The 144,179-nt window shown below is 37.7% G+C and overlaps 2 protein-coding genes and 1 long non-coding RNA gene across 5 annotated transcripts; 1 reads left to right on the top strand and 2 right to left on the bottom strand.

Annotated features, from left to right (window-relative positions):
* Positions 1-41,707: 41,707 nt before the first annotated feature.
* LOC113901391 lies at positions 41,708-43,390 on the bottom strand. Its single transcript, XR_003513408.1, has 2 exons — positions 42,971-43,390; positions 41,708-42,153 (listed from the first exon to the last, which is right to left on the bottom strand). It is a non-coding gene; the product is annotated as an uncharacterized LOC113901391 (long non-coding RNA).
* Positions 43,391-43,397: 7 nt separating this feature from the next.
* On the bottom strand, positions 43,398-136,638 carry APLF (aprataxin and PNKP like factor). Of its 2 annotated transcripts, XM_027555668.1 has the most exons (10): positions 136,339-136,638; positions 121,305-121,376; positions 110,373-110,545; positions 103,660-103,804; positions 103,205-103,331; positions 94,742-94,926; positions 78,478-78,833; positions 72,080-72,205; positions 56,076-56,122; positions 44,442-44,788 (listed from the first exon to the last, which is right to left on the bottom strand). In XM_027555668.1, exons 1-10 carry the CDS (start codon positions 136,432-136,434, stop codon positions 44,586-44,588), a joined length of 1,530 nt encoding a protein of 509 aa, XP_027411469.1. In that variant the 5' UTR covers positions 136,435-136,638; the 3' UTR covers positions 44,442-44,585. The 2 variants fall into 2 exon arrangements, with proteins under 2 accessions (XP_027411470.1, XP_027411469.1); XM_027555669.1 differs by lacking the exon at positions 121,305-121,376 and having other exon boundaries at positions 43,398-44,788; positions 136,339-136,590.
* Positions 136,639-136,879: 241 nt separating this feature from the next.
* On the top strand, positions 136,880-141,772 carry FBXO48 (F-box protein 48). Of its 2 annotated transcripts, none has more exons than XM_027555666.1 (4): positions 136,880-136,976; positions 137,657-137,799; positions 138,875-139,216; positions 139,789-141,772. In XM_027555666.1, the coding sequence occupies exons 3-4, from the start codon at positions 138,911-138,913 to the stop codon at positions 139,948-139,950; spliced, it is 468 nt and encodes a 155-aa protein (XP_027411467.1). In that variant the 5' UTR covers positions 136,880-136,976; positions 137,657-137,799; positions 138,875-138,910; the 3' UTR covers positions 139,951-141,772. The 2 variants fall into 2 exon arrangements, with proteins under 2 accessions (XP_027411467.1, XP_027411468.1); XM_027555667.1 differs by lacking the exon at positions 136,880-136,976 and adding an exon at positions 136,983-137,124.
* Positions 141,773-144,179: the final 2,407 nt, after the last annotated feature.

Below are 144,179 nucleotides of genomic sequence, written 5' to 3'. Positions count from 1 at the left end.
ATGCTCAAGAGGGAAGGCCTCTAGACCAAGGGAACAGGCTGACTTCAGATCTCAGATTGGAATCCAGTCTTCTGAACTTCAGCTCAACCCTTGCCTCCCTGGCCAGCCATACCCACAATACACATCACTACCTATTCTCAATTTGCCCCTCTTTCCATGATCCTTGGCTCCAGGGTTCAGCCACAATTCCTCCTGTCTGGCAAATTTACTAAAACAGCTTATTTTCTGCTTTCATCAGATTTGTTCCCTGAGCATACACTCTCATTCTGTGCCGTGAAAAAAATGAAGGATTCCTGGAAGACACCCAGAGCTGGCTCAGAACTCAACCTGCCTCCTTTTCCAATGACCTCCCCTATACTCAAGCCAGCAACGCTTGATCGGCTTCCCAAAGCCCACTCAGCAGGTCATTTGGACTGCTCTCTGCCTTCCTCTTCAGCTCCCCAAATCCCTCAGGAGGAGATGTGAAGAGAGATTCAGCTAGGCACAGAGACATGCTCTCATTCCCAAACACACCAAAGATGTCAAATCTCTTGTTAATTTAATTCGTTTGATGTCATCCCTGACAACTTTTAGTGGTTGACAAAACTATCATATGTTTATCTGGAAAAGTAAACAGATTATGGCATACAAACATGTTTTGCAAAAGAAGAGAAATAAGAGGAAATTTTACCTGTTACTATCAAAAATATGAAAGTTCAAGAAGGCAGCAGGTAATGAGTTTGAGCAGAAAGTGTGCCCACTGTGAAGATCTAGATACATCCCAGAGTTGCTGATGGACAGGGAAGCCTGGCATGCTGCAGTCCATGGTGTCGCAAAGAGTTGGTCATGACTGAGCAACTGAACTGAACTGAGCCTTGTCTTCGGGCTTCCCAGGTGGCCCAGTGGTAAAGAATCCATCTGCCAATGCAGGAGACACAAGAGACAGGTTTGATGTCTGGGTCAAGAAGATCCCCTAGAGGAGGAAATGGCAACCAACTCCAGTATTCTTGCTTGAGAAATCCCATAGATAAAGGAGCCTGGTGGGCTACAGTCCACGGGGTGAGCATACACACACACAGCCTTTGTCTTACTAAGTACACTGTATTCATATTGTCTACTAGTATTCTTTGTTTTAGATAGTTCATTCTTATAGTTTCTTCTAAGGAAAACAATAAATATTCATAACACTATAGAATAACAAAATGTTAGAAAAATGCCAAAGCCATCAAAACTGGGCCATCAGTCTCCTGGGGCTGTCGTAGCAGAGTACCACAAACTAAGTGGCTTAAAGCGACAGATATTTATTCTCTCGTAGTCTGGGGGCTAATGTCCGAAATCAAGGTGTTGGCAGGACCATTGTCCCTCTGAGTCTCTAGCTGGAATCCTTCCTTGCCTCTTCCTAGCTTCCAGTGGTGACTGTCAACCCATGGTGTTCCTTGGCTTGCAGCTGCATCACTCTCATCTCTGCCTCCAGGGTCACATAGCCTTCTCCTCCACATGTCTCTGTCTTCATATGGCATTTTCCTCTTGTAGGGACATGAGTCATATTGGATGAAGACTCACCCTAATGACTTCATCTTAGCTTGATGACATCTGCAGAGACCCTATTTCAAATAAGGTTACATTCCCAGGCACTAGGGGCTAGGTTTTCAAAATATCTTTTGGAAGGACACAATTTAACCCAAAGCAAGTATATTTTGATGCATTTATGTATGATGGAATACATTTAGCTGTCAGAAATAGGACTGTGAAGTGAATCTATGGTGTTATGAGTCAGGACAGAAGGACAGTGATTACCTTTGGAGAAAGAAGATCACAGGCAAGAGGCATCTTGAAGGTTTGGGGTGCTAGTAATATTCTTTTTCTTGATCTAGTAGCTGGCTACACAAATGTGTCCAGTTGTAAAAATTCAATTCATCCATAAGAACTTATGTACTTATGTCATGTATGTTTTTCTGAATGTAAAGTATATTTCAATGAAAAGTTACTTAGGACATAGTACTGTAAAAGGATATTGATTGACATGAAAAGATAGTCATGATGCATTACTGAATGGAAAAACATCAGGAGAAATATATGCACCCTCTAGAGAAGAAAATGTCTTTAAAATTGCTAACACTCAACTCAGAATAGAAAGAAAATACAAGTGTTCTATCCGTCATTTAATATATTTTTATTTTTCTTATTTTTAAATGAATCTATATTATTTGTATAATGCTTTAAATTTTATAAATGAAAAAAGGGTGAATTAATCAATACAATGAATAGGAGAATCAACTATTAAGGGAAATCATTAATTTAGATCTTTATTTCACACTGTATTCTAAAATGCAATAAGGAAAGATGAAAGAGTTAAATTCAAAGAATTAAAAACTGAAAGAAAACACTGATTAAAAACATTTATGAAATTCATGAGATTTCAGGGTAGTGATGGTGAAGGCTTTATGAAGTAAAAAACAAAAAGGTAATAGATGATCTCCAAAGCAATGGATAGATTAAAAACATTTGAAAATCAGAAAAACTATAAATAAAAGTCAAAACTAAATGTCAAACTAGGAAAAATATTTATGGCAAATATTGCAAACAAAAGGTCAAGATTCTTGATATATTAAGTACTGTTACATTATAATAAGGAAAAAGCTGGTATCTAGAAAGAATAATGAGCAAAATATACAAATAGACAATTCATGAAAAAAAATGCCAATAACAATAAAAATGTATTTTAAAGTGCTTACTCTCACCAGTAATCAAAGAAATTTCATCTAAAAACAATGAGATGCAATTTTGGCTATCCACAATTAGCCACAATCACAGACTGTAAAAATGGAAACTGGATCAGTAGCTTAATTTAAGAATTCAAATAAACCCTCTCACTTTGAGAATATCTTAAGCTTTCTCTGATTCTTCAGCCTTTCTTGCATTCTGCCAAGAGTTGCTTTATAATAAATGTGAGTTGATCCAGTTGATTTCACACAACCATTTTTCCCTCTTCTGATTTTCGATCTGCCTAACATTTGCTTGAACTGTAGCCACAGGCACAGAGCCAAGAAGATGATGTCATTCTAAGTCAAGTCAAGTGTCAGAGTTCTGTGCTTCTTGTACTTGTAGAGAAATGCACAGGAGAAGGTGTAATTGATCTTTTACATGTTTTACTGAATAATGTACAAAACTGCCTTATATTCAGACCGTTTTCAAGTTATGCACAGGAGAAGGTGTAATTGATCTTTTACATGTTTTACTGAATAATGTACAAAACTGCCTTATATTCAGACCGTTTTCAAGTTATGTGTGTGTGTATGTGCATGTCTGTGTGTGTGTGTCTGTGTATGGTTTTGCAAGGGTGTGTAGAGGAGGTGGGAGACAAGTGACATACGTGGCAACACCTGGAAGTACTTTTAACACTGGCCAGAAGCCAGACCGCAGTGCTAGAGCTCATCTAATGAAACTGCTCTCGATGTTAATTAACCGAAAGGGTGAAAGGAGTGAAGACTGAAACACAGTACACGACTTTTTGTAATTTAGGTAAAGTAGAGCAGACGTCATGACCTAGATGGAAGGGTCTGAGAAGAGTTGAAGCTGTTCAGACCAAAATGCTCTTTTGTATGGCAGAACTTCATCTCCTGTGGATGACATCGCCTCATCCGAGCTCAGGTGTGTCTCTAGACTCCATGCTCACTTGCATCTGCTCGTGCACTCTCTCCCCCCAACATCACATACTGTTCTCAAGAACAAAGAAATGTGTGTTCTCAAGAACACACATATGTGCTGTTTAATTGGGCATAGTACATAAAGTACATATTTTCAGGGTCTTTAAGTTTTGTCTGTGATCACAAAAGTAACATTTGTTGTTGTAAAACAAAATCTCAAACCATATTAAGTATAGAAAATGCAACTTCTCACACTTACCTTTATCCTTAATCCCATTTTTAGCAGTTTGGTGTAGGTATTTTCCTAAGAACAGAGTGTCTTAAAATCATTTTATACAGAATTTATTAATGCGATGCTAGCATATGTCAATATAGTTTAAAATACATGTAGACAGTAGACTATAAAGTCAAAAATGTTCAAAACACACACCTCATGGGAATTCCCTGGTGGTTCAGTGGTTAGGACTCTATTTCTACTGCTGGGGCCACAGGTTCAATCCCTTTTAAGGGAACTAAATCCTGCTTGCCACAGGGTGCTACTAAAAAAAATACCCACCTAAGGGTCAGAGCATTAGTCTAACATTCTATTGGTGAGCATGGTTTGTTAGAAGACTCTCTATGTATATTTTTTAAATAAAGAAACCAGGTAGAAGACTGAGCAATCTGTACTTTGGTAGAATTCCAAGCTCAGACTATTTTCCCTGGAGAGACTGTCTCCTGGAAGCCGTGAAGAAAAGGCAGGAATGCAGCTACTCTGCATATCAGTTTTACTCAGGCATGAAATTGGTGAGCCTCGGACCTGCAGGAGGATAGAACTTGAAGCGTGTGGCCGGAGGCATGGAGGGGCCATAGGTAAGATCCAGTGGTAGAAGTGAACTGCCTTGGTCTTAGACAAGATGGTTCTGTGGCCAGACCCTTCCTCCACTTTCCTCTGATGATGATGGGACTGACTGAGCAAAGGCTTGGTGGTGTGTTGGAGTCCCAGGTTCTAGGCAGCACGCCTCAGTGCCACCTCTATCCAAGACAGCAACTAGAACTGACCCTAGGCACCCAATATAAGGGAGAGATGCATTCTGGTACTGGAGGCAACAGTGAGGAAGAGAGGCTCCTGGTGAGAGTCTCTGAGTTTCATGGATTAAGCAGTGACAGTCACAGAACTCCTCCACACCCTGGAGGAACCACGTCGGGTAACTGTGTGGAGTCCTCCAGCCTCTAGGGGGCACATCTGAGTTCTGACTCCAGTAGCTGGACAGAAGCACACAGAAAAGGGCTTTGGATACAAAAGTATCCTGGGGAACCCTGGACTTGTTCCTGGAGGGAATGACAAGAAGGAAATTCTCATAAAGGACTGACATATAGGCTCACTGACATTTACTCTGAATTCTAAAAGGAATAGACCTCACTTTGGAGTCCAGTCTAATGATGTGAACATGTCAGGGAATTTACACATATATACTTCTATAAGATAATAATATATCTTGTATTCTGCTCTGCAATTTGCTTTATTCACTTATCAATGTGATCCTTTCCATGCCATTGTATATATAATAGATTTACTCCATCCTTTTTAGCTGCTGTATTGTGTTCCAATGAACGGATATACCACAATTTCTTTATATAATCCTTCACTGATAGATATTTCTGTTGTGTCCAGTCTTTCACTATTACAAACTGTGCTTGAACACATCACTTTCTCCAACACAGCTGTTTTATAAAGGATGTTTTCAATGTGTTATGGAGATAAAGCCACAAGCTTCATGACTGACCCTCTGTAATAGAATTTTAGTAACTTGCTAGTTATTGGGAAAGGTGTGTGGGGTGTAGACTCACCCTTCCTCAGACCCCAGAAACTGGGAAATAAGTCAGCCCCCTGACTTCCTGCACTATCCTTCCAGATCAAGGGCTTCCCTGCAACTTTTCTCCAACCCGCCAAGCTGCTGAGTGAGACTGTTCAGGGTGTATCCTACACAAAGTAGCTGGACAAGAGAGCACACAGAGACTGAAGCCCTGCCCACACACCTCATGCCAAGCTGATGGCCTTCCTGTGGCCCGAGTCCACCCAGAGGAAGGGGTGACTTTATGCAAATGAAATGCTAGCTGTGGCCCAGAGTCCATCTACTGGATCAATCCTTGGTCCTTAAAAGTCGGCTTTATCAACTCAGCATGCCAGCTGGTCATCTGCATCCAAGTTTGTATTCCTCCATTCTACATTCTACATTGGAGAAGGAAACGGCAATCCACTCCAGTACTATTGCCTGGAAAATCCCATGGACAGAGGAGACTGGTAGGCTACAGTCTATGGGGTCGCAAAGAGTCAGATACGACTGAGCGACTTCACTTTCACTTTCTATTCTACATTCAGTTGGGTAAAGGGGCTCCAGGACTAGTGCATGTGTGTTAAGTTCTTCAATCATGTCTGACTCTTTGTGATCCCATGGACTGTAGCCCATTAGGCTCCTCTGTCCATGGGGTTCTCCAAGCAAAGATACTGGAGTGGGTTGCCATTTCCTCCTCCAGGGAATCTTCCCCACACCAGGGACGCAACCAGAGTCTCTTATTTCTCCTGCATTGGCAGGCAGGTTCTGTACCACTAACACCACCTGTCCAGAAGACTAACATGCTGTAGTTAGTTCAGTAGTTTGTACAGTAGTTCAAATTTCTACTTTGTTCTTGTCTGGGTGGTGGTGTATAGCTTGCCTACCTTCTCTGGGATTCTGCTTTGTCATAATCTCTAAGAATCTCCCAGGTCCCTTCAAGCTCTAAAATTACATGATTTCTTGTGGCATAGAGTTTGAGAAATTTGTTCTGCCAAATTTGTTCCAACTAATCAGATGATCTTCCTGGGCTTTGAGATCATGGCCCCCATCTCTGAGTGGCTGCTGGGAGAAGCCGGAGAGCACACATTTGTCAAGTCGACCACACTCTCACTGAAGCCATCCACCTTCACTTCCACATCCTTCAGACCCTGGTGCATATCCCTAAGATGTCCTGTGGTTTCCATGGGATCCTACCCTTCTCAACCTCCCAAAACTTCCAGGGGTACAAAACTTTTGTAGCTGGAAGATGCTTTGAGTAGATTTCTGGTTCTTCAAAGACCTGCTTGATGTGGGTGGTCTGCTGCTCATCTGCACTGCTGGAAAGCTTCAACTACTCAACAGTGTTGTCCTCTAGTATGTCTGTACAACCTCAATCTGTTATGTAAACTCCAGAATCTTCTGTCATGGGTGAGTGACAGCAGCTTTTGTGCACTGAGTATCTGGTAGTCTATCCATGGAGTCCCCTGGATGTTGCCATTAGGGCTAGTGGAAGTCTGGGCAAGGCTACTTACTTCCAACTACTCTTGGTTGAAAGACAGCAGCAACACAAGCTGTTTCTGCCATTGCTGAGCTGGTAGAAGCATCAGTCATAGACAGAGACCTGCGCTGGTCTGACTATAACAACTGCCATCTTCTGGCCAGATACCTATTGATTTGGTGACTTCCCCTTGGGGTCTCTGGCTTGCTCTATCTACTATGAAAATTCACCTCTTTCTTTGTTTGGGTCTGGATCTGCTGTGGGACTTATTCAATGCTGCGAGGATGGTGGAGACACCATCAGTCTCAGCACAGGCATTCTTGCTTTCCAGATCCATTTCAGGCTCTGGGTCTGCCTGAATTGGCTGCATATCATGTGGAGACACTGAAGACCTCCTGCCCTGGTGCTGAAAGAGGTCCTTCAAGCCTTGGCCAATCACATTTTTGCTCTCCAGAAAGCATAACAGGTCATTTTAATGATGTATGTTCTGAGTCTGTCTGCCTTCTGGCCCCTTATCTGCAAAGCAGTAAATGTGGCATTTTCTACTTTGACAATTTTTGATGCTATTTTTCCTTTCTCTCTCTTCCCCTCATTAAAGAAGATTTGCAGCTAAGTCACCCTTCTCTGACTGGACACTGTACCAGTGGTCCAGGCCCTCCACCACCCTACCTTCCAAAACATACCCTTTGGTTTTTTACAACACGTTGTGTCTTTGATACTGACTGCCAGCATGAAAGCTTTCACCTGATTCAATGAACAAGTACTCTTCTGCTCTTTTCAATAGACAGCTCACTCATTCAACAAGTACTCTTCTGCTAATGACTTAGTTGTGTGAGTGTGCAATTAGACTATACTTGGAGGCGGTAACAGGAAACAATAAGCCACGTTAATTGCAAAATTCTTTGGCTCTGTTTTTGATTCCATGGTAGTAATGTGGAGAAGAGCGGAAACTGAACTAAATATAGGTCTGGCTCTAACTCTGCCACTAACTAGCGGTACGACCTTGACAGTGCTACTTTACCTTACAGGTCTCAATTTTCTCACTATTCAAAAATATCTCTTGAGTACCTTTCATGTGCCAGGTGAGGCTTCCCTGGTGGCTCAGACAGTGAAGAATCTACCTACAATGCAGGAGACCCAGTTTCAATCTCTGGGTCAGGAAGATTCCCCTGGAGGAGGGCATGGCCACTCCAGTATTCTTGCCTGGAGAATTCCATGGATAGGGAAGCCTGGTGGGCTACAGTCCATGGGATCACAAAGAGTTGGACACGACTCAGCAACTAACACACACACACACACATGTAGTAAGTTTATCACAGGTAAAGAAAATAGTCCAGATTTCTTTGCTGATGGGTAACACAAAGAAAGAAAGAAAATGATTTGAGAGAATGGCATTGAAATATGTATAATATCATATATGAAATGAGTCGCCAGTCCAGATTCGATGCATGATACTGGGTGATTGGGTCTGGTGCACTGGGACGACCCAGAGGGATGGTATGGGGAGGGAGGAGGGAGGAGGGTTCAGGATGGGGAACACATGTATGCCTGTGGCGGATTCATTTTGATATATGGCAGAACCAATACAATATTATAAAGTTTAAAAATAAAATAACATTAAAAAAAAAAGAAAATAAAGGAAAAGATGGAAGAGAGTATAGTGTGTGGGATGGAGAGATAAATTAGGAGTTTGGAATTAACATATACACTCTCAGTTCAGTTCAGTTCAGTTGCTCACTCCTGTCCGACTCTTTGTGACCCCATGAATCACAGCACTCCAGGCCTCCCTGTCCATCACCAACTTTTGGAGTTCACTCAAACTCATGTCCATCGACTCAGTGATGCCATCCAGCCATCTCATCCTCTGTCGTCCCCTCTTCCTCCTGCTCCCAATCCCTCCCAGCATCAGAGTCTTTTCCAATGAGTCAACTCTTCGCATGAGGTGGCCAAAGTACTAGAGTTTCAGCTTTAGCGTCATTCCTTCCAAAGAACACCCAGGGCTGATCTCCTTTAGAATGGACCGGTTGGATCTCCTTGCAGTCCAAGGGAATCTCAAGAGTCTTGTCCAACACCACAGTTCAAAAGCATCAATTCCTCAGCACTCAGCTTTCTTCACAGTCCAACTCTCGCATCCATACATGACCACTGGAAAAACATAGCCTTGATTAGACGGACCTTTGTTGGCAAAGTAATGTCTCTGCTTTTTAATATGCTATCTAGGTTGGTCATAGCTTTCCTTCCAAGGAGTAAGCGTCTTTTAATTTCATGGCTGCAGTCACCGTCTGCAGTGATTTGGGAGCCCAAAAAAATAAAGTCTGACACTGTTTCCACTGTTTCTCCATCTATTTCCCATGAAGTGATGGGATCAGATGCCATGATCTTCGTTTTCTGAATGTTGAGCTTTAAGCCAACTTTTTCACTCTCCTCTTTCACTTTCATCAAGAGGCTTTTTAGTTCCTCTTCACTTTCTGCCATAAGGGTGGTGTCATCTGCATATTTGAGGTTATTGATATTTCTCCTGGCAATCTTGATTCCAGCTTGTGCTTCTTCCAGCCCAGCGTTTCTCATGATGTACTCTGCATAGAAGTTAAATAAGCAGGGTGACAATGTACAGCCTTGACATACTCTTTTTCCTATTTGGAACCAGTCTGTTGTTCCATGTCCAGTTCTAATGGTTGCTTCCTGACCTGCATATAGGTTTCTCAGGTGGCAGGTCAGGTGGTCTGGTATTCCCATCTCTTTCAGAATTTTCCACAGTTTATTGTGATCCACACAGTCAAAGGCTTTGGCATAGTCAATAAAGCAGAAATAGATGTGTTTTTCTGGAACTCTCTTGCTTTTTCGAAGATCCAGTGGATGTTGGCAATTTGATCTCTGGTTCCTCTGCCTTTTCTAAAACCAGCTTGAACATCTGGAAGTTCACAGTTCACGTATTGCTGAAGCCTGTCTTGGAGAATTTTGAGCATTACTTTACTAGCATGTGAGATGAGTGCATTTGTGTGGTAGTTTGAGCTTTCTTTGGCATTGCCTTTCTTTGGGATTGGAATGAAAACTGACCTTTTCCAGTCCTGTGGCCACTGAGGAGTTTTCCAAACTTGCTGGCATATAGAGTGCTGCACTTTCACAGCATCATCTTCCAGGATTTGAAATAGCTCAACTGGAATTCCATCACATCCACTAGTGAATTTGGTGGTAGGGAGTGGAATAATAGGCTTCCTGGGGTTTTATTCTGTTACCTCTCAAAACATGATGTTTATTATCTGTTGTTCATCAGAATTACCAGAGGAGCATTTTCTTTATACACATGCCTGGAATTTACCCACTGGAAGATCTGGTTAGTAAGAGGAAAAAGTTTATTTATATTTCCTTATAATTTTTAGAAAAGACATCAAATAAAAAGAGTGAGAGAATGAATAAAGCTCCAAGGAAAAGTATTGAATAAAAAATATATTTTAATTAATTGGGGCTACCTTATTAGCTCTTAAAGACATCAGAACGTCTCAGTAGGGTGGTACTCTGCTTTCTTGTTTGTAATCCTTGACTCAGACAATGTTGTCTGGGTCTCCATCAACAGTTGTATTTAAAGAGTTCTTTTTCCTGTCCTCAATTCAATTCAGTCATTTTTTATGAATGTCTGCTTTTTTAAAGACTACTTTTTTACAAGTCACATCAAGAAGAAAAGGTTAAATTCAACAATAAATTTAACAAGTATTTATTGATTGCTTGATGTATGCAAAGCCCCATGCCAAATAATGCAGATTTTGAAAGGAGAAATGAGGAAATGGAGGTGGGGAGGGGATTTCAGGACAATCAAACAAAGTGATGGCTCAGAGAACGTCTACAGATTAATACAAATATGACTGTATATATAGATGTAGATATATAGACATCTTGTGAAACAAACCAGCAAGCTTATTTTAAGCCTGACTGTGCACTAGACAGCATTATTTGTTACTAATTGTTTGTTCATACCTGTCTAGGTTGAGTATACTTTGCTAACTCCATTAGGTACAAGCCCTGCCCCTCCCGGGTTGACTTTGGGCATGGTCTTAGGACTTGCTTTGACCAATAGAATGTGCATGAACATATTATGACCACTTGCATGGTTTGACTTGGCCTTCTGAACTCCTATCTTCCACCTGCAAATAACATGTCTAAAAAGTGGCTGCTCCTTCAGTCTTGGTCCCAAAACAAGAGGACAGAGAAATCTAGATCTTTCCCACATACTGTCAAGTCCAGCACAGCCCAGCAGCATCAAGCAATGCCACAGCCACAGACCCACAAGTGAAAAATAACTGTTTGGGATTTGAGCTACTGAGCTTTGAGGTACTTAGTAATGCTCCTTTATTGCTGCAAACGCTGACTAATACAGTCTGTAATGGTTCACAAAGACGAACAGCATGAAATGCTGGGGTATCTAGAAATAATCTCTGAGAGCCCACCTAGGGCCAGTTTTCTACTGCTGCAGTAACAAAACATCACGAACTGAGTGGCTTAAAAAATAGAAATTGATTGTCTTGCAGTTTCGGAAGCTCGAAGTCTGAGATCAAAGTGCAAAGTTGGTCCCTGCCAAGAGCTATGAGGAAGATTCTGTTGTGTGTTTCCCTCTATTTGTGGTGGTTTGCTGGCAATCTGTGATATTGTAGAACCATTGTCCTATTTCTCTCTTCATCTTCTCATGGCATTCTCCTGTGCCCAAATGTTTTCATAAGCATGAATTTTTTTTTTAAGGACACCAGTCATATTGGACTAAGGGTCCACTCTGCTGCTGCTGCTGCTGCTAAGTCGCTTCAGTCGTGTCCGACTCTGTGCGACCCCATAGACAGCAGCCCACCAGGCTCCCCCGTCCCTGGGATTCTCCAGGCAAGAACACTGGAGTGGGTTGCCATTTCCTTCTCCAATGCACAAAGTGAAAAGTGAAAGTAAGAGTGAAGTCGTGCCTGACTCTCAGCAAGCCCATGGACTGCAGCCCACCAGGCTCCTCCGTCCATGGGGTTTTCCAGGCAAGAGTACTGGAGTGGGGTGCCATTGCCTTCTCCAAACTCCAGTATAACTTCATCTTAACTAAATACATGTGCAGTATCCCTATTTCCAAGTCTGTGATATTCTGTGCTAGTGGTAATTACAGCTTCAATATCAGTCGAGGCGGGGACACAGTTCAATCCATAACAGTGTTTTTTTATAGTTACATTCCTTGAATGAGGGGAAAACTAGAGACTAAACACTATGGCTTACCCTCCCCCACCCAGGGCCACTGGGCCTTATTATAATAATTCTCACTTTGAGAGGAGTGGGTTGTTCATGACATGGTGTGTGTTTGAGCTTTAGGCTTACAAACTTTGTAAATTTAGGAACCAGGCTTAGAATCCAGGTGTCTGGCTGGATTTTAGAATATTTTTCCTATTCAATTATGCCTATTCAGTGGTCAGTGATCTGAGGAGGCAGCTAGAGCAAACAGAATAAAGGAATTAACTGTTAATGCTGGGAAAGCAAGCAACAATCATACACATTCAAATCACCTACAAACCTCATTTACCATTACCAAGGCAAAGTTTCAAAGGCACAAAATTTCTGAAGAAAACAAACAGATCAGTGACAGAGGATAGCTTTAGCAATCAAAAAAGGAAGTAAATATGGTTGTACAGGATTTTTTAAAATATGACAGTAAAGTTTTATGAGTTTGATGAATCATTTTTTAGAAATTACAAAAATTGACTCAAAAGAGGTAAAAATCACAATAATTATAGATTAGATGAAAAAGTAAAGTCTCTTCCTATGAAAGTTAACAAAGCCAGATTTATGTAAAAAGTCTACTGAAGGGTGAGTAACAAATGATGGAAAGTGAAGTGAAAGTGAAGTCGCTCAGTCATGTCTGACTCTTTGCGGCTCCACAGACTGTAGTCTACCACACTCCTCCATCCATGGGATTTTCCAGGCAAGATGATGGAAATCCCCCCTAAATATTTATCCACCCTTCTTATGAACAAAGATCAAAACTTATGATAAAAATTAGTAAAACTGGGTACAGTAGAAGAGTCACAACTAGGATATATTCCATGGTTACAAGCGTGGTTCAGCATTAGATATCCACTATGTAATTCATTTCATGAAGCAGCGAATGGTGAAGAAACATACTTACTAGATGCTAAAGAATTTCATTAATTAAAAAAGTTTTTCTTTAAAAAACGCTTCATAAGCTGTGAATAAAAGTAAACTTAACTAGAAACCTATCGTACAGAAAAAAACAGACCCACTATCAATAAAACTTCATGTCACATATTGCAGATCTTAACCTCTCAGCAAAGAATTATTTGGGCTTTCCTGCAGGTGCAGTGGTAAAGAATCTGCCTGGAATACTGGAAGGGCAGGTTCAATCCCTGGGTTAGGAAGATCCCCTGGAGAAGGAAATGACAACCCACTCCAGTATTCTTGCCTGGGAAATCCCACGGAAGAGGAGCCTGGCAGGCAACAATCCATGAGGTCACAAGAGTTGAATTATTTAGTATTTTATTTCTCTAGACCAACTTCATGATCTTTTTATAGATTTTCAGTGCTTTACAAACAAAACTTCATAAAATTCTAAGGCTTCTCCTTGAAAAGATGCGAGGGTGCCTTCACAAATATTTTTCTGGACAAATAATGCGTGTGTTATCAAAGATTTTTTTAAGTGGACCTTGGAAATAGATGGGGAAACAGTGGAAACAGTGTCAGACTTTATTTTGGGGGCTCCAAAATCACTGCAGATGGTGATCACAGCCATGAAATTAAAAGATGCTTACTCCTTGGAAGGAAAGTTATGACCAACCTAGATAGCATATTCAAGAGCAGAGACATTACTTTGCCAACAAAGGTCCGTCTAGTCAAAGCTAACCCTAACCCACTCCAGTGTTCTTGCCTGGAGAATCCCAGGGAAGGGGGACCCGGGTGGGTTGCCGTCTATGGAGTTGCACAGAGTCAGACACGACTGAAGTGACTTAGCGGCAGCAGCAGCAGTCAAGACTACGGTTTTTCCAGTAGTCATGTATGGATGTGAGAGTTGGACTGTGAAGAAAGCTGAGTGCTGAGGAATTGATGCTTTTGAACTGTGGTGTTGGAGAAGACTCTTGAGAGTCCCTTGGACTGCAAGGAGATCCAACCAGTCTATTCTAAAGGAGATCAGTCCTGGATGTTCTTTGGAAGGAATGATGCTAAAGCTGAAACTCTAGTACTTTGGCCACCTCATGCAAAGAGTTGGCTCATTGGAAAAGACTCTGATGCTGGGAGCAATTGGGGGCAGGAGGAGAAGGGACGACAGAGGATGAGATGGCTGGATGGCATCACCGACTCAATGGACATGAATTTGAGTGAACTCTGGGAGTCAGTGATGGACAGCGAGGCCTGGAGTGCTGCAATTCATGGGGTCATGAAGAGTCGGACACGACTGAGCGACTGAACGGAACTGAACTGAACTAGAGTTTCTAAATTATGACATAAGTACCACTTTAATCTTCCTTTTTGAGTGTCTTGGGTCTTATCTCCCCCAATTTGATGTCATGAGACCCCTTTCCTCCTTGCTTAAAATAATGCAATTTTTTTTTGGCTGCCCTGGGTCTTCATTGCTGCATGCAGGCTCTCTCTAGCTGCAGGAAGTGGGGGCTTCTCTCTAGTTGCGGAGTGAAGGCTTCTCCATGCGTGGCTTCTCTTGTTGTGAAGCACAGGCTCTAGGGTGCACAAGCTTGAGCAGCTTAGGTCATGCTAATATTGTAAAAAAGACCCATTGATTTTTATGTGAAAAAGACTAAAATACGGTGTTTCCCTCATTTCTTTCTCTATACAATTATTTATACAAAGAACAAAAGCTTTGTAAAGTTCTAAGTCTATGATCTTTTTCATCTATAATGGGAGTGAGTCCCATACCTCATGGCAAAACCTTAGAAGCAATCCCGTTAAAATCAGGAACAAGGTAAGGAATCTGGCTACAAGTTCCCATCATTCAATACTTAATGCAACAAGAAAAATAAGTGAAGTGCCAACATTGGAAAGGAATAAACAAAGCTGCCATAGTTTGCAGATGGTATCATGGTCAAATTAGAAAATCTCTCAGAATGTGCTAAAAAAATTCTAAAACTAATAAGGCTCTCCATTAAATTGGTCTGATAAAAGGCCAGCACAGAAAATGTGGGTTGTTTTCTTATTCACAGCAATAGCCATAACCAATTAGAAAATGCAAGGGAAATATATGTTCCCTTCACAAAGGCAATAATAATTATGAAGTATTTAGAAATAAAGGTGATAACAAATATATATGCAAGACATTATTTTAAAAGCTATAATACTAAAGCATAAAGAAGAACCAAACAGATGGAGGGACTGGTGTGTTTATGGGTGAGACTGAATTTTGTAAATATGTTGCTGCTGCTGTTCAGTCACTCAGTTATATCTGACTCTTAGGGACCTCATGGACTGTAGCCTGCCAGGTTCCATGGGGTTCTTCACGCAAGAATATTGGAGTGAATTGCCATTTCCTTCTTGAGGGGTCTGTAAATATGCATCACCCCATTAAATTATAAATTTTGTGCATTTCCATTAAAAATCAGAATAGAATTCCTTACTAAATTTGACAAACTGATTCTAAAGTTCATCTGCAAGAATAGCCATGGCAACTTTCAAAAAGAACAAGGAGGGCTGTGGAAGGAAGTTTCTAAAGTGACCTCCAGTGACCCCTGCTTCCTAGTATTCATGCCACATGTAACCCCTTCTGCTTAAGCAGGCCAGTCCTAATGCCTCACTTCTAATAAATATAACATAGCGAAAGTGATGACATTACTTCTGAGATCAGGTTTTAAAAGACTGTGACTCTGTATTGGGCACACTCTCTTGCTCCCTCAGTTGATCTAGAGCCAGGAAGCTGTGATGATATGAGCTGCCCTTTGGGGCAACTGTTCATGGAGCAAGAAACTGATGTCTCTGGCCAATGGCCAGTGAAGACATAAGGCCTGACGCTGCATGTGAGTGAGCTTGGAAGCGGACTCTCCCAGCTGAGCCTTGAGATAAACACAACCACATCGGCCACTTTGGTGGCAGTCTTGTGAGAGCTCCTAACCCAGAGGCTCCCAGCTCAGACATGCCTAGATTTCTGACCCATACAAACAGAGAAATAATAAGTGTTCGTTGTTTTGGATAATTTTTATACAATAATCAATAATTAACACGCCCATAAATATTCAATTTCCTTAACCACAACTGCCTCAATCTTATTAAACATCCATTAAAACTTAAGACAGAGAACAGATGAGTCACGGGGCTCTGCCATCTCAAGGCTCCTCGGAACTCCTACTCTTATTCCCATGTTGAGGAGTTTTGTGTGGAGCAGCAGGTGCATTCATGGAAAAAATGGCCTGAAGGCTGGCTTACCCTCCCAGGGCAATCTTTAACTCCCTATGTTCACAACCACTCAGCTACAGTCCTCAGCAACCTGATTTTGTGGCCAAATAATAGCTGATCCATCTCTTAAGAGGGCTCATATTAGTCAACCATGAAAGACTGAAGAATAAAATTATTTCCATTTACAAATTTAAAAGGAAAACGAGTGCACATGGAATCATGAGTATACCAGTCTCCATGAATCACCCCTTCTCTCTGGGTAAGTTTCTTGGGCAGCAGTGGAAGATGAATAAAGTCGGGAAGTTGGTTAAAGGAATCAAATTAAACATTAATCATTTTAATTATCGATTGCTACATACAAATCACCCAAACCAAGCAACTTAAAACAACCACTTTGAAACTCTGAAGTGCTTCAGAACCTAAAGTGCTTACGATGGAACCTGGCAGCTCTCAACAAACAGGGGCTATAACAGTCATCCATTATCTCTGTTCGCACCAGGGTTTAGGTACGAGCCAGGCAGCACCGAGTCTTGGATGGAACATGGGCCTTGAAATCAGATAAATCAAGGTCCACATTCCTGCACTGTCATTTATCATCTGTACTTTCTACTTGGACTGCAGGAAAGGGAGCAGCACTTTGCATCTGTCAGAAGTACTTGAGAAAGTTAGTAGATGGATAGAAGAAGTATTTGAGACCATCTCTTGAATTTGTGCATGCTCACTCGTGTCTGACTCTGCAACCTGCTAGGCTCCTTTGTCTATGGAATTCCCTAGGCAAGAAAACTGGAGTGGGTTGCCATTTCCTTCTCCAGGGGATCTTCCCGACCCGGAGATTGAACCCGCATCTCTGGCATCTCCTGCATTGGCAGGTGAATTCTTTACCACTAGCACTGCCTGGGAAGCCCTAGATACCATCCAGATACAACAAATAGTAAATGAACCTTAGAGATGCAATGCACAGTCTTGTGTGACATATTGCACCATGATTACCAAACTTGCTAAGAGACCATAACTCAACTATTCCAACTCCTAAAAAGAAAGGAAAACTATGCAACATGATAAAGTTGCTGCTGCTGCTGCTGCTAAGTTGCTTCAGTCGTGTCCGACTCTGTGCGACCCCATGGACTGCAGTTTACCAGGCTTCTCCGTCCATGGGATTCTCCAGGCAAGAACACTGGAGTGGATTGCCATTTCCTTTTCCAATGCATGAAAGTGGAAAGTGAAAGTGAGGTTGCTCAGTCGTGTCTGACTCTTAGCAACCCCATGGACTGCAGCCTACCAGGCTCCTCCATCCATGGGATTTTCCGGGCAACAGTACTGGAGTGGGGTGCCATTGCCTTCTCCCGATAAAGTTGCTAATTTTCACTAAAATGGCAATCAAATCACAATATATAACTGTATCCAATTAACATGTGATCCAAGTCAAATATGTTTCAATAATAAAAAATAAATTAAAAATAAAACTAGATAATATGCTGCTACAAGAAAAAGAAAGCAAGGAAAGAAATCATCTAAAGAAATCCAAGGATGATAAACACAAATACACCCTTCACAAGACTGAATGGTGAAAGAATTTTAGAACCAGGAGTGCCAAACTCAAACATCTGCCCGGAAGGAAGTCTAAATAGATGATGCGTCCAGGGGCAGATAAAACCAGGTTTGAGAGTCATATAAGTCCTTCAGGTCTTCACCATTTCTGTTCCTGCCAGCTCCTTGGTAAACCAGCCAGCTGTGCCATGGTCCATGTGCTATGGCCTGTGAGATGCCCCAAGCTTCCTGCCACCAGCTGTCAGGGTCCCTGGCAACCAGAAAAAGTGATAGACAGGACTGTGGGAACAGAGGCTGACTTGTCCTGCCTTGGAGTTTATAGAGAGTGGTCTGAATGCTTGTGTTATACTAGTTTCATTATTTTGGGGACAGTGTAAATCCAGATCTGTGTATTTATTTTCGGGTTTGTGTGTTGTAATAATTCTATTACTTAAAATGGATCTTTTGGCTAATCAGTGAACAGACACAGAATAACACCATAGATAGCCATGAATGTGCAAGAGATTTACGATGTTCACAGGTCCTAGAAGAGGTAAAGGCAGCACTATTGCAGGGGGCCACACAGGAGGAGTGCCAGGGGAGTGGGCCCACCCAAGCAGGTGGGGAGCCGAGAGAGTGAGGCCCTGCGGACAAGTGCCTGTACTGGGGGTTAAGGTGAAGTACATGAGTAAAAGCTGTGAGTGAATTGCACTGGGGTTATCGGAAGCCACTAGGTCACAGTCAGGGAGGGCAAGAAGGGGAAGATGTGGCAGGGACCAGTCTTATCTCCCGGTCACCTGGGCAGGGTGCTCACAGTCTATTTATGGGAATCTTCAGGCATCAGAAAAACATGAAGTTTTAAAATTTTACAATATGGTTTGGTGCCTTTAAAAAATTATTTTGCAATAAAACCTTTTGGTAGCAATGAAATTACATAAAGGAAAATACTAATTATTTTTTAAGGGAAATTGATAATAAATGTTTACTATGGGGGCCATAGTGATATCACTGACCACATGAAAACAGGAAGATACATATCTCTTGGAAAAGCATCTGTATCTGCTACAAGAGCTAGAGATTAAGATTGTGTCTAATTTGCCATCACCAACTGCAGAAGCTGCATTTACCCATCATTCTGTGAAGTATAACTTTTCATTTAGATCAAATGATCAGTCTTCTAAGTTCTTACTTTCTAAACTAACTCTGCTTTAACTCAAGTTTTTTTGATGTGTAGAAACAAAGTTATGGCTGTTAGTACATAGGCAGGTCCCATTTATCAAAGAAAAAAATTTATGTATTTTACATTGATATCATCAAATGATTCTAACTGAAAATCAGCTGGATTGATTCCAATAATGGTTTGACTACTTTTTTAAAATACTCACAGAATCATAATAAAGCTTTTGGAACTTCATTCTGGCAAAGACAAACATTTGCCATTATACTTAATGCTACTATAGAATCACGTAATAAGTTCAACATTTATGATAAACTTGTTTGAGGGGGATGTGTGTGTTTGTGTGTGTGTGTTAGTAATCTGAATTTCAGTGGAGCACAGTGTTGTAATAAGAGCTATGTTCTTATTAAATGAAAAAACTTATGGGGATAATTCTATCTCTAGAATTAGTTTTTTGCACACATAATTCATAATTATACTCAAGCTTTCAATATTCTACAAAACCATGTAGGAGCTGCAGTTGACAACATTTATAAATATATGTGGATATGTACCATACACAATGGAGTATTACTCAGCCATTAAAAAGAATACATTTGAATCAGTTCTAATGAGGTGGATGAAACTGGAGCCTATTATACAGAGTGAAGTAAGCCAGAAGGAAAAACATAAATACAGTATACTAACGCATATATATGGAATTTAGAAAGAGGGTAACAATAACCCGGTGTACGAGACAGCAAAAGAGACACTGATGTATAGAACAGTCTTATGGACTCTGTGGGAGAGGGAGAGGGTGGGAAGATTTGGGAGAATGGCAATGAAACATGTAAAATATCATGTAGGAAACGAGTTGCCAGTCCAGGTTCGATGCACGATGCTGGATGCTTGGGGCTGGTGCACTAGGACGGCCCAGAGGGATGGTATGGGGAGGGAGGAGGGAGGAGGGTTCGGGATGGGGAACACATGTATACCTGTGGCGGATTCATTTTGATATTTGGCAAAACTAATACAATTATGTAAAGTTTAAAAATAAAATAAAAAAAATAAACAAAAAATAAATAAATAAATATATGTGGAATAGTACAGAAAATTAAGTTACTGTTAAATACTGGGGAAAAAAAAAAAAAAAAAGCCCTTTTGGGATTTCCCTGGTGGGCCAGTGGCTAAAACTCCATGCTCCCAATACAAGGGGCCCAGGGTCGATCCCCGGTCAGGGAACTAGATCTTATATAACACAACTAAAGATTCTACGTGCCATGAAAATCAAAGGCCCTGTGTGCCACAACTAAGACACAATACAGCCAAATTAACTAATTAATTTAAAGAAAAACCTTTAGCTTGGCAGAATCTATTGTCTCTATTTTCTATTGTTAAACAGATCTTATAAAACTGGGGCCCTTAAGGAATAATTTTGTAAATTAAAGTGTCTTACAATTGTATTAAATTTAAAAAAATTTTAAATTTGGATGCATTTTAAGCATAAAATAATTTAAAATCTGCAAGTCAAGTGTCACTAACTATAATACCAACATAAGTCAAGTTTTAAAGCTTTTAGCAAATTACAATCATTGAAAACAAAGCTTATAAACAGAAACATTGACATTTATTCCTATGTATGCTACAGGACCTTTAAAAATTAAATGAAAATTTTAACTGATATTTTCTAATTGTGCTTTGAAATGTTTCTGCTTATAAGAATTTTCTTTTTAAAAACATTTTTAATGGGGCCTAGTCCCACAGCCAAAATCACTGCAGATGGTGACTGCAGCCATGAAATTAAAAGACGCTTACTCCTTGGAAGAAAAGCTATGACCAACCTATAAAGCATATTAAAAAGCAGAGACATTACTTTGCCAACAAAAGTCTGTCTAGTCAAAGCTATGGTTTTTCTAGTAGTCATGTATAGATGGGAGATTTGAACTATAAAGAAAGTTGAGCACCAAAGAATTGATGCTTTTGAACTGTGGTGTTGGAGAAGACTCTTGAGAGTCCCTTGGACTGCAAGGAGATCCAACCAGTCCATCCTAAAGGAAATCAGTCCTAAATATTCATTGGAAGGACTGATGTTGAAGCTGAAACTCCAATACTTTGGCTACCTGATGTGAAGAATTGACTCATTGGAAAAGACCCTAATGCTGGGAAAGATTGAAGGCGGGAGGAGAAGGGGACAACAGAGGATGAGATGGCTGGATGGCATCACTGACTCAATGGACATGAGTTTGAGTAAGCTCCAGGAGTTGGTGATGGACAGGGAAGCCTGGCGTGCTGCAGTCCATGGGGTCACAAAGAGTCAGACACGACTGAGCAACTGAACTGAACTGGGTCCCAGAGGCTAGAGCAGGTAGTGGCGACTGCGAGTTGGGCTGGGAAGGCTGGTGGATGCTACCATTTGGGAATTTGGGGTTGGTGGGATTGGGGAGGTGGTTGAGAGGGTAGATGAGGTTGTAGTAGTGAGGCAACTGCAGGTAGGTTGATGTAGGGGGCTCCCCAGGCTCCTCTTCTCACCCCTGCCCTCTTTCTTTTCAATTGTGTTAAAAAATACATGTAATGTAATATTTACCATCTTAGTCATTTTAAAGTGAATAGCTCACAGTAATATTAAGTATATTCACATTGTTTTACAAGAAAATCTCAGATCTTTTTTATCTAGCAAAACTGAAATTCTATACCCATGAACAACAATTGCCCACTTTCTGAATCCTACCCCAAACCCCTGGCAAACTGTCTCTATGAATTTGACTCCTCTAATACCTCAAATAAGTGGAATCATAACCCTATTTGTCTTTTTATGACTGGCTTACTTCGCTGAGCACAGTATCTTCAAGGTTCCATCTATGTTGCAGCATGTGTCAGAATTTCCTTCTGTTTTAAAGTTGAAAAATACTCATTGTGTGTGTACAGCACATTTTGTTTATTCATTAATCTGTCAGTGCACATTTGAGTTTCTTCTGCCTTTTGGCTATTGTAAATGACACTGCTATGATCGTGGGTATACAAATATATCTGAGTCACTGCTTTCAACTCCTTTGCATGTATACCCAGAAATAAAATTGCTGGATCTCGTGGCAGTCTTATTTTTAATTTTTTAAGGAACCTCTGTACTGTTTTCAACAATGGCTTCATCATCTTTTATCCAACCAACAGTGCACACGTTTGTGTGCAAATTTCTCCATATCACCATCAACATTTGTAATTTTCTGGGTTTTGTTGTGGTAATAGTTTGTTTTTGGAAAGTAACCATCCCAGTGGGTGTGAGGTGATATTTCACTGCAGGTTTTATTTGCATTTCCCTAATGAAAAGTGATGTTGACCATCTTTTTATAAGTCTGTTTGGATTTATCCAAAATAATTATTCTCCTAATGTTATTTTTTAATATTAAAGAAAACCTATAAGGGAATTTTAAATTTTGATCCACTCCATGCTCTTATGTATTCAAGTTTTTAAAAAGATTTTTAGTTTTGAAAAATAGTTTTGGATAAAACTCTTTTGCAGGTCTGCCAATACAATGAAACCAATTTTTTGGTTAAGTAAGTATTTTAAAAATAATTTAATTCTGATAATTTTAGCATCTCCATTCACTTTCAGAAGTGTCCCAGTGGGGTAGTATATTATACGGTCACTTTGGCTTTACATAACATGTCTGGACATCCTGTACCCCCACCACAGGCCTCTAAGGTTTATGGGCTTGTCCTTACTCCTCCTTAGACTCAATTCAGATGAGTTCTCAGAAATGGAATCACCCTTTCATTTACAAAGGAGGTTTCTTCCTTGGAGTCAGCTGAGTTCTTGGAGGTGGAATATTCCAGTGTTCGGAGAGGACTGGAGAAATTTCAGGTTAAGGACTAACCAAAGAAAGAGTCCCAGGATGTTCTGAAATAGCTAAACCAATGCTGATAAAGGAGAGAGGGGAGTTTTCACTCAAGACATTGATTCTCTTTGAAGGATTTGAGAAATATGCACAGTTTTGTTTTGTTTTTTTTTAAAGGAAGAGAGACCACATACAGCAAGAGCAATCAAGGTCATAAAGAAGACTTTGGATATGTAAGAAAATAGCAGCAGTTACACAGATAGAGCACCTACCACAACATGTGCCAAGCACTTGCTGGACACATTACATACATGGTTTGACCTCATCCTTTCAATACATCTATGAGATGGCTATTATTCTCCATTTCACCCTTGAAATCCTGAAATTTACTCTTTAAACCAGAGGGCTCTTTACTGCTGCACCATCAGGTCTTCCCCAGTAGAGGGGTATGGAGAGCAACAGGGAAACAAAGGAAAACAAGGTGAAGACAGGCAAGAAAACCAAGACTACAGCTTGACAAAATTATTTGATCATATGAACCAGCATGAACAAAGACCTTAGTAAAACATGAAAAATCTAGTGTTCAAAATAAATAGGTTTTGAAGGCTCTTGAGAGCAGTGGTCAGCTAGAGCCTTTATGCATCCAATCAAAAACAAGCATGCCCTCTCTTAGGTAATGAATGTGCAGATAGCCAAAGCTCAGAATTAATTACAGAGAGGCTACAATACCAGTCATCCTCTGGAAGTCTGCTGTGAAGTGGAATGTAGAAATAGCACAGGTAATCAGATCCACGGTTTGCTGGGGATGATGCAAACACATTATTTCCCCCAAATTAAAGCACTCTGTTCATGTCCAGAGCTTGAAGACTCATTTCTCAGTAAAGGTCAAGAAAAGCAAACACTCCTTGAATTTAATTATTAAGCCAGCTGTCAGTCACTGGCAGCGAGAGAGACAGGAAGACATTTCGAGGCAGGAAATTGGCTGAAATTAGCAAGACAGGGTCCCTGCATCTTTAATCAGAAACTCCTCTTTCAGAAATATTTTATTTATCACTGAAAGAATGATGCCAAGTTGGCACCTATTTTATTCCCTTATAGCGCTCATTCTTTTAAGTAGCAAATCTAGCAAATAAGACCTTAGTTCACTAAGAGGATGGATTTCAGTAGGGCTGATAATAGTATTAATCTGCCAATGACTGTCCACATCCTAAAGTAGTGCCCTGAAGCAAGATCAAAGCTTGAGATAAAAACCTGACACTATGGCTTTGTTTTGTTTATAAGATTAGGTGTGAGAGAGTTGGTTCAGGCATCAGGTGAACAAATTCTATCCCTAAACCAATCCACTACTACCTAGAGGGTGCTTCAGAAGGTAGAAAGGACCCTAGGCTGGAAGGGAGAACTTGAACTATGTAGAGCGAATGACAAAAAGGCCTAAATCATCTGCCATCCCCTCCTAGAACTACCCTTGCTACTAATTTTTCATTTGTAACTTCGGAGGATTCACTTAACATCTCTAATCTTTAATTACCAATTGTAAAATGGGAATAGGATACTCCGAAAGAGAGATAGTAGAGATGGTCCGAGGTGGTGGTGGTGATTATGAGGGCCTTTTATGTTATTCTTTCTGCTTCTCTGTTTTCTGATTTTTTGGAAATAAAATCTTAAGCATATTATAAATTTAAATATTATTTGATCTTTACACATTGATATTACTAATATTTCCTTAGGGGTAAGTGACTGCCTCCCTACTGATGAATGTTCTATATTTTCTGATGGCTCTTCACACACAGGGTGATAACAGAGGAAACAAGCTCATCACTGTCTCAAATTATAGTCAACATTCTTCCACAGTCTACATTGCTTCTCAATAAATTCTCAAGCTTTTTCCAGCAATAAAATTAAATGATAATGATACCTTAACTACTTTCAACCAGTACATATTCTCGAGTCATTACGGTGAAACAGAAATGCTTTTTGGGGTTAATGTCTGGCCGGGAGTTAATGAGCCCTACAGAAAAGTTCAGGAATATTAGCTAACCTCTCATCAATTCAAGAAACTGCTTTACAGAAAGGGAATGATTAGTCACATTTTCAATAGCTTTTAATTTTTTTCCAGCATAATGATGGCCAGAGAAGAAATTATGTTTTTAAGTTAGATCGAATTACAGACAAGACTTAGCAACTGAATAATTAGATAAAAATAATATGAAGGTTTTTCTCTTTTCCTTATGGAGGAAAACAAAAATTCAAATACACACTGAACATCAAAGCAGGTTTTAAGCTTAGTATCTCTTCTGCACATATCAACACATGTATAATAATACATGATTTATTAACATGAATAAATATCTCTTATACACATAATACATGTAAAATAATACATGTTTTATTAATATGCATAAAAGCCTATTGTTTTCATTTGAAGTGTTTAAATTTTTAATATTATGAGTGTTATTAATGGTTATAATAGAAATATTCATAAGGTTTCTTGTGTTGTGAATCTATCTTTCTCTCAGATATGGATTTGGATTCCGTTGTTGTTCAGTCACTAAGTCATATTCAACTCTTTGCGACCCTATGGACGGCAGCACTCCAGGCTTCAGCTTCTCTTTTCTTCACCATCTTCCGGAGTTTGCTCAGACTCATGTCCATTGAGTCTGTGATGCCACTCAACCATCTCATCCTCTGTTGTTCCTTTTTCCTCTTGCCCATAAACATTCCCAGCAATGTTTCCCTGATCAGCTCTTCAAATCAGGTGGCCAAAGTATTGGAGCTTCAGCCTGAGTCCTTCCAATGAATTCTGTTGGCTATAGTGCAAGTCACTTTCTGTTCTCGATTATTCATCTCAAAGTCACAAGATCTAAATTCAATTCACTGGGAAAAACACTTAGTGAAAATCAGCTATGTATACAGCAAGGGGCTAAGAAATGCATAAGAAAAAGAGAACATAGTTCTCACCCTCAAGGAAACTGGACCCGCATGACCATCCTTCCCTGCTGGGACTGGGCCTTCAGTTAGAAATAATGGAACTCTGATGAGTTCTGAATGGCCCTGGTAATATGCTTCCTCTTCCTCTCCTTCAGGACACCACAAAAGACTCAGCTGCCCATAGACAAAGCCTAATTGGAGGCTGCAATTAGAGCTAATTATTTTCCATCAGATCCATCTCATCATGCCCCACAGCCCTGTTTGCTACAGTCAGGTCTAAGATCACTTCTCAACTACTATCTTATATCAACCTCACCTCAGTTCAGTTCAGTTCAGTCGCTCAGTCGTGTCCAACTCTGCAACCCCATGAATTGCAGCATGCCAGGCCTCCCTGTCCATCACCAACTCCCGGAGTTCACCCAAACTCATGTCCATCGAGTCAGTGATGCCATCCAGCCATCTCATCCTCTGTCATCCCCTTCTCCTCCTGCCCCCAATCCCTCCCAGCATCAGAGTCTTTTCCAATGAGTCAACTCTTTGCATGAGGTGGCCAAAGTACTGGAGTTTCAGCTTTAGCATCATTCCTTCCAAAGAAATCCCAGGGCTGATCTCCTTCAGAATGGACTGGTTGGATCTCCTTGCAGTCCAAGGGACTCTCAAGAGTCTTCTCCAACATCACAGTTCAAAAGCATCAATTCTTCGGTTCTCAGCTTTCTTCACAGTCCAACTCTCACATCCATACATGACCACTGGAAAAACCATAGCCTTGACTAGATGGACCTTTGTTGGCAAAGTAATGTCTCTGCTTTTGAATATGCTATCTAGGTTGGTCATAACTTTCCCGCCAAGGTGTAAGCATCTTTTAATTTCATGGCTGCAATCGCCATTTGCAGTGATTTTGGAGCCCAAAAAGATAAAAAGTCTGACACTGTTTCCACTGTTTCCCTATCTATTAAACCTATGTGTTCAACATATATGCAAATCTCAGTTTCTCACTCCTTCCCAACTCCAAAACGTACTCTCTGTAATTCACAGTCTGTCACCTCCCAGATGCCCTAACTGTTCACACCTTCTCTGAACATCCCCATGATCTGGCCCTCCATGATCTGGCTCTGCCCTCTGCTAAAGGGAGAAGTCTCTTACCCTTCCTGGCCTCCCACTCCCCTCAGCCTTGCTCATTCTACCTTAAGCACTCTGGTTTTCTTGATGGTTCTGGAACAACCAAAGCTCCTTCTTGCCTGTGGCCTTTGTACTTGTTACCTCTGTTGGGAACACTCTTCCCCTAGTGACCACGACCTTGCTTCACTCATTTCTTGACTCAAGTATCATTCCTCAAGGACACCTTCTTCTACCAATAATCTAAACGGTTTCACTTATATGTATATACTCAGAGACGATGCAAATATGGCAAAAATGTTAATTAATGTTGAATTTACATGGTGAGTACCCAGATGGTCATTATACTATTATTTTAACTTTTCTGTGTGTTTTTTTTTTTTTTAACTTTCTTTAAAATCTTAGAATAAAGGCAAAAAAACATGGGGGTAGTTTCTTAAATTACAAAAGAAAGTGATACATAGCTATCCTAGTTAATCTGAAGACAAAAGAATCCTGTTAAAAATATTATTTCAAGCTGACCTCATTCTTTAAATTTTCTGATTTTCTGTTTTACAGTGCATATAATATATTATCATTTTATTATCTTTCCATGAGCCTTAGTTCCAGGAAACACTGCAGCCAGAGCCATAGGGAGCTCAGCTATAGGAAATTTCTTGATCATATTACATAGACTTCAAATTTCCAAGGGGTCAAATAAGTCGTTGAAGACAGAGAAACACAGTCTAGAGAGCTCTCTGCAATTTTGCTTGGTACAGCCATAATTTTAACTTCTGAGGCTTAAGTGAGACACCCCTCACCAAACACTCCCAATCTTGATTGAAGCCCCCTAGCAAATTCTTGCTGATTGATTGCTTACTTTCTGCTCTACAAACCCACAAGCAGGTTATTCTACCTGCCTCGGTAGCAGTTCAAAATTTGACCTGAAAATATGAGTAATTTTAAGCATAGAAGTGGTCTCCAAATGTTTTTGATTGCACATTGCATCAACAAGAAGTTTTGAGCATGTATATTTTTTAAATCAAGTATCCACATAAATACTTGACATAAAGTATTTATATGTACCACTATATTAATATATTAATTTTATATGCACTACAAAATACAAAAAAATGAAACATTTTAAAGGATGAGATCAACTTGAAATACTCCATATTTTTAACAGAATTCTTCTGTCTTCAGATTGACTAGGATAGAGCTATGCATCAATTTCTTTTGTAATTTAAAAAATCACCTCCATGTTTTATTTTCATTTATTCTGTTCTAAGATTTTTTAATTTACTTTAATTGGAGGCTAATTGCTTTATCATATTGTAGTGTATGGCAAAAACCACTACAATATTCTGTTCTAAGATTTTTAAAGAAAGTTTTTCAAAACACAGAAAAGTTAAAATGATAGTACAATGAACATCAGGATATATATCACCTAAACTCAATATTAATTGACACTTTTGCCATGTTTGCATTATCCAAATGTTGTTCAGTCGCTAAGTCGTCTCCGACTCTGCAAGCCCATGAACTGCAGCACACCTGGCTTCCCTGTCCTTCACTATCTACTGGATCTTGCTCAAACTCATGTCCACTGAGTCAGTGATGCCACCCATCATCTCATCCTCTGTTGCCCCTTCTCCACTTGCCCTCAATCTTTCCCAGCATCGGGGTCTTTTCAAATGAGCCAACTCTTGGCATCAGGTAGCCAAAGTATGGGAAGTTCAGTTTCAGCATCAGTCCTTTCAATGAATATTCAGGGTTGATTTCCTTTAGGATTGACTGGTTCAATCTCCTTGCTGTTCAAGGGACTCTCAAGAATCTTCTCCAGCACCACAGTTCAAAAGGATAAATTCTTCAGCATTCTGCCTTCTTTATGGTCCAACTCTCACATCCATACATGACTACCATGGCTTAAACTATACGGACTTTTGTCGGAAAATGATGTCTCTGCTTTTTAATATGCTGTCTAGGTTTGTCATAGCTTTTCTTCCAAAGAGCAAGTGTCTTTTAATTTCATGGCTACAGTCACCATCCGCAATTAATTTGGAGGCCAAGAAAATGAAATCTGTCATTGTTTCCACATTTTATCCTTCTATTTGCCATGAAGTGATGGGGCCAGATGCCACAATCCTAGTTTTTTGAATGTTGAGTTTTAAGCCAGCTTTTTCACTCTCCTCTTTCACCTTCATTAAGAGGTTCTTTAGTTCCTCTTCACTTTCTGCCACTAAATGGTATCTTCCGCATATCTGAGGTTGATGATATGTCTTCTGGCAATCTTGAGTCTAGCCTGTGTTTCATTGAGTCCCGCATTTAGCATGATGTCCTCTGTATATAAGTTAAGTAAGCAAGGTGACAATATAGAGCCTTGACATACTCCTTTCCCAATTTTGAACCAGTCCATTGTTCCATGTCCGGTTCTAACTGCTGTTTCTTGACTTGCATACAAATTTCTCAGGAGGCAGGTAAGGTGGTCTGGTATTTCCATCTCTTTAAGAATTTTCCACAGTTTGTTGTTATCCACACAGTCAAAGGCTTTAGTGTAGTCAATGAAGCAGAAGTAGTTTTGGGGGGATTCTCTTGCTTTTTCTATGATCCAGATGTTGGCAATTTGATCTCTGGTTCCTCTTTTTTATATCCAGCTTGTACATCTGGAAAATCTTGGTTCACATGTTGTTGAAGCCTAGCTTGAACGATTATGAGCATAACCTTGCTAGCATGTGAAATGAGCACAACTGTGTGGTAGTTTGAGCATTCTTTGGCATTGCCCTTCTTTGGGATTGGAATGAAAACTGACCTTGTCCAGTCCTGTAGTCACTACTGAGTTTTCCAAATTTGCTGGCATATTGAGTACAGCACTTTCACAGCATCATCTTTTAGGATTTGAAATAGCTCAACTGGAATTCCATCACTTCCACTAGCTTTTTCATAGTAATGCTTCCTGAAGTCCACTTGACTTCACATTCCAGGATGTCTGGCTCTAGGTGCGTGACCACACCATCATGGCTATCCGGTTCATTAAGACCATTTTTGTACAGTTCTTCTGTGTATTTTCACCACTTATTCTCTTCTGCTTCTGTTAGGTCCTTGCCGTTTCTGTCCTTTATTGTGCCCATCTTTGCATGAAATGTGCTTTTGGGATCACTAATTTTCTTGAAGAGATCTTTAGTCTTTCCCATTCTATTATCTTCCTCTGTTTCTTTGCCTTGTTTACTTCACTTCACTGTATAAATGGCAAAAAGTATAAATGGAACTGTTTGAAAATAAGCTAAATATTGATATATTATGCCACTTCAGCTATAAATACCTCAGCTTATATCTCCTACAATTAAGAACATTCTTCTTCAGCATCAAAATGTTATTATCACAGCCAAAGGAATTAAGAATTTTCTAATATTCAGGTCATATACCTGGGTCTCCTACATTTCAGGTGGATTCTTTTACAGCCATGCCACCAAGGAAGCCCTCAAATTTCTCCAATAGTCCTTAAAATATCTTTTATAGCTGTTTTTTTCCCCCAGAGAAAGATACAATCCAGATTTGTGCACTGCTTGTGGTGCTCATGACTCTTTATTCTCTTTAAGTCTAGAGTGGTCCCCCGCCAATTGTTTTACAACATTGTCTTTTTTTAAGAGATCAGGTATAATGTCCTACATTTTGTGTTTATCTGACTACTTTATTGTGGTGTCATTTACCATGGTTCTCTATCCACTACATCTTCTGTATCCTGGGAGTTAGTTTCAAAGGCTTTATTAGATTCAGTAAAATATTGTGGTAAAGCACATCACTTCAGGAAGCACATAAGGTCATGCTGCTGGTGACACCTTACCTCCCATTGTAAAGCTATATTCATTCTCTCATTAGTAAGTTCTCTACAGGGTGATACTTTGCAGGATGTGTTGATTGTCCTTGACTGAATCTGTGATTACTTGGCAAGTCAGAAAATGGTGATTTCCTAGTTCTCTCATTTCTTCTCCACGTATCAGCTGGCATTCTACAGTGAAACAAGATTTCCCTCCTCTACTGAGGATGAAATGCAGTTCCTCCTCAAAGGCAGGATAAATGTTGTTTCAAATTTCCAGAGCACAAAGTTAATGAAAATGACTTTCCCTTGTTTTAATTTGCAAAAATATTTATTATTAATATTAGTAACAGTAGTATTTCTATGTAATCATAAATTCATATTTATGTAATGTTTTATTATGAAATAGAGCCACTGTTTTTTTTTTCTTTCACTTCCAACTTTGGTAGTTTAAAGCTATTCTTAAATCTCTAATCAGGTGAATAAATGCTGGTGTACTGGGGCCTTCCTTTAAGAAGATCCTGTACATATTTGAGCTAAGGAAGCATTGAAATAGCACCTGTATAACAGAATACATTTTGAGACTCATTACTTGACAAAATGCCAAGAAGTTCACCTGAAAGCATTATGTCAGATGTTTTAAAAGACAGACAATATTTTTTTTTCAACATTTCTATCACAGCCTACCTCTTTAATCACTGACTTTTGAAGAAAACAGAAGAAAGATTGTAACAATGATTGAAATTCCCTTAATTAAATGAAAACTGTAGTTGACTACATAGCTTAATCATAATGTATAGGGTAATAATTAAAAGGGTTTTTTTTTTTCTTCTTGCTGGATGCAGCACACATCAATTCCAGCTAGCTAAAAAAGACCCTGTGGCAGTTCAGTCAAAGGTCTGGAGACCCGCTCTTAAGACAGCCACAGTACCAATGCCCCAGCTCTGACTCTCCTCTCTGTCTTCATCCAGGACAAATTTCCTAGAAGGAGCACCTGATGGGCCTGGTGGGGTCTGAGTTCCCCCTACATCAGTGGCTGAGGTTAGAGAGGTAAGATCATAGAGTTGGGGTGTGGTCCCCTGAATCACTCCTGGGCACATTCTCAGAGCCTACAGACCATCACCAGTGGGCAGCCTCCACTAAGAAAACTTCCGATGTTCTTTAAAATGAACCAAGAATGTGTTGAGTAAAAATGTGGGAATTTCATTAACTTTGTCATCCTGATAGAGCTGATAGTTTTGTTTTGTTAAAACATCTTAGGTAACTTGGATTTTTTTAGTATTTAGGGGAATACAGATAGGGTGCCAGTTTGGAAAAAAAGTTTGGGGGGAACAAACATGTGTCATTGATTAGGGAAAATTTATCCAGTCTGCTCATTTCAAACACTATTTCACAGACCAATCAACCTGCTAAGTCATAAAAGAGCCATCTCTTTACCAGGTGGCATGGTTAATATTTAGGCATAGATGATTTGCTCCAGGGGCTTCCCAGGTGGCTCAGTGGTAAAAGAGTCTGCCTGCCAATGCAGGAGACACTGGAGATGCCGGTTCGATCCCTAGATGGGGCGGGGGGGCGGGGAGGGGGGGGTTGGAATCCCCTGGAGGAGGAAATGGCAACCCACTTGGGTATTTTTGCCTGGAGAATCCCATGAACAGAAAAGCCTGGTGGGCTACAGTCCATGGGGTCACAAAGAGTTGGGTTAGACTGAGTGAATGAGCACGCACACAAGCTAGCATTAATACAATTAGGGAATATTCTGGACTTCTCACTTAAGCACTGGAAAGGGATGGAAATTATTTGGGGTCTTAATTAGCTCACATTCTTCAATGTGCATTTCTTCGTCCAATGTTCAGGACCAAGAGGTTAACCCTCCTGGCTTTTCACCTTGCTCTGTGATAATACATAGGATATCAACGATTATGGGTGCATGCTTGCTGACCTAATGATGCTGACACAGTGGAAGAGCTCAAGCACCAAGACATCTAAGAGAATCCAGTCATTCAGTATTTATGATGGATGCTAAACACCATGGAATGCCAAGAGATTGCCAGGAGGAGGGGAAAAGATTCCTTCTAGGATGAGGATATAGCACTGAGCTGATTCATCCTGTCACACCTTACGATGCTCCTTCTTCGGTAGCTTCTTCCAAACTCCTCATCCAGGAGTTATATTGGTTAAGTGCTTGGAATTTGGAGGGAACTGGGAAAATTTAGCTTCATTTTTTTGGTAAAATCTCTCATATTTCTTCATTGTTTGACACCCACGGCATAGAGTATACCTTGAATCTGTAAAAGCTCTTACATTTCTACTAGTTAAATTGCTTTTATTTGAATTTATATTTTGGTAAAACCTCAGGGGCCATGGGCATAGGAGGGATTTGTCCTGGTCACTAAAATAGCTTTCATTGACAGAAATGTTCTTGACAGCAGCAGAAATAAAGCATATGTCTGAGGGCTTTATCTTGGGACTGCACCGCTGTCTCTTTCACTTTCACCCATGGGGATCCTCAGTAATGATCTTTTTTTTTTTTTTTTGACACAAGTGGTACTTGAATATATTCTTGTTATAATATAATAGTATATTCAGGCAATACATCATTAAGTAGACCGAATTTGACAATCTACCCTTAATCGCCTTCCGTTCCCACATCCATTCCCAATCTCACAGGTAAGTACTATTAACAGTTACCTGTATCCTGTTTTTTTTTTTCTATTCAAATGTACATAAATATACACAGTACTTCTTTGCATAAATGTGGTCATACTGGCCTCATTATTCAATTATTTATTTTTTTTGAAATAGCATTTCTTGGCAAGCTCTTCATATTTGTACAAAAGTCAAACACATTCTTCTTCATGGCTGTATAACACTCCATAATATGGTGGCTTCATAATTTATTCAACTATTTCCCTATTGATAGTTGGAAATCAAGGGTTTTTTCCTTTTCTTTTTTTTCTTTCTTATTAGTGACAAAACTGCAATGGACTTTGTGGAACATTCATCTTTACACCTGTTTACATCTTCAAATTTGTTACACAAATGTTTTTGCAGGACCATTTCCTAAAATAGGAATATATTCAAAGGGCATGCATTTTAAATATTTATACTTATAACTACAGCTAAATTGTCTTCCAGAAAGACTTGACCAATGAACCATCCTCCTTATCACTGAAAGCTGTCAACATTTTTAGATTTTAAAACTTGGCAGTCAAGAACTCGTTCTTGATCATATAAAATGATCTTAAAGGATACATCCATCCCAATGCTCATTACAACACTGTTTACAATAGCCAAGCCATGGAAGCAACCTAAATGTCCATTGACAGAGGAATGAATAAAGAAGATGTGGTACATATATACAATGAATGTTACTCAGCCATTACAAAGAATGAAATAATGCCATTTGCAGCAATTTGGATGGACCTAGAAACTGTCATACTGAGTGAAGTAAGTCAGACATAGGAAGAAAAATGTTATATGACGCCACTTACATGTGGAATCTAAAAAGAAATGATACAAATGAACTTACTTACAAAAGAGAAATAGTCTCACAGAGAATGAACTTTAAGTTGCTGGGGGGAAGGATGAGGGGACAGGATAGGGAGTTTGGGATGGATATGTACACACTGCTATATTTAAAATGGATAACCAACAAGGACCTACTGTATAGTACAGCGAACTCTGCTCAACGTTATGTGGCAGCCTGTATGGGAGGGGAGTTTGGGGGAAACGTGTGTATATGTATGGCTGAGTATGTGTGTGTATATATACATATAAGTATATATATAAACACATGTGTTTATATACATACAAACATGTGTTTATATACATACAAACGTGTGTGTTTATATACATATAAACATGTATATGTAGAACCCTTCACTATTCACCTGAAACATGTGTGTATATGTATGGCTGAGTATGTGTATGTATATATACATATAAATATATATATAAACATATTTACATGTTTATATACACACACACATGTATATGTTTATATACACGTGTGTGCACACACACATGCATATGTGCATATACATAACACAGGCATATGTGTGTATACATATACACATGCATTGTGTGTGTACATATACATATGCATATGTATGTCTACCTATACCCATGTATATGTTTGTATACATATACACATGCATGTGTATATACATATAAACATGTATATGTAGAGCCCTTCACTATTCACCTGCAACTATTACATAATCAGCTATACTCCAATACAAAATAAAAAGTTAAAAGAAAACCTCATTAATTTGCACCCATGTACACTGAGGCTGAATACATTTTCACATACACATTCTAACTTGTTCCTGCATATGGAAAGGGAAGCTGTTAATTTTTGCTGGCCTTGTATCTAGTCAATTTAAAAAATATCCTTGTTAATTTTAATAATTTTTCAATTCATGTGTTTCCTAAGTAGCCAAATATGTTGCAAATAGTAACAAGCTTTTTTTTTCTAGCCAATACTGAAAACTATTCTTTCTCTTCATTTCTATTACCAGGGGTGGAATACTCAGAACATGAAATTGTAGAGGTGATCATGGAGACCCTTGTCTCATTTCAAACTTCTTCTCTGGGAACACTTCTAATGCTTCCCTATGAACTGGGATATTTGCTGTAAATTTTTAATATTGGGTTAGCAAAAAAGTTTGTCTGGGTTTTTCTGTAACATCTTACAGAAAAAAGTCAGAATGAAATTTTTGGCCAACCCAATAAATACTTTCATCAGTTAAAACAGTTTAATTCTACTCCTAGCTTTCCAACTGTTTTCTTTTTGTTTTCTGAAGAACAGTGTTGAATTACCAAGTACTTTTTTTGGATTTTTATGAGATCATAAGTTGTTCCTTTCTTAATGTGATCAGTGATGTTAATGTGATGAATTACATTCATAGATTAACTGACACTGAACTACCCTTATATTCTCAGCATAAATCCTGCTACGTCATGATATCTTAATGCACTGTTGAAGACAAGTTGAGTAATAATTTAGGATATTTATGTCTGTGTTCAAATTGAAATAAATCTGTAAGTTTTTCAGTGATGTCTTTGGCTGATTTGAAGAACTGGAGAGTTATCCATGTCTTTCCACACTTTGTAATAGTTCTTATAACAGGAGAACTATTTGCTAAACAAAGATTTAATAGCCCTATTTGTAATCCCCAGCATTTAGTACCATACTAGGAGCAGAATTTTGAATACTTTCTATTTCCTCTAGAGCTATTGATCTACTCAGATTTTAAATCTATTTTAAAGTAAATTTTGATTATATTTTTCCAGAAAGTTATACATTTATCTAGATTTACAAATTTATTAACAAGAAGTTGTACATATTATACTATAAAAACTTTACATCATTCCTATGTATAGTTCTAACCCTTTTGGTTTCTAATATTTGTCTTTTTTCACAACAGGTCTATTTTATCAATCATTTCAAAGAATTATTTTTGTGTATTATTGATCAAGTCTACTGCTTTTTTGAATCTTTTATTCCAAGTTTTACTTTATTAATTCTGTCCTACTTTCTTTGGGTTTCTTTTGATGCTTTTGTCTTATTTCTTAAGAAAACTCAGTTCATTTTTAGTCTTTTATTAGTAGTCTTTTTCCTAATATGTATGTGCGTGCGTGCTAAGTCACTTCAGTTGTGTCTGACTCTTTGCAACCCTATGGACCATAGCCTGCCAAGCTCCTCAGTCCATGGGATTTTCCAGCAAAGAGTAGTGGAGTGGGTTGCCATGCCCTCCTCCAGGTATCTTCCCAACCCAGGGATTGAACTCTCATTTCTTATGTCTCCAGCATTGTCAGGCAGGTTCTTTACCACTAGCACCAATTAAGGCTATATATAACTATATATTAAGGCTATATATAACAGAAGAATTATACAAAAAATGTCATCATGACCTAGATAACCACAATGGTATGATCACTCACCTAGAGTCAGACGTCCTGGAATGTGAAGTCAAGCGGTCCTTAGGAAGCATCACTATGAACAAAGCTAGTGGAGGTGATGGAATTCCAGTGGAGCTATTTCAAATCCTAAAAGATGATGCTGAGAAAGTGCTGCACTCAATATGCCAGCAAATTTGGAAAACTCAGTAGTGGCCACAGGACTGGAAAAGGTCAGTTTTCATTCCAATCCCAAAGAAAGGCAATGCCAAAGAATGCTCAAACTACCACACAATTGCATTCATCGCACATGCTAGTAAAGTAATGCTCAAAATTCTCCAAGCCAGGCTTCTTCCCTTTTTCACAGTTTATGTGAACTGTGAACTTGCAGACGTTCAAGCTGGATTTAGAAAAGGCAGAGGAACCAGAGATCAAATTGCCAACATCTGTTGATCATCAAAAAAGCAAGAGAGTTCCAGAAAAACATCTACTTCTGCTTTATTGACTACGCCAAAGCCTTTGACTTTGTGGATCACAACAAACTGTGGAAAATTCTTCAAGAGATGGGACCACCTGACCTGCCTCCTGAGAAATCTGTATGCAGGTCATGAAACAACAGTTAAAATGGACATGGAACAACAGACTAGTTCCAAATCAGAAAGGAGTACGTCAAGGCTGTATATTGTCACTCTGCTTATTTAACTTATATGCTTATTTAACTTATAAACATCATGTGAAATGCTGGGCTGGATGAAGCACAAGCTAGAATCAAGATTGCCAGGAGAAATATCAATAACCTCAGATATGCAGATGACACCACCCTTATGGCAAAAAGTGAAGAAGAAGTAAAGAGCTTCTTGATGAAAGTGAAAGAGCAGAGTGAAAAAGTTGGCTTAAAGGTCAACATTCAGAAAACTAAGATCATGGCATCCTGTCCCATCACTTCATGGCAAATAGATGGGGAAACAATGGAAACAGTGACAGACTTTATTTTGGGGGGCTCCAAAATCACTGCAGATGGTAACTGCAGCCATGAAATTAAAAGACACTTGTTCCTTGGAAGAAAAGTTATGACCAACCTAGACAGCATATTAAAAAACAGAGACATTACTTTGCCAACAAAGGTCTGTCTAGTCAAAGCTTTGGTTTTTCCAGTAGTCATGTATGGATGTGAGAGTTGGACTATAAAGAAAGCTGAGTGCCAAAGAATTGATGCTTTTGAACTGTGGTGTTGGAGAAGACTCTTGAGAGTCCCTTGGACTGCAAGGAGATCCAACCAGTCCATCCTAAAGGAAATCAGTCCTGAATATTCATTGGAAGGACTGATGCAAAAGCTGAAACTCCAATACTGTGGTCACCTGATGTGAAGAACTGATTCATTTGAAAAGATCCTGATGCTGAGAAAGATTGAGGGCAGGAGGAGAAGGGGATGACAGAGGATGAGATGATTAGATGGCATCACCAACTCAATGGACAGGAGTTTGAGTAAGCTCCGGGAGTTGGTGATGGACAGGGAAGCCTGGCGTGCTGCAGTCCATGGGGTCACAAAGAGTTGGACACGACTGAGCGACTGAACTGAAGTGCATAACTGTAGGATCCAAAGATTGAAGCAGGGAGTCCAAGTTGCCAGCAGTGGAAGTTCAGATATAGAGTCAAATTCTGGATATATTCTGAAAGTAGATCCATCAAGATTTTGCTGAGTGTAGGATAAAGTGGGAGGTCAAGAATAATGTCAAGTTGTTTAGCCTGATCAGGAGAGGAAGATTTGCGGGGGAACAAAAAAGGCAAATAGAATTCAGTCCCAAACATGTAAAGTTCGAGATGTCTATCATTCAAGTGGAGATGTTGAATAGACAATTGCATATGTAAATCTGGAATTTAGAGAAGAGGTCAAGGCTTGAGTTAAAATTTTAGAATTATTGTTAAAACAACAACAAAAAACAGATTACATGAAGCAAATGAATGTAAATAGTAAAATAAAGACCAAGGACTCTGCTTTAGGGTACTCTGAGCATTAAGAGCTCATGAAAAAACTAAACACCCAGCAATGGACACTGGGAGTAAGGTAGAAAAAGCCACAAGATATTCTAATTTCCTAGAAGAAAAATGAAGTGTCTGAAGGAGGTAGGAGTGACTTGTTTCAAACAAGCAGAAAGTTCAAGAAGAATGAGGGTTGAGAATTGGTGACAGGATTTAGAGGAGTGATCACAGATGCTCTTGACCACAGCAGTTGCAATGGAGAGGTGATAAGGAGAGCCTGACTTGAAAGAGTTTCAAAGGAGGAAAAGCATTGGTGACAGCAGGTATAGACAACACACGGGGAATTTTGCTGTGACAGGGAGAAGAGAAACGGAGTAGTGAAGCTGCAGGGAAAAGTGAAATTGGTGGGAAGATTTGTTTTTAGGATGGAAGAAATATTTATATGGTGATGGGAATGGTTCAATATATAGGAAAAAAAGGATGAAATGGGAGCAAAAGGGAAGAATAACCAGTGTGAAATCCACGAGAATGTAAGAGGTGCCTGAAAATGGGGGATTGGCTTTAAATAGGAACACAGACAATTCATCTGTAATATCTGGAAAGACAACAGAGAATATGGGAATAGCTGGGGGATAGGTAGACACAGGTGAGAGTCTGGGCAAGTTCTCATCTAATAGCCTCAATTATCTCCAAGAAGTAGGAAGTCGAATCTAACCTCAGGACTTGCATTTGTATCCATTCTGCAGCAACTACAATGTTTGCTGCTTTCTCTTTCAACAGTCCTCTACTTTTAGCTTCTGCAGCACAGCAAGTTCCTGACATCCCTCTTTTTCCTCTAATTCCTCTGAAGTCTTCATCTTTCTACTACTTGAATGTTGACACTCAAGATCATGTCTTCAACTCTTTTCCCTATTTATCACTCACCCCTTTAGTGACTATAGACATTACTAGTGTTCACTCTATCTGGTTCTTGTCTTTTTTGGGCACCAAAACTGTATTTTTGAGGCCCCTTTCAGTGGGCAAGGCCATCTGACTTCCTCTGGACAATGGGCTGTGAGCATGAGGGACACTTCTAGCCAGAAGCATTTAATTAACAGGGTCCAACCCTTCACTTTCTCTCTTCCCCCTATGGTCATGATTGGTAGGTTTCATGTTCCAGTGGTGCAACTACAAGATGACAGAGCTTCTGAAATCCTGGAATGATGAGCTGCCACATGAAAGACAGTGGCCTGAAGATTCACCCAACACAAAATCTTGGCTTAAGAAAACTTTCCTTGTGTTAAGGCGCTGTGATTTGGGGGTTAGCCCATCACAACTAGCCTAACTGAATGGTGGTTGTCGTTCAGTTGCTAAGTCATGTCCAACTCATTGCAACCTCATGAACTCTAGCATACCAGGCTCCTCTGTCCTCCACTATCTCCTGGAGTTTGCTCAAATTCCTGTCCACTGAGCCAGTGATGCTATCTAACCATCTCATCCTCTGCCACCCCTTCCACTTTTGCCTTCAATCTTTCCAACATTAGGGTCTTATCCAATGAGTCAGCTCTTCACATCAGGTGGCCTAAGTACTAGAGCTTCAGCTTTAACATCAACATCAGTCCTTTCAATGAATATTCAGGGTTGATTTCCCTTAGGATTGACTGGTTTGATCTCCTCGCTGTCTAAGGGACTCTCAAGAGTCTTCCCCAGCACCACAATTCAAAAGCATCAGTTCTTTGGCACTAAGCCTTCTTTATGGTCCAACTCTAATATCCGTACATGACTACTGGAAAAAACATACCTTTGACTAGACAGACCTTTTTTGCTAAAGTAATGTCTCTCTGCTTTTTAATATACTGTCTAGGTTTGTCACAGCTTTCCTTCCAAGGAGCAAGCGTCTTTTAATTTCATAGCTATAGTCACCGTCTGCAGTGACTTTGAAGCCCAAGAAAATAAAATCTGACACTGACTGGTATAGTGACTTAATTAAATGGTTCTCAAAATGTTGAGACTTAAGATTTAACTCATAAAAATTATTGAGGATCCCAAAGAGCTTTTATTTATGAGGGTCATATCTATAGATACTCACCTTTTTTGAAATTGAGAAATTTACTAATGATTTTTAAAATAATACATTATATATAAACACAATTAATATATTTTATGATAATCTTTTAGTAAAATGAGTGGCACTGCTTCACATTTTTGTAAATTCTTTAATGCGTGGCTTAATAGAAGGCAGCTAGATTCTCATGTCCGCTCTTGTATGTTGTTTTGCTTGAAGTATATAGAGAAAATTAGGGCTTAAAAAGATATGTAATTAGAAAAGAAAGTAGTTTCATATGCTTTTCAGATAATTGTGAATATTATTTTCAATGTGCCACCAAAAATAAATAAGAGCTTCTGAAATGTGTTAGGCACAATGTATTATCTGAAGTCACACACTAAGTTTCGTTGGCCTATCTTATGCTTTGAGTGGATCTTTTACCCATGCCTGATTTTATAATATGCATTGGTCATTCAGAAAACATTGGCTTGCTCAGTTTTCAAGATCTTCCAAATGTTGACACATTTCATTGTATTTTATCACCAACAATATCTCATAACAGTTTTTAAAATTTTGGAGAGCTAACAAGCTCAGTGACATATAGAAGTTTTCTAAAACTCTAATTTTTGTTTGAAAGCTCATTTTTACAATTATAATATATACTGTTTGTTGTTTTCCTTGGGAAAAAAAATAGGCTAAGTTCATTTTTGAGGAAATGCCAGCCACACACTCCATTCTGAATAACTGTAGTATGTCTGCCAGTCATTTTTGAAGATAAAGGTTGTGTTCCATGAAAAAATCTACAAGTTCAGCTTGCAACTCAATCAGACAAAGGCTCTTCCTCAAGAATGAGGCTGTATTTCAATACGCAGCAAGACAGGCCATTTAAATTATACTCCAGCATTCCTTTCTCGGACTATTGCATTTCTACCCATTTTGTTATTTGCATATTTGCCTCACTGCCTTTGCAAGCTCTCTGATTGTAGAAGCTATGTCCTTTTCTTCCTTGTATTCTCCATAGTATTCTGTAGTCACTGTTGAATGAATAAATATTCCTATCTTCCCCAGTAGACTGTAAGGACACTGAAAACAGAAACTCCATGTTATTCTTCTTTGAATCACCAGCACCTAAGACGGGGTCTTGGGCACAACAGAGTACAACTGGGGTTGCTTATGATAATCAAATTTATTGTGTACATTATATCAGGATGGCCAGTAACGATCTTGGCAATAATTATTATCATTTTTCTTTCAATACCTACTGTGGAGGAGCAGCTTTGTAGGTTTGCAGACCGGCAGGAAGAACGCACACACACAGAGAGCCTCTCTTACAGATTCCTCCTCAAGAAAGAGAAAGTAATGGGCACAAAAAGGTGAACTCAAAGAGCAGGGCTAGATGTAGGCGCTGGTGTGTGGTTTCTGCCTCCATGGGATGTGTTGGTGACACTGAACTTTGCACAGATAAATCAGAGGAAAGTCACTATCCATTTAACTTTACATCACCATTCTGGAAAAAGTATGCTCATAATCTATTTCTTTTCACTATAATGAATGTTTCCAATCATTAAGATCTTCTAATTCTGGAAATAGTATCAACAATGCCATCCTCAAACCTGGGTGAAAAGCAGAATCAATACCCATGTGTCACTGAAAATCTTCATGACTCCAGCTTCCCAAGGTCCCAGAAAACCCACCTCACTTCAAGAAGTCGACAAAAAACATTTGCTTTTCGAATTAAGCACATTAGTGAGAAAAATGTATGTGACCATTCTTAGCTTGAAGGAGGAGGTTAGGATATAGTTTAAATTCTATGAATACCATGATAGGGATAGTCGTTTCTCAATCCACTGTTTAGGACAGCAACTAAATCAAGTTTTGTTAGCAATGCTTTTGAGCCCACCAATTTCATCACTTTTGCCTCTATTTTGAAAATCATACACTTAAATATAGTCCAAGTAGGAAATTTTCATTACAATGAAGTTAAATATTTATACATTCGTTATACTCAAAAGTGTCTTCAGGATGTTTATGCAAAGCACATCAAACTATTCTTAAAAATTAACATGAGCTATCACATAACTTCTAAGAAGAATATATTCTGATACTGAACGCCTTTCTTTCTTTCTAAAAGGCCAATGTCACCTTTTATATTCTTTATCATAGCCTTCTTGACACATATATAATTCATATGCCATAAAATTCCCCCATAGAAAGTATACAATTCAATGGATTTTAGTATATTTACAGAGTTTTACATCATCACCACTAATTTTAGAACATTTTTATCAATTCAGAAAGATACTCTTCTTCTCTCTAGACCCCGGCAACTACCAATGCACTTTCTGTCTCTACGGCTTTGCCTGTTCTGGATATTTTATATAATTGAGCTTATACCATTTGTGGCCTTTGCGTCTGACTTCTTTCACTTACCATAATGTTTCCAAGGTTTATCCATGCTGTACCACGTTTCAATCCTTCACTTCTTTTTTTGGCCAAAAAATACTTGGTTGTAAAGATAGACCACATTTTGCTTATCGACATTATCAGCTGATAAGACATTTAGATGTTTCCACTTTTTGACTGTTACAAATGATGTTTCTACCGACACTGTGTACAAGTTTTCATGTGGACACATGTTTTTAATTCCTTTGGGATATATCTATGAATGGATTAAGAAACACTTTAAGGATTAAGTTTGTGCAAAGTGAAAGTAAAAGTAAGTTCAAAGAATTTTTTTCACAGGTTTGTCAAGCCCGGAAGACTAAAGGGACATTAGAAGAGAAAATTAGCTTCTAAATAACAACAGAGAGAAAAATTAGAATAAAAGATAATAGAAAAATATTTATCTTTTCCTTGCTGTAATATAAGTAAATTTTAATATTATGCAATTATTTGAAAACAAACTTAAAAACACTAAGAAAACAATTACAAATCTGTCCTGCTCTTTTAAGATATACATTTTTAGGTCCTCGTAGAATATAAAATATTAGTGCTTAATGAGGAACTTTTAGTTTATGATTTACAATTTCAAAGCTATATTTACTGCTGTTTGTACAAACCCATATTAAAGATTGTAAACTATATTTCAAAGATTCTAAGTCATGTAAAATGAAGAGTATTACATAGCCTAAAGGAATTTAAGAACAGAGATGCAGAAATATTATACTACATAAAACTGGAGAAGGGGTTTCTTCTTGAAATAAAAGGCCAGAATCTTGAATGCTGGCAGACAACTTGCTACTGTCATCTGAGGATAAAAGAACTAATATAATTTGAGAAAATTATGGTTAAAAATAATCCCTATATTCTTAAGAATAGCATAATGAGAGTTAAAAGCATCAGGCAGGACTTGTTTGAAAAAGAAATGGTCAAATTCTTTCAGGTTTTCTACTTTTAAACTCAAACATATAGTAAATTAGACTTGGGACATAAAATAGCATTCCCTGCATGGTGGACATTTCTGTAGTCTAGTTGAATCTATTTTCAGTATCCATTTTGTACTAATTTCCCCAAGTTTCAAAGAACGAAAGTAGTCAATGAAATTGCAAAGCTCACATCTAGGACATTAGAAAAAATAATAGCCATTATATGATAGCTGGTATTTTTTAAAGTCTGGTTCTGCTTTAAGAATTACTTCAATAGGAATGAAAAGAAGCATGCTTTCCCACCAGTTACGTAATCTGCCTGGTTATATTTGCATAGTATTTTATCTAAAGACAGAATCTTTGGAAAAAAGAAAAAAAGACCTTTTTTTTTTGCAACCTATGATGTTTACTTTTTATTATAAAGTACATGAAAAATATCAATTATTTCTTTTTAACTCTGTCTGCTTATTATTTCCAGATGTTTGAAATAACATAGAAAAAGCAAAGCAACAAATTTCATCCACTACACTGAAGGGTGACATTTCAATGTTTCATTTGTGAAGAGTCAATAGTAAAGTCATAACCATAAAAAGCAGAAAAACAATTATCCCTTAAGTGCTTCCTGAATTATTTTTCCATAAAGAAACAGTAAATATGAGCCATATATTACTGCAGAGGAGTCACTTTTTTCTTTTCATAAATTTTTTTGCTTCTTTCAAAAGCCCTTCCATATCTTCCTTCTCTAGGTCTTCCTTTTCTGGTTCCCAGTCGGAATCTTCGTCTGTTGGCTCGTATTCTTCTTCCTCATCATCTATAAAGCTGTCATTCAGGTTGTATTCATTGGGTTGCCCAACATTGTCATCTTCATCTGAAATGCTTCTCACTGAAAAACAGTTTAGTATGTAGCATGTCAACTGTCACTCAACCTGGGTTTAGAAACCTCTAACTGTAAAATATCCCTGTCAAGAAGATTTTACTTAATACATAGCTAACAATTACAAAATTCTAGAAAGGGGGCTAAAGTTTTTTTGTTTTTTTTTTTTAACATTTGCTTAAATCAAACTGCCCCTACTATGAGGCTTCCAAGATTAAAATGTCCTTAGATTCATCATAATGGTTCCTTAATAATATCATAATCAAGCTACACCACCTTCCATAATGGTAGAATATATTTCTGTCCCAGTTATTCACTGTCCATCCTTGCAATGTGATTCTATTTACCCATTCCCACTGACGTCAGACTTGGCCAAAGAAAAGTGAGTGGAAGTAGTGGCTTCCATGGAGAAGCCTTAAGGGCCTCTGTGATTCTGCTACTGCCATTTCCCCTCTGCTAGGAGAACAGTGTGCCCCAGATAGAGGTTGATCCTTCAGCCTGGATTCAGGATGAGACACATGTGAGACAGGGCAACAGCCAGCATGTAGCTACATGCATATTAACATGAAGGAGAAATGTACCTATTTATTGTTATAAGGCACTGAAATTTGAGGACTGTTTGTTATCACCACAAAGCTAGCACAATCTGACTGACACACCAGTGTGTGTGTGCTCAGTCGCTCCAGTCATGTCCGACTCTTGTGACCCCATGGGCTATAGCCCACCAGGCTCCTCTGTCCATGGGATTCTCCAGGCAAGAAAACTGGAGTGGGTTGCCATTTCCTTCTCCAGGTGACACACCAGAGTTGAGACCAAATGAGGAGATATAAGCTCACAGACTTTGAAAAATTTAGCTTTACAGATCTTATAGCTCACACTTTGGTAAGACTAGAATTACTATGGTAACAACCATCAGAATTTACAGGTTTCTAAATAATATCATAATAGTAGAATTACAATTCTAAAATTCTTCTGTCTCAAAACTAATTTCTTCCCTCATCCCAGTTTTCTTTTCATAGAGAGCAACAGAGTTGGTTTAAAATAAGGCAGTGAGAGACTCTAGGATGATGTGGAATATTTAAAGGTTAAAAATGTTTGTACTTTTGAATATGCTTCAGCGGGGGTTTCCTCAATGGCTCATCACGTAAAGAATCTGCCTGCAATGCAAAAGACAAAGGAGATGCAGGTTTGATCCCTGGGTCGGGAAGATCCCCTGGAGGAGGAAATGGCAACCCACTACAGTATTCTTGTCTGAAAAATCCAATAGACAAAGGGGCCTTTTGGGCAACAGTCCAAACGGCTGCAAAAAGTTGGGCGCGATTGAGCACACACATATGCTTCAGCTAGCTTCTTCCTAAAACATTCATATGGAACAGATATAAAAAAGAAAGTTAAGAAATTTGGTAGGAAAATTTTTCATGGCAGAATGATGACAAAGAAAGTAACTGATTTGTCTTTTTAACTTTCATAGCCCAGACAGTTATTTCTTTCTTAATATCACTACTCATTCCAAGGGGATTTGAGACAGCTTATAATCATGTGCTTACTGTGATTAGTCGCTCAGTCGTGTTTGACTCTCTGCGCCCCCATGGACTGTAACCCCCCAGGCTCCTCTGTCCATGGGATTCTCCAGGCAAGAATACTGGAGTAGGTTGCCAATTCCTGCTCCAGGGGGTCTTCCTAACCCAGGAATCAAACCTATATCCCTTGGTCTCCTGCACAGATTCTTTATCACTAGTGCCACCTGGGAAGCCTGTACTAATATGAGATAACACAAATAAAAGTAGAAATTAAGAACAAAGAAAGCAGAATGTAAGTATATCAACCTCAATTTTTAACGTAATCAATATAGGCAGAGCATCAAATTTCTCCCTAAGTTTCTTGGTAACAAAAAGCCAAAAAGGCTACATAAAAACTTATACAATTCTCATTAGCATAAGCAGCACACCAGTTCCTTGAGGGAAGTCTGAGATTATATTTATTTGTGTACACGTTTTATCTGCCTCTTGAGGGCATGTTTTATGTCTAACTAACCTCAATTCCTCATGTAACTTTTATGATAGAAAACAATTAAAAACCATTTAGAGGATAGTTTGCAGACGGGAAAGGGAGTGAGGAAGAAAGAACAGCAATGTTTCTGATCTTGACCATTTTGCTCTTGGAAGTATCTCATATATATAAATAATGCCATCTCAATTAAGAGTCTCGTTTTAGATTCGGAAATTAGCTTAGCAGACTTACAAGGAAAATATATACAAAGCTGAAACTACTTCAGGTTCTCCTACTTTATTGGCGGCTCCTTCTCCATCTTCTTTGCTGGATCTTCCTCATCTTCTCAACCTCTAAATTTTGGAGTGCCCAAATTTCAGGCTGGGACCTCTTCTCTAAGATACTCTTTATGCTGTGTTCAGTCACCCAGTGGTGTCTGACTGCCCACCAGGCTCCTCTGTCCATTGGATTCTCCAGGCAAGAAAAATGGAGCAAGTTTGCCATTTCCTTCTCCAAATATAGTCCTCAGATGATTCCATCTAGTTGTATATCCTAAATCCCCAAATTTATATTTTAAGCTCTGACCACAGCATAAATTCCAGACTCATTTATCTCATTGCCTGTGTACCATCTCTACTTAGTGACTAACAGAAATGTGAAATGCAACACTTCCAGAACATAGCTCTTGAGGTGCTTCACCCAAATGTGGTCATTCTCTTTTCAATCTCGAACATACGTATGACTTCCAACCTTCCGATTGTTTGTTTTTTTTTAATAATTTTATTTACTTTATTTTGGCTATGCTGGGTCTTTGTTCTACGCAGACTTTCTCGAGATGCAGTGAATGGGGGATACTCTCTAGTTGCGGTACAAGAGCTTCTTGTTGCAGTGGCTTTTTCTCATTGCAGAGCACAAGCTCTAGGGTATGTGGGTTTCAGTAGCTGTAGCACATGGGCTAAGAGGCAGCAGATCCCAGGCTCTGGAGCACAGGCTCAGTAGTTGTGGTGCATAGGTTTAGTCGTTCCAAGGCATGTGGGATCTTCCTGGATCAGGGATTGAACCCGTATCTCCTGCATTGGCAGGCAGATTCTTTACCACTGAGCTACCAGGGAAGCCCCTTCCAATTGTTTCGGCAAGAAACCTTGGAGTTATCCTTGAATATCCTCCATAATATTTAATGTCAAAAGATCCTGTTGGCTCTACCATCAAAATATATCCACCACTTCTCACATCCACTCTAACACCCTGGATCCAATACCACCATCTTCTTCCTGGTCTATTCCAATATCCTCCTACCTGGATTCCCTACTTCTACTCTTATCTGTTCACAAAGAAGCCAAAAAATCTCCCAATAGCTTTTTATCTCACTCAGAATAAGATCTGAAGTCCTCAATTGTATCTCTTGGCCTCCAGGACCCTACAAAACTGATTCACTAGCTTTTCTAGTCTCACCTGCCATTCTTCACTTACACTTTGTTCCAATCCTACCCTCTCTTCACTGCTCCTTGAATAAACCAACGGGATCATCTCCAGGGCTTCTGAAGCATCCTTCCCACTGCCTAACATAGCCATCCGTCAGAGAATCACCTGGCTAGCCTTCTGCTCTAATATCAAATTATCAGAGTCCTTCTTTTACTGTCCTATTTGAAATGGGACCTGCCTCCCACCCCCATACACATCCTTGCCCTTCTGTCCTCTTAAGTCGTTCAGTCATGTCTGATTCTTTGTGACGCCATAGACAGTAGACTACCAGGCTCCTCTGTTCATAGGATTTTCCAGACAAGAGTACTGGAGTGGGTTGCCATTCCTTCTCCAGGGGATCTTCCAGACCCAGGGATCGAACCTGGGTCTCCAGGATTGCAGGCAGATGCTTTACCATCTGAGCCACCAGGGAAGCCACAGCTTCCTTCCTTCTGTCCTCTTACACAGCTTTATTTTTCTTCTTAGCAGTTATCACTACATGACATCACATAATTGTTAACATGTGCACTGTCCACCTTTGTGAAATTCTACAAGAGCAAGGTTCTGTCTCTACTGTATTCTCAACTTCTTCAACAATGCCTAACACATAAAAGACACTTATAGACTCATATTTGCTAAATACATGAATGAATAAATGAACCATCTGCAAATCAACTGCTGAACACCTTCAGCAATTGATTTGAATAAATCAATAAAGAAATGCTTTATTATAACCTACACTTTTAATCACTAGCCTGCCTGTCAACACAATGAATTATACTACAGACTTTTATTTAAATCCTGATAACTGAATCAGCTTTAAGCTTCAATGAGCCCTGGGAATCTTTAGCAACTTACTGGATAGGTTCATTTGCTGAAGCAATAATGACATATTAATCAGAAGAATCCCACTCATTTCATCAAAAATTTGTTTTTATCTGTAAAATCATAACATCACACTCACATTCTTTTAGCAGGAGGTGTAGAATCTGAAATAACAATATGTAACAGAACTCAGTGTAGCTGGTAGTCAAGTTCTCTCCCCTCTGCTTCATATGAACTGGCACTCTGTGTTTTAAGTGAAAGCACCTGAAGAACTCCTTGACATGAGCAAGCAAGGCAAAGTCATGACAAGGGCAAGTCGGTGCCAGAACTCAGCTCTATGCCCCTTCCTAGTGGTCCCAGGCCCACATTTCACGACAGGATTTTGAATGCTGACATTTTTTGTGGAACCAATTAAATGGACCCTCTTGTAGCAAATTCTGTAGTAGCGACTTCAAATATTCTACAATAGAAATGCCATCTAGATGGGAGGGCTTTTTTTTTTTTTTTTTAAGTGCTTAAGGTATAAGTGGGCCATAGAGATGATGAAACTTTACTAGAAAATGCTGAATCGGCACACTTGATCTGAATTATTTCATGATTTCCTGAATCAGGGAATATATGACTAGCACATAATTTAGGAATAAAATGTCTGTCTTTACCATAACAATTAAGTTTTATGCAAAGGGGCATTCACAGAAAAGAGGAATAGACACCCATGCATATATTCCCTGAGCAAGCCGAAGCATGGTATCTGAGTATCTGGATTTAAAGTGATAAAGCCAGTAAAGTTCATATAAACCTTGCTATAACACTGTTTGCTACACAAAAAGTTCAAAGAAACCCTCTCAGACAAGGAAGCATGTTGTTTAGAGAACTCAGTCATGAGGAGTCACATTATAGATGATCCCAAACCAAGACCCCAACACTGTACACAGAACACCACGGTTAGTACAAAGCTTACTGAAGTACAACAGTGAGAGCCTGAGATGGAATAATAGCTGTTTAATATTTTTAAGCAACAGCAAAAACCAATTTTTGTGGCTTTATTTTTTGTAGTTGTGACTTCCAATAGGTTTCCACAGAATTAAACAGTATAATGCCATCTTTGGAAAAATAAGAGCCTACATTTAGCATTTTCTTATATTACAAATACTTTATTTGAAAGCTAATTGTTGAGCATGTCTAAGAAATTAGAAATAAGCATGTTTCTTCCAAGTCAAGGTGAGCTCGTAAACAGTAATTTTTTTCTCTATCTTCACTTAGGTCACTTTTAAGTTTCTAGCTGGCTAGTGACTGTTTATCTGTGATGTTCCATTCCCCTCATCAAATAAGAAGTCTTAAAAAATAACATGGTTTAAGAAAAAGATATATACTAGGAGGCTAGAAGTTTAAAGATCTGTGTCATATATCCCTTGTCAATGAACAAGGCATTTGGTGGAGTTTATCTTTTTATCTGTGAATCAAATGACGTTGATTAAATGACTTCAAAGATCCTTTCCAACCCCAAAGTTCTAATTTTAAGAACAAAGCAGGAATCTTCATTTTCTCTACAGGAATATGAAACGTACAGACAGGCTGACAGCTTGACTATTTGAAAGCAGCACAAGAGAAATAAGCTGTCACTTATTTTTAAAAAGTGATGGATAATACTGTTCTACCATAATACTGAAAAATAACAAACTAGAAAAAGTAACAAACTCTTTAACATATTTGAAAGAACATGCTATTAACTGTTTGGTATTATTAGGATGTGGTAACTTCTGACTTTTCTTTTTTTGCAGAAGTATTTATAATATTTGTATTATATGAAATTTGTATCTTAACATTTCTTGTACAACTTAAAATTTCACCATCAAGTTCCTAGCCAAAGAACCAAGTCTGCAGAGCTACTAAAGAGTACACTGTGTTATATGCGTGCTGGAAGATGTTTATGTGGAGAAAAAAACCTTTCCAATCTGCTGATTTTCTCCAAATAGTTTTCTGGTAACAGGAAATAAGAAGACAGATGTTTCATAGCAGACTTACAGTTTAACATCAATAATTCTCCGGGCTTTATTTTCCTTTCTTGCCCAGTAAATCTTAGAGTTAGGATATTAATTTTCATTTAAGTGAAAAAATATTTTAGCCCAATATCTCTAAAGATGAAAGTTTACTACATACTACAAGAATAAAGATGTTTAAATGCCTCATTTTACTACAGAAGACTGATCTTTGTAATGAACCAAACTATTAGCTGGGTATTCATATTTTAACTTTGGAAAAGCAGTTTGTGCAGGTCTATCCACTTTATTATATTAATACATTAAGTTTATTTCTTTTTAAAAACACCACTGCATTTGCCTTTTTCATGTTCTAAAATCTCTCAGCTTTTCCCACAGTAAGCAGCAGTTTACAAAATCCCATTTAGCATCACTAACCTTACTTAATAGCTTACTTTCTAGATCTTTTAGTTTCTACTTCTGAAAAGAAAAAAGCCTATATAAGCATATGTATACAGATGATTGGAGAACTAGAGAAATACTGAAATAGTTATCAGATTGGTAGAACATTCTAAATTTCAGCCATGAACAGTACTGATCTCCTCGAATCATGACTGTCACATAATAATAAAAGCCAGAGAGAATGACTCCAATAATCAAGTGATATAACAATGATGATAATTTCTTTCAAATGTCAGCAAATAAGGTAGCTAAGAAAGTTTAAAATAAAAATTTCCTAGCATTGATTACTCTTTTATTCAATATGCTGTGCTAAAACTGTATGTAGCACTCTGAAAAAGTGTGGAAAATTAGTAAAACTTTAAACTAATTAGAGAGCTTAATAGTCAAACCTACAAAAATCGAAATATATGGCATAAATTGTTACATGTGTGGGAAAATTTTAGACCGAAGTGTTTTAGAAGTGCTACAAATCAGAAACTAAATGATAAAACTTTCATATAGTTATTTTATATTATAAAATTCTAGAGTAGTTGGTATATAGTATATGGGTCTCTATTATAACTTTTCGGAGAAGGCGATGGCACCCCACTCCAGTACTCTTGCCCGGAAAATCCCATGGATGGAGGAGCCTGGTAGGCTGCAGTCCATGGGGTCGCTGAGTCGGACACGACTGAGCGACTTCACTTTCACTTTTCACTTTCATGCATTGGAGAAGGAAATGGCAACCCACTCCAGTGTTCTTGCCTGGAGAATCCCGGGGATGGGGGAGCTTGGTGGGCTGCCGTCTATGGGGTCACGCAGAGTTGGACACAAATGAAGCAACTCAGCAGCAGCAGCATTATAGCTTTTATTGTTTTATTATGGATTAATGACACCCCACCTCAAATTTAACATGTATAACTTAAAAAAAAAAACCAAACCCACAAACTACCTAGTTTTTCCTTCTGATCTCTAAGCTCCTGATAATTTGTACTTTAATTTTCATTCATTCTTATTTCCTTTGATTCATCCCATCCCCCACACCATGGCCAATCACTTGGAAATTCCTCACCACTCTTCTTTCAGAATCTCATTTGTATCAAATCCTGTTTTTCCATTCTCATGGCAACCTAGTTCTGGTCCTTCATTCACCATAAGGTTTCCTCTACTCTAATTTGGACAGCTCATCATTAGTTATTTGTCACCGCAACCACATCTTTGGTTTAGCTTTCAAGAGCTTCTACAATCTGACCTCAAAGCATTCCTCTAGTATCATCCACAGTCAACAGATGGATCATAGATAAAGCAAGACACTTCCAGAAAAACATCTACTTCTGTTTCATTGACTATGCAAAAGCCTTTGACTGTGTGGATCACAATAAACTGTGGAAACGTCTTAAAGAGATGGGAATACCAGACCACCTTACCTGTCTCCTGAGAAACCTGTTTGCAGGTCACGAAGCAACAATTAGAACTGGACATGGAACAACAGGCTGGTTCAAAATTGGGAAAGGAGTATAACAAGGCTGTATACTGTCATCCTGCTTACTTAACTTATACGCAGAGTACATCATAAGAAATGCAGGGCTGGATGAAGAACAAGCAGGAATCAAGATGGTCAGGAGAAATATCAACACTCTCAGATATGAGACGATGTCACCCTAATGGCAGAAAGTGAAGAGGAACTAAAAAGCCTTTTGATGAAGGTAAAAGAGTGAAAAAGCTGACTTAAAACTCAGCATTCAGAATACTAAGATCATGGCATCCAGTACCATCACTTCATGGTAAACAGATGGGACAAAAGCTGAAACAGTGACAGATTTTCTTTTCTTGGGCTCCCAAATCACTGCAGACGGTGACTGTCTGCAGCCACGGAATTAAGAGACACTTGCTCCTTGGAAGAAAAGCTATGACAAACCTAGATGGCATATTCAAAAACAGAGACATCACTTTGCTGACAAAAGTCCTCCTACTCAAAGCTATGGTTTTTCTAGTTAGTCATATACAGATGTGAGAGTTGGACCATAAAGACGGCTGAGCATTGAAGAATGGGTGCTTTAGAACTGTGGTGCTGGGGAAGACTCTTGAGAGTCCCTTGGACTGCAAGGAGATCCAACCAGTCAATCCTAAAGGAAATCAACCCTGAATATTCACTGGAAGGACTGATGCTGAAGCTGAAGCTCCAATACTTCGGCCACATCATGTGAAGAGCCAGTTCATTAGAAAAGACCCTGATGCTGGGAAAGACTGAAGGCAAAAGGAGAAAAGGGCGGCAGAGGATGAGATATTTAAGAGAGCATCACCAACTCAATGGACATGAATTTGAGCAAACTCTGGGAGACAGTAAAGGACAGGGAAGCCTGATGTGCTGCAGTCCATGGGGTCACAAAGAGTCGGACATGACTTAGTGACTGAACAACAAGAGTATCATTCATTCACAGTAACTGCAGAGACTCTCCCTGTCAGTTAAACTGACCCACCTTCGAACTCCAAACACAACTTATTATTTTCTGCCTCAATGTCCTTGACCAACCTATTACTCAATTTGTCTGGGATGTCCTATACCCACCTACCCAAAGCTAAGAAACAAAGATAATTGAAATCCTACCACCTTAAAGACCAACTTTACTTAAAATTCCCTTACTAAGTTACCCTGATAAATCCAAACAAAAAGTACTCCATCTCTTTTCTCCAAGATTGTAGAGCATCTCACCACAAGCACTAGTGGTGAGATGCTAGTTTTCATGTATCTCTGTAGTTCTGTTCACTTGGAAGTCATATAATAAATGAATAAATGCGTGCATAAGTAAATGAATCATTACATAAATGAGCTTAAGATCTGGGTAATGTTAAACTTTAAGGATTTGGGAAATAATAAAAACACATATGTTAGAATTTTATGTCAGATATCACTAAGAAATATAGTGAGACTTATAAAATTTTAAATACCTCAGAGAGTTTAATTTATAGGTTCTATAATAAGAAGAGATATCCTGACTATACTGCCACATGACAACTCTTGAAAGTACATTAAATATATAAGGCTAAACTGTTATATTAAAATATCCTATTTTTTTAAAAAGTATTTTCAATGAAATAAAAATTTTTCTTAAAAACAGTTAAATGTTCTAAAAATATGTTCTTCATTCAGAAGCTGCTTCAATGATAATTCAAAGAGATTTTTCGAAGAAAATTCAGATACTTTTCAACATGCCATATGATGTATATTGACAGTTTTCAGGTAAAAGGTTCCTAGTTCTACAAAGATAAATCTGTCAAATGCTCTTTCATGGGAAAATGCTAAAATTTGTCAATAAAATAGAGTTTTAATCAAATGTTATTATATTATTGTTCAAAATAATATTTTTGAACTTTTGAAAGTTAACTTAACAACCATAAATGCCATAGCTTCAGATACAGCCTCAGTAAGGAAAGTATAACATATAACCTCCATACCATATTAACTGAGATAAAGTAATCATATTTGTGTCTGGAGTATTAAAACACTAAAGTGTGTTTTAATAAGAAAACAGTAAATAGAATTCCCTTGTGGTGAAATTAATTATTTTAATCACTTGGTTTTATCACTTGGTTACAAGTTGGCTGTGTTTATACATATACAAACGCATGTGGGCATAACCTGGATATACAGTTAATTCCCTCACTCTGTGGGCAGAAATACTGATGCATCCAGAAATTTAGGATGCTGAATTGGCCACTGAGTTATATAAATGATATAAAGAAGCCAGAGTTTATTAAAGGGAAAAAATATTAGAGTTCAGAAGCAAAGGAAACAGAAGGCAGAACAGGTTGATGTAAGCAGGACTGATGGTCATTCGATAGTTGTTTCTTTGGTGTTTGTCCCCTACTTCTCTTCCCCTAAAACAATAGTTTCTATTGAGGATCTCTGTGGTTTTGAAGAAAGAGACTCTACTTTGGTTCCAAGGGTAGAACAAACTAATTAGTGGTCACAGTGATTCATTCAAGAATAACAATGTGATTTAAACCAGTTTTTTTTTAAAAAGTTAGTTTCATGACTTTTCCTAATAGCAAGAATCAAAGCCGTTCTCTCTCTCCTTAGGTGTAAACATGGATGCTTATCATCCCAGCTGAATAAGGATGCATATAGTTCCTTGCTGGGGAGAGCAGCCAGTCTTAGGATAAAAATCACTCCTCTAAGGACAGTATGATGGAAGGAAAGTGGGTTATTGGTGACATTATTGACATTATTAATGAGCTGAAGCAACAAATCTTGTCTAATCTAGCCCTATTTCTGGACTTTTCAGTAAAAGAAGTCAATATGCTCTCTTTATCATTCAGGCCAGTTTGAGATTTTGTTTTAAGATACCTGCAAACAAAAGAATTGTTTAACAGATACAAAGAAAAATATATATACACTGTTAGACAATGATTGCAGAAAAAATCTATATAAAAATTTATCATTTTTAAATTTAAGAAAATCATTAAAATCAATAATTCAACAAATTCACAGAAGCAGAGATTTTAAAATACTATTAAAATAAGTGGCAACTGTCTCTAGGTTTAACAAGAGAATCCATCTTAAGGTTTCATTTTGAGTTTCCTGAAGTAAAATCACTTACCTGGAAATGTACTATGTCTATATTCTATCTTGTGCTGGGGATTCTTCCTAAAAAGAAAGAAAGAAACGAAAGAAAGCAAATATAAGGTCAGGTTTGACAATCACTAAAAATGAATAAGACTATTTAAATTAAACTAGAGCACTCACTAAACTACAAATTAGCAATAAGCCTCTTATTGAAAAACATTTGCTTTGTTACTGCCGTTAACTACAGTCACCATGCTGTACAAAGCATCTGCTTTTTAATCACATTTACTGAGTGCCTATTCCATGCCAGGTATAGTGCTGGATGCGAAGTGTGGTGAACCAAAGTTCTTCCCTCTTGACTTCCATTCTACAGAAAGGCAATATGAAACAAATATAATACAATATACTGTATTCTTAAAATGTCACTATCATATATCACATAAAGATATGATGTAAATTAGTATATAAATATATAACTCAAAGTATCAAATTGTGTGTGTGTGTGTGTAATATCTGAAAGGATACTTTTAAGGCTCCTCTAGAATTCAAAACCAAAAGCATACAAGTCATGTCTCTCCAAAGGATACCAATCAACTGTTATGAGAAAATAAGAAAGTCAATATGCATTGAGAAACATATAACAACATATCCCAAAGTCAAACAGAAGCCACTGTTGGAATATCTACTTTTGATTATATATATTGACAATCTCTTCTATCATTTTATTAAACAAATGTTTGGGTACACTGTATACATATAAGACATTCTCCAGATAATGCAAAATTGCCCAGGCAGCAAAACTTCAAAGCATTAACTGGTTCATCATGCTCCACTGGTGGTTACCTTTCTCTCAGGGGACTAACAAAGGAGAGTTGGAAGGGCTGACAACAGACATATGCTGAGATGGACATATGAAGCTGTAGTGAGGATATCGTAAGTTTAAGGGCTTAGGAGGTGGTAAGTAATTAATGCTGGCCATTTGTTCTTTCATCAGTGGTTCAAGAAATAGTCGCAGGGCACTTACTACACGTGAGGCTCTGTGTCAGGTGTCAGTGACATTTCTTATTGCTAATATCTCTTATTTTGGGGTAACTTTTCCTACAATTTGAGCATAAACACAGTACAACAGTGCAACCACACAATTAATTAGGGTCATAACTTAACAGTTTTGAAAAGTGGAGAAAGATTCACCAAAAGATTGTGTGTTTGGGGCAATTAACCCAAATCTGACCGTTTAATGAAAAAGAAACCTCAAGGTTGAAAGAAATAAACTGGACAACTTAAATGTGATGAAGGGAGCGGCAAAAGAACAAAGCTGCCATGATGCTTTGTGGGAAGATCTTTCCTTACTGAACACTCTGGCACAGGTCATTAACTTGTTTAATTCAATCTTTATTAAAGTACAATTAATGTTGGATATCAGGAGAGGTAGAAAAGAAAAATGAAAGAGATTAATACCAGAGGTAGTTTTCATCAATAATCTGGAAAAAATTGCTGATCCTCTGAGATTATTTTTGGTAATATTCTTAAAATCTTTTTGTTATTATTACTGTGGTAAAATAATGGTAACTTTTTTTTTTTAATGTCAAACTAACTACTGAAAAGTAGTTGATTGGTACACAGAAATTCCATATATCCTCACTGAAATTCTTCAAGTGTTAACATTCTACACAGATGCCTCATTATTATCTATCTATAGTCATTTGCGATTTAAAGGCTTTTTCTCCTTCCTTTAATACGTTTGCTTTCAGAAAGCAAGCTGAAAGCAGTCCTATCTTTCCCTGCTTTACCCTGAACAGAACAGGATTACTGAGAAGTTCAATGTGATCTTAATTGTTTGCTACTGGAGTCTCCTTCAAAAGCTGCTTTAGAAACTCTCAAGCATCTAAAAACAAGCACAGAAATGAAATCAAGTGAGTTAATAGAGATAAGTACAGTTTGTGTACCAAATACCAGTTAAAAGACTGCTGACATCAGTTCTCAGGCTAGAAAGACTAAAAAGGAAAAGTATCCTTTTTAAAAGGCCAAATGAAGCCTGGTGGGGACAGGGGTAATGGTTCAACCTTGAAGTTACAGAAGGTAACTTGGGACACATCCACAGCTGCACTCACATACCGATCTACATAATCTAACCTCACATTCGACTTAGGAAAAGGCAAGCCCTTTCAGAATAAATGAACAGGGGGAAAGATTTACACTGGTATATTCCAAAAAAGAAGAACAGAAATAAGTGTTATGAAATTTTGTGCTCAGAAAAGGAAATGATTTTCAGCTCCACGTGCAGATTTTCATCTGCCTTAGAGGGGAAAAGGGTGTTTCTCTGAGGTTTCCTTAACAATTTCTATCCTTTTGTAGGAGAACTTGATACTATTTTCATTAAAAGGCAGGTGTAAGACTGCAGTGTAGACCAGAAGAAACTAGATGTGCTGGTGCTTTTCCACATTTAACTTAGAAGTTAAACTTCCAATTTAAAATAAAAGAATTAATATCAATATTCTGCTAGTTATTTCATTGAAAATGGAGAAAAAATATCCTCTGGGACAGGTTCAAAAGTTTCCTGTTCTAGGGTATTTTCAAATATACTTTACTCTTTCTTGATGATATAACTCACAGGATAGATTTTAATAAAAAAATAAGCCAAAGCAGAAACAAAAATGTATCATCACAGGCAAAAGCATATTCAAAATAAAAACAAATTTTAGATGTTTACATAGCAATTTAAATGTAAAAAAAAATTAAGTATTCTGAATGTTAAATTCCTTAAATTATCCTCTTCATGAAGGTCCCTCATAATCTCGGTCTGTACCTTTATTTGCAGCCCAATCCTTCATTTCTTCTTTGGGACAACAGCTTCTAATTTTTTGCCATTGATAGGCACTTGCTCACAGCTGTTTTGCCAAGAATATTCTTCTAAATCTATACTACTTACCTAAGCACCTTCATCAGGAAAACAACTCTGATAATTCCTGGGTATTATCTCCAGAATACATTGTTCATATCTACTATTTAGTACTCACCACATAATTTCTTATACAGTCATTTAAATTTTCAACACAAATGTGAGTGTGTGTGTGTGTGTGTGTGTGTGCATGTGTATGTATTATCTCATCATCTGTCAAATGAGCTGCTGGAGGTCATGGCTTTTTCTTACATTATAAATATCTTTTACAGCTCCTACAAGAGTACCTTATACGAGGTGGCAGTCAACTATACTTTTCATAAATTACCTATTACAATATAATCAACTCTTTCCATTCAAAGAGTTTTTTTAACTGAGCTTTTACATGAGTATCCAAAATGATGAAATATTTTCTATTTAAGAGGGAAAAAAAGACACCTATTTTTGCTACCTTTACTATTATTTCAAAATGATTATTGAATTTGCAAGAATCATTTGCAATACAAACCAAAGTTTAAAATTCTCATTGGCTGGTACAAAAAACAGTTCCAATCATTTCTAGACTGATGAGTTTTCTTATGTTTTTTTTCTTTTTCTAGTAAATTGTAATCTATGGATCCTGATGTTTTTAGAAGAATATCCTTTGAAAGGCAGTTTTTCTGTTGGATACAAGCCTATTCTCATTTTGTTGAAGAGAATGTTCATGTGCTAAAATTGCTCTGTGCTCACACCTACGAAGTTAATAATCAAAGTACTCACGGAACCTTTTTACACAAACCTAGGACTAAAATGTGTTAGAATTTCCTGCCATTAACAATTCATATTACCTCCCCAGGAAACAATGAAAATCTGACAATCACATTAAGCCGACTCCACTGCAAACAGGTTCCTGAGATATTGATTGCTCAGCATCACAGGACACTTAGCTCTAGTCAATCACTCCAGTCAACAGGAACACAGAGTCCTTCACATACGGTTTAGAAACAAATGCCACAGTGACTTGGACCTGTTCTCATCTGGCCTGTTAAAGTTTAAATCATCAGCATTATGCTGTAGAAGGGGCTCAAGGTTTCGAGATCAGAAGAACCGAGTCTGAATTCAAACTACATTGTTTACTGGTTTTGTGATTTGGGGCAAGTCCTGTGAACAAGTCTCCATTTCCTGATCTGTAAAGCATGGAAAATACTGCCTACCTCACAGAGAGTTGTTTGAAGTATTAAATGAAGTGATGTGCATAAACATTTGTGGACCATTAAGCATTTTACAGGGGTCAGCTATTTTTACAGAAACAAATCAATTTTACTTTAAGATAGGCAACAATGTCTGAAAACTCTATGTAAAAGTTGGCCAGTAAAGTAACTACCAGCTAATATTAAAGAGCTGAATTTTTTCTTCAATAATACACACAATTACTACCCTTGAATATTTCCCCCACCGCACTTCACATATTTATAGAATATTTTATAACATTTGCCCATGCATATCCTATTTTAAAATTTCAGTTATTAATAATACAGCAGAAAGTCTTTTTCATATTACCCTGGGTTAAAGTTAAGTGGCAATACTGTACAGCTCTTTGGGAACATATGAATATCTGAAATAACTTTCAAGGACAATGTAGCAAAATTCCACTCAGGACTATTTCCTAATAGTGATTGGAAATACTTAGAGTTCATTCATAAAAAATTTACATCAACCTTTTTCACAAATAGCATTTTTGTAACTCAGCAGGCCTCAAAATCCTGTTGACATTTTTTTTTAATCTTTGGGTTTTTAAACACAGACATATACACTCATAACTACATCAGGTTTTTATGAGCTGCTATATTTTAAAATACACATTTTACAAAGCATTTGTGGTCTTATGAATGATGTGAATAACAAATATAGATCTGAAGGAAAAACATTCAGAAAGAGAAAATAGAAAACGTCTTCAAATTTGCTAAGGTCCTTACATGGGAACAAGCTAGAGTATGTGGACAAATACAAAAAGCTTGTATAGCTCAACAGGAATGAGGGAGAAGGAAAAGAGTAGGAAATGAAGTCAGAGAAGAACTTGAGCCATGGTAAAGAGTTTTGTGTGAGGCTACTGGACAATTTTGAATAAGAAATCAACATGATATGACATTTTTAGAGAACTGCTCTGATTGCTGTGTGGAAAATGAACTACTTAAAGGCAAGAAAAGAAACAAGGATGTCAGTTAAGAAGCTACTATTGTATGTACACCAGATCAGAGATGACTGCGGCTATGACTAAGATGACTGAGGCAGAGGAATTAAGAAGTGGTCAGGTTCTTAACATATTTTAAAGGCTGAAATGGTAAGAACTATTGATGAGTGATGTGAAGAGAAGAGAAGAATCAAGGTTGCGGTTTGGTTTGGGGCCTTGGTATGAGAATGGTGAAATCATTTACAAAGGTGGAAAACACTTGGGAAAGAGTTGTTTCATGACAAAAATCAACAGTTCTGTGTTGGATATGATAAGTCTGAGCTATTTTACAACCAAGTGGAGGCACTTAAACAAGTGAGTCTGGAGCCACTACACTAAATTAGCTAACCTACGGAGTAAGAGCAGAATAGCAAAGGGAAAGGTTCAGAGAACGGCACCCTGGGGTCCGGCAATAACTACAGGTAGGAAAAAGGAGACAGAAAGAAGACTGAGGAAGAGCAGCCAGGAATGTTAACTGACCTGACTTTATGAACTGGACTATATTTCTCTCTGTTCTAGATTTCCCTACTATTGAATGGAGGCCCCCAGAGCACAAATGTTTCAACCTTCTTGTTTTCATGAGGAACTAAGGCCCAGGAAAATCAAATGGCATGCAAAGTTTTGCTTCACAATTGGCATAACCATAACTAGAACCTAAGTCTGCTAATGTAAAAACCCATTATCTCTCCATCACAGAGATACCTAAAGATTAATTAGGCAGCGATAAGAACAGAATAATCATTTTTATTTTTACTTCCAAAAATTTGATAACTTAATACTAAACTTACCACTTAAAATTTTCAAATGAACCTAAAGTACTGTTTCACATCAACTTTTATAAAATGGACTTTTATAGAAGTCTTTTATGAAAGACTTTTTTATAAAGCATGTCTGATGCTCAATATTCACTCAATGAGTAAACGATGATACTATGCTTTTGTTTTCATTGCAAAATAATTTATCTTACACTAGTGAAATTCAACATTTATTTTAAAACCTAAAGCAAAAACATGAATCCTATGTTTTCAAATATTTAAGTCTCAAATTTAGGAGAAAAAGGAAAATTAAAAATATGATCTTACTGAAAGAGTAAGCCAACATAAAATAAGAGAAACTAGTCAATCTGCTATTTTAAAATCACTACAATTTTACTATCTCTGAAAATGTGTGTATATATATATATGTGCGTGTGTGTGTGTGTGTGTGTGTGCAATTAACTAAATATAACAAAGAAAAACATTTATTAACATATAATCAAATAAAGAAGAAAGAAAAACAAAACCACAGAAGACACTCCAGCACATTTTGTCAAGGCTACATGACACATTACATATCAAGTAGCAATGTTGTTACTACTATTTCTGTTTTGATGCTTTTACTGCTACTTCATTTATACTAAATGAAGTTTAAAAAAAAAAATTGCAGCCATGTCTCCAGGTAAAACTGTGTAACCAGTGATTAACATTTACTCTAAGATACTTTCTTCTAAGACTGTATTCTTAGAGGAAGAGAACATGTGAACATGGCAGGTTACTTCCTCTATATGCAGGTCCTATAAAAATGGGTGATGTTATCAGCTTTGATTATACTTAACTCGACAGCCTGACATGACTGATTCTGGGAATCTCAACTATATGGCAATTAGAGTTTCCCTACGAAAACCCATTTATTTTGCCTCAAATAATATAGTATGAATTTATACTAAATACACATGTTCCTATTTTTATTAAGCAGCTTCTAAAAATCAGTATTTTGTAGTTTAAGGTGTACATTTGCATACATGATTAGGATAACACTGCAAAACCAAACAAAAGAAAATACTGCAATAACTTGGAAAACTTTGAAAATAAAAGAGAAAATAGCAAAAGATTTTGTATGATAGTTGGGTTTCCCTGGTGGCTCAGCTGGGAAAGAATCTGCCTACAGTGCAGGAGACCTGGGTTTGATCCCTGGGTTGGGAATATCCCCTGGAGAAGGGAACAGCTACCCACTCCAGGATTCTGGCCTGGAGAGTTCTATGGACTGTATAGTCCATGGGTCGCAAAGAGTCAGACATGACTGAGCGACCTTCACTTTCACTTATATGATAGTTAAAAATCTGGATCAGCAAATAACAAAAGATAGTAATTTTAACATCAAATATATCCTTTTTAAAATGAATTATGCTTGTGGCAAAAACATTGTGTTCTTTCACAGCATACAGATCATGTCACAGATTCATTATAATGAGAACACTTCTATGGTGACTGATACACTTCCTTACGTCATCCCTCTTAGAAGGTATTACAATTTTTTTAAAAAAGTGGAGCTTTGGCTTGTGGAAAATATGAAGGTACCAACACTTTCATTCGTATAATACATGCCTTCCTAAGGTTTTGTAAATCTAAGGCAATATATGTAAGTTTGACTTTACATGTTGATACTAAGCTGGTTGAAGATGGATTCTGCTCATTTTAGTGTATATGCATTTTAAGTTTAGTGCTTAATTTAACAAATAAAAACAGGAGTAATACATTGCATAAAATCCTATTATGCACCAGAGGAAGTGAGTCAGTGGCAAGCACAGCAATCACTGGGTTATCCTGGACAATAAGTGTCTAATTTAGACAAGTACCTTAAGCTAATCAAATGCATTAAACTGAACGAGTCTTCTGACAAATTGCAGCAGATAGCACAAAAGGGAAAAAATCAGTTAAATGGGCAAGATATTGAAAATGATACCATGAACTAGTTCCTTCAAATTATCAATTTTCAAGCTGATTTAATTCTGTTATATTTTTAAAAGTACAATGTCAAAGAAAATGTTAATAACGCCTATAGTTTTAGGAAAAAATAAAATTTAACAATTAAGGATGGTTTTTTTCAACATCAACTTCCTATATTATATGGGAATTTTTATTTTTTACTACATAATATATTTATTAACATGTGATCCATATCTGTCTTACTCATTGAATGAAATATCTGAAAATTAAGTACATCCATCTACATACAGTTTTATGTTTTTATATTTGCTCTATAGTGATAAAAACTTTGACCACAGATGACAATACTTGCAAATACAAAACAATACCACATAAATGTAAGTAGCTGATGCAGTATAACATTAAGATTATTTAGTGTAGAATACAACATTTGAGATCACCTAGATTTACCAACAAGAAACTGACTTGGACTCATTCAAGGGATTAGAAGGTAAGACTGAGAAGCAAACAAATTAAAAACCAACCTAATATTTCACTTGAGGGAATACTTGTTTTTTACCTGAGAATAATTCTTATCCTGTTTTGTGAAGGCAAATTTTTAAAGATAAAAAGCAAAGATATTTTAGCTCATGAATTTCACCTCTTTCAAATGTATCAACCATCACAGAGTACAGGCATATTACAACTTTACTTTTAGAACACATATATTGATATATATTTACTTTTCTAAATATAATAATTTCTGGCTGATTTTGTGCTTTATGATCAGTGAGGCTTCAATATTTTTCTTCTGTGGCGACAGGAAAAATCTGACATGCATTTACATAAAAACTCTTTTAAGCAAGCTAAATTAGAACATCTTTCTCATTCTGAGTCAACAGGCTTATAGTCTCACACTGCTGAAATAAACATCTAGACCCAAGATGGAGCTGCTTCTGCCTAGGGTGCCATGCCAGCAAACTGCAAGTTAAGGTAACTTTCAGGTCCCTGTGAATGCTCTGCCTGATCAGAGACACAGTGGGTCCAATCAGCCAATCCCCACAGGCCAAACCAACTCTGGGCTCTATATCTATTTCCTTGTTCCTTTTCACCCCAAACAAGGTTGACTGTGTAGCCCCAGACAGTCAGATATTTTCTCTTTTTCTCTACCTTGTTCTTTATTCTTCATCCTTTAACAGCTTCCTGTCTTCTGCCCTATTCGCACTTCTCCAAATGGAGACTGCTTCATGAAGTGTTAAATAAAGTTAATTTGTATCATCCAAATTGTCTTCTTTAAATCATTTTTTAACAGCATGAAATGTGTGTGAGGCCAAAAAAACCCAATAGTTTATTCTTGCAAATCAAGATTGTTAAAGAACAAACGGTTCATAATACTGTATCAATTTAGTTATCAATTTAGCAATGATACAAAATGAATCTACTAGATCCTGTTTTCTGCCTAACTAAAATTATAATGTAACAAGAAAGGGTATACAAATATATATCATGCTTCTACAATCTGGTTTCTAGGATCTTGTTGATTTGAAAAATTCACAATTTCTTCAATCAAAGTACTTTATCTGGTTTTTTCTTTTTTTCAGCTCCAAAATATTATTTTGCCATTGGGCTAAAAAGACAAAGACTAGCAATACTTTAGAAGCCATGACTAGCCACGGTGGAATCAGGCCACAGCACAGAGAAAGGCTGAACTGGAAGAGAGAAGAAACTTGGTTTTGAGCTCACTAGCTTTGGCATCTTATGCAACTAACTTAACCTTTCTTAGTCTCCATTCCCTTATCTGTAAAACAATAGTCAGAGTAAGTGATAACATCTAACATTCTCCAAGAGTCTCTCTAAACTGTAATTAAAATTAATGAGGGAAAAAAACTTAAGATTTTATCTTCAAGTAGAAACAAGGACACCAAGCAGCTCAACAGCTAAAGAAGAAAAGCACAATGTTCATACATATAAATATATTTAGATACAGACATGAAAGTTTTTGCTATTACATGTGAGTCACTGGCCTCTGAGTAATTTCTCTTGACTACTCCCTACTCTGTCCCCATTTAAAGTGATTGATGAAATAAAGGGTGATGAAAGAAAGGCTGCAATTTTTTTACATCATTATTCTTAGCAAGGCTTTGCATTTTGTTTTTATTCTCCTAAAGAATAGGCATACTGCATTCTACTTCTGAAAAGGGTGTAGGACATCATGGCAGACAAATACTCTTGTTTTAACAACTGGGGCGGAGGGGAAACAACCCTGATATATTGTTAAAAAATTATTTATGAGAGAATTGTGGGAACAATGAGAATTTTATATTATCTAAAATTCCAAAGAGAAAAAGTCCTTCTTAGGGGAACTGACAATAACTCGTGCTTCTCTTCCGAAGAGAGCTTTGACAATTCTTAGCACAGGCTAAGGATAAGATTTGGACCAAATGGAGGCACACTATTTGAGGACAGAGAAACTAGTAGAGCTTATCATGGTCTCACGGGGTTGTCACCACAACAGTCTAGAAACTCAGGGAATTCCAAACACAAGGCAGATTTTTCCCATGAAATATTTGCTGAGTTCCTAGGAGCTCTGAGAGGCTTAAGGTCCGAATTTGAATTTTGAAAAATGCAGAGTAAAATTTCTAACCCAGGTAGTATCTCAGAGACAAAGTACCACTAGAAGGAAGAGATCTGTAACAAACACATAACTAGTCTCTAACCAACAATTATTAGGAAATGCAAGGGAATATAATGAATGACAATCTGGTAATGCAGTCAGCTAAATCCTGACTAAGGGATGGATACTCCTCAAAACAAAAGTCAGCTTTCTTCAACAAACGCATTGCAAGGAAAAGAGAAATCTATTAATTAAATAACTTAAGAAAAATGGCCACTTTTTGTCATAGATGGACCTTAACTGGATCCTGATATGGAGAAACAAAAGGAGGGAAAAAATGAGACTATAAGGAAACTGGGATACCTGACAGAATATCTAAGACAACTATGGATAAAATGGGATGAAAAAGATACAATGACTTCAACATAATCTAGGAGTAGGGATAAGATGGAGGGAAAGGTGGTATGTATGAAAAAATACTGGCCATGACTTGATAATTATTGAAAATGAGTTACAGCTTCATTGGAACTTATTCTACACTCCCCCCCCACTTGTGTATACATATAAAATCCTGCATTACAAAAGTTTTTTAAAAATGAAAAGGTCTATTATCATAGTGCCACAAATTATGACATGAGTTGTGAAAGCTGTTTTGTTCCAAAATATAGACAGACATAAATGCATTTGTTCTACAAGCAATCTCACTCAACATTGCTTCATCAGTCCTTGATATTTAATGATTCTTTGGGAAATGTTTGTTGAATAAGTGGGAGCAACGAATTAGTTACTTCAAGGTTGTGTGTGTGTGTCTGTGTGTATGCATGTGTATGCAAGTGTGTGAAACTTCCCTGATTAGTAATGATACTGAGTGTTTTTTCATAAGTTTATTCATTCTAGATGTTCTTTTGGGCAAAAAACCTGTATATGTCACTAAGAGAAAAACAATAGCAATTTATAAGTCTACTTTCAGGATACAGAACAGTAGGATATAAGTCTGTTGTCAATTATGTCACTGTAAATATCTTTTTCTCACTCTGTGGCTTATTTGTATTTATTAAAAATAAATAAATTATTTTAATTTTAATGCAGTAAATAATTGTTTTCCATTTTAATTACTGACTTTTTATTGAAATTAAGTGATTCAATTTTATATATTTTTTTTCAGATTCTTTTCCATTATAGGTTATTATAAGATATTGAATATAGTTATCTGTGCTACACAGTAAATCTTTGTTGTTAGTTACTACTTCATATATCTTGTCTTAGGAAACAACTCCTACTTTGGGATTGTGAAATTATTCTCTTTTATAAATCTTTAAAACTTTATTGTTTTCTTTCACATTTAGTTTTATGATCCATCTGGAATTCAGGTTTTGACTATGGTGTGAATTTTCTTTTTTTCGTTAAACACTTGTATCCCAATAAAATTAACTGAAAAAATTCACTCTTTTCTCACTGCCTGAGATGACTCTTTTCATGAACATGTCACCTGTGTATGCAGAGGTTTGTTTTTGGGTTCTATTCTGCTCTGGCCTTCTTACTTTATCTTTGAGCATATACTGACCTATCTTAATTACAGTAACTGTATAACAAGTTCTGCCAACTTTTTTTTTTTTTTTTAATTGGAGGCTAATTACTTTACAATATTCTAGTGATTTCTGCCATACATGGACATGAATCAGCCATGGGTGTACATGTGTTCCCCATCCTGAACCCCCTTCCCCATCCCATCCCTCAGGGTCATCCCAGTACACCAGCCCTGAGCACCCTGTCTCATGTATTGAACCTGGGCTGTCTGCCAACTTTCTTATTTAATATTGTCTTGGCAATTTTGGGCCCACTGCCTATTCATATAAATTTTAGAATCACATCATAAATTTGTATACAAAAACTTTTGTGATTTTGAATGGCCTTGCATACAAATCACTTTTGGGGGAAATTGCAATTTAAACAATATTGAGTCTTCTAATTGTGATAATTTCAGTCTTTATATATATTAGGCTTTTATAACAAATTTTTTCTTTCACATCTTTTATTAGATTTATTCCTAGGAACTTGATACTTTTTGATGCTATTATAAATAAAATATTTCAAGTTTATTTTCATAATTGTTGACTGAAATATAAAAATATAATTGGCCTTGTATATTGATATTTATATCAAACAATCTTGCTAAGAACTTATTAATACTTACAATTCATTAGAGACTATTTTGCATTTTCTATCTCTATAATCAAAACTATTTGTCGACAATAAAAGTTTTACTTCTCCTTTCCAATCCTTATCCATTTCCTTTTTTTGGTTCATTATACTATCTTGATCACTAGGAAAACATTGAATAACATTAGTAAGAAAAGGCATTCTTGTCTTATTTCTGTTATCAGAAAGAAATGTTGAATATCTCACTTCTAAGTAGAAATTTGTTGTAAACTTTTTTATAGATAACCTTTTATTATATGAAAGACATTTCCTTCTGTTCCTACTTTAAAATGAATTATCATAAATGAATGGTCAGTTTTTTAAAACACCTACTGAAACAATTATATGATTTTATACTTAGTGTGATATGATTTTCTATTTAGTCTGATGTATAGTAAATTAATTACTTTTTAATATTAAAGCAAGCATTCCTTGAATAAAACCAATTATTTAATTCACTTAATGAATCTGTTTTTTTTTAATTTACATCTAAGATACAACCAGTCCATTCTAATGGAGATCAGTCCTGGGTGTCCTTTGGAAGGAATGATGCTAAAGCTGAAATTCCAGTACTTTGGCCACCTCATGTGAAGAGCTGACTCATTGGAAAAGACTCTGATGCTGGGAGGGATTTGGGAGCAGGAGGAAAAGGGACGACAGAGGATGAGATGGCTGGGTGGCATCACGGACTCAATGGACGTGAGTTTGAGGGAACTCCGGGAGCTGGTGATGGACAGGGAGACCTGGTGTGCTGCGATTCATGGGGCCACAAAGAGTCGGACACGACTGAGCGACTGAACTGAACTGAACTGAAGATCAAAAGTAAGTTTTCATTCTTATATTATTCTTGCTGGGTTTCTGTATCATAATATAAGTCGGGGAATATATTCTCTTTTACCTTTTTTAGAATATTAACACTCTATATAAAAATTGAGTATTTCTTCGTTAAGTGCTGGTGAAAGTGAAAGTGTTACTCGCTCATTCATGTCCAACTCTTTGGAGCCCCATGGACTGCAGCCTGCCAGGCTTCTCTATCCATGGAATCCTCTAGGAAAGAACACAGGAGTGGGTTGCCATTCCCTTCTCAGGGGTTCTTCCCAATCCAGGGATTAAACCCAAGTCTCCTGCATCGTAGGCTGATTCTTTACCATCTGAGCACCCAGGGAATTAGCCATTAGCTATTAAAGTCATATGGACTTAGAATTTCTTTAATGGAAGCCTGTTATTTTTATATACAATTTTTCTAATGGTACAGGATTATCCCATTTTCTTTCTTTTCTTGTATCTTTTCTACAAGTTGTATTTTCTACAAATTTGGTCATTTCTCCTAAATTTTCATATTTATTGACATAGTTGATGACAACATAGTCATTATTATCTGTAGGATGCTCTGCTGGAATGGAACACTTAATTTTCAAATGGTAAGGTACAAGCTTTTTGATTTTTCTTCCAGCCTCAGAAACTTACTCTGCTTTCTTATTGAAAACCAAGTCACAGAAATAGTAACAATTTCAAAAAGGCCAGCGGGTTCAGTTACCCATATTCGAAAATCACCTAAGAAAAATAGCTATCTAGAATTACAGCTCTCCAAGAATGGAATCCTACTTCTTTCCTTGGTGGTTTCATTTATTTCAAGTTCATTCATTCATTAAACAAAGTTTCAGATAGAAAAGTACTTACTGTCAAGGAACTTACATGGCCAGGAGGAGAAGCCAATCCAGGAAAGAACCAACATAGCCTCATGAGATAAATTCCACTGTGCATGACACAAACGAGCACCAGACGCTATGGAAGGAGGGAGGGGGGGTACTGTTTTCTTTGAGGGTTGAATTTCACATGTTCACAAGAACGGCGGAGTGGTTGGAGTTGAGGGAGCAGAGATAACATCCTGAAATGATTTATGTCAAACTAAGGAGTCACTAGTAAAGTAATGCTCAAAATTCTCCAAGCCAGGCTTCAGCAATACGTGAACTGTGAACTTCCAGATGTTCAAGCTGGTTTTAGAAAAGGCAGAGGAACCAGAGATCAAATTGCCAACATCCGCTGGATCATCGAAAAGGCAAGAGAGTTCCAGAAAAACACATCTATTTCTGCTTTATTGACTATGCCAAAGCCTTTGACTGTATGGATAACATTAAACTGTGGAAAATTCTGAAAGAGACGGGAATACCAGACCACCTGACCTGCCTCTTGAGAAACCCGTATGCAGGTCAGGAAGTAACAGTTAGAACTGGACATAGAACAACAGACTGGTTCCAAATAGGAAAAGGAGTACGTCAAGGCTGTATATTGTCACCCTGCTTATTTAACTTCTATGCAGAGTACATCATGAGAAATGCTGGGCTGGAGGAAGCACAAGCTGGAAGAAATATCAATAACCTCAGATATGCAGATGACACCACCCTTATGGCAGAAAGTAAAGAAGCACTAAAGAGCCTCTTGATGAAAGTGAAAGAGGAGAGTGGAAAAGTTGGCTTAAAGCTCAACATTCAGAAAACTAAGATCATGGCATCTGGTCCCATCACTTCACAGCAAATAGATGGGGAAACAGTGGAAACAGTGGCTGACTTTATTTTGGGGAGCTCAAAAATACAACACTTACTCCTTGGAAGGAAAGTTATGACCAACCTAGACAGTATATTAAAAAGCAGAGACATTACTTTGTCAACAAAGGTCCATCTAGTCAAGGCTATGGTTTTTCCAGTAGTCATGTATGGATGTGAGAGTTGGACTGTGAAGAAAGTTAAGCGCAGAAGAATTGATGCTTTTGAATTGTGGTATTGGAGAAGACTCTTGAGAGTCCCTTGGACTGCAAGGAGATCCAACCAGTCCATCCTAAAGGAGATCAGTCCTGGGTGTTCATTGGAAGGACTGATGTTGAAGCTGAAACTCTAATACTTTGGCCACCTGATGTGAAGAACTGACTCATTTGAAAAGACCTTGATGCTGGCAAAGATTGGGGGCAGGAGAAGGGGACAACAGAGGATGAGATGGTTAGATGGCATCACTTATTCAATGGACATTGGTTTGGGTGGACTCTGGGACTTGGTGATGGACAGGGAGGACTGGTGTGCTGCGGTTCATGGGGTTGCAAAGAGTCGGATATGACTGAGTGACTGAACTGAACTGAAGGAGTCTGGATAGAATGTATAATGGGGTAGCATTGACAGTTTTTAAATTATCTGATTTGCAGTGTTATAAAGTCAGGAAAATTTTCAGGCATTTCTAATGTTAATAATTTCAAAAATTTAGAATTCTCTAAAGGAAATAATATAATTCTACCTAGTAATAAAATAAAAACCTAATACCTATGGAAGCTTAAAAACTAAAAGTTAAAGGCTTGAGATGAGAAGCTTACCTGTAGTTTCTCCTGAGTAAGTTAACAGAGATTAAACAGAAAAGCAATGTAATCAAACATTTTAGGTTTACAAACCTATAACAAGATGCTCCATAGGGACATTCAGGTCGGTCATCAGCTTCATCTTGACACGTGATGTTTACACCTCCATAATCACTATCACCAGGGTGACTGAAGTGTTGAAAATGGACAGGATTTTTCCTATGAGAGTGACAAACATACTGTCAGAAAAAATAATTAATAGGGTATACCAGATTTCTAGATAAACTAGAAAACATAATAGCATATAGCAGAAAATCAAATAATACACATCAGATTATTCCAGAGCATGAACAACTAACATTACATTGTTAAAAATAAAGCTCATGATAACTAGTCAGTGCAGAACCCTAATAATAGCAAAATTAATTTCTGGTGACATGGAAAAAACCATGATTGCAAACATTACTTTAAATAGGATATATATAACAGACTATGTTGACTAATATATATGTAGGATAAAAGTATTATAAGCACATATAGCTTTTAAGGGTTTTCCTGGTGGCTCAGATGCAAGAATCCACCTGCAATGCAGAAGCCCCATGTTCAATCCCTGGGTCAGGAAGATCCCCTCGAGAAGGCATTGGCAACCCACTCCTGTATTCTTGCCTGGAAAATCCCAGGGACACAGGAGCCTGATGGGCTACAGTCCATGGGGCTGCAAAGAGTAGGACATGATTGAGTGACTGAGAACATTTAATCTATTAGAAACTAAAAATGAGAAATTTTTAAAAATATATTCACTTTAAAATAGCAGTAAACCCTTTACACATTATCATAAAAAGCAAATCTTAACATAAATACCTATCTTCCAAAAAAAAAATTGATGGAGACACTGTTTTATACTTCAGAAATTTCTTTAATATCTGGCTTAACGGAGGGCATTTGGATTCTCCTATCTGCTTCTGCATTCAATCATTAACACAAATCATAAGCCATAAGCCTCTGGGAAATTCTACTGTACACTTGTGAGTGAGAAAATCAGAGTAGAAAGGCATATATGAACAATGGTTATGCATATATGCACAATGGTTATTATGAAAATGGTTTGGCCCAACAGTTTTCCTAAAAGCATCTTGGGGACCAGGCCCTGAAAGGGCCTCTGGACCATACTTTGAGAAGCAATGTTATAAAACAGTATATTAGTTAAGAATCTGCCTGCAATGTGGGAGACACGGGTTTGATCCCTGGGTTGGGAATATTCCCTGGAGGAGGGTATGGCAACCCACTCAAGTATTCTTGCCGGGAGAATCCCATGGACAGCGGAGCCAGGCAGGCTGCAGTCTATGGGGTCACAAAGAGTCGGACATGACTGAAGCGACTAAATACAGCACAGCACAGAATTTAGTGAAGCTAATTTATCAACATAAGTTGGAAAAGTGGTTGGGACAAAAGAATGAAGATGTCTCAGAGGAAGAAACACCAGCAAAAATCTTCACATTAAAGAAATTATCAGAGATATTTTACTATGAAAGATAAAATACTGGAAGCTAAGGAAAACTTCAAAAGGTATATAACAATTTTTTTTAATTTGTAGCACACCAGGCTCTTCTGTCCATGGGGTTTCCATGGACAAGAATGCAGGAGTGGGTTGCCATTTCCTCCTCCAGGGGCTCTTCCCAACCCAGGAATCAAACCCGAGTCTCCTACTTGGCAGGCAGATTCTTTACAATGAGCCATCTGGGACACCCCAATTAGCTCAGGCATAGAGATGATCTTTGTTTCATATAATAAGTTATGTGAAGAGAATGGGACAAGTACTGTTCAAACTACTCTTGATATATTGTTTTTACAAAGAAATAAAACATCTTAGTTCCAAAAAAAAAAGTATATTAGTTTCATCTGTACTTGAATTAAAATGGAAATATATAGTATGTACTTCTTTGAGAATGACTTTTTATGTTTATATTATTACTCCATACTGTTTCATATAACAACAGTATACGTTTATTACTGTGCAATGGTCCACTGTATGATTTTTTTGTCCATTCAATGAAGATGCCAAGACCATTCTAAAAGGAAAGAATACTCTTTTTAAAAAGACAAATGGTGCTGGGAAAACAGGATATTCACATGCAAAAGAATGAAGTTGGACCCTTCGCTCACGCTATATACAAAAGCAACTTAAAATGTATCCAAGACATAAAAATATGACCTATATAAAACTTTTAGAAGAAAATGGGAGAAAGCTTCAAGACATTGGATTTGTCAAAGATTTCCTGCCAAATGCAAAGGCAAGAAATGTAAAACTAGGCAAACTGGACTACATCAGAATTTAAATTTTCTTTGCATCTAAGGATGCAATTAATAAAATCAACAGGCAACCTACAGAATGGGAGAAAATATTTACAAGTCATGTACCTAATGAGTGGTCAATAATTAGAATATATACAAAATTTGTACCACTCAATGACCAAAAAAAAAACCTTGAATAACAAATGAGCAAAGGAAAGTCTATAATCCAAAGAAATTTCTATTCAATACACAAATGAGCAATAAGAAAAGATGCTCAAAATCAGTAATCATTACAGAAATGCAAATCAAAATCACAATGTATCATGCTTAATATCCATTAAAATGATCACCACCAAAAACCCAGAAAATAGCAAGTGTTGTTGAGAAAGTGTAACACTTTGAGTATTGTTGGCAGCAAATGTAACAAGTGTGGAGAAACTGTAATGCTTTGTGCACTGCTGGTAGAAATATAAAATGGTATATCTGCTATGGAAGATAGTATGATGGTACCCTGCAAAATTAAAAATAGAATTGATCCAGCAATTTAACTTCTTTATTTATATCCAAAAATAAATGAAAGTAGGATCTCAAAGAGTTGTTTTCATACCAAAGTTCACAGCAGCATTATTCACAATAGCCAAGAAATGGAAGCACCCCAAATGTCCATTGAAAGATGAATGGATAAACAAGGTATATACATAAAATTGAATATGATTCAGCCTTAAAAAGAAGAGAAATTCTGACTCATGTTACAATATAGATAAACTCTGAAGACCTACATAAAGAGTCAATTCTGACTCTTGAGACCTCATGGACTATACAGTCCATGGAATTCTCTAGGCCAGAACATTGGAGTGGGTACCCTTTCCCTTCCCCAAGGTATCTTCTTAACCCAGGGATCAAACCCAGGTCTCCCACATTGCAGGTGGATTATTTACCAGCTGAGCCACAAGGGAAGCCCAAGAATAATGGAGTGGGTAGCCTATCCCTTCTCCAGCAGATATTCCCAACCCAGGAATTGGACTGGGGTCTCCTGCATTGCAGGTGGATTCTTTACCAACTGAGCTATTTATTAGGGAAGCCCACATAAAGTTAAGACAGTCACGAAATAACAAATATGGTATTCTTCCACTTATGTAACTATAGCCAAAATTTACTTGTTTTAATCCCTGACCACTTCGGTACTATTTTCATATATTTTAATTTCACAAATATGTTACATAACACAAAAGTTATTAGTGCTTTATACAGTCATATTCAATTTTATTATGCTTCTATTTTTCCTTCCTGAATGTCTATAACTTCCATACAGGGTCTCTCCTGCTTGGCAAATACTAAACTCCATTGTTGTTGCCCAAGCTCCATGAGACTGCCCAAAGCTCTGCCTGTTCTCTTAGCCCTCAGCATGAAACATTAAAAATTTGTCAAATGTCACAAGGGAAAAAGAAGCCTTAAAGTGTGACTGCCTCTAATGTTCTCAAACATGTGTGTTCAGCTTTGCTAGTTGTTCTCAGTGGGAGGTTTGGTCCTCAGTGAGACACTGCACATGTATTAGAGATAAAAACCTTATTTTATATACTATTAACTCATAATTTTTATGTTCTTATTCAGATAAAACTATTTTAATTAAAGCATTAATTTCTTACATGCTAATAACAGATCTTTCAATTTCTGTCCAATTTTTAAAATAAGTTTACTAATGGAACCATATGCTATTAAACAAAAAAACTACATGACCCCAGAAGAACAAAAGCTTTCAAAACAAGTTTTTTGGAAACAACAGTTTCTACAAAGTTAAATGCTGTTTTGTTGTTTTCAGTTTCTCAAAGGATTGAAAGAAGATGTGACTGCTTTAGACAAGGCTGAACTTGATGTGTCTGTGATATAAACAGTGATTATCTGGATCTAAAATTTAGTACAGAAATCTCTGTTGGAGATACAGACTTGGGAGTTAATAGCATAACATCAAGGGGTTGAATAAGACTTCTCTTGAGCAATAATTTTCTATTATGACAGAACATGTAAATAATCGGTGGTGGTGATGGTGTAGTTGCTAAGTCGTGTCCTACTCTTGTGACCCCATGGACTGCAGCCAGCCAGGTTCCTCTGTCCATGGGATTTTCCAGGTAAGAATACTGGAGTGGATTGCCATTTCCTTCTCCAGGGGATCTTCCTGACCCAGGAATCAAACCCGAGTCTCCTGCATCACAGGCAGATTCTTTACCTAATGAACTATGATATTAAATATCAGATCTAACATCACACATTAGAAACTGTACTAGGAAAACAGTTGTGTAGGATAGAAGCTGAGCAATGTAGGGAAGAACAGGCATATCAGAAAAGGATGCAAAAAGGAACTGAACGAGTCTTTCAGCAGGACAAAAGGGAGGAAAAGGGATCAGCGCATCCAAAGGACACAACAACAGCCTGACGGCATGGTGCGTCTGAAGAATCACTGGCAGTTCAGGGCCTTCTGGACTCTGCTAAGAAATCCAGCCTTTAGACACTGAAGGATTCTGTAAAAGAGAGTAATACTGTCAGATTTTTTTCTCTCTTCTTTTTTATCTTTGTTTTTATTTTCTCAGTCAGATCATTCAGTCAAGAATGAGGAAGAAATCTGAACCTAGGGAAAGTGTGGAGACTTGGGAGATTATTTACTAGCTCCAGAGGAATCATGGCATGAGCTGAAGCAGTGGCATTGAGGCTAGAAAAAAGATACATTTAACTGACTGCTATGATATACATATATAACAAGAACTCAATGTAGGGTTTTTTTTCCCCTTTATTATAAATATAAGTGTTCAGTCTTCCAGATTTCAGTTGCAAATATTTCATGGGTATTAATTATGTATATCAAAATGAGTGAAAAAGTAAAAAAATATTCACAAGCTATGACTGATTAATGTGTCATCATCAAGTATGACTGAATTCATTATGATCTTGATAGAACATTAAATCATGTTTAACAAAGATAAATACCAGTTGAACACTGTCACAGACTGAACTGTGTGCCCCACCCTCAAACTTATATATTAAAGCCCTAACCCCTAGTGTGACTATATATGGAGGCAGGGCCTTAAAGAGATAATTCAGATTAAAGAAATTCATAAGGGTAGGTCCTTTAATCCCAAATGACTGATGTCCTGATAAGATGAGGAAGAGACTCCAGGGATGTTTATTCACAGAGAAAGGCCATGTGAGGACACAATGAGAAGGTGGCATCTGTAAGCCAATGAGAGAGACTGCAGGAGGACTCAACCTGCCAACACCCTGATCATAGGTTTCTAGCCTCCTGAACTGTGAGATAATAAATTTCTCCTATTTAAACCACCTAATCTATTTATAAATTATGTTCCATATGCGGGACTAAGGCCATCATAAATAAGACAAAATTGTGAATAAATGCATAAATTATAATCGTTAAAATTGGTTATTCAAATGTTAAAATGGCACTGCACTTTAAAGAGATATGATGAATGAGAAATTAACAGAATATGTGATATACATATGCTATTGCATAGAAGATAAACTATACTAGAATGTATTTATAAGATATTTAGTTTGATAAGTTGCAATAGCAAAGAAAAACTTCTGCAATAGGGCTATGAAACATAGAGAAAACACAGTATAAACATACAGCCTAAAACTAATTCACAAAGTATGAAATTAAAAAATATAATACAATATAATCAAATGAAGTAAGTAGAAGAGTTACCAATCAATCCAGAAAATATATATTCAGTTGTTTTAGAAGGCACCATGGTGATTTAAAAACATTTTTAGAAAAATATAAAAGAAAAGGCATAAGTATAATAAGATGCCTAAACACAACTTAGAATTCTGAGAGTTATACTGTATACATAAACTACTTATGAAGCTATCTTTCTAACACCTAAATAAGACATTAATAAGCAGGTATTTAGGTCTGAGTGATCCTGTTTTCAAGTCTGTATTCCCCAGTTTCTTGTAGTAGTCAGCGTATCTACAATGAAACATTTAATTCCCCACTATATTTTAAAAGCCTCTAGAAGGATTTGCAAGAACACATACTGAAAAAGTACAGACCAGCAGAAACACAATAAAGCTCCTAACCTTTAGGCCAATGGGTCTTATTAGTCTTTTAACACATGATAGCATATATTTACATGCTACATGCTATGAAATACTGGAATTATATGCTACCTGTAATTTTGCTTTACCTGTAGCAGTTTGCCCCATACATGCAGGATGTTCTCTGTACCTTGTTTTCTTCAGAACCATTTGGAACTGAATCGGTTGCCTTCGCCTGCACACATTCAGGACTGGGCGGATTAGAGCTGGGCTCAGGATGAGATTTTTGAGGCTTGTCACAGAAAGACTTGCTCTGGGTACTGGAATAACTCTCAGAACAACTTCTCGCCGTGCTGTCTTCATTTGAACTTCCCTTAGTGATGATTTTATGTTCAGAAACCTTACCAAGTGCCTCTACTGGGACTTTGCTTCTCTGTGGATTAGTCTTAGTGTTATCTATCTCTGTGTTATGTAACATGGCTGCAGAAAATGACTGTGGCATTTCCTATAAGAAAATCAGGAAATAAATAATAAATAAAAGCATATTTCAAAGGAAATGTGTAAGTTTAAGCATAAATGCATGAAACTGTAAGATTCATGCAATATGTATATTTTAAAACTTTAAGATCCATATTTTAAAGTTATTAAAAATGTCATTGTCTATATCTCTAGTTTAATAACTTTGAAATAATCTACTGTTATTAGAAAAGGAATTTACAGTTATGTCAAACCTTTACAATCATGTCAAACATTCAGTGAAAAATAACCAGAAAAATACAAATGAAACATGAGAAAATCCAACATTTGCTCATTTGAATATAGTCTTCCCCTCAAAACCTACTTGGCTCTTAAATTTCCTGTTCAACAATGTGCCACACTCTTCTGCACTGTTCTTATAATTTCTTATAAGTTACTGTAATACTTTATTTCTACCCTTTAAATCAAGATTTTTCCCCCTTCAGCTGAATGATGAAATTGATCCTCCTTCACAGAAAAATTCACATGAAAGCTATCTTATGATTAACTTAGAAAATAAGATTCCTTTGAAGTGGTATGAATAACAGTTTCAGTTTAACGAATTAAAGGTATTTTGAATCAAGTAAGTATTCTCATTAGCATTACAGAACCTTTTTAATATGTACTTACCACAAGTACAAAGAGTAAGCCTAGTCTTATCCTATTAAAAATGACCTCTTAATTACTTATACTTCCTGTGCAATGCAGACATTGCTCAGATAAACTCCAGTCCTCAGGGTAAGGATGTGATGAAAACATATTAGATACACACGAATGTTCACCCCCACGTATAACAAGAACTCATGTATGCTGGCTGTCTTCTGGAAAAAGCTGGTTTTAATGTTATTTGATATCCAACAGCTCAAATTTCTTGAAGATATTATCAACATGACTTTTTTAGACTAATTCCTTAGGTGTTTCCATAGTTTTTTCATTTTTAAGAAACACAGTAGGCCAACTTTCAAATGTTATCCAAACTGACTAAAGACCTTGCAAAAAGAACCTAGATCAAATCATGGTTCTTGTATAGCAATAGATAACCAGGTGGAGTTGGCCCTCAGTTGATGGCATTTGTACCACATCCTGCCAACATATATACTCTTTCCCAGCAAGCTGCTCAAGTACACCCCAATCTCATCTCCCTTTACTATAGGACCCCAACTAATCAGGACCTACTGTGGGGTGGAAACAGAGCAATTCTGACCCACCTCCTTATCTGCAGTCCCCTACTGGCTCAACTCTCACCAATTTTCTTTTTCTCTGTTCAGGTAGTACTGGGATAAGTGAGCAAATCTTTATTGGCTAAGCAGGGCCAGTAAAATTTCAGTCTCTTGTTCCTGTTGGCATCTCAGAACTCCACAATAAACGCTCTCAGAGCACATCTCTTCTCTTAATTTTAGAAAGGGACAAAATAACTTCTTCCACCAAACACAGCACTCTCCCAAATCTTACAACCTTTTTTTGTCTCAGTTCTCTAAGTATAAAGCCTGGGGGAAGGGACAGTGAATTTCTCATCCCTTTCAAAAGATCCCATAGGAAAAAGCCTAGCCCTCACTGATGGGGGCTCCTTTCAAATATGAGATGCTTATAATTAGTACTTCTGCACTGGGTGTTGGGCCTCAGCAACAGTATGGGGACAACAGGGAAAAATATCCCACTCCTGTCATATTTATTATAGGGGAAAAAAGGACACAGGTAGGAAAGGGTTAAATAAAGGAGAATACTTTCTTACCATGAAACACTGGGCAGAGATTGAAAAGAATGAGGTAGATCTCTCTCTATATATATCTCTAAGGATTTTTAAAATTAAAATATATATACATTATATACAAACACACATACACACACACAATGATTCCATCTAGGTTGTAAAAAAAAAAAAAATTCCCTACATATCTATTTCAGTACTTACCTATGTAAATCCAAATGAAAAGATTTAGAAGGGCGTAAACCAATGTATTAGTATGCAATGAGATGGAAGGAAAAGGTGAATCAAAATTTTCATTTTACTTTAACATGCGTCTGAATGCATTTTTGTCAACAAGCATCTACTATATTACCATTTAAAAAAATGAAAAGCAAACCAAGTAATACAAGAAAAGATATAAAGTATAAAGCCTTCATATTTCAACTCGCTCTACTTTTATGAAATGTAAAGAAGGATTTATTTTTTAAATATCTTTACAAGGAATATGTTTAACATGTTAATTTATTCCAAAAGAGAAAGGAGTAATAAAGTCACAGATATCAATACTATATGGATCAGGGGTTCTCAAATATTTTAAGAGGCATAAAAGCTGGAATTCATAATGTTCATTATGGAACTCCATGAAATATTGATATTCAGTAGGCCCTTGGCATTCAAGAATTTAACATTTGTGGTTTCAATTATTCATAAATGGTCCCAAAAACCCATTACATGCAGTAATTTGTAAGTTTGCTGAGATATAAATTCATACTATGCCAGTTAAAAAGCTCATGAGCCAGAACAAGTCACTGAACTGGCAAATGGGAGAAGAGGAAAGATGGAGGGTGCTGTGTACTTGGAAGAAGTAGGGGAAGGCAGAGAGGTCCATTTTTTATTTTATATCTGAGACCCACATGGCTTATGTCCCAGATTACATGAAAATGTTAAGAATAAAGTGTAGGAGGCTAGAGATTCATGACAGAAGAGACAGATCTCCTACACTCTCTATAAAAATACATGCTATAGACCTCAGGAATTGAGGAGCATGCAGCTGGTGGAAGGTGACCTTGGTGCTTGAAGTTGGCTAAAATGTATTATATTAAGGCTATTTGGGCTTCCCAGGTGGCTCAGTGGTAAAAAAAAAAAAAAAAAAAATCTGCCTGCCAATGCAAGAGACGTGGGTTCGATCCCTGGGTCGAGAAGATCCCTTGAAGAAGGAAATGGCAGTTCATTCCAGTAATCTTGCCTGGGAAATCCATGGACAGAGGAGCCTGATGGGCTACAGTACAAGGGGTCACAAAAGAGTCAGACACGACTTAGTGACTGAACAACACACTTAACAACAAGGCTATTAAAGTAGACTGTTAAGTTCCCCCAATAAGTCCTCCCTTATCCCTCAACTCTCTGAAGGTTTCTTTTTCTTTTTCTAGCTTGTGAGATATTAGCTCCTAGACTAGGGATTAAACATGGGCCCACAGCAGTGAAAGCACTGAGTCTTAACCACTGTGTCTAGACCACCAGAGAATTCCCCATCTGAAGTTCTAATATACTTCAAAGGAGAGAACAAAGAACTTCCCCCGAAACAAAGATTCCCTGGAGAAGGAAATGGCAACCTACTCCAGTACTTCTTGCCTTGAAAATCCCATGGATGGAGGAGCTTGGTGCAGGCTACTATCCATGGGGTCGCAAAGAGTTGGGCACGACTGAGCGACTTCACTTCACTTCCTGAAACAAGGTCAATGAAGCAATTTGCTGTTGTCTCCAAGCTGCCCTTGGAAAGAATGTTTGTGCTAATGAATTGTCTTAAAAGTGCTGTATGAATCCATTAGTTCCCACAGGTTAAGGACTAAAAAATTCTAAACTCCAGCCTTAACTTCACTCTTGAACTTCAAACTCATTCATGGCATACATGAACTGTGAACTACCAGATGTTCAAGCTGGATTTAGAAAAGGCAGAGGAACCAGAGATCCAATTGCCAACATCCACTGGATCATTGAAAAACCAAGAGAGTTCCTTGCTTTTATATACTGCTGCTTTACTGACTACGCCAAGGCCTTTGACTGTGTGGATCACAATAAACTGTGGAAAATTCTGAAAGAGATGGGAATACCAGTCCACCTGACTTGCCTCCTGAGAAGTCTGTACGCAGGTCAAGAAGCAACAGTTAGAACTGGACATGGAACAACAGACTGGTTCCAAATAGGAAAAGGAGTACGTCAAGGCTATATATTGTCACCCTGCTTATTTAACTTATATGCAGAGTACATCATTAAAAACACTGGGCTGGATGAAGCATAAGCTGGAATCAAGATTCCCGGGAGAAATATCAATAACCTCAGATATGCAGATGACACCACAACTTATGGCAGAAAGCGAAGAAGAACTAAAGAGCTTCTTGATGAAAGTGAAAGAGGAGAGTGGAAAAAGTTGGCTAAAACTCAACATTCAGAAAACTAAGATCATGGCATCTGGTCCCATCACTTCACGGGAAATAGATGGGGAAACAGTGGAAACAGTGGCTGACTTTATTTCTGGGGGCTCCAAAATCACTGCAGATGATTTCATGACTGCAGCCATGAAATTAAAAGATGCTTGCTCCTTGGAAGAAAAATCATGAAAAACATAGACAGCATATTAGAAAGCAGAGATATTACTCTGCCAACAAAGGTCCATCTAGTCAAAGCTATGGTTTTTCCAGTAGTCATGTATGGATGTGAGAATTGGACTATAAAGAAAGCTGAGTGCCAAAGAATTGATGCTTTTGAACTGTGGTGTTGGAGGAGACTCTTGAGAGTCCTTTAGACTGCAAGGAGATCCAACCAGTCCATCTTAAAGGAAATCAGTCCTGAATACTCATTGGAAGGACTGATGCTGAAGCTGAAACTCCAATACTTAGGCCATGTAATATAAAGAACTGAATCATTGGAAAAGACCCTGATGCTGGGAAAGACTGAAAGTGGGAGGAGAAGGGGACGACAGAAGATGAGATGGTTGAATGGCATCACCCACTCAATGGACATTGAGTTTGAGTAAACCCCGGGAGTTGGTGATAGACAGGGAGGCCTGGTGTGCTGCAGTCCATGGGATTGCCAAGAGCTGGACACGACTGAGTGACTGAACTGAACTGAACGAGTCCCATTACTTCATGGCAAATAGGTGGGGAAAGAGTGGAAACAGTGACATTAGCGACTGAACAATAACAACAGCTAGACAGTTCTTCCTCAATATTCTATACACCTCACACTCAAAATGTCAAATTCAAAATCTACCCTCTGTATTCTGTACCATAGTTTTGGCCAAAATAATCTAACCCACTTGTTTTAGCCAGAAGATGTGGATAAATTTCTTGGATGACTATCTTTCATTCCTTCTTTACTTCCCCCAGATCTAAACAACAAGTGCTGCAGTGTGTTTCTTAAATATTCCTCTAATTCATCCCTATCATCCTTAATATTAGTGCCTCAGTCAGATCCTCTTCATAACATCGTCAATGACCTTATCCCCGTTTTTAATCTTATTCTCTTCCAATTTCTCCTTTGAAGAGCGGATAAGATTATCTCTGGCTGAAAACATTTCAAGGTCCTCCTTCACACTACCGGCTTCATCCTCATCTTGCCCTGCCGCCCAGCTCTGCACCAAGAATGCTAAGAACAATTGTCCGCAGCATAGTCTTTGTATCCTCTCTGCTCTTACGCCTGTTGCCTCATCGACCTGGGATGGATTCCTACACCTGGTTCATGCCCACTGCCCTTAGGATTGGCCCAGGGTCACTTCTTTCAGGAACCCCTCCCTAGAAGCTGGTTTATGGAGTCCTCCTCAAGACTGCCATAAAAATGAATGTGTTGTCACTTTATTTTAGGATTTGAATCATGTGCCCCACGAGACTATTTGCTCCTTATCAACTATGTCTTCTTCATCTTTATGCATTTAACCCCACATTCCAGCATACTGCCTTACATATAACAGAAAGACTGCTTAGTGTAATGATTATTAGAATGGTCTTTGAGCTCAATAAATGGTTTTGGGTAATTTTTCAGCCATTGTTGTTAACATGTATTACTACTATTTGTTTAATGAATGCTTATTAAATGAATGAATGAATAGATGTTTCTGTGGGACTGATCAGAGACATGCTATAAATGGTACAATCCAAATAGCCAATCAGAAGCAAAGGATATAAGATTCCTTGATGTAGTAAACCAACACTAAGGAGCTCTGGGGATACAGTCTTAATTAAGAGAGAGCTATGTAAATAAGAGTTATATTCCTTACCTCTCCTGTTATTTTGGTCAGTCAAGGCAAGAATCTAGTGTACTGGAGACAAATGAAGATACTCTTAAAATATCACCTCCCTACCAGCTTTCAGGAATAAACAACCTATTTTTGGTAATGTTTCAAAGATTTCTTGAACATCTAGATCTTCTGATATTCCTGATAACTTAATATTTTTCTTTCTGAACAGCCCTGATTACAGCCTTTACAGCTGGCAGAAAAGGCTTGACCTTTCTTAAAAGTTTCACTTGTGATTATCAAACTTTATGTGGTTTAAATAATACTGTATTTATGGTTTAACTACAGTAAGACATGCCTACTACAGATTTTCTTCTGGAAAAAAAATGTCTCTTCTTAGGGAAAAAAAGGGAGTTGTATTGCTATTGTAAAAAATCAATAAAAATAAAACTCAATTAGATAGAAGATGGAGCTCTCATGCCCTGCAATGATAGCAAAGCCCAACAAGAAGAAGACTCCTCATTTTTCCTGGCAATGATTCAGCCAATAAAAGAGCCACAGACTCTTAGTTGACTATAGTCCTGACAACCTCCTTTTCCTCTCTCTAAGAGTTCTCGTAAGAGTTCTCCTTCTCTTACACTGAGGGAGCTTCCAGCAGAGGCTTGCCAAGGTTCAGTTCAGTTCAGTTCAGGCACTCAGTCATGTTCGACTCTTTGCAACCCCATGAACTGCAGCACACCAGGCCTCCCTGTCCATCACCATCTCTCGGAGTTCCCTCAAACTCATGTCCATCGAGTTGGTTATGCCATCCAGCCATCTCATCCTCTGTCGTCCCCTTCTCCTCCTGCCCCCAATCCTTCCCAGCATCAGAGTCTTTTCCAATTAGTCAATTCTTCTCATGAGGTGGCCAAAGTACTGGAGTTTCAGCTTTAGCATCATTCCTTCCAAAGAAATCCCAGGGCTGATCTCCTTCAGAATGGACTGGCTGGATCTCCTTGCAGTCCAAGACACTCTCAAAAGTCTTCTCCAACACCACAGTTCAAAAGCATCAATTCTTCGGCGCTCAGCTTTCTTCACAGTTCAACTTTCACATCCATACATGAAAAACCATAGCCTTGGCTAGATGAACCTTTGTTGGCAAAGTAATGTCTCTGCTTTTGAATATGCTATCTAGGTTGGTCATAACTTTCCTTCCAAGGAGTAAGCATCTTTTAATTTCATGGCTGCAGTCACCATCTGCAGTGATTTTGGAGCCCCCAAAAATAAGGTCTGACACTGTTTCCACTGTTTCCCCATCTATTTCCCATGAAGTGATGGGACCAGATGCCATGATCTTTGTTTTCTGAATGTTGAGCTTTAAGCCAACTTTTTCACTCTCCACTTTCACTTTCATCAAGAGGCTTTTTAGTTCCTCTTCACTTTCTGCCATAAGGATGGTGTCATCTGCATATCTGAGGTTATTGATGTTTCTCCCGGAAATCTTGATTCCAGCTTGTGCTTCTTCCAGCCCAGCGTTTCTCATGATGTACTCTGCATAGAAGTTAAATAAGCAGGGTGACAATATACAGCCTTGACGTACTCCTTTTCCTATTTGGAACCAGTCTGTTGTTCCATGTCCAGTTCTAACTGTCGCTTCCTGACTTACATATAGGTTTCTCAAGAGGCAGGTCAAGTGGTCTGGTATGCCCATCTCTTTTGGAATTTTCCACAGTTTAATGCGATCCACACAGTCAAAGGTTTTGGCATAGTCAATAAAGCAGAAATAGATGTTTTTCTGGAACTCTCTTGCTTTTTCGATGATCCAGCAGATGTTGGCAATTTGATCTCTGGTTCCTCTGCCTTTTCAAAACCATCTTGAACATCTGGAAGTTCATGGTTCACATATTGCTGAAGCCTGGCTTGGAGAAGTTTGAGCTTTACTTTACTAGCGTGTGAGATGAGTACAACTGTGTGGTAGTTTGAGCATTCTTTGGCATTGCCATTCTTTGGGACTGGAATGAAAACTGACCTTTTCCAGTCCTGTGGCCACTGCGGAGTTTTCCAAATTTGCTGGCATATTGAGTGCAGCACTTTCACAGCATCATCTTTCAGGATTTGAAATAGCTCCACTGGAATTCCATCACCTCCACTAGCTTTGTTCATAGTGATGCTTTCTAAGGCCCACTTGACTTCACATTCCAGGATATCTGGCTCTAGGTGAGTGATCACACCATCCTGATTATCTTGGTCGTGAAGATCTTTTTTGTACAGTTCTTCTGTGTATTCTTGCCACCTCTTCTCAATATCTTCTGTTTCTGTTAGGTCCATACCATTTCTGTCCTTTATCGAGCCCATCTTTGCATGAAATGCTCCCTTGGTATCTCTAATTTCTTGAAGAGATCTCTAGTCTTTCCCATTCTGTTGTTTTCCTCTATTTCTTTGCCAAGGTTAAAGACCTCAAATTGCTGATCCCAAATAAACCCATCTTTGCTGGAGAAATATCTGGAAGTCCATTTGTTTCAGGTCAACAGTTTGGTGATCTGTACAGGGATCAGAGAAGACCTTCAACAGCTCCAGGGCTGATGAGCAAACAGGTGCAGCATCCACAATCAAGTCCACTGTGATCATTGATTTTTCTCACAGATCCTGGAGTTTGAAGGTACATGTTTCTCCAGGATGTGAGCCCATACCCTCTTTGCATTTGAAGCTCTCTTGGCTTTGTTTGGAATCTGTTTTGAGTTTTAATCTTCCAGGTTAAGGCCTTATTCTGCATGAGGGTACTCATTTGGCACTTTGGTCTGACTTTGAGATGAGACTGTTTCAACTGAAGCTGGCTAAGAAGCCTTTAGCTTGGCTTTTCCAGGACCAAGTTATTTCTTAGAACTGGCTGTTACTAGGCCTGCAAGTTGTTTGAGTTGTAAGCTGTTTGAATTGAGCTGTTTAAGTTGTAAATTATTTAAGCTGCTTGAAAATTATTATTTTATTATAGAAGAAAACTTCTGAGAAGTAAGATTCCAGTTACCTAAATATTTTGAGGCTACCTCACCCCCCACAATAGATACTTCAACTGATTCTATGCTTAAAAACTAGTCCTTCTTCATGTGCATTTCCAACTGGACTAACCTGACCAAAGGCAATTTAGAATATCAATGGCCATTGTGGGAAACTTTTGAAATCCCCAAATTTAATTCTCTTAAAGCCAAAATGGATTACAGTAACTCAAAAGTTTCTAGGACTGAATGGAATGACGATTTTGATTGGTATTTTGAAGCTTCCCAATGTTATCAGAAGTTTAAAATTGCCTCTCTGCAAAATAAGATTTTAAGATTAACTGAGGCAAATGATTAAAGAAAAATAGAATGGTTTCTGAAGCTTCAGGCTCTTCTTCCTTAGCTTCTTTTTCTCAGATTCCACATCTGGTGCCATCTTGCCTCTTCCTTAGCCCCTATGCCTCTGGCACAATCTTCCTCTTCCCTTCGACACTGTCAACACCTCCTCTCTATCCTCAATGACCCCACACTCATTTTCCTGCCAAACTTCCCATTTTCTCTGAAACTCTCCCTACTCTCTTCCTCTGAAACTGCCAGAACCTGTCCCTTTAAAATTAGGCCTTCTGAGAATCCAGATGTTAAACTCTTAGTTTCTTATATTCCTTGGACTAAAGCTGAACTGTGAGCCATAGTCAAAGACCTTCCCAAAGTAACAGAAGATCCTCATTGATTTGCAGAGGAATTTAATATAGTTATTCAAACTTACCAACCTTGTTTCTGACTTATATCATCTAATTTTATACTTGTCAGTGAAGACTGGGCCCAGCACTGGATAAAAACATTTAGTTGGGAAAATCCTGAAAGGTCTCTAGAATTACAGCTCAGTGACCAGACCACTAACTTATTATATGATCATGTGTGCATGCCTAGTCTTTTCTAACTCTTTGCGACTTCATGGACTACAGCTGGCCAGGCTCCTCCATCCATGGGATTATTCCCCCAGGAATACTGAAGTGGGTTGCCATCTCCTACTCCAGGGGATCTTCCAGGCCCAGGGATCGAACCTGTGTTTCCTGTGGCTCCTGCATTGGCAGGTGGATTCTTTACTCCTGAGCCACCTGGGAAGCCCATTATATGATCCACTTCAGCAATAATGAGGCAATTTCATCAGGTGATTTCTATGGCTTTCCCAAAGCCTGTTGATTGGAACAGAATTCAGGCCTGCACACAAAAATCTGATGATCCTATTCATGACTATTACAATCAACTTCAGATTGTTTTAAAGGAAAATTCTACTCTTCTTTCAGATGTTGATTCTACCTGGGTATCTATTAACCCCATGTTTATTAATGGACTGAACTGGGTCCTTTCTTTTCTAGTAAAAAGGACCAGGATAGAATGGGGAACTATGTCCACTCCATATTTAGCTCATCTGGCAAGCCAGCTCACTCAAACTCTAGATGGATCACCCAAAAGGAAGACTACTATCTTCAAACCACCAACTAAAGACTCCAAACAAAACCAAAACCCTCCTAGTTTCTGCTATTATTGCGAAGAGCCAGGACATTCAAAAGAGATGCTACAAGTACTTCAGATGCCTTCAATCCTCTAACTAGCCTTTCCAACATCTGCCCAATTCTCAATGACAGTACTCTGAGAAACAACAGGGGCTCTTCCCAGTCTCCCCTCTCCGTCAACCTGGAGAAACATTTCTCCAGATTGGGGACAAGTCTGTTTTAGTCCTAACTGACCCTGAAGTCATACTCTCAGTGCTCAACCCCACTACTATAAAGCAGTCTGAACACAGCTCAACTAGTGGGATTTCTAACGAGCCTCAAGAGGTTCCTGTCTCTGAACCTATTTCCTTTCACTTAGGCCCTTTGAGAGATGCATACCCCTTTCTCCTTAGTTCCTCGGCCCCCAACTCATTTATTAGGCTGAGACTTCTTAAAGAAGTGTCATGCTGGAATTTTTTTTTTCCCAAAAAGGGGAAATAATTCTAAAATTTGACAACAGTTATCAAAGTAACAAACCAGGTGAATGAAATGATCCTTTGACATCTTTTATTTGGTTTGCCTCTGATAGTACTAGAGCTAATACTGATCTAGAAATATTGATCACTTGTCTGTAGTGAATCAGTTACCACTCCCCTTATGGGTAAAATCTCCAGCTGATACTGGCAAAACTCACAGCACACATCCCAAGATTCAAATAGATCCCTCAAAAACCACTTAACCAGACTTAATTAATATTCTATAAGAAAAGAAAGCCCTGAAAGGCATAAAGACCATAAAAGAACGTTACAAGGCTCAAGGTCTCATTAATCCTTACGCCAGCCAGGTGAATAAAACCTAGGGGCTGAGGGTGGAGGTTCCTCCAGGATCTCTAAGCAGTAAACAACACTGTTATCCCTTGACACTCTGTTGTTCCTAATACCCATAATTACTAACATCCATTCCAGTTGACGAGGCTGACCAATATCCTTCTGCCCTCACTTAGGAAGAAAAGCAATTCATCTGGACAGTAATGACTCAGGGTTTTGCTGAGAATCCTTATTTCTTACAAATACTAAAGGCTGATCTGGATTATGTAAGGTTCCCTAGAGGTTCTACTTTGTTGTAATATGTGTTTCATTTGCTTCTTTGCTCTCCTTCTCAAGCCTCCTCACAAAAAGACAGTATCCACTTGCCAAAGCTTTTAGGAACATATGGTCATCAAAGAAAAATTACAGTTTACTCGAACCCAGGTTTGATACTTAGGGCATCTGATATCAGCACAAAAGCTTTAAGGAGATCCAGATACACTTCATGATATCCTAAGCTTCCGCAAACCCAAGACTACATGCTATATGCTAAGTCTTCTCGGGCTGGTTGGTTATTTCCAAAGCTGAATTTCAAATTTCTCTCTCATGGCCAAACCTATGTATATGCTTTATTAAACAATAACAACCATGACTCAAACTTATAGAAAGAACCAAACAACGCAGCCTTTAAAGCCTGAAAGTTGTGTCTCATGAACCCACCTGCCTTTGAGAATCCCAATTATCAGATTCTCTTTTTTTTTTTTCCTTTTTATATATGAAAAGGAAGAAAATGCCCTTGGGGTACTCACCCAAAACCATGGGTCCACCATCAACCCACATTGCATTACAGCCAGAAACTGGACTCTGTGGTATAGGGATACCCTGCTTGCCTTAAAGCCATTACAGCTACTGCTCCTTTGGATATGGCCACCAAGAAAATCATGGGATCCCCTTAAGCAACTTTGTACATCACGCAGTAGAAGCCCTCCTGAATTCTCATCACACTTAGTACTTCTCAGTCAGGTGCCTTACGTCCTAAGAAGTAAGTCCTTTCATTAACTTCTCCTCACATAACTCCTTTGTGCTATACCTGCTACTCTTCTCCCCTCTGTCACCAAAGAAGTCCCTAACTGACCACCAAAGAAGACATTGACTGACCACCTCCTGACTCATAATGATTTACAGGAAAGACCTCCTGGTAACACTGACTTCTCAAGGTTCACTGATATTCTTATTTAAAAGGTAACAATGGTAAATATGCCAGGTATGCTTTGCAACTCCTTTTGATGTTGTTGAGGCAGCTTTGGCCAAATAGGTGGAATTATACACTCTCATATGGGCTTGTATTTAAGCCAAGGGCAAAGCTGCCAATATTTATACTGATGGTATACACTTTTACAATATTATACACAAACATAATATTTACACACTATACAGTAGCTTAGGATTTTGTAATACTATGAAGCAACGTGACTTCCTTACTCCCTGCTGAAATAAAATTTTAAGTGACCCTTATGTTTACTGGATGTAATATTTTTATCTGCCACTTTAGGTATTACTAATATTCTGGGACATTCTATTCTGGGACATTCTACACTTGACTCTCTGGAAACTGAGGGAAATAACTTTGATGACACTTCTGCAGGGAATGTTGCCAATAGCAAGGGGCCTATAGCAACGGGGCCAATAGCAAGCTGTTGGTCCAAAGAGAAATTTTCCCAAATGATAACTTAAAAAAACAGACTAAAGAAGCCTAACAGCTGGCTTCAGAAAAGGAAAAACAACATTGGAAATAGAAAAATTGTTGGTTTGATAAAAGAGGAAACTCTGGTTTAGACTAACAACCCAGTCCTCCTGGACACTCTAAAATCCCCATTCTTCAGCACTGTACATGCATTAAACCACTGGTCTACTGAAAAAAAAATGATAGCATTCATCAATCAGTGTTGATCTGCAAACATTAACAAGGCCATCAAAAATATCTACCTCACTTGTCCCACTTGTCTGAAATACAACCCAAGAAAGCTTGTTTATAATGCTCCCAGACAATTTAAACAGCCCAATGAACTATTCAAGGTCTCACAACTTGCTCTGGCTCATGGATACAAATATGTTTTAGTAATGGCCTGTGTGTTTTCACATACAGACAGGCATCCCTTGCAGACATGCTACTGCTTCTGTAAAGTCCTTTTAGAAAAGATTATCCCTATCAGGGGAATTCCTCTCAAATTTCATGGCCATCAAGGAACACATCTTATTGGTCAGGTACTACAAGTGGACTTCCCTGGACTTTACCTCAGACGGTAAAGTGTCTGCCTACAACGCGGGAGACCCGGGTTCGATCCCTGGGTCAGGAAGATCCCCTAGAGAAGGAAATGGCAACCCACTCCAATGTTCTTGCCTGGAGAATCCCATGGATGGAGGAGCCTGGTGGACTACAGTCCATGGGGTCGCAAAGAGTCGGACACGACTGAGCGACTTCACTTTCACTTCAACAAGTCTGTGCTATTTGGCCAATTTTCAACACTTTCACTGTGCTGAAAGTGATCCCTGTTTAGTTGAATGCACTAATGGTATTATTACTACTCAGTTGACAAAATTAGTAAAGGCCCTCTAAAAATTTTGGCCAAAATGCCTTGTCATTGGTCATTCTGAATCTCAGATCCACCCCTTTCAGAACTCATAAGCTCTCGCACCTTAAGATAGCCACAGGATGCTCTTGCTTCTTTTGACTCACAACTGGTAAAAGGAGAGATACTCCAATATAGCAAAAGCCTAAATACTATTAAAAATAACTGTGTTTTGGTAGAGCAATCTGTTCACAGTGTACTCTTGGGGGATGATGACCTAAAATATACCTGACAACCTGGACATTTTGTCTACTGGAAAGAAGCACCTCCAGAAGAACTCTCTTCAACCTCACTGGAAAGGCCCCTATCACGTACTGTTAACCAGCCTTTGTGCCACCAAACCCCAAGGAGACTCTTGGATTCACATGACACATATAAAAATGTACCAAACCCTGACTAGATCTGCACATTATCTGATGACCTGAAAGAGAAGATTTCCCAGAATTGAAGCAGATGACATCTGATGAGACAGCTTTCTGAAGATATCCAGACCAGGCCTGTTGGCAGCTTGTTTGTCAAACCTTTGATGACGACAGAACACTTCAATATCCTCCAATCTCTATGATTTTGATAACATACAAACTTTAGATTAAAAGTGCCTGAAAATTCTTCCTCCTACCTCTCCTTGATACTTGAATGTGACTTCAATAGGTTTCCATCTGTGTACTTTCTCTCCAGTGTGAGATGCCACACCCAGCAAAGGTCCCTCCTGGCACTAAAGGACATAAAGTCACTGAAAACCTGACTCTTGATTAGCAATGCTTTCAGAGAAAAATCCTGACCAAAATGAGGAAGTGTAAAAAGTTAAACAGAGTTGGGAGACCAGAAAGTACAGTTCTCATGCCCTGAGATGACAGCAGGGCACAACTGGAAGACGAAAGAGTCCTCTTCCTTCATGGCAAAGACTCAGCCAATGAAAAACCATGAAATCTGTTTACTATCAGCTATAAAAGTATTCTTTTTCCTCTGCTATGCAGGAACTTGCACCCATGGCTGAAGACTCCAAAATACAATTCTCTGCTGATCCCAAATAAACTCATCTTTGCTGGAGAAATATCTGGAAATCTATTTCCTTTAGGTCAATAATATGTTTAGAGAGTACAGCAGAGAATATTAGGGCTCAAAATTCACATAAAATTTATAGGTAAGTTTTTATGGTCCATATATGTGAGTTAGAATACATTTTGTTTTCATTTATTAAGCTTGACTCCATAAGTAAGCAGAAGAGTTGAGCCTATAGTGATTAGACCCTGCTTTCTAGCTGGAAGAAAGGATCCTGTTTCTCACTAGAAAGGAGGCAGGAGTGAGGGGAGAACTATAAAAGACCTGATTCTCTGGGATAGTGGCTGAAATTTCAATCAATCCAGTCCATACAATTCTAAAAGCAATCCTATTCCTTTGGCTCTCCCTGAGACTAAACAGATGGAGACCCACACAGCGTAGCCACAGGACTACAAGGATCATGAAAATGATCTTTTAAAGCCACTCTTCTCCTGAAAGGAAGAATACCTGACCTTTTTGTCCTAGAGTCATATCTCTCCCTTTTTTTCCCCTTTCTTTCTTTTAAAATTCATCCAATAATCTCATTTTCTTAGAGTACCCAGTATCAAAGAATGCTTAAGTCAGCCATACCATTCTAATGAATTAGCAAAAACTGAAAGAGGATAGAAAAGATTTATAAATACTGCAAGTAAACCCAGAAGTAGTTATGCAACAGGCTGTTAAGAACTACTCATTAATTGTTCCTCTCTTAATACTTAGCAAGAGAAAAGTAGTGAAAGGCAGCTTGAGAATGACCAAAAACCCAGAGTTTCAAAAGGAAGGTACCAAATTATGACCAGGGTCAAGTGGTCTCCACCTATTTTTCAGTTTGAAAATTTCTAAATTAAATAGCTCTTCTACATTGCAAGTCCTATATTAAAAAGCCAAACAACAAAATCAAACAAAATAACAAATCTTGAGAAACAATATAAAAAGCATTTTTGGTTTTTCATTGATATATATAGCATATAATTATCTTAACTAGAACACTTGTCAGAGAAAATAAACAACCAAATAATGAATATTTTAAAAATCACCTTGGATGAAATGATAGACTCTTCCTGATCATCATTTTTGCACTTTTTTCCTGTGTCTTGCTTTGCTGATGTACTTTCTGAACTTCCTGATGAAATTAATCGCTTTTTTCCTGGCTGTGTTATGTTTACTTGGGTTTTATCTTTGCAGACTCTTTCTTTTTCACTTTCCCAGGTTACATTATTACCTTAATCATACACAAGCACATAAACACAAGGAAAAAGAAGAAGAAAATTATCTCCCGTACCTTCAAATGTCAATAATTCATACCCCCCCCCAAAAAAAGAAATGAAAGCAAAAATAAAAATGATAAAAGAGCAAAAACTAAAGTTCTATCTATATTAAGGCCAATCTGAAAACACATATTTCCCAATCTCAAGAAGTATTAAGCAGCACCATGGCCAAGAACTCCAGCCCTGAAGATATATATCCAGGCCAAGATGCTAATGTGGACAGGCACCATCCTTTAACTGTTTAACCTTACCTCTCTGAACTTTGGTCTCATCATCTAGAAAAAGGGAATTATAATAACTCATGGAGTTATTAGGAGTAGTAAATCAGGTAAGATACATAAATTATCAGAGTATCACATGTATATTAGTGATATACATATATGGATAGTTTCTTAATTTTAGCAGTGAATTTCTTTAACAGAAAATCTGATCTATAGAAACCAATGAATTTTACACATACTTACTGAGCCCCTACCACCCACAGTGAGAAATGCAACTTAAATTACCTTAAAACAGATTACCTTTAGATACCTTACCTAAAGACAGATTAAAAACCTAAAATAACTGAAAAGGGAAAGCAACCTCTACAAACGTAACTAAGAAAACAAATCTCCAATAACAATGGATACTGCATTGTCATAACCCTTATTCAAGGTTCAGTGTAGTGGAGAAACTTAAGTCAGTATCATATTTTGTTTAAAAATTCATGAACTATCTAATCAGAAAAGAAAAAAGATCTAAAGAAGGAAATCTTCATGGTTGTCTTTCTTCTCTAATTTAAGAGGGCAGAGGCTTCCTGTGCCTTCTTCACTATTCCCTACTTTGTGCCTCCAGTGTCTAGACCTGGACCTAACACAAAGTTCAGTTCAGTCGCTCAGTCGTGTCCGACTCTTGGTGACTGCAGCACGCCAGGACTCCCTGTCCATCAACAACTCCCGGAGTCCACCCAAACCCATGTCTAATGAGTCAGTGATGCCATCCAACCAGCTCATCCTCTGTCGTCCCCTTCTCCTCCTGCCCTCAATCTTTCCTAGCATCAGGGTCTTTTCCAAAGAGTCAGCTCTTCACATCAGGTGGCCAAAGTATTGGAGTTTCAGCTTCGACATCAGTCCTTCCAATGAACACCCAGGACTGATCTCTTTTAGGATGGACTGGTTGGATCTCCTTGCAGTCCAAGGGACTCTCAAGAGTCTTCTCCAACACCACAGTTCAAAAGCATCAATCCTTCAGTGCTCAGCTTTCTTTATAGTCCAACTCTCACATCCATATATGACCACTGGAAAAACCACAGCCTTGAGTAGATGGACCTTTGTTGACAAAGTGATGGCTCTGCTTTTTAATATGCTATCTAGGTTGGTCATAACTTTCCTTCCAAGGAGTAAGCATTTTCTAATTTCATGGCTGCAATCACCATCTGCAGCGATTTTGGAGCCCAGAAAATAATATCTAGAGTTGGAATTTCTGGACCAAAATATGTCTGTCAAATTTTCCCTTATTCTAGGCTTCCCATCATCTTAGCAAAGTCTCCCAGAAGTAATAGAAAAATGTTTCCCCAAATTTTCTTCAAATGCCTTAGTTTCAATTTTTAACACTGGTTATTAATTCAGTAGAAGCTTATTTATAAATGTGACATGAGCAGTGAGTGCTCTATTATTATTTTCTTCCAGATGGAAATCTAATTCTCCCACGTTGTATTTAACAATGATGCATCCTTTCTCCACCAATTTGAACTGATAATTCCTTGTACATTAAATGTGTGTCATTCTAATTTGCTTTGAGGTGTTTCATTCTTTTTCACTGGTCAACTTAACCAAGTCCTATGGCAGAACTATCAACTACTAGAAGTAGGCACCAGGCCCAGACTGTGATAAAGGAAAGGCACAGAGATGCCAATTTTATCCATTTTTATTTAAAACTTACAGGATCTAACTTATAAAATAAGAAATGCTTTTAAAAGCAATAAATAGATCAGAAGAGCTGAAATTATCATAATTCTATAGATATGACTATACATCTAGAAAATCCAAGAGGCTAAAAACAATCAGAATTAGTTAAACCACTTAACAAGGTTGCTTGAGATAAACAGAATAACTAGTACTTTAAGTAAACACTGAACTATAATCAAACTAAACAATGTCAGTTAAATATTTATCATCTGTATTGTCACAGAGAAAATACTCAGTGTACAAAATTAAATGTAAACCAAACGGTTTGGGGACTATTTACTACTTCAACCTTTATCAGCATCTGTCACTTTTCATTACTTCATGTTGGAGGGTTAGAAGATGGGGAAAGAAGAGTACTAAAGGGTAGCATAAAGCCAGTAAAAATATAAAAGCTCCTTTTAATCTACCAAGAACATCAAACCCTAGGAGTTACACCTTGTCCTGGGCCCTAGAGACCTAAGGAAGCAGACATAAGCAAAGAAAAGGGGAAGCTCTGATAGTCTTTGCCCAAATATACTCACTTACCAATCACTAAGGGACATGGAAACAATTTTAGCTCAGGTCTAAGAAACTCATGATAACATCCAAGGGATAATACCTGGGGACCCAGAAAACTAAATAAACTAGAAGTATATTAGTTGAAAAACAGAAAGGATAGCCTGATCACAGCAAACATTCATGTACATATGTATGGCAAAACCAATACAATATTGTAAAGTAAAAAAAAAAAAAAATAATAATAATAAATACATAAAATAAAAATGGAAAAAAAATTAAAAATAAAAGAGTTAAAACAACAGTTAAACTGAGAAAAGATCTAGAAGAGAATGCAAGGGCATATTAATAAAATAAAAAGCAAAAACAAAACTAAACCTCCAAAACATACAGAGGGTAAATTTAGGTGGCTATAAAGTGATATGGTTCAGAGCATGTGCCTTACAGTCAGGCAGAGCTACATCTCAATTATATCTCTGCCATTTATTATGATCTTAGGTAAGTCAAGTCAGTTAACATCAATTAACATTATTATTTGTCCTGTATTTAAAGACACAGATGGTTCAAAAATATCAAGATGGTTTCAGGTAGTCTACATAAAGATCAATGAACACAATATAGTATTAAAGCTGTAAAAAGATTTAAAGTATCCTATACCTAAATGAGCCTAAAATGCATCCTGGAAATTGATTTTTTAAAAATCACTAGCATTGGTCTATTGACCTGGATGATAAACTACTTAAACGAACATAACAACAACAATAAAAACTACAAAGCAGAAAAAGTCAAAGTACTCCAAACTTTAATTAGCTGCATTCAAGTACTAAACTGTTATTTCCTTCTAAATCTGTCTTTAAAAAAGTTAAGTAACCTACCTTTTTTCTTATATTTCCCCAAAGTAGGAATTTATAAGAAATGCGTAAATGCAAAGACTTTATTTTGAAGCTTTAGCTTTGTGCACTATATAATGGGGGCTTCCCAGGTGGAGCTAGTGCCTGCCAATGCAGGAGCCATAAAGATAGGGGTTCCATCCCTGGGTAGGGAAGATCCCCTGGAGGAGGGCATGGCATTCTTGTCTGAAGAATCCCATAGACAGAGGAGCCTGGCAGACTATAGTCCATAGGGTCACAAGGAGTCGGACCTGACTGAAGCAACTTAGCGCACACACACTATTTAATATTCCTGTCTAAAGCAATGTCAAATTACTCTCATTTGTGTTTTCAAGGTGAGATGTCCAAAAAAGTGCTTCATATTTTATATGGTACATTTACCAAGTGAAAATAAATGAATATATTCATAATTGGAAGCAAATATATTTTGGACAATTATAATTAATGTAATAATGATAGTTCAGTTCAGTTCAGTTGCTCAGTCGTGTCGACTCTTTGCAACCCCATGAATCGCAGCACGCCAGGCCTCCCTGTCCATCACCATCTCCCGGAGTTCACTCAGACTCACGTCCATCGAGTCAGTGATGCCATCCAGCCATCTCATCCTCTGTCGTCCCCTTCTCCTCCTGCCCCCAATCCCTCCCAACATCAGAGTCTTTTCCAATGAGTCAACTCTTCACATGAGGTGGCCAAAGTACTGGAGTTTCAGCTTTAGCATCATTCCTTCCAAAGAAATCCCAGGGCTGATCTCCTTTAGAATGGCCTGGTTGGATCTCCTTGCAGTCCAAGGGACTCTCAAGAGTCTTCTCCAACACCACAGTTCAAAAGCATCAATTCTCAGCTTTCTTCACAGTCCAACTTTCACATCCATACATGACCACTGGAAAAACCATAGCCATGACTAGACGGACCTTTGTTGGCAAAGTAATGTCTCTGCTTTTGAATATGCTATCTAGGTTGGTCATAACTTTTCTTTCAAGGAGTAAGTGTCTTTTAATTTCATGGCTGCAATCACCATCTGCAGTGATTTGGAGCCCAAAAAATTAAAGTCTGACACCGTTTCCACTATTTCCCCATCTATTTCCCATGAAGTGATGGGACCAGATGCAATGATCTTCGTCTTCTGAATGTTGAGTTTTAAGCCAACTTTTTCACTCTCCACTTTCACTTTCATCAAGAGGCTTTTGAGTTCCTCTTCACTTCTGCCATAATGGTGGTGTCATCTGCATATCCGAGGTTACTGATCTTTCTCCTGGCAATCTTGATTCCAGCTTGTGCTTCTTCCAGCCCAGCCTTACAGAAGCAATTACAGAACAAGACAACTAGGAAAGAAAAGAACTTGCCTGCAAGGAAGAAATTCACACTGGTCAATTTTTGGTTAAGTAGTTATTCTTTCTATATTACAGAAAATGTTCTAATGAGAGGAAGTATCTGCCCCCTCTCCACTACCATCCCCCATTCCCACTCCCTTCCAGCAAAAGGAGAGGACCCACACTTAATGAGAAATGTTACTGATAAAGATATACATGTAATGATGTGGGGAGTAGGGAATTCAAAACCACTGTCCTGGAATAAATAAAACCCTTACCAGGAAATCTTAGATTTAAATGTGAAAATGCTCTGGATTAAATCACATCTCCCTCAACACATAATATATAACCTATTCTTGCCACAAGATCGTTCTGATCCTACCCAAATTAGCATTTTAAGTAAGGAATATTATGTACAGATCCCTGAGTTGTTAACTGAGAAGGAAAGGAAGGAATGGGTTGACAAACTTAATGAAACTTCCATCAGCTCTGATGCTTCTTTCCTTTCTGGGACAATGTAGACAGAGCTAAAAGGAGTGGCATGGCCTATATGCTGCCCCTTCCACTTCTGCTGCTGCAAAGCTGTGATCGAGGCTTGCAATGAGCTAGGAATAATCCTCACTCACATGAATCTCTGGCTCTTCCATCACTGACTTCATCACACATTATTTTATACCCTGCATTTGTGTAGGTGAAAAATCATATTAAATTTTGAAAATACCTTTTTTAAAGTAAAGCATAAGATTTTCATAATCTTGGTGGGGGGAAAGAAAACAGGAAGAAAATTTCCTATTTTCTATTAGGACAAGTTAACTGCCTATTAGAATAAAAATATTTATTCAGAAGGATATAAAATCAAAGTCTCTATACTATATCATTTATAACATCCAACATCCAATAGCACAACAGGAAAATGTGACCACATAAAGGAAAACAGGCAACCAACAGAAATTAAACCTCAGATGACTGAGAAGTTGCACATGAAATGCTGACTGAATAATACAATGTAGCAAAAAGTTTAATAATCTTTAATCAATGGGAATATCCAGAAGATGACTGTGGTATCTGCCACGACTACAAACTGTGCTAGAACACTGGTCTCATCATCTTTGACTCTTTCAGCACATAATATTGTGTGCTTGTAATTTTTTAATTTAATTTGAAATGTTTTTACTGTGCTTGTCTTTTATCATAGGCATGACCCTAATGGATTAGTTTGAAAATCTATTTAATGACATCTGGAACTAAAATTAGTATAAATCAAAAAACCAGCAGAATTTAAAATAAAATAATAATAATAATTAGCAGAATTTGCAGAGGAACTAGGATTCAATCCCTGTCATTTGGGCTCCAGTGAATTCCCTCACTAATGGGTGTACTACTGCCTCTACATTTACTTTTACTATTTTTCTTACATATATAAATGGCACATATTGTTATGGGTGAAACCTAGAGTTGACAGGAAACAATTTTTCAAAATGGTTTTTTTTCACTGTAGTACAAAGGGAGTATTTTAGTAACATGTCATGATCCTTTAATACTTGTAGTTTCTGATCAAGTAATTTCCTTTCTACAATTTATACCATAATAATAAAATAATGGTAGACATTATTTTAAGACATTTACACAGTTTTTAATCACACTTAATGACACTATAATTTGGGACAGTGACAAAAGTTAAATAATAACATATTGCTTAAATTATGATATATTAATATGAGGAGAGTGGACAAGTAAAGAGACATTAGTGTGGTCTGCAGAATTGTAAAATGAACCCTCCCCAAGATTTCCTGTCATAATCCCCAGGACTGTGAATGCAATATCATGCCCATGATTGTGTTTGGTTATATGGCAAAATAAATGTTGCACCTATTTTTAAGTTTACATATCAGTTTATCCTGAGTTAATTAACTGGAAGATAATGTACATGGGCCTGATCTAATCAACAAATTCTATAAGCAGAGATTTCTCAGTTGGTCACCAAGGAGAAATTAGATGCAAAGCACGAGAAAGGTCTGTTGTGCCATGCTAGCCTTGAAGATGAAGTTCAGAACTGAAAAATGCCCTCTAGTAGCTGAGAGTGAGCCCTGACCAATAGTCAGCAGGAAAACAAATCCTCCGACTCAGTCAGTCCGTCAGTCAGTTCAGTCGCTCGGTCGTGTCCGACTCTTTGTGACCCCATGAATCGCAGCACACCAGGCCTCCCTGTCCATCACCAACTCCCGGAGTTCACCCAGACTCACGTTCATTGAGTCAGTGATGCCATCCAACCATCTCATCCTCTGTCATCCCCTCTTCCTCCTGCCCCCAATGCCTCCCAGCATCAGAGTCTTTTCCAATGAGTCAACTCTTCGCATGAGGTGGCCAAAGCACTGGAGTTTCAGCTTTAGCATCATTCCTTCCAAAGAAATCCCAGGGCTGATCTCCTTCAGAATGGACTGGTTGGATCTCCTTGCAGTCCAAGACACTCTCAAAAGTCTTCTCCAACATCACAGTTCAAAAGCATCAATTCTTCGGCGCTCAGCTTTCTTCACAGTTCAACTTTCACATCCATACATGAAAAACCATAGCCTTGACTAGACGGACCTTTGTTGGCAAAGTAATGTCTCTGCTTTTGAATATGCTATCTAGGTTGGTCATAACTTTTCTTCCAAGGAGTAAGCGTCTTTTAATTTCATGGCTGCAGTCACCATCTGCAGTGATTTTAGAGCCCAAAAAAATAAGGTCTGACACTGTTTCCACTGTTTCCCCATATATTTCCCATGAAGTGATGGGACCAGATGCCATGATCTTAGTTTTCTGAAGGTTGAGCTTTAAGCCAACTTTTTCACTCTCCAGTTTCACTTTCATCAAGAGGCTTTTTAGTTCCTCTTCACTTTCTGCCATAAGAGTGGTATCATCTGCATATCTGAGATTATTGATCTTTCTCCCGGCAATCTTGATTCCAGCTTGTGCTTCTTCCAGCCCAGCATTTCTCATGATGTACTCTGCATAGAAGTTAAATAAGCAGGGTGACAATATACAGCCTTGACATACTTCTTTTCCTATTTGGAACCAGTCTGTTGTTCCATGTCCAGTTCTAACTGTTGCTTCCTGACCTGCATATAGGTTTCTCAAGAGGCAGGTCAGGTGCTCTGGTATTCCTCTTTCAGAATTTTCCACAGTTTATTGTGATCCACACAGTCAAAGGCTCCAACTACAAGGAAGCAAATTCTCCATAAAAACTGAAATGATCTTGTAAGTGGATATCCCATGATGCCCAGGTCAGAGCCCAGCTTGACACTTGGATTTGTCTCGTGAAAATCTCAACAGACAATTAAGTCAAATCTGCCCAGACTTTAAAATTGTGAGTTAATAACGGGTATTATTTTAAGCTGCTAAAAGATTAAAAAATTAAAAAATAATAGTAAGTAGTAGAACGGTGTTTGATAAATGGCACAAAATAATAATTTATGATTTAAATTAAACTTCATGAAGACTCCTTCCTAAAGAAATGTTATGCTAAGTTACACACATATATAACTATAATTTTATCTTCACTTGTTCAAAAACTTTCAAATTCTGTCAAATATTTCTTGAAACAAAACCTACCTCCACTGATGACTGAAAGGTTCTGATCACTTGAATTTTCTGTTAACATCCATGCTGGGAGGATTCTTTTCCTCTCGGAAGGATTTGGCTGTTGCTTACTCAAGTCTCTACTTTCACCTATGAAAGACTAAAAGGCATCTACGTATTAAGTGCTAAAAATAATCCTGCATCCTTAATGAAACTTCACAATGATTTACTTTGAAGAAAGCTACCATTAAAAAACCCATCTGCAGCTGTGGACTGAATTAGTTAAATTTCTCAAAGGAAGAAATTCAACATTTCTATTAGCTGAAGTGTTGGTCTAGTGTGACCTTCTCTAGAGCTTTACTTAAAAACAGGAAAAGCAGATCAATGCTAGCAATTTTGTCAAGATATGTCTAATATCAGTTGTCTTTTCTCTCCTCAATACAACTTAAGTAACGTGTTATAAATGGGTGAGATCTTAAATTTCTTACCATGTTATTTGCAGCGGCCTGGGGCTTTGCTGTTTCTGTACTTCTTTCCCGCCGTGGGGCACTGGGTGTTTTATCAGGCAAATCAGCTGAGGAAGATTTTGGTATTTCATTCAATATATCATCTTCATCAAGCATTTGACTATTTCTATAAAATACAATTGAAATTCATTTATTAACCATTTAAACTGAAGACACTTCTATTACCTACCATGACACTATGTGAGTCTCCCAAGTATATCTAACTAATGAGTCATGCTACTTTTATCAGACTTAGGAAGACAAAAGCAGATTATGGTATACCCAAATAAAATACATAGACTAGAATATGTTCTTCATGTTCTGCCCACTGCATCACCATCACATTAATCTTCCCAAAGGATGGGCCTAGAAACCACAGCTATTTATAAAATGGGCAGTAGCCAACTCTATGAAGGATGAAGAGCTACTTACTTATTTAGTAAATAGGCAAATAAGTCCAGGTTGTCTACAAAAGTTAAGATCACCTCTAAGTTTCCAAAGAGAAAATGCAAACTGTAAGAACATCAGCTAAACTACTTAGGCTCTTGAAGAAAAAACAAAACCCTGAGGTCAAGTTCACACACAGCTGCGACTGGGTCCTGGCCATTACAGCCACTTGTGAAATCTCCCAACTTGTAGTCCAACAAAGGAGCATCCAAGGTCATATGTGGAACATACCAGAAGAACTAACTGCCTCCTACTTGCTGCAAAGTGTGGTGAGATTATCCAAAGTTCTAAATCATTATTCTTTATGTATGCATAGACAGGAATCAATAAACTTACTTTTGACAATGTGAAAATGCAGATGGAAATACTACTCAGAAATAAAAAGGAAAAAAGTACTGATTATACAACATCCTAGGAATTTCAAAGGCAGTTTGCTAAGTGAAAGAAGCCAGACACAGAAGTATGTATCACATGAATCCATTATGTGGCATTCTGAAGGCGTAAAGCTGAAAGGACAGAAATCAGATCGGTAGTCTCCAGAAGCTGGGATGGGGGGAGAGGAATGACCACAAACAGGCAAGAGGGAATTTTGGGGGGAAATTAAAATGTTCTATATCTCATTGTGGTGGTTCTTACGTGACTATATAAATTCGTCAAACTACATCGAACTGTACATTTAAAGGGGGTAAATTTTACTACGTGTAAAATGTTTCTCAGTAAAAGGGAAATTTTAAAAATTAAAGATATAAGATTTTTAAAATTTGTCTAGCTGAGAAGAGAATAATTAGTGGCTTATCTTGTTTTGTGTTATCTCCTAGTAATAACCTCCCTCAAAGGCAGACTTGAATTCATGGCAGGAATCAGCCAAAATAAAAACTTAGACCAAGTTTATGTGTAACACCACAGTTTTTGTTCATTCAATAAATATTTTAAAAATACCTAGGGTATGTTAGATACTACACCAGGTATAGGGGATTTGGAGTTGAAAACGTATGATTGTTCTACCCATAAAACTGCACTCCCACAAAATATTCAAATCCATTTTACTTACAACACACAGGTGTGCTTCCAAATTCTAATTTTTTCCTTCAAATTTTCTTAACATTTTATTTGAAAAATATTAAGAAACACTCTAGAGAAATGTTATGGCTTTTCACAACTTACACTGTTAGAAATTGAGCAACATCATCCATTCCATTTCTAGTTTTTCTGTTCTGGCATAAATCCACTAATATACATCCTATGGCCATAGGGAAATTTTTTAGTATTTACCAAGAATAAATATGACAAAAAAAAAAACCCTAACCCCCTCCCCAAAATTCTATTTAACATTTAGTTCCAAATAGGTCAAAATACAAATGATTTTAGTACACTTTTATTTAAATATAAATATTGCCACTGTAATACGAACATCTTCCTATTTTTAGCCTCAAATATTAATACTTCCTCGAGCAATCAACTATCACAGATTTATAATACAGTGAACTAGAATTTGTTAAAAATTAAAAACTTGGAATTTAAATACAAAACAAAGATAAATGAATTCTCCTTTTCTTTGGCAATAGCTATCAAGACATAATTTACATAATCATGAAATTCATGCTTCTAAAGTATAAAATTTAGTAGTTTTCAGTATATTCACAAAGTTGTACAATCATCACCAATATCTAATTTTGGAATGTATTCATTGTCTGAAAAAGAAATTCCATATGCATTAGCAGTCATTTATTCTCTTCTCCAGCCCTGGCAACTGCCATCTACTTTCCATCTCTAGGCATGTACATTTTCTGACACTTCATATAGATAGAATCATACAACTTTTTGTGTACACAGTTGTTTTCAGTTCTGACACTTCATATAGACAGAATCATACAGCTTTTTGTGTATACAGTTGTTTTCAGTTCTTTTGTGTATATTCCTAGGAGTAGAATTACTGGGTCACAAGTAACTCTACATTTAAAATTCTGAGGAACTGCCAGAATGAGTTCCACAGAGGCAGTAGACTTACAACCCCACTACCAAAATATATGAGTTTCAATCTCTCCACAACCTCACCAGCACTTCTTACTATCTGTCTTACTTATCTTATCCTTAACTTACTATCTTATCCTAATGAATGTGAAATGGGAGCTCATTGTGGCTTTCATTTACATATCATGTTGAGCATCTTTTTTCATGTGCTTATTGGCCAGTTGGGTACCTCCTTTGAAGAAATGTCTACTCAAGTCCAGTATGGATTTTGGAAATTGGGTTCTCTTATTACTGAATTGTAAAAGTTCTTTATATATTCTGGATAGAAGTCCCTTACCAGATACATGACTTGCAAATATTCTCTCTCATTCTGAGGGTAATCTTTTTACATTCTTGATGACATCCTTAGAAGTGCAGAAGTTTTTAATTGTGATGAAGTCCAATTTATCTACTTTCTTGCTTGCTTGTGCTTTTGGTGTTATATCTAAGAAATCACTGCCAGATCCAAGTGTTTTTTCCTAAGGATTTCATAGTTTTAGCTCTTTTAGTTAGGTCTCTGATCTATTTTTATATGGTGTGAGGTAGGAGTATTTTGCATTTGTCTCAGCACCATTTGTTATTCTTTTCTCCATTTAATTGTTTAGGCACTCTCATTGAAAATTAATTGGCCATAGTGTAAAGATTTATTTCTGGACTGTCAATTCTATTCCATTGATCCATATGTCTTTCCTACACAAGTATCACACTGTCTCGATTACTGTAGCTTTGAAGCAGGTTTTGAAATTGAGAAGTGCGAATCTTCCAACTCTTTTCTTCTTTTTAAAGACTGCTTGGAAGTCCAGTACTTGCGTGCTGCAACTACTGGAGCCTATTCATCTAGAGCCCGTGGTCCGCAACAAGAGAAGCCACCGCAGCATGAAGACCATGCACTACAACAAATAGCAGCCTGCACTCACCGGAACGAGAGAAAGCCCACACAGCAACAAAGACCCAGTGCAGCCGAAAATAAATACATAAATAAAAATAAAGACTATTTTGGCAATTAAGTTATTTTTAAAAATATAGTCTGTTATATTTAAATATAAGTTATATATTTTGTGTTTAATACAAAATATATTAAGGTGAATGAGCTAGACCTATAAGTTTAAAATAATTATAAATAAATTATAAACATGCATGTTTTCATACTACAATGGCATTTTCATCAACATTTCATTATTTTGTCCAAAATTAAATAGTTATTAAAAGTACCTATTTAAATGGAAACTATTAAGCACTTTAAAAATTTGAAAGAAAAAATAATTTGGTATAAATGATTTACTTTCCTTTCTTCAACAGTGTTTTAAAGAAAACAATCACTCCGGAGAGCTAATGTTGTACTTGCTTATCAGCAATGAGATTCAGATGAGGAAAGTATTATAGAGTATTTCATTCATCTATTCAAGACACCAAGGAGGAGAAGGTGGCAATAAAAGATGAGATGGTTGGATGTCATCATCAACTCAATGGACGTGAGTTTAAGCAAACTCTGGGAGACAGGGAAGGACAGAGAGGCCTGGAATGCTGCAGTCCATGGGGTCACAAAGAATCGGACACACCTGAGCAACTGAACAATAACAGCAACAAAATGGCTGCTAAGCACCCACTGCTGGGAAGGCAACAGGAATGCAAAATTAATGCTGGTCCTTCTATATGAAATACATCATAATTTAATTAACTAAAATATAAAACTTTTTTTTACATTCTCTTACTTTGACTTCTGAAAAAAGTACAGCTTTTGGTACAATAATTTCATAGAAACATATACAGAGTGAAAAATGAACACACTAGAGCTAATGTGTATATACCCCTACGCTCTAAGTCAATTATGAATGGGCTTTATTATACAGACTCTAAATACTACATGAAAAGCATGCTGACATGAGTAAAATGAGAACTTGAAGAAACGACAAGCTTTTGCACTGTTATTTTGTTCTTCAAACCTCTTTCTTAAATTCATAGCTGGTTGGAAGAAAAAATTTATAATGAAATCAGGGTCCTCATAACTTACACAAAGCACACAGGTTTTTTATTCTTATTCAAATTTTAAAATATTTCAACATGTATTATAAAAGTATAGAGAGATTAACTGGAGTGAGGTATCCCAGAGGTCCACATCTCCACACCCAACTGCCTGCAAACTCTACTGCTGGAAACCTCAAGCCAAAGAACTAGGAAGACAGGAACACAATACCGTCCATCAAAAACAAAAAGAAATAAAAGGCAAAAAAAAAAATATATATATATATATGTTACAGATGAAGGCGCAAGGTAAAAATCTACAAAACGTAACACATAGAGAGGAAATAGGGAACCTATCAGAAAGAATTTAGAGTGATGACAATAACATCATCTGCAAATAAAGACAGTTCTGCTTCTTTCTTTTCAATAGGATGCCCTTTGTTTCTTTCTCTTGATTTACTGGATTGGCTAGGACCTTCAGTAAATAGATATTTCTGTTTTGCCCCCAACAGTAGGCAGAGAACTTTCCAATACCTCACTATTAAGTATATTTTTATAGGATGGAAATTTCCTTCTTTTCCTAGTTTTCTCTAAGGTTTTTAAAAATTAATCATGAACATGTATTAAATTTTGGTCACAGCTGCTTTTATCCATCTACTGAAATGACAGTTCTTTAATCTGTTATAGTAAATTTCATTGATTGATTTTTATATGATAAACTCACCTTGCAGTTCTTAAAATTTCACTTGGTCATAGAATATTAAAATCCTTTTTACACATTGCTGGTTTTGACTTGTAAATAACTTATAAGTATATAACTTATAATAACTTTGGGTCTATATTTACTTCTTTTGTAATGTTCTTATCTGATTTTGCTATTAAGATTATAAAAGCTTCATAAAATGAGTGGTGAAGTGTACTCTCTTCTATTTTGGAGGAAAAAGTATAATAGCGGTATCACTTATTCTTTGTAAGTTAAAAGAATTCACTGGTGAAGTTCCTTGTGGGAAATTCTTAAATTAGGAACTCAATTTCTTTGATGAATATAGGATTCATCAGATTTTCTATTTCTTCCTGTGTCAGTTTTTGTAAATTGTGTTTCTCTAGAAATGTTATGTATTCATTTAGGCCATCAATTTTACTCCCATAGAATTTTAAATAATAATTTCTTCATCTTCTTTCAAGGTCTGCAGGATCAGTAGTGATAGCCCCTGTTCCATTTCTGGTTTTGACAATTTGTTTTCAATTTGTTTTCAGCTTTTTTTTCCCTTAGTAAGCCTTACTAAGGTCTTATCAATTTTATTAGTCTTTTCAAGGAACTAACTTTAGGCTTTGTTGATTTTCTTTGTTATTTGTCTATGTTCTATTTCACTGATTTCTAGTCTTATTTTTCTTATTATTTCTTTTTTGGGATTAATTTACTCCTGATTGTCTATCTTCTAAAAGTAGAAGCATATAGCATTCACTTTATAGCTTTCTTCTCTCCTAATAAAAGCATTTAATATAAATTTTCCTCAAATGCCTACTGTCATAAATGTTTCTGTTATGCTTTCAGTATTATTTTGTTCAAAATGTTTTCTAATTTCCCTTGAGATTTCTTTTGAACCCATGGGCTACTTAGTACATGCTACTTAATTTCAAAACACTTAAACATCTTCCTAGATATTGTATTTTATTGATTTTTAATTTAATACCAGTGCAATCAAAGAACATACTCTATATAATTCTGTCCATCTATTTCTATAGGTCCAGTTTAAGTATTCTATAATTTAAAAGCTAAACAAAGGCAAATAATCTGCTAATGACTGCCTCAATAAAACTCACTGCATTAATTATAACTTTACATCAGCTATTTATTGTAATACCTCATTTCACCAGTTTCCCTACTTTATATTTTCTATTATTCTTATAAGAAAGAGGAATTACACAAATATAATCTAAACCAGAGGTTAATACCTTAAGAAAATTTTAAAAGTTAAAAAAAGAAAAGATTAAGAAAATATAGTCAGTTTCATATTAATTATCCTGATTATTATTTGATGGAAAAAGCATTCTAAATACAATGTTTGTAAAAGATGCAACATATAGAAGCAACCACTACTGAGGCATAAGTTTCCAAAACCATATGTTTTCTAGAAGCACACTCACACACACACACCCCTACATCACCACTATATTTAAATTCTAGAGTGGTTTCAACTGAAGCTTTTGTGCATGACTGAGGAATTAGATTACAAATATCATCACTTTAATCACACTTCATCAGGCAATCTTACCTTAAAGTACACTCCATTTCCATTTCAGAATGTGTAGACAAGACACAGAAAATGTATTTGTCAACTAATAAAGAAAAGTGATCTCCAGGATTCAACCAGCACCATATATTTGTCTTCAATGGTAAGAGCTGGCTCTTCTCAGAAGACTGATAATAACATGGATTTCTGTGTAGCTAACAAATTTAAAAAACAGAATACAGTGATGTTATAACTCAAAATCAAGATAAAAATACAACTAAATATGAACTGATTCAAAATGTTAGTGTCAAAACAATTTTAAGTATAAATCTACACTTAAAAGTCTAATAAATTTGGCACTTCAAGACACCATATAATTATAATCTAACCATACAAAAAAACAGTTGTATTATACTTCTGATTTCTCTAGGAATCAAAGAAAAAAGCAAAGTTATTAATTAACTGGTTAAAAGAGGCTGTGCTTGAGAGATGACTAGACACTGGAAAGAGAAACATGATAAATAATTATCAGTACGGAATCAGTATGGAAACTGAGTCCCCCAATTTTTATCCAAAATTCACTAATCCCTTGAAAATTCAATTCTGTTCATTTTCCCCTAATAATTACTATAATTAAAAAATGAGAATCTATGGGAAGGAAAATTCTGACCAAATTTCTCAAGCAAACAACATACCTTTTTATAAAAAAAAAAAAATCCTCACAGAAGAATCTTATTTTGTTTCAATGAAACTCCCCTCTGAAGATCATCATTCATATTCAAATTGCAAGAAGTAAATATATATCACTGTCAAAACTATTACAATAGCCATTATTTTGAATTATGTTTCCACTAATTACCTCGTGTTAGCAAAGACAACATGAGCTGCCTTCATGACTAAGACCTATTGAAAGGCACCTTAAAAGTTCTAACTAGAATCAAACTGAAAGTAGCCACTTTCAGATAGCCTTCTTGTCATCCATACCATTGGGTCTTTTAAATAAATAAGCTTTAGCATATAACAAAGAAATCCACATTAATGCAGATTTTCAGGTTTATTTTTTAAAGAATTTTATATAAAGCAACTCCCCCCTACCACCCATCTGTCTACTTTATCAATTTAAATGACATTTTTTTCTGGAGACATCAATCATCTCTCCAGCATGGCAACATAAATATCACCTTGAGACTGACATATGCTGAACGCTCTCAATTTTTCTATTTATAATTCATTAATGTATCTTGAGACAGAAGTATATTTTCATTAATACATCAAAACCTTTTCTGACCCCAACCATTTAAATTATCTGTAGGTGTTAAGATATGTCTTATTCACCTTGAGTTTGAACAGACTTGAACTGAGTATAAATTCAAAAGGTAAAACCTTCTGTTACTACTGTAAAAAAAATTAATTACAGAAAAATTAAGGAAGCTTGTAATAGGCTTCTTTTTAAATGTATTTTGAAATTTTAAAAATGCATTAGTATTTTTTTTCTTTTTACCCTTCAAAAATCTTCTTTCCATTGGGAAATTCAGTTTAAAATTTTTGTTAAATACAGTTACTTTCTTTTTTAAAAAATCTTAATCATTTATGGAATACAAACTAAGTAAAATATAAGTAAGTTTAGAATATTATTATAAACATGAAGCAAATACTGTTATTAACTTTGGTATATTACTTTGCATTATATTTTTCATTTGTTATTTTTTAAAAATGTCTATTTCTACGGAAAAAGAATAGGGTATTTAAAGGGTAAATATAAGATATTTTGATTTAGTTTCTATATTAAGCCACAGCAAAATATCCACAAACTTTTATTGAACATCTATAACCTTTTTTCATTCCATTCAAATGTCAAACCCCAGATCCTTTTCCTCTAAAGTATACCAGGTCCATTTCTCTTACCATTAGCAGTCATGGCCCTAGTTCAAACTCTGACCCACTGCGTGCATTTCTTACTTGTGCTAACATCACATCAAGTCTCCCAGTCTTCTATCACCTACTGCTTCCCAGGTTACTTTTTACATTTTTCTACATAAGGCCTCTGATGCTTCTCCAATATAAAAAAGCATAGAAATGAAGGTTCTTCATAAACCTACAATGGTTTCCAACCCCAACTCCCACATTCACCAAAATCTTCACCTTATACATACAATCTTTGGTCCAATCATTAAGACCTACTCAAAAATGCTCTATTGTTTACTACAGCCTCAGTAATGTCTTGTCCCAACCACCTTTCTGCTTGAACTATTGGAACCAGTTTCTATCAGTCAAAGATTACCTACAATCATCTGACAAATCATCACTAGACTCTAAGGTCCCTGGGCGAAGATAATTATCTACCACAGTTCTTACAGTCTATGATTAAAATGACTACAGGAGTCTCTAGTAGCAGGAAGAATCAATGGTATTTCAACTGTCAGTCATTACATGAATAATCTTAGGAATGGTTCCAAATAGTTTACTATAAGAAGTGAGGCTGGAAATCCAAAATACTTACTAAAAATGCTACCTGTTGAGTCACTTAAATAGATTCACCCTAAAATGTGTTAATTCCATTTTCTACAAGATACCATATTGTATGATCTTAAGAAATTATAATCTATACAATTAGGTAAACTAAATTTTAAACAGAATCCACTTTCATCCTCTAAAAAGCTCCTAGTAGCCAACAGCTCAGCACATGAGCTTACTAGCTTTCAAAATCCCACGAAAATTACAAGAAGCTCTATATAGTCAGCAAACACAAGACCGGGAGCTGACTGTGGCTCAGATCATGAACTCCTTATTGACAAATTCAGACTGAAATCGAAGAAAGTAGGGAAAACCACTAGACCATTCAGGTATGACCTAAATCAAATTCCTTATGATTATGCAGTGGAAGTGAGAAATAGATTTAAGGGACTAGATCTGATAGAGTGCCTGATGAACTATGGACGGCGGTTCGTGACAGAGACAGAGATCAAGATCATCCCCATGGAAAAGAAATGCAAAAAAGCAAAATGGCTGTCTGGGGAGGCCTTACAAATAACTGTGAAGAAAAGAGAAGTGAAAAACAAAGGAGAAAAGGAAAGATATAAGCATCTGAATGCAGAGTTCCAAAGAATAGCAAGGAGAGATAAGAAAGCTTTCCTCGGCGATCAGTGCAAAGAAATAGAGGAAAACAACAGAATGGGAGAGACCAGAGATCTCTTCAAGAAAATTAGAGATACCAAGGGAACATTTCATGCAAAGATGGGCTCAATAAAGGACACAAATGGTAGGGACCCAACAGAAGCAGGAAGATATTAAGAAGAGGTGGCAAGAATACACAGAAGAACTGTACAAAAAAGATCTTAATGACCCAGATAATCACGATGGTGTGATCACTCACTTAGAGCCAGACATCTTGGTATGTGAAGTCAAGTGGGCCTTAGAAAGAATCACTATGAACAAAGCTAGTGGAGGTGATGGAATTCCAGTTGAGCTATTTCAAATCCTGAAAGATGATGCTGTGAAAGTGCTGCACTCAATATGCCAGCAAATTTGGAAAACTCCGCAGTGGCCACAGGACTGGAAAAGGTCAGTTTTTATTCCAATCCCAAAGAAAAGCAATGCCAAAGAATGCTCAAACTACCACACAATTGCACTCATCTCACACGCTAGTAAAGTAATGCTCAAAATTCTCCAAGCCAGGCTTCAGCAATATGTGAACCGTGAACTTCCTGATGTTCAAGCTGGTTTCAGAAAAGGCAAAGGAACCAGAAATCAAATTGCCAACATCCATTGGATCATCAAAAACGCAAGAGAGTTCCAGAAAAACATCTACTGCTGCTTTATTGACTATGCCAAAGCCTTTGACTGTGTGGATCACAATAAACTGTGGAAAATTCTGAAAGAGATAGGAATACCAGACCACTTGACCTGCCTCTTGAGAAACCTATATGCAGGTCAGGAAGCAACAGTTAGAACTGGACATGGAACAACAGACTGGTTCCAAATAGGAAAAGGAGTACATCAAGGCTGTATATTGTCACCCTGCTTATTTAACTTCTATGCAGAGTACATTATGAGAAATGCTGGGCTGGAAGAAGCACAAGCTGGAATCAAGATTGCCGGGAGAAATATCAATAATCTCAGATATGCAGATGACACCACCATTATGGCAGAAAGTGAAGAGGAACTAAAAAGCCTCTTGATGAAAGTGAGAGAGGAGAGTGAAAAAGTTGGCTTAAAGCTCAACATTCAGAAAACGAAGATCATGGCATTTGGTCCCATCACTTCATGGGAAATAGATGGGGAAACAGTGGAAACAGTGTCAGACTTTATTTTTTTGGGCTCCAGAATCACTGCATATGGTGATTGCAGCCATGAAATTAGAAGATGCTTACTCCTTGGAAGGAAAGTTATGACCAACCTAGATAGCATATTCAAAAGCAGAGACATTACTTTGCCAACAAAAGTCCATCTAGTCAAGGCTATGGTTTTTCCAGTGGTCGTGTATGGATGTGAAAGTTGGACTGTGAAGAAAGCTGAGTGCTAAAAAACTGATGCTTTTGAACTGTGGTGTTGGAGAAGACTCTTGAGAGTCCCTTGCACTGCAAGGAGATCCAACCAGGCCATTCTAAAGGAGATCAGTCCTGGGATTTCTTTGGAAGGAATGATGCTAAAGCTGAAACTCCAATACTTTGGCCACCTCATGTGAAGAGTTGACTCATTGGAAAAGACTCTGATGCTGGGAGGGATTGGGGGCAGGAAGAGAAGGGGACGACAAGGATGAGATGGCTGGATGGCATCACCGACTCGATGGACGTGAGTCTGAGTGAACTCCAGGAGTTGGTGATGGACAGGGAGGCCTGGCATGCTGCAGTTCATGGGGTCGCAAAGAGTCGGACACGACTGAGTGACTGAACTGAACTGAACATTAGCTGTAACTTCATATGACTTCATCTGATCAAATACCACAATATACTTTTAAATTAACCACAGAATCATAGAATTTGGGTAGAGGAATCAGAAAGTATTTAGCTAAATTGAGAAAGAAAATGATTACATTTTACAAGCTAAACCATCCAAACAGTACATTTAATCCAGGCCTGTGGTTAGTGTGGGGGGTAAGGGGTAGGGGAGTAGAGGGGTAGGTAGGGTGGGGAGCAGACCTACTACAGAATTGGGAGTATTAAAGTAAAAGCTACCAGGAAAATAAGCACTGCTACATATAAGCTCAATTCTAAAAAAAAAAAAAAAAAAAACTCTGAAAGCTGCAAGGAATATAATTTATCTAGTTCCAGCAACTGAATTTCATGAGGATCTAGCCTTAAGTCCTTCCCAGGTGTATCTGCAAGGGAAAACATTTCTATTTCCTGTCTGTGTTGAAAAAGATAAAAAAGCAGTAAAATAAAATTTGGAGGAAAGGATAGAATTAGAAATTAAAAATAGAGGATATATAAATTTGGTGTATGTGTGTCAGTCGCTCAGTCGTGTCTGACTCTTTGCAACCCCATGACTGTAGCCCACCAGGCTCCTCTGTCCATGGAATTCTCCAGGCCAAGAATACTGGAGTGGGTTGCCATTTCCTTCTCCAAGGCATCTTCCTGACCCAGGGATTGAACCCAGGTCTCCTGCATTGCAGGGAGATGCTTTACTGTCTGAGCTACTAGCTGCTGCTGCTGCTAAGTGACTTCAGTCGAATTTGACTCTGTGCAACCCTACAGATGGCAGTCCACCAGGCTCCTCCATCCCTGGGACTCTCCAGACAAGAATACTAGAGTGGGTTGCCATTTCCTTCTCCAATGCATGAAAGTGAAAAGTGAATGTGAAGTCGCACAGTCATGTCCGGCTCTTAGCGACCTCATGGACTGTAGCCTACCAGGCTCCTCCGTCCATGGGATTTTCCAGGCAAGTGTACTGGAGTGGATTGCCATTCCCTTCTCCTTTGTGCTACTAGGGAAAGCCCTTAGATTTGGTAGGTAATTATTTCACTGGGCTTCTCTTGTGACTCAGCTTGTAAAGAATCCACCTGCAATGAGGGAGACCTGGATTTGATCCCTGGGTTGGGAAGATATCCCTGGAGAAAGGAACAGCTACCCACTCCAGTATTCTGGCCTGGAGAATTCCATGGGGTTGCAAAGAATTGGACACAACTGAGCAACTTACACTTTATTTCACTGGGTCAGAGTCATTTTACAAACTATAATAATATAAAATTTTACAAACAAGATGGCATAAGAACAGAGATGCAGTGTCATTTATGCAATATTATATTCCTAAAAAGAGCTGTGAATGTTTGATATTTTCTAAGTTATAATTTAAACTTAACCTTTCATTATGTTATCAGCCACCCCTAATTTCTCTCTCAATGTGGCACTCTGGTATACGGTTAGAGCTTTTGAGTGCTTTTGCACGTTGCTGGGCTTAGAAATGTTCCCTGTTATTCCTCAGCCTTTTAAGTGAAGCCTCCCCTTTCTTGATATGTCATGGTCACCAGTGAGGAATGCTGGGTAGCGGTAAAGGGCAACAGTCAAAACAAGAATATACAGAGTTTCTGCCTGAACTCTGAGGTTTCCTTCTCATAGGTTAAGATAAGATGATGTTCTTATTCATGAGCATTTGAAAGATTCAGATGAATCTATAAACAATATTAAATAATGATACAGCCCTAAGTTTACAAAAGTAAGATGTTAAATACAAAAGCATAAAATTCTAAGAGAAGAAAAGGTTAAATATTTAAGAAAGGAAAGTGATTATATTTCTTTAAAAAGACGTAAAAAACCCAAAGTCAAACAAAAGTCAACTTGAGTATTTTTCCTCAGCTGAAAGCACTTAATACACAGGTGGTGAAATGCTAAGCATTTAGCAAATCCACCCACAAAGAAAGTGGGCCAAGCTGTGTGGTCCATCATCACCTTCTTCTTTCCCTAAAAGTATCCACGCCAGGAGATCCCCACTAAGCACAAGAGTGACATCGCAAGAGGTCTGATGTTTGATCCTATAATTTACATCTAAATAAATATTACTCATTCAGTCAGCTAAAATAAAAAAACTATGTCAAACTATGTACACTCCAACTAAAAAGCCATGTATACAAGAAATCCAAAAGATAGTTTTTTATAAGTAATAAAGTAGACAAAAATCTAGTGATATTAATAAAAATGGAGAATATATATGGAATATTTGGAATGAAAACAATGACATAAGTACTCATAAAATGAAACTTTTAAAAATTAATAGAACACTATAAATACTTTAATATCAATATATTTATAAATATGGCAGAAATTGACAACTATCTTAAATATACACTAAACTGACTTTTTAAAAAAAGCATGTATGTTATGTGCATGTGTGGCCTGTTTAAAAAGTGTTTAATAACAAAAAAGACTGAATTAGACTTATATTTTAAAAATATAATCAATAACTAAAAATCTTTCCAATTCTTCCCCAAACCTTAAAGATTCTTTTTAATATTCAAACTCTGAGACCAAAAAAAGATTGAAGGCTCTGATTCCTTCAATGAGGCTAGCAGAAAAGGGCAAGGAAAATACTGGCAAACCCAAACCCACAGTAAATAACAGATGCAAGCTACCTGTATGAGAGGTATACATGAGGTATGTGCCTTTTCACAGATCCATGTGACTATAAGTATGAACTTAAATGAATATGCTGTGTTCTTCAAAGTGATACAAAGGATGCATTATCCCTGAAAGAACAGAACTAAAATACAAATCAATTTCCTATAGCTTGCTCTTGGAGTTATCATTAAATATTAAAGAAAGATTAATGTGTCACAAAAAAAAGAGCTCTTCAATATTGTGTGATTGTTTTTTTAATTTAGAAAGTTGTTTGTTTTTTAAACTAAATGAGTCGTGGAAAAGCTACTGTAGTATCTTACAGCTATTTTACAAGTACACTCATAATTTCATGGGACGAAAACAATCACAACTCAGAAATTTCACTGTGCAATAGAAAAAATACAATCACTTAAAGCTATATATTTTGAGAACCAATATGAAATGGCAAAAAATAAATATCTTTTGCAATTTAAAGTTATAGAATTACTCCTTCAGTCATCCAAGAACCAAGAAGTAAGTTTTTATTAAAATGAAATAAAAGCACCGATAGCTATGAATTCACCCGGAGGATATAACTAACCACTGGTGATACAGTCATTTATAGAGAACATTGTCATTTTGCCTTCATAATGCATTTTCTCCCTGCTGATACCAGACTGTAGATTAAATGACACACAAAAAAGCTAACATCATCTCCTCATGAGTTAATATTATCTCCTCATGCACTATTTCCTAGAACTACTAAGTGTTACAGCCTTTTCTAAAGGGAAATATTAGAAGAGGAAAAAAGAGACAGATTCATCTAATCTAAAAGTCTAAATTAGCTCTTGCCCTAATTGCATTCATGTATCACTGGCAAAGCTACTGTTTTATTTAATTTGAAGGAAAGCAAAAAAATATTTAATTACTTAAACATAACATTACAATATTTAATTACATAAAGATAACTGTGAAATATATAACTTATGGAAGGGATCATAAAAAAATATTTGCTATATTTACTTACGCAGTGTTACAAAGATTTTAAACTAAAACTTCTCTCAACATTTTATTATATGCATATATAATCTGCTTTAGTAGATCAAATAATTTGTAATTGACTAGGAACAGAGAATAAGTGATATTTAGCATTATGATAAAGACTAGAAGTTATCTGTCCATCTCGCACTCATTACTACTGATCTTAAATTTCATTACCAAAGTCTGCATTAGAATTCCTCTAAATTTCTCTACATCACCCCTTGAAGGTACAGCAATAGTAAGAGGCCGATTAAATAAATCAATCTATTTCCAGGGGATAGTTATTTTATTGACACTATATTAATATAAATAAGAAATCAAGCATTACATAAAGCAAAGAAACTAGACATATATCACTAAATCCAAGAGTCAGTTTTCCTTCAACTAATATAATGTGAATTTAATAATTGTGGGAATAAAGCACAAACCCAATTAAATATTTTTCTAAAAGAGGAATCAAATTCTAGTACTAAAACTGCAGATTTCCTTAAAAAACTTTTCTTGTGTCTTCCAATGTTTGGTAGTCTGGCATTACAGAAATAACTGCTGTAGTATTCATAACTTTGTTCATGTTATAAATATTCCGTAATAATTTTTCAGAGAGGTAACTAATGTGAGATAGTATGTATAGACCCACCACCCAGTTTAAGAAGAATATTACCATTCCTTTGACGCTCCCTGTCTTTCCCTATTCACTCTCTTCTCAGTTCCCTCAGACATAGCTACCCTGACTATTGTACATTCTGGTTCCTATTCACCACCTATGTCTGACCACAGAATATATTGTTAATTTTGCAGGAGCCATACTATATATATATTCTTCCAATGCATGCTTTCATCATTCAATACTTTGTTCCAGAATTTAATCTATATTTTCTCAGCTTTCACAATATCTTCACTGTTGTACTGTATTTCATTAAATGAATATATCACAATATATTTATTGATTTTACTGTTGGTGGAAATTTCTGGTGTTTTGCTATCATACAATTTTGCTCTTCGGGCTCTTGTATATATCCTGTGTACGTGTGACATCTGGCTTGGAGGGAATACAAGCCTTTAACTTTTAGAAATAACACCAAGCTATTTTTCAAAGTGGCTGCACCATTTGAGCTCCCACCCACAGTTCATCACTACTGCACTTGTTCTACCTCCTCACCAACACTTGAAGTTGTCAGTCTTTGCATTTTGGCCAATCTCTTTTGTGTACAATGGTATCTCATTGTGGTTTCATTTATTTCCCCAGCTAATAAGAAGACTGTATGCCTGCTTTTCATGTTACTAACCATCAGATTTTCATTTCTGTAAGGTGAAACTCAAGTCATCAGCCCATTTTTCTACTGGATTATCTTTTTCTTATTGATTCAAAGCATTTGCTGTAAATTTTGGATATCACTCCTTTGTCAATTTTATGTGTTTTAAATATCTTCTCCCTGTGGCATTTTTCATTTTCATTATATTTTGATCAGCAAAAGTTCTTAATTTTCATGTAATTGGCTTTTTCTTCCAATCTTTCTTTTACAGTTTCTGCTTTTTATATCTTATTTAAAAATATTTCCCTACTCTAAGGTCATAAAGGTTTTTTCTTATATTTTCTAATAGTTTTATAATTTTGACTTTCACATTTAATCTAGCTGGAATTGATTTTTATGTATGGTTTGAGGTACAAGGTCTAATTTTGTATCTACCACAATTTGGTGCTCAAAAAACAACTGTTTACTTATATAAGCACAATCTAACTAAAGACCAAGTAAGGTGAAGAATGTTTTCTAAAAGGTGTCTTCTTTGATTAAGCATTGATTAAACTCCCATACAGATATTTGACCCACTTTATAACGGATCATGTTTAACTCAAAGAAGAAATTTTCCATTAATAAAATCACCTTTATGTATTTTACATTATCAATACTCTTTTAAATAGTCATAGAAGTTCAGAATATATCTGAATACTTTTCATCCAAGTATGGACAACTCCAACTAAACATCTTTTTTAAGCCAATTTGGAAAATATTCTAGGTCTAGAAATCCATTAAAACAAGCCTAAAACACTTAAGTGACTTTGGTTGCTGCCCCATCCCCCAAAAACTAACCATTACACCGTAGGTGCTTTCTTATAGAATCTTCTTTGTAATATCCACTTATGAACAAAATCGTAATGCATACATGAACTGGTAGTCACCTTTCATTAAAATTCTAACTACTTAAATGTAGCACTGCCCCATGGGAAAAAAAGGAGCTTAAATAGTTTAGATCTTTGTCTCCCAGTTATCTTCTGGCAATAAGGGAAACACACTCTAACATTAATTCCCTATTTTCATAACTTTAAGAATAAGTCGCTCCAATCAGGAGCTGGAAAAAGGTGAGAGAGGAAAAAGTTAAAATAAATCATTAATGACATATTTACCGGTTTGATTCGAAGCTTACCACCCACCACTTCAAGAATGGCATGTCTTCTGGACACTCTCTTATCTGTTATCTACAGGGGGAAAAAAAATTAACATTTCAAACACAGCCACCTTCCTTAAAACAACAACAACAACAACAACAAAAAACCCCACAGCAATGTTTCTGAAATTAGTAGACTAGATATGAAATCTATTACTCATTTGATGACTGTACATTGAAACGACTGTCCTTGCTGAATACGTATCGAAAACAACTCAGAGATTAAGGACCTCCCCAGAGTCACAGAAAAATAAATAGTGAAGCAGAGACTCAAGCTTGGAACTTAATAGATCCCAAAACCTTTCACGATCATTTCAAGACATATCTTTAGCAGGGATTATCAATAAAATTCATAAGATGAGAAAAAAACTCTATATAATATGTATCAGGAAACATTTCAAATACAGAAAATATACCATGTGTTACAATGAAAAAAGGTCTTAACAAGCAGCAGTCTGGTAAATGTAAAAGGTGTGCACTTTTACATTTGGTGTGTACTTCTGCACACCAAAGTTTAAAACTTGCTTGCACTTTAAGTGTTGAAATTGCCAAGCAAGCCTTCCCTACATGGCTATTAACTCAACAGTTAAGAAGATTATCTTCATGATTTGTAGTTTTATGTAATGAAAATGTTTCAATCATCAACTTTACTTAATAGCATAATTATTTGGCCTATCTCTTCATTACCTTAGTATTTATCACTTCATCTCTAACCTTATCCACATCAGGACCAAAATTATCAGTAAAAACAGACTGCAGCAAGGCCTAAATTCAATTAAATCCACTCAGTTCAGTTCAATCCCATTAGTTCTGCAAAAACTTGCAAAAATATGAAATTTCCAGGAATCACTACTCATTTTTTTAACCAAAGAGCAATTCCACACTTATGGCTGTTCAGTTCAGTTGCATCCAATTCTTTGAGACCTCATGGACGGCAGCATGTCAGGCTTCCCTGTCCATCACCAACTCCCCGAGAATATTCAAGGTCTTGGCCATTAAGTTGGTGATGCCATCCAACCATCTCATCTTGTCATCTCCTTCTCCTCCTGCCTTCAATCTTTCCCAGCATCAGGGTCTTCAAATGAGTCAGTTCTTCGCATCACATGGCCAAAGTACTGGAGTTTCAGCTTCAGCATCAGTCCTTGCAATGAATATTCAGGACTAATTTCCTTTAGAATGGACTGGTTAGATCTCCTTGCAGTCCAAGGGACTCTCAAGAGTCCTCTAACACAACAGTTCAAAAGCATCAATTCTTCAGCACTCAGCTTTATAGTCCAATACTCACATCCATACATGACTACTGGAAAAACCATAGCCTTATCTAGATGGACCTTTGTTGGCAAAGTAATGGCTCTGCTTTTTAATATGGTATCTAGGTTGGTCATAACTTTTCTTCCAAGGAGCAAGTGGCTGTGGTCACCATCTGCAGTGATTTTGGAGCCCCCAAAAATAAAGTCACTGTTTCCATTGTTTCCCCATCTATTTGCCATGAAGTGATGGGACCAGATGCCATTCAGATTTCCTGAATGTTGAGTTTTAAGCCAACTTTTTCACTCTCCTCTTTCACTTTCTAGAGGCTCTTTAGTTCTTCTTCACTTTTTGCCATAACGGTGGTGTCATCTGCATATCTGAGGTTATTGATATTTCTCCTGGCAATCTTGATTCCAGCTTGTGCTTCATTCAGCCCAGCATTTGTCATGATGTACTCTGCATGTAGGTTAAATAAGCAGGGTGACAATATACAGTCTTGGGGTATTCCTTTCCTAATCTGAAACCAGTCTGTTGTTCCATGTCCAGTTCTAACTGTTGCTTCCTGACCTGCATACAGATTTCTCATGAGGCAGGTCAGGTGGTTTGGTATTCCCATCTCTTTCAGAATTTTCCACAGTTTATTGTGATCCACACAGTCAAAGGCTTTGACACAGTCAATAAAGCAGCAGTAGACATTTTTCTGGAACTCTTTTGCTTTTTCGATGATCCAACAGATGTTGGCAATTTGATTTTTGGTTCCTCTGCCTTTTCTAAATCCAGCTTGAATATCTGGAAGTTCATGGTTCACATATTGTCGAAGCCTGGCTTGGAGAATTTTGAGCATTACTTTACTAGCGTGCGAGATGAGTGCGATTGTGCGGTCGTTTGAGCATTCTTTGGCATTGCCTTTCTTTGGGATTGGAATGAAAACTGACCTTTTCCAGTCCTGTGGCCACTGCGGAGTTTTCCAAATTTGCTGGCATATTGAGTGCAACACTTTCACAGCATCATCTTTTAGGATTTGAACTAGTTCTGCTGGAATTCCATCATCTCCACTAGCTTTGTTCATAGTGATGCTTCCTAAGGCCAACTTGACTTATGGCTGTGACTATACAAAAATAGTAACATCCAGCATCACAGTGAAATAAATTCCATATATGTGACTTTTCCACAAAGCTACAGTTAACGTTTAGGACATTTTCTAAAATAAAGTATCTTACAGGTGTGTGTTTGTTCACTCAGTTCTGTCTGACTCTTTGCAATCCCATGAACTGTATAGCCTACCAGGTTCCTCTGCCCATAGGATTATCCCAGCAAGAATACTGGAGTGGGTTGCCATTTCCTCCTCCAGGGGATCTTCTGGACCCAGGGATCAAACTGGCATCTCCTACAGCTGCTGCATTGGCAGGAGGGTTTTTTACCACTGAGCCACCTGGGAAGCCTATTTAAAATACACCCATTATTAGCTACAAAGGCTATTTCTGAAAATTAAATATAAACTGTTAGCCAATCAGAAAAGAGAGGATAGAAATTTGGAGGCTCTTATATTCTTCCCATAATGCGTCTTAGTGGGCCCAAAACAGCAGTCATCTGATAAGCCACTTCACCATTCACACAGATTTTATGATTTGCATAGAACTTTCACTTAAATGTTGAGCTACACCATAATGCTGTCATAAATGTTATTCACATTTTACATATTGGAAATTCAAAGTCCAGAGAATTTTAGTTGCTTGTGTAGGTCACTCTTCACACAGTAAGTATTCCAATTCCATAATTAACAAAAATAAATACGTGAGAAAAAGTCATGTATTATTACTCTATACCTACATGTAATCATTCAGAAATAGTTTCAAGAACTGCAAATTATTCTGAGGCGAGGAGTAAGAAGTTTCTATATATAACTTGGGGAGTAATATCTTATTGTTAACTTCAATTATACAAATTGATCTTCTAACCAACAGAGTAACAAACTGTCAAATATAAAACCATGATATATAATTATAGTTCATGTAATAGTCCAACTTGGGTTTCTTTCATTTTCAAGCCATGTTTTTGCAGAAAGCAATGATATAAAGGTTTAATGACCTCTAGTGGACACATGTTTCTTCAACAGTGTGATTTCACTGCAAGCTGTGTATTTCTATAGTACCCACAAAAGTGCTTTAAAGAGTCTCTGAAATTAACATCATTCAGGCATTCAGCTACAACTGTCCCTTTTATGCCACACCTCTAAATAATGAGTAAGTTACAAAACAATCAGTTCAGTCGCTCAGTCGTGTCCGACTCTTTGCGACACCATGGACTGCAGCATGCCAGGTCTCCCTGTCCCTCACCAACTCCCGGAGTTTACTCAAACTCATGTCCATTGAGCTGGTAATACAAAACAGTAATTTATGCTTTTTCAATAGAGAGCTTAAAGGTTTAACAAATGATATTTAAAGCTTATTTTAATTTCAGGATGGGGGTGGTAAGGGGCTTAAAGGAGTAAGGTCATAAACTGATCCTAAAGATCTGATGACCTGCTTTATGTAACAGCAATCACTGCTTTTTGTGCAGAGTAAATATCCACACATTTTTATTAACATACAAACTGTAATGGCAATTATTTATCAAGACCACAGCATTGTTCTATATTTATCACATATATTTTTTCCCATTACAAAACCTGTGGAAGATACTACCATCTTTATTTTACAGGTGAGAAATGGAACGGCAGAGAGGTTACAGAGCCAATAAGCAGAGGACAGGGGCCAGGATTTGTGATTTAAAGACACCTTCGCTCTTAGTGCTGTACTGCTTCCCTCATTATCGTTATGTAAAACATCATTTTTAGATGATTTAACATCAGCTTAACTGTCTAAACTAGAACATATTAAAAATCTAGAAATAAGACAAATGGCTATTTATTAAGCAAGTAGACATTCTGGGAAAACTCAAGCCCTAAATAAAGTTTCAAGATGCCTTCCGACTTTCATATGGTCCTGTTTATTCTAAGAGCACACCCAAGTCTAATGAGTCATGTGAATTTCCAGTTGTCTATTCACAGTAGACAGTAAAGTGCATAGAGTTTAGTAGGCAGTGCATTGACAATGGTGTTGGTCTGCAAGTGGAAAGAGGTTAAAGAAAATCCAAGAAATGTAAGGACTCAAAGTAGTACACTGGTTAGAGGCTACTGAGAGTAGGTTGAAAGACATAACATCCTTCAAAAGGTACTAAAGGCTTACTATGGAGAACACTGTGGAAGATCCTTTAAAAAATAAAAATAGAGCTACCCTCAGACTCTGCAATCCCACTCCTCGGAATATATCCAGAGAAAAACATGATCGGAAAGGATACATGCACCCCAGTGTTCACTGCAGCACTATTTACAATAGCCAGGACCTGGAAGCAACTTAAATGTCCATTAACAGGAGAATGGATAAAGAAAATGTGGTACATATATACAATGGAATATTAGTCAGCCATTAAAAAGAGTGGAAAATTGCCATTTGCAGCAACATGGATAGATAGTGTTATACTGAGTGAAGTAAGTCAGAGAAGGAGAAATATCGTATGACATCCCTTATATGTGGAATCTAAAAAGAAATGATACAACTGAACTCACAAAACAGAAAAAGACTCACAAACTTAGAGGATGAACTTACAGTTGCTAGAGGGAAGGATCGGGGAAGGAACAGTTAGGGAGTTTGGGATGGACATGTACACACTGCTATATTTCAAGTGGATATCAACAAGGACCTACTGTTTAGCATATGGAAGTCTGATCAATGGTATGTGGCAGCCTGAATGAGAGTTTGGGGGAAAATGTATACATGTATACCTATGGCCATCCCTCCCTGTTCAGTGAAATTATTACAACACTATTAGTCAGCTATACCTCAATACAAAATAAAAAGGTTTTCTTTAAAAAAAAAAAAAAAAGATACTTACAGCTTCTCTGTTGCTAACTCACTAATTTGCAACAGAGAAAGAGAAAGTAAATGTGGCAAAATGTTAACAACTAATCTAAGATTATGTAGCCTTAATCTAAGTTAAGGCTACATAGGTACTTTTGTACCAGCCTTTCAACTTTTCAACAGGCCTGAAATCTTTCAAACTAAAAAGTTGAGAGGAAAATAGTTAATATTTTTGAGGTGTTGATACATTTTTGTTTGGTACTAAAAGGATTATCATTGGGTTATTGAAAAAGCAGTAAACATGATAAAAGCAGTGTGACATGATAATTGAAGTATGATTTAATTTACAGCTATGCCACTGAAATTAATAAGCTTCTTTCTATTAGTTATATCTACTTTTTCTCTTAAACTTCTTTGATTTAGACTAAGCACCACAAACTGGTAGCCAACACAGGAAATCACTATCTTTTTTAAATTTGTGCTCTGAAGAGTACACGTACCCTCCATCTCCTCAGAGTCCCTAGCACTCCCTATAATCTTCCACTTAGCCCACGCCACTCTTCTGCATATCTGGCTCTGCAGGCATTTCAATTTGTAACTCATGATTTAAACTACACCCAAACTTTTTAGATGCTAATTCTTGACACGTATCATGTATACCAGTTGCTACTAGTTGCTTAATCAGTATCCATTCACTTCTTCTTTTACACTAATTTTACTTAAATTTTGTTTAGGGTAACATGATATCCAGTTAAAAACATCCAAAAGCCGAGAATTCCTCATCACTGTAGATGGCTCAGATACTTAGTTCGAGCCAAGCACAAACAAAAGACTGTGTATGAACCATGTTTTCTAGTTTCTATACCTGATGCTTTGGTATCTAAGACTGCTGACTAGAGAAAGACTACTTCTAAAGAGACAGTAAAAGACTTACCTGCAAGTGCAACCTTCATATGCAAATGAACCCATTCAAAGCCATACCCCAATCTTGGCTTTACCTGATTTTTACACTGTCCTAACCACCCAGGCTAGCATCAGACAACGAGAGGTGGCCCTCATAGCCCAGAGTCCCATATAATTATTTAAATTAGATGATACTCTGTTTCCCTGCCTTGCCCATTCATTTCCAAGAAAACCACAAGAAAGGCTTTCCAGCAGTTCCCCTAGCTCTGCCTTCTGCCCTCCACCAATCCTGTGTGGTCCTGTGTGGCGCAGTGTGCCCTTATTTCTCTCTGGAATTTTAATTCTCTCTTCAACAACTATCATCTCCTGGTCCCTGGGCCTCACCATACCTAATGAAACAACAAAACTACATTTCAAAACAGAGTAGAGCTTCTAGGAAGACTCACGTGTTCCTGGTAAAAAGGAACAGGCTCAAACAGCCTACACCCTTTCCCGTCTGCCTTTCTCCTTTTCTTCCTGCTCACATGCAAACACCTCGAAGTACAGCAGCTGTCTTATGAGTACAGACAGGAAGCCATACGCAAAGCACGACCAAGAAGGAGCAGAGAACAGGGGTTCCTTGAACAGCTGCACTAGCCCTGGACCGACTGCCCCTGAGATTCTGTTACAGAAGAAAAATGAATTTGATTACACTGCTGTTTGTCACATCTGTTACTTGTAGCCAAAGTAATTATGATTAACACACACTACTCTAACAAATGTTATATTGATACTGGACACTGACAGTAAATTTCTTTATACTCAGCCGGTCAGAGAAGGAATATTAGAAAACAAAAAAGTTAACTAAACTGAGCATTCAAGTACAGGTATATTTTATTATTAAAAGAACTGCAGAGCACACAGCAGAAGCTTAGAAAAGAAATTCTGAAGAATACAATAGAAGAATACACTGAAATCACTCCTATCCTTTGTTAAACCACTTCTATCCTTTGTTAGCAACAGCCAAAATGATGGTAATTTTTCTTCAGATACTATAAAAAAACCCTTTTGCTTAAATTCTTCATGCTGTGTCTTGAATGGGGACAAAGCTCTCTGTTTTTGTTATCACATTTGTATTTTACAGTGTGGATCCCGTATCTTTGATTTTTTGGTTTTGAATTGTGTATTTCACGTATTATGATGAAGTTTTCTCCATTTATAAGACATGGTGTTTGTGGAGGGAAAAAAGACATGAAAGCTTAAAAGAACCATTTGTGATTTCTTTGCCAAATATTTATTTTTGGCATTTACTGAAGTCAAACAAAATGAAGAGCTCCTTATGCTACCAGCAGAAACGTTTAAGTGTTTTGAAACAAGGTCTCTGAACTATTTGTTTTTTCCCAAAATTCTAAAAATAAAAAACAAACCTGAATAAAGCAAAAGTAGAAGTAGAAAAGCTACTGGACCTTTCATTTTATTTTGTCCATATATAATATTTACTGACATGCTACAGTCCATGGGGTCACAAAGAGTCGGACACAAGTGAATAACAACAGTATTGACTGAAAAATCAACAGCATTTAACTTTTCTGACAATGTTTCCTAGAGAAATTTCTGAATATCATAGACAGGAATAATATATCTCATGAAGTCAATGTTACCATTTAGCCTGGTTCCTATTAATGGAAGAACAGAGAAGGGGCAAAATTAGTTTTTTTCAGAACAAACTACATAGCAAACCAAGGACTGAGATAATAAAAATTTTCTTGTACAATGCTTTATAATTTCCAGTACTTTCACATAAGATTATCTGGTTTGTTCTATCAACAACAGACAAATTCAAACTATCATGGTAGAAAAATACAGGAAATCATCTGCTATGAGATTTGAGCCTGTATTATGAGAAAATACATAAACCTAAAGAAGCATGGGATCTAGTTAGGCATAATTGGCATAAAATTCTTTCCCCAAATTTAAATTGTGTAGCAAGTAAGTAAAATGTAAAATTAAGAGCCAAACTGAAGACAGACTGGTTACTATAAACCAGTCGACACACCATAAACTCTTCTTATCTAGAGTGCTTCCCAGTATCAGGTCCAACACACACTCCAGAGCTCACACATCCACACCAAGCCTGCCATATATTAGATGATAAATGGACCTTATTTCTCAACAGAGCAAAAGCTAGTTGATAGAAGATGTTTAATATCATTGTACTTGCTGCATCAGAGTCCAACTTCTGAAACTAAGAAAGGACAAGTCTGAGAAAATGGACTTGATTTTAGTCAGAGGCAGACTCCAGTTTATGAATGATCTCTCTTTAAAAAGGTTATTACTATATTGCACGTGGGCTTTGAAACCTGTCAACATACTTTCTCCAATGACTAATGGAGTAAATTAGAGTTAGTTTATCAGGCTACCTCACAAACACCTGCGTAATCCACAATACTAATGAAATATGGATCATTTAGATTTTTAAAAGTAAAATCCAATACTTTCTGAGCTCCTAATTCAAGACTGCTGAATTGTTAGCCAATATAATGGAATTGTGCTGACTTGCTGCCGTTGAAATGTCAACTCACTCAACCTGTTTGGCTTGCAATTCTGCTTACACAGTGAATGCTATACAAATTTGAGAACATCATCCTCATCTTTAATATATTACGAAAGAGGCAACATAGTGAATAAAAACATAAATACAACTTAGTAAGATAAAACAGGGTCTAAATTTCCACTTGGGACTTTGGTAAAACATCTGTTAAAGACTATTCTGTGCAAAGCATTCTACTTAGTGTGTCTAGAAGCAGTTTTCAAATCTGGTTTCTCAACAGGATCATCTTCAGAGCTTTAAAAAATACAGATACCCAGAAACTATCTACAGAATCAAATAACCAGAGAAAAGTGTTTGGACAGAGGTCTGGATGCAAGTGAGAAGGCAGCGTATTCACATCCAATAGTACATAGGGGATGATAATTTAAAGACACTGACTTAGAAATAAACACATATGAAAAGCAATTCACTACACACTTATTAGAATGGCCAAAATCCAAACCACTGACAACACCAAATGCTGACAAGGATGAGGAACAATAGGAACTCTCATCCGTTGATGGTGGGAATGAAAAATGGTGCAGCCACTTTGGAAGGCAGTTGGCAGTTTCAACACTAATATTTTCAACACTAATATTACAACACTAATATTTTCACCATACTACCCAGCAATTGTGCTCCTAATTATTATTTAACCAAAAGAACTGAAAACTTGTGTTCACACAAAAACCTGCAGACGGATGTTTATAAGAGCTTTAATCATAACTGCCAAAATGTGGGAGTAACCTAGATATCCTTTGGTGGGCAAGTAGATAAACTCTGAAACATCCAGACTGTGGAACATATTACTCATCATTCAAAAACCATGAAAATACATGAAAAGAAGCCAATCTGAAAAAAAGTCTACATATACATTCTGTGTGATTCCAACTATATTATATTCTGCTAAAAGGTAAAACTGTGCAGATTGTTAAAGTCCAGTAGTTGCTAGGAGTTGGGGAAGGAAGGAAAGATGAACAGACAGAACATTAAGAATTTTTAGGGCAGTATTCTCTAATACTACAATGGTAGATACGTGTCATTACCTATTAGTCAAAATCCATGGAATGTACACCAAGAGTGAACTCTAGTGTAAACTGGGCTTTGGGTGATAATGACATGCCAAAACAGGTTCACCAAATGCACCACCATGGTAGGGCATGCTGACAGAGGGGAAGATGGTACATGCGTGGGGGCAGAGGGTATATGAGAATTGTATTTTCTGCTCAGTTCTGCTGTGAACTTAATAGAGACTATTTTTAAAAAGAAAGAAAACTAGTACATACTGTTAAATGTTTGTAAAAGTTAAACAGAATCACTGCTGTAATGTGATCATCCCACAAGTCTACTCGTTCTTATCCAATTATCCAATATGCCATACACTCTCCAAACTCAGAGCCTTAAGTCACACGTTCATTTAGCCTGAAGGGCCCTTCCCTTCCTACCACTCACTCTCCACCTACCAAAACTCTAGCTGTTCTATCACTTCAAAGTCAGCTCAATACGTCACTGTTTTCACAAAGCCTTCTCGGACCTCATCTAAATTGTGGGTTCCTTCCTACATCTTTCTGTAGGTGTAGGATTCTTCTGTTTGGCTCAAGGTACTGAAACAACTTTTAATGTGACCTTTTAAAAATCAGAGGTTATAGGGCAAGTTCAATGCATGAAGCAGGGCACTCAAAGTTGGTGCTTTAAGACAACCCAGAGGGATGGGAACCCACTCCAGTGTTCCTGCCTGGAGAATCCCAGGGACGGGGGAGCCTGGTGGGCTGCTGTCTATGGGGTCGCACAGAGTCGGACACGACTGAAGCAACTTAGCAGCAGCAGCAGAGGTGCAATGGGGAGGGAGGTAGGAGGGGGGTTCAGGATGGGGGACATATATACACCTGTGGCTGATTCATGTCGATGTATGGCAAAAACAACCAAAATATTGTAAAATAATTAGCCTCCGATTTAAATAAATTAATTTTTTAAATCAGAGGTTATACCTAAAAATCTAGATTTCTTAGTACCTTTGAGAAAAACAATGACTGTTCCCAGGTACCAACAGTTACTCCAGTACCAGGAATGGGGACAAGTAGCACAAGCTACATTACAGGTCCCTCTCCTTGTGGCCTCCCCAACCCCAAAGCAGTGCCATTCATGATACTGCTGTCATCTGTCATTGTCTCCATGTCATTTTCCTTACTGTCTTCCACTCCACTCACTGGAAGCGTCTGTCCAGCTCCCCTCTCTAGTTACTTGCTTCTGTATCTCTCGTACCCACTAACTGTAAGTTTCCTGAAAGCAAGGACTAACTTCTCTTCATTCTTCCCATCTAACTAGAGTAAATATTCATGAACTATTTTCTGAGTTTGCTAATTAGTCAACAAAATAGGAAAAATGTAAACAATCCATCATGACTGTTGCTCCTTAAGCTTTAGCGGTTGGCAGCACTGCCTCTTTACTATATTTATATCCACTTCAAAACTCTATGCTGTCCTTTTTATACCTAAGTTACGAGTAGGCTCTTTATGAGGTTTGGAAGAGTGGGTTTGAGAAATAGAAAAGAAAGAAATCATGTGTTGAAGGCCTATTATGTGCCAGGAATTAACTAGGCTCAATAACTGAGGGAGGGGCAAAAAACCCTGCAGCTAGAAGTGCTTGGCACCTCCCCAGGGACAAATCTTGTTGGACCAAGTAAAACTAGCATTCCAAGAGAGTGGGTGAGGTTTGGCAACAAGGAAGAACAGTGCAGGGGCTGCCCACATGGCACTAGTGGTAAAGAAACCACCTGTCATTGCAGGAGACGAAAGAGACTGGGGTTCAATCCCTGGGTCAGGAAGATCCCCTGGAGGAGGGCATGACAACCCACTCCAATATTTTTGCTAGGAGAATCCCACGTACAGAGGACCCTGGCGGGCTACAGTCCATAGGTCACACAGTTGCACACACACAAAGGAACAGTGCAGAGTTGCCAGGCTTGGGAGTGGTTACTTTGTATTAATATAAACTTTGTGGAACACTTACAACAGTAGTCAACTGATGCCTGGTGAGCAGTCTGCACTAGAGCCCAGGATTATCCCCACACCTCACTGGGCGCCCCTTCCCTTTTTAATTAGAGCAATAGATTCAATTACATCTGCCTTCAGGAAATCTCACTAGATACCTGGTGCTGTCCTATTTCCTTGAAAGAAAATAGATCATTAAGGAATGTGCCCTATAATCCCTGCTATCAAATAAGGAAAATGTGAAACCAGAAAGAGTAGTTTTCATTAAGAGTATAATCAGATTTAATTAAAGGAAAACCACAAAGCAAATAATTTGGTCTAATGGTATTCTGCTGAGATGCTGTAAAATCTTTAACTAATTTTTAATTTAAGATAGTTGTAGGTTCATGGTGATAAGATACTATTACAAAAAGATCTCTTGTACTGCTTACCATTTCCCCCAGCAGTAACATCTTGCAAACCTACAGTACAGCAGCACAACCAGATATTGATATTGACACAGTGAAGATACAAAACAAATTCCTCATTGCTGTTTTACAGGCACACGTGATTTGCTTCTTGCTCCCCTCACCTCTTCAGTAAGCCCTGGCAACTACTACGTTAGTCCCCATTTTTATAATTTTGTTATTTCAATAACATCATGTAAGTGAAATCATACAATATGTGACCTTTGGAATTGGCCAGGATAATTCCCTGGAGATTCATCCTGCTGCAAAACCTTTTGTTTGGTGATCAGGAACCAGAATTACAACTCAGTAAACAAAGACCTTGGGTTCCCTGAGGATTCACACTAAAGCAAAGGGCACGAGAAATTGAAATTTCACTGTGTTCTATTATCTACAAGAGTTCTAAGCTTTCCCTCCACTGTAAAAACATGAAGACATTCCCACTGCCAAATTATTTTACCACAAAGAATGTTTAACACATTGGAATTATAAACGTAACGGTTGTAACCATGAAGGTTTGTGAAATTTGTTTCCAAAAGACATGACTAATTAAGAGAGTAAAAAAAATCATCCTATTATTAATCACTTATGATAGATATGAATTAAACTCCCTGAGTTTTCTGACTTAGAACTATGTGCTCTCTCACACACCATGAAGACAAAAAAAAAAAAAACCTTCACTGGAATTGTTGTTTGAAACTGCAGCCCTCGTGTGGAGTTTTAAACCACTGCAGAGAAGAAACACCTGTCAGCTCCAAAATCTTGAAAACCACAAGGTGATTTGTTTGTTCTTCAAAGTTTTCCTTCAACACATCTAGTATCATTCACTTCTAATACCCATCAAACTTGGCAACAGAATCTCATCATCGAATGACTATTCAAAAAGGAAAAGCTTAATCCTGACCAGATAATTGACTTCCTATTCCTTACCATTTAAAAAAACAGAAATCAAATAAGCTTGTCTCACATTAGCAAACCTATTAGCAAACAGCAAGCTACAAATAATGAAGGGTCTGTGACCTGGTGCCAAGTTTATAAAACAGAGGCCTAAAATTCACCCATCATTTAACCCAATCCATAGTACTCTACGTTAGTTACACGATTTGTTAAGTAAATTAAAACTCATTAGTAACCAGACATAAGATTTCTAGATGAAGCAGATACTCTATTTCTAATTGAGATGAAATGAGAGAGAGAAGTAGGGAGGGAGAGCGAATGAGGAATAGAGGGGGAGGGAGGAGAGCAAAGGACAGATGGGAGGAAGAAAGGAAGGAAAACTGGAAGGAGAGGGAGAAAACCTCCCAAGCAGTTCCTCCAAAGGTTTGTATATAATAGACTATGGAGAAAATACTATTACTGTCAATTACTATTGTGATAGTATAGTATACTATATTATTACTATGTACATAATATACTATTATGTATATAATAGACTATGGAGAAAAGTAATACACATTTAAGTAAAAAAAAAAAACAAAAAACCAGCAAGTAAACTTGAAGTTTCTCAACAATCCCACTACATATACATACACTCACACTCCTCTAAAACTAATTTCCCCATCACCACCTTGAACCACCTTTCTTTTTTCTGCTCCGAGAGGGGTCCTAAGTCTAATACCAAAGTTCCATTTAGACACTGGTGGTTAATCAGGCTAAGTGACCAGACTCCTTACTCCCTGGTATAGGCTCACTGACACAGCTTTGTTCAGACAGCCCAAGAGAAAACTGAAGGGCAAGTACCCATTTTATCTATGTGTGCCCCGCAGTGCTAGGGTCTGCAGATGCGCAGCATACAGTGGCCAGTAAACAAGACACGTCGAATGTAGAGAAAACAATATATACGTATTTAGTGAGAGATCTACAAATTTCCAGAATGTTACAGGCAAGTTTTCTAACTCCTAAACACCCCAGAGAAAGAATACATAACCCAGTTGCGCTCTGTTACCCAAAATCTTGTTGTGTGTGTCCTTTAAATAACTCGATTTTCTCATTTGAACAATGACGATAAGAGCACCTAACTCAAAAAGTCTGGAAAGGTTTAAAGAAGCTGGTACAGGATCAATGCCTGGAATTCTACACACTATATAACGGTGAGTCACTGACGTTACTAAAAAAGATTTTTACAATAAAAGTAAAGCCCAAGCAGTACCACCAGATGGACCAAAGCTTAAAAGAAATTATTCTAGAAAAACTAAGATCAGAGGTTGGCAGACTTTTTCTGTTAAGGGCCAGAAACTACCATAAATATCGTGGCTTATCAAGGCAACAGGCAATATTCCCAACCCTTAGAGAAAATCTTCTCCCTGAAAGGCTAATATGGGTTTTTTTGTTTACATTTTAAAATCTGAGAAGCATTCTTAGTATGTGGGTCCCAACAACTGCAGGCTGGATTTGGAGCCAGGGCCACAGTTTGCCGACCTCCGGGTAAAACGCTGCTGCTGCTAAGTCACTTCAGTCGTGTCCGACTCTGTGTGACCCCATAGACGGCAGCCCACCAGGCTCCCCCGTCCCTGGGATTCTCCAGGCAAGAACACTGGAGTGGGTTGCCATTTCCTTCTCCAATGGATGAAAGTGAAAAGTGAAAGTAAAGTCGCTCAGTCGTGTCCGACCCTCAGCGACCCCATCGACCGCGGCCTTCCAGGCTCCTCCGTCCACGGGATTCTCCCGGAAGGAGTACCGGAGTGGGGAGCCATTGCCTTCTCCGGGGTAAAAACACTAATGACGATAATCCAGGTCAGTGCTTTTTAAAGGCAGCAGAAGGAAACGTCTGCGAGTTAGTTCAAGTTGACTGAAAAACGTGCTGCCTTCAAACTTCTAAAATCCAGAAAGACCTGGCCGGAGCGGTGGGGAACCTGGGCAGGACCCACAGTAGGGCCTCAGGAGCCCGCCAGGACCTCGCGGTTCTCCGGGGCCGCCGAACCCCCGCCACACTTACTCCCAGAAGCGGCCCGCGGCCGATGACCGTCTCCCCGGGCGCCAAGGCCACCCGGGGGCCGCCGTCCTGCGGCTGCAGCTCGAAGCCCCCGGACATGGCGGCGAGGATTAAACAGACCCCTTCGCAAGAAGCGAGACCCTGCAACCGTTTCCACCTTCCAACGACAGGCGCTGGGCCCAGAGAGGCCCCAAGAAACACAGGGGGAGGTAGAGCAAAGACTGCCCTCGAGTATGCCCCGGCTGCGCGGAGATGGGGCCCCACCAAGGGGGACCGAACCCCGCCCTTCCACTCCGGCCAGTGACGTACTCAGGGAATCCCTTTTCACACCGCCTCCAATCTGTTTTTTAAAAGCCCCGGTTACCCAACCCCCCAACCCCAGCCCTTCTCAACCGCCCACCCGGCTCGGAGGACGCCGGTCCTTGTAGTCCATGACGCCTTCCCTTCTCCTCCACTGACGATCTCAGGCGCCCTGAGAAAACTACCAATCCCAGGAGGCAATGCGCTCCCCTCTCTGCGCCTGTGCGAAATCCGAGTCAGCAAGGCGGGGCTAGAGTGGGTGGGAAGACAGGGACTAGAGGGAAGGATTCGAATTCTGGACAATTTAAATCGCGAATCGAGAGGTAGCAGCTGCCCAGTAGGTAGGAGACGGGTCTTCCCTTTACGCTGAGATCTGGCAGGCGTGATCCGGGGCGCGGCCCTGGCGCTCGCACAGCCTCTGTTCGGCCGACCGGAGCTGCGGTGACAGTCGGTGCTGACAGTTGTTATTGTTTACCTGTCAATGCCCAGGTATTTGGACTCCGACAGCTGCTGTCGGCTCCGGGCATGCCAGGAGGGTGGTTCACATGAGACGTGGGGTCATTCCTTCCGGCCTGTAGTGTCTGCCTGGGGTGGAGGCTCCCCGAGAGCCGGGCGTCTGCCCTGCTTTACGATTCCTCCCTCCGTGTGACACCTGAAAGAGGGGTGACCTGTCACCTAATTAGAGAGGTAATTTAGCAAAGTTTGGTTTAGAAAGAAGAGGATAGATTTCTAAACATCCAGGCAAAATGGGACTTAGAAGAAGAAACATAGTGGAGTTTAGGCACCCCCATCTGTTAAATTCAAATTCTTTCATCTGCCTCGTGGAATAATTGTAACGGGAGGACGTATTTTATCTCCAGTGAGATCTTAGGAGAAATAACAAATGTGCGTTTAAATGCACAGTAACTTTTTCCTAGTATGAGATTCTTTTCAAGAATAGAGTAGTTTGGCTTTAGTTTATATTGATGAGGGCTAGAGGGTGGAAGGGCAAAAACTTGACTTATGAACTTATTTTTTGCAGGTTGCTTTCTTACTTCCCCAAACTCTCAAGAGGAAATCTTATGTTGAACTCAGACATTAAAATTCTGACCACTGTAGCCAACTTGGATCCATAACCAAATGAACGGGAGCATCTGTGGTCTTGGCAGGTTTAGAAATATATAGGTGAGTAGCACATCTAGAAAGGGGAATTTTTCATTAGCTAAAATAAATGAAGTATTAGCTGTATCTGAAACCCCTCCTGCACCAACACCCCTCACTATAAAAGGAAGTACAAACCGGAATAAACTGATCTTAAGTAAATATGAACTGTCTTTATATGCCAAAATACCTCCATGCTTTCAACTAATATCAGGAGCCTATACCACTCACCTTAGGTAAATTAGCTCAAACTGGACTTTCAATCTTTAGTCATGTGCTTTACCTAGATGTTATAAATATTGTTTATAGTTGTTAGTCACTGTTGTTTGATGGCTTAATGACTAGTTATCTTAGTTCATAATTAACTATACATGTGGAATAGCCTCAAGAAGCTATTTCTAAAACACAACTCTTATAACTGATTGAATATTAGAGATTTTGTCAGTATAGCCCAGACCTCAACCTCTTATCCATTTCAGACAGCTTTTGTGTCAAATGTGAGCACCTACCCATTAAGTGCAAGTAGATAAACAATTCTTATATAAACTATTAAAAGTTCATCAGGTTTGTCTTTAAGTCATAAGTTATAAGTGAAAAACTTAAAGACAAGGCATTTGTTCCCACAGACTAGTATTCAGTGTGTTGAGTAGAATTGAAACATATACATTTTCAAAAGTTTTTTCAATCAATACTTGGAATAGAATGTGTTCTCACAATAGTTATTTCTACTACTAAAAATAAATTATAGATTGAATGTGAAGAATCACGTCTCTTTTTCAGATAATTTTCTTTGGGAGTAGAAAAATGTTTAGAAACAAACGCATTTACCAAAAATATCTAAAAAGAAGAAAAGGAGTAGCATGTGTTGGGTTTCTCCTGCGTGCAGTTCAGATGTAGGGCTAGATTGTTCACTCATCATCTCTGTTCATCCTTGTAAGAAGACTCACCAGAGAAGCATCACTGGCTCCATTTGACAGACTGAAGAGCTCAAGTCAAGAAAGTTAAAGTTCATTAAATCTAACCACGAAAGTATCTAACTCAAAGCGGGGTCTACAGTCTGATCTAAAGGCAGTGAATATTTTTAACCTTTGCCTTTCAGGTTATTTATGAGGATAATTCACTAAAATACCAAGCTATGAAGAAAAACTCCAAGAGAAACCATGCTTCAAGAGTTTCTGACATAGAATGGAACTCTGTGGATGCCGAAAGGGAAAAAAAAGAGTGTCCAAATAATTTTGTTGAACTGCTGCCTCCAGAAGTTACTTTTAAAATTTTCAGTCAGCTAGACATCCGGAGCTTGTGCAGGGCTTCAGTGACATGCAGGAGCTGGAATCATGCAATAAGACACAGCGACTCCTTATGGAAACCTCACTGCCTGACTGTAAGAGCTGTATGTCAAAGAGAGATAGACGACGATCTAGAGAGTGGTTATCCCTGGAGGGTAAGTTTAACCTTTGAAATATGAAGTCCTCTTGAAAATACGGTGGTCTGTTTGAGCCACACTCTACCTTCTGGCTTGGAGAGAGGATTTCATATACAGAATGACATACAGAGTGGGTTGGCTTTGGGAGAATGGGTTGGCTTTGGGAGTTAAAGTCCAATTATATTCTTTTCCTGCAAAAAGGATATCTCCCATCTATCCTTCTGAATTTGGGGAGCATTTACCTCATAAACCACAATGGCTACATTTTACTCCACATATCCAAAATCCCCAGCAAACTGTGTTACTCACACTGTTCTGTACGTGCGCACTCACACACACATTTAATAGACATGTGTATCATTGTAAATACTTAATCTTTCCAGCCTTTCAATCAGCTTCTCTAGCTTCAAACAGACTCACTCACCAATCACTGACTACCTTCTTTAACAGTGGTGGTAGTAGTAGTAGTAAATAGTGTTAGTCGCTCTTTGCCATGGACTGTAGCCTGCCAGGCTCCTCTCTCCATGGAATTCTCCAGGCAAGAATCCTGGAGTGGATTGCCATTAACAATGGTGGTTTACTTCTTTCAGGTCATACTACTGAGGAATTACCAGAAGAGTAAAGTGAAACATGAATGGCTAAGTGGCAGATACAGCAACATATGTTCTCCTATCAGCCTACCAGAAAAAATCATGTACCCAATGGATGCAGACACGTGGGGGGAAATTCTAGAAGCAGAACTGGAAAGATAAGCAGAAAACTCTCCTAACTTTGAGAGTTTAAAACTAAAATGACTCTTAGATTATAAAAAGTATGTCTCTAACTGCCCATTTTTTTTGTTTGCCTTTTTACTATTTAACATTTAAAAGAAAACTAAATAGAAAATATAAAAAATAAAACTTTGTTTTTATTTTGCACTTTAGGTAAAATAATGTTTTATCTAAATGTTTCTGGTTTTACTGTAATGTGGAAAAACCATGAAATGTTATTTATTTAAAAATACTATACTGATAGGGTGATTTCAAAATGTATTATTTCATGTATTTGTGTTGGTCTGTTGCAGTACTTCAGCATTTTAATGATTAGAGAGTTTTATTAGTGTTCTCTGCTTAATGATAATTTGAAAATTCAAGAAACCATGTGAAGGAACTGATTTAGAGATTTATTAATTGTTAGACATAGGCTTATGGGCAAAATCCCTAAATGAAATTAATAGCAATATGTTTAAATGTATAATAAATGTATATTTTAATAACTTAAAATTTTCCATTTCAGTGCAGATTGAATTGTCAAACACTGAAAACATTTTGTGTTAAACATGTGGTTTAATTTTAAATGAGTCCAACCAGACTCATTTGTGAGATTAAGTTCCCCATTACTTGCCTACAAACCTCAGATTACTCTCAGGGGCTGAAATGTATGGAAAGTGCCATCAGAAACTCCACGCTGTTTTTCTTGGTAAAACTTATCTTCTTTCTGACATCTTATAGCACCATCTAGTGTACTCCTTGTAGATAACCAAGAAAAAGGACCAGCTCCTTTTTGGTTTTCCACATTTAAAAGAAAGGAAAATATTATTTACAAGAAACCTATATACTTGAATTTGTTAGAATTTATAGCTTTATAGGAACCTTTAACTTTTGTTCTCTTTTACTTAAAAGTAGATGACACATTACTCACGCTACGAGATTGTTCAGTCTGAAACTGTGATCAGCACCATAGGTAACGTGACTACAAAACATTTTAGTTAGTATGGGATTTTCTTCTTAAATTATGCTCTATTGCATGAAAAGTAAGAGTCCAGGAACTCAATATTTAACAAGTAGAAAAATATGAGGAATATGTCCCACTCTATACAGATTCCCTTTGTTGAATCAAGTAGGTGATGACTGGTTCAGTTCAGTTCTGTTCAGTTCAGTCACTCAGTCATGTCCAACTCTTTGCGATCCCATGGACTGCAGCATGCCAGTGTTATCTCCTACTGTCTTCTTGGGGTTGGAAGGGACCTTGAAGATCAGGCAGTCCAGTCTCTAGGATTATTCAGTAATCCCCACTATAGGAATGTTCTTCTTTTCACTCATCAGCAATTTTCTTCGTAAATTCTTTTGTGCAGTGTATCATCCTAACCTGGAAACCATTCCTACTTTCTACCATTCTGCATTAAGTGACCCTTTTAAGGTTGTGTAGTTCTTTGTACATACCATTCTCAAAGCTGTCATACTACATTAAATTTTCTGTTTGATTTGTGTATCTCCCCCATTAGATTGTGAGCCTCTTAATGGCAGGGACCATTTATTTATTTTTGTGTTCCCAAACCTGGAATATAGTAGATATTTCATAGAATTGTTAAGTTATTTTTATATTATTTATTTTAATCCTACCCAGAATGTAAAATAAAAATAATTCAACATATTTTAGTAGATAATATTATATTGAAATACAGTGTACAAACCCATAAGATATATGGGATGCTTAATATTAATGCTAATATATGAAGAATTATTCTTGTTTTCTTAAAAGCTGTAAGAGAAAAATAGTAAAGAAGAAATATTTTTTGAATAAACACTTGAAAATATACTTCACCCAAAAGCATCATTCATTTTTACTTATTGTATCACCCCAGTTTTAAATATTGTTATATGAATAATCTTTGGTTTTTGTTTTATACCATTTTTATACCATTAAAATAATTCTTTGTATAATAAGTTATTACTGTGATTACAGTCTACACTGAAAGGAAAGTTTTGGAACTTAATGATAAATATATGAAACGGGTTTAGAATGAATTGTGCATTTATCAGATCGAGTCATTAGCATCTGAGAAGGTGTGTGGGTGGATTCAAATGAAAGGAGTGCTTTAACTCAGAGATTAAAAAAACATATATATACAATCTATAAAGAGGAATTTCCAGTGTTTCTTAATGTTTGATCAGCTCAAGATCTAGTTTTGTTGTTGTTGTTGTTGTTGTTTATAGAAACCTTTTCTCAGTTGCTTCTAGTTTATAACTCAGTCTTCAGTTCAGTTCAGTCACTCAGTTATGTCCGACTCTTTGCGACCCTACAGACTGCGGCACACCAGGCCTCCCTGTCCATCACCAACTCCCAGAGTTTACTCAAACTCATGTCCGTTGGGTCAGTGATGCCATCCAACCATTCAACCATCGTCCCCTTCTCCTCCTGCCTTCAATCTTTCCCAGCATCAGGGTCTTTTCCAACGAGTCAGTTCTTCGCCATCACATGGCCAAAGTATTGGAGTTTCAGCTTCAACATCAGTCCTTCCAATGAATATTCAGGACTGATTTCCTTTAGGATGGACTGTTTGGATCTCCTTGCAGTCCAAGGGACTCTCAAGAGTCTTCTCCAACACCACAGTTCAAAAGCATCAATTCTTTGGCACTCAGCTTTCTTTATAGTTCAACTCTCACATCCATGCATGACTACTAGAAAAACCATCTCTTTGACTAAATGGACTTTTGTTGGCAAAGTAATGTCTCTGCTTTTTAATATGCTGTCTAGGTTAGTCATAACTTGTCTTCCAAGGAGCAAGCGTCCTTTAATTTCATGGCTGAAGTCACCATCTGCAGTGATTTTGGAACCCAAAAAAATAAAGCTGGTCACTGTTTCCATTACGTCCTCATCTATTTGCCATGAAGTGATGGGACCAGATACCATTATCTTCCTTTCCTGAATATTGAGTTTTAAGCCAACTTTTTCACTCTCCTCTTTCAAGAGGCTCTTTAGTTCTTCTTCACTTTCTGCCATAAGGGTGGTGTCATCTGCGTATCTGAGGTTATTGATATTTCTCCTGGCAATCTTGATTCCAGCTTGTGCTTCATTCAGCTCAGTGTTTCTCATGATGTTTCTGCATGTAAGTTAAATAAGCAGGGTGACAATATACAGCCTTGACATATTCCTTTTCCTATCTGGAACCTGTCTGTTGTTCCATGTTCAGTTCTAACTGTTGCTTCCTAATCTGCATACAGATTTCTAAGGAGGCAGGTAAGGTGGTCTGGCATTCCCATATCTTGAAGAATTCCACAGTTTGTTGTGATCCACATAGTCAAGGGCTTTGGCATAGTCAATAAAGCAGAAATAGATGCTTTTCTGGAACTCTCTCACTTTTTCAATGATCTAACGGATGTTGGCAATTGGATCTCTGGTTCCTCTGCCTTTTCTAAATCCAGCTCGAACAACTGGAAGTTCTCCGTTCACGTACTGTTGAAGCCTGGCTTGGAGGATTTTGAGTATTACTTTGCTAACGTGTGAGATGAATGTAATTGTGCGGTAGTTTGAAGAATAAAGGGCTGAGTTTGAATTAACCAGAAAATGACTGTAGAATACCAAGGTTGAGTCTCGTAGTGTGTCCCATCTCCACTCCCAACTCCACACCCCTCACTGAACACAAAATCGTTGCTGACTGAGTGTGACACCATAAGGTAATCCAGCCTCTCCTCAGCCCCCCTTGGCCTAAATACCCTCAGCATGCCCCTTTCCACTCTGCTGTGGCTGCCTTGTGCGTCCCATAGAATGTTATAAGACGTCCTTCTCCCATAGAACATTCCCATAGAATGTTCTACCATGAAGCCCCTCAAATGTGTCTGGGGGCTTCTACTCTCCAGAAGGTAGGAGAAGGGTGCTCAGAGGCACCCCGCTATGACTTCCTTAGACTTCTCTGACTTTCTTTCTTCTGTTAGGGGACCCACGGCCAGGAACAGCCAACCCTGGCCAAGCACCATAGTAACCATTTGCCTGAGTTGTTTTAGGATAGGAGGTCTTGGTAAGGAACATGAAACTAACAAGCCACTATCAATCAGAAGGACTCAGGAATGATCAAAAGCAAAGAGGAGATGCCAGTCCATATGTCCTACCAACTTCCCAGAATCCTACTTGTTGGAATCCACCCTGGCCGAGCAATGTGCTCACCACTAGGGAAGACCCTGAGTCAGGATGATTGGCCAGAGACAACCCGGAAACTAACCCC

This window comes from Bos indicus x Bos taurus, chromosome 11 (assembly GCF_003369695.1).
Source record: "Bos indicus x Bos taurus breed Angus x Brahman F1 hybrid chromosome 11, Bos_hybrid_MaternalHap_v2.0, whole genome shotgun sequence".
NCBI classification, from domain to species: domain Eukaryota; kingdom Metazoa; phylum Chordata; class Mammalia; order Artiodactyla; family Bovidae; genus Bos; species Bos indicus x Bos taurus.
This window is presented reverse-complemented; position numbering and strand designations above follow the sequence as displayed.

Excerpts from the sequence above, each read along its gene's own strand:
- APLF (XM_027555668.1), bottom strand. The coding sequence starts at position 136,434 with ATGTCCGGGGGCTTCGAGCTGCAGCCGCAGGACGGCGGCCCCCGGGTG. Across the intron at positions 103,805-110,372 it reads GAAATGGAGTGTACTTTAAG|AAATAGTCAAATGCTTGATG; the intron begins GTAAGATTGCCT and ends TGTATTTTATAG. Across the intron at positions 103,332-103,659 it reads AGGCCGCTGCAAATAACATG|TCTTTCATAGGTGAAAGTAG; the intron begins GTAAGAAATTTA and ends GATGCCTTTTAG.
- FBXO48 (XM_027555666.1), top strand. The coding sequence starts at position 138,911 with ATGAAGAAAAACTCCAAGAGAAACCATGCTTCAAGAGTTTCTGACATA. Across the intron at positions 139,217-139,788 it reads AGAGTGGTTATCCCTGGAGG|GTCATACTACTGAGGAATTA; the intron begins GTAAGTTTAACC and ends TACTTCTTTCAG.